At 54.7% G+C, this 133,843-nt stretch overlaps 9 protein-coding genes, 1 long non-coding RNA gene and 1 pseudogene across 11 annotated transcripts in view; 6 read left to right on the forward strand and 5 right to left on the reverse strand.

Annotated features, from left to right (window-relative positions):
• ANGPTL4 (angiopoietin like 4) overlaps positions 1-2,332 on the reverse strand; it is a 9,105-nt gene extending 6,773 nt beyond the window's left edge. Inside the window, exons 1-3 of the mRNA XM_064469992.1 lie at positions 1,839-2,332; positions 1,355-1,465; positions 740-872 (exon numbers count right to left, since the gene is read on the reverse strand). Coding sequence (XP_064326062.1) covers positions 740-872; positions 1,355-1,465; positions 1,839-2,309 — 715 coding nt within the window. The 5' untranslated portion in view covers positions 2,310-2,332. The remainder of the gene's footprint in view (positions 1-739; positions 873-1,354; positions 1,466-1,838) is intronic.
• Positions 2,333-8,330: 5,998 nt separating this feature from the next.
• Positions 8,331-10,587, forward strand: LOC135316377 (uncharacterized). The gene is made up of 3 exons (XR_010375742.1): positions 8,331-8,424; positions 8,927-9,129; positions 9,911-10,587. It is a non-coding gene; the product is annotated as an uncharacterized LOC135316377 (long non-coding RNA).
• A 32,080-nt stretch (positions 10,588-42,667) lies between these two features.
• Positions 42,668-54,086, forward strand: KANK3 (KN motif and ankyrin repeat domains 3). The gene is given in 12 exon segments (XM_064469340.1): positions 42,668-42,780; positions 47,924-47,998; positions 48,303-49,916; positions 49,919-49,999; positions 50,242-50,341; positions 50,474-50,650; positions 51,194-51,281; positions 51,662-51,881; positions 52,206-52,339; positions 52,636-52,836; positions 52,927-53,025; positions 53,315-54,086. Coding segments are annotated over 11 exon segments (2,808 nt in total). The 5' UTR covers positions 42,668-42,780; positions 47,924-47,961; the 3' UTR covers positions 53,372-54,086.
• Positions 54,087-56,445: 2,359 nt separating this feature from the next.
• RPS28 (ribosomal protein S28) lies at positions 56,446-57,047 on the reverse strand. Its single transcript, XM_064469997.1, has 3 exons — positions 56,932-57,047; positions 56,804-56,851; positions 56,446-56,728 (listed from the first exon to the last, which is right to left on the reverse strand). Exons 1-3 carry the CDS (start codon positions 56,968-56,970, stop codon positions 56,606-56,608), a joined length of 210 nt encoding a protein of 69 aa, XP_064326067.1. The 5' UTR covers positions 56,971-57,047; the 3' UTR covers positions 56,446-56,605.
• A 28-nt stretch (positions 57,048-57,075) lies between these two features.
• NDUFA7 (NADH:ubiquinone oxidoreductase subunit A7) lies at positions 57,076-58,691 on the forward strand. The gene is made up of 4 exons (XM_064469996.1): positions 57,076-57,152; positions 57,262-57,311; positions 57,393-57,542; positions 58,260-58,691. Exons 1-4 carry the CDS (start codon positions 57,102-57,104, stop codon positions 58,297-58,299), a joined length of 291 nt encoding a protein of 96 aa, XP_064326066.1. The 5' UTR covers positions 57,076-57,101; the 3' UTR covers positions 58,300-58,691.
• Positions 58,692-59,299: 608 nt separating this feature from the next.
• CD320 (CD320 molecule) lies at positions 59,300-61,634 on the forward strand. The gene is made up of 5 exons (XM_064469966.1): positions 59,300-59,303; positions 59,392-59,915; positions 59,947-60,219; positions 60,674-60,752; positions 61,109-61,634. The coding sequence occupies exons 1-5, from the start codon at positions 59,300-59,302 to the stop codon at positions 61,453-61,455; spliced, it is 1,227 nt and encodes a 408-aa protein (XP_064326036.1). The 3' UTR covers positions 61,456-61,634.
• A 1,922-nt stretch (positions 61,635-63,556) lies between these two features.
• LOC104053559 (potassium voltage-gated channel subfamily V member 2-like) lies at positions 63,557-70,025 on the forward strand (annotated as a pseudogene).
• Positions 70,026-71,485: 1,460 nt separating this feature from the next.
• LOC135316392 (bone morphogenetic protein 2-A-like) lies at positions 71,486-74,232 on the reverse strand. The gene is made up of 5 exons (XM_064469662.1): positions 73,971-74,232; positions 73,718-73,854; positions 73,217-73,336; positions 72,556-72,754; positions 71,486-71,892 (listed from the first exon to the last, which is right to left on the reverse strand). The coding sequence occupies exons 1-5, from the start codon at positions 74,230-74,232 to the stop codon at positions 71,486-71,488; spliced, it is 1,125 nt and encodes a 374-aa protein (XP_064325732.1).
• Positions 74,233-76,081: 1,849 nt separating this feature from the next.
• Positions 76,082-94,211, reverse strand: LOC135316507 (uncharacterized). Its single transcript, XM_064469967.1, is given in 7 exon segments — positions 76,082-76,162; positions 76,965-77,045; positions 77,636-77,817; positions 81,162-81,429; positions 82,469-82,608; positions 91,850-91,943; positions 94,035-94,211. Coding segments are annotated over 7 exon segments (1,023 nt in total).
• An 889-nt stretch (positions 94,212-95,100) lies between these two features.
• On the reverse strand, positions 95,101-110,624 carry LOC135316374 (PML-RARA-regulated adapter molecule 1-like). 2 transcript variants are annotated; one of them, XM_064469602.1, is made up of 10 exons: positions 109,509-110,624; positions 103,622-104,312; positions 98,990-99,062; positions 98,426-98,538; positions 98,049-98,103; positions 97,647-97,740; positions 97,197-97,359; positions 96,521-96,554; positions 95,884-95,918; positions 95,101-95,388 (listed from the first exon to the last, which is right to left on the reverse strand). In XM_064469602.1, the coding sequence occupies exons 1-10, from the start codon at positions 109,509-109,511 to the stop codon at positions 95,384-95,386; spliced, it is 1,266 nt and encodes a 421-aa protein (XP_064325672.1). In that variant the 5' UTR covers positions 109,512-110,624; the 3' UTR covers positions 95,101-95,383. The 2 variants fall into 2 exon arrangements, with proteins under 2 accessions (XP_064325672.1, XP_064325673.1); XM_064469603.1 differs by lacking the exon at positions 109,509-110,624 and adding an exon at positions 104,589-104,636.
• A 227-nt stretch (positions 110,625-110,851) lies between these two features.
• Positions 110,852-113,486, forward strand: POLE4 (DNA polymerase epsilon 4, accessory subunit). The gene is made up of 4 exons (XM_064469557.1): positions 110,852-111,227; positions 112,298-112,382; positions 112,672-112,713; positions 113,050-113,486. Exons 1-4 carry the CDS (start codon positions 111,036-111,038, stop codon positions 113,061-113,063), a joined length of 333 nt encoding a protein of 110 aa, XP_064325627.1. The 5' UTR covers positions 110,852-111,035; the 3' UTR covers positions 113,064-113,486.
• Positions 113,487-133,843: the final 20,357 nt, after the last annotated feature.

Consider the following 133,843-nt stretch of genomic DNA (forward strand, 5'->3'; position numbering starts at 1 on the left):
GCAGCAGGGGACACCTGCTCTGCTGCCCTTTTTGCTCTGTGGGAGCCCCTTCAGCCCCCTCGCCAGCAGAGAGGATGCTCCAGGCAGAGCCAGGAGCTCCAGGTGCAGCATCCACTTGCCTGCTCTGGTACATGTTTCCTAGGGCTGTGAACATCCAGTGCCTTCACTGCCCAGGCATTTGCTGCAGCTCAGCACCTTCTGCTAAGGATAGCGTGAGCTGGGGCACTTGTCTTTTATGTATGAGCCCTAAATATGAGCCAATGGAGGCAGATGCGCAAGGATCTAGCTCCCTTCTCATGGGCTGGGGCTCCCTGATGTTCCCCACTGCCAGCAGACAGACTGGGAAGCAGGCCCTGCCTGGTAAAGTGAGTGCAGGTGAACAAGAGTTAACTCCAAGGAACAGAGATCCTCCTTTCCTGCCTGCATTCACCTCCCACCTGCCAATCCTCTGACAAATACCTGCTAGTGGCATTTCTCCACTCCCCACTGCATTCTTAATATCAGGCAGAAAAATTCCTCTTAAATCCTTAAATTCCTGCTGGACTAATACTGATCCAGAAGGCTAGGATCCTGCATGTGCCCTAGAACCCCCCAGTCTGGCCAAACTCCCATGCTCTGGTTTTGTGAGCAAATCTCACATCCTGGCTCAGGACAACCGAACCTTTTGTTTCCAAACAGTTGGAACTGCCACAGGTTTGCTCTGATGGGGAGGAACAGGGCAGTGCAGGCAGATACTCACTCTGCAGAAGCACAGGCTCTCTGCTGGCATTCTGGCTCTGGTTGGTGAGGCTGAGGCTCTTCTTCAGGTTTATCTTCCATTTCAGAGACCGCGTTTTGTTGTCCTTCAAGTGTAAGGGGATCAGCAGATTGACCTAAAAGGCAGCACAAGCCAGAACAATTTTATCTCAGCTCATTTTCAACACTAGTGCTCAGGGGAGCTGATCAACTGAGGCACCAGCTGCTCCCCTGTGACCAGAGCTGGGGCTGAACTTGCCCAGAAACCTTGAGGAATAAGAGATACCCAAGGCTGGCAAATCCAGAAGTGATTGTGGTTTTTCACACCCATGCTAAAGAGTTTACTCTGCAGATGAACTCAGAGGAAGAGCCCAGAGAGGCTCTAGGTTCCCACACACCAATTCTTCTCTGTGCAATTATTCAGGAAGCTTGCAGTTTGCTACACTTGCACCAATGCTGCAGTGCAGGGACCAGGGCCGTGGCCTTTGCAGGGTCCCCAAGGCCAGGGAGCAGAAGCACAGCCAGCTCTCCTGTCACCCAAGCGCTGTGCCAGCAGGGTTCCCACAGCACACAGGACCAGGCTGTGGTTCCCCAGCCGCAGAGCGGGATGGGAGCTTACCTTGCTCTGCAGGCTTTTAATCTGCAGATTTTGCTTGTCCAGCTTGTACTGCTGCTGCTTGATCTTCTGCAGGAGCTCCTCGATTCGCAAACTCTGCACACCCATCAGGGACTGTGTGGTGAAGAGCCAGGTGAACCCTGCAGCTCTGGGGAGACCCAACTGTGCTGCACACACTGCAGGGAGCCAGTCCCCCAGCAGGGCTGGTCCCCGCGGGTGCTCCCGGTGCCTGTCAGCCAGTCCCCACAGGCACTCCCGGTGCCCCCAGGACCATCACCCCTCCCCACCGCTCTCCTGAGGCCCAGCCCCACCCGCTGCTCCCGTTACCCCGGGAGGGTCGGGTCCCCCACGGCAACTCCCGCGGCCACTCCCGGGAAAGGGGGGACCCCTCCCCGCTTCCCCCAGGTCGCTCCCGGTGCTCGGGGGGGTTGGGTCTCCCCTCTCACCCCCCCGGGGCGGCTCCCCCCGGGCTGCGGGCGATGCTCACCTGCAGCGCTCCCAGGTCCTTGGCGCTCTGGTTATGGGCCGGACGCGCCTGTAGCGCCTGCCGGACGCGCCCCTCCAGCCGCTCCAGCCGCCCCTGGATCTCGGCTTTGTCGGCCGCCACCTCCTCCAGGCGCTGCCGCAGAGCCTCGGAGAGGTTGAGGAGCTGCCGGCCGCGGCCCTCCAGTTCCCGCACGCTGGCCCGCAGCCGCTCGCCCCGCTCCTGCGCCTCCCGCAGCAGCCGCCCCATGGAGCTGTTGTGGGCGCTCAGGCGGCTGCCGAGCTCCCGCATCTGCCCCTTGGTGCGGTCCGCGTGCTCCTTCAGGCCGTGGCCGAGCTGCAGCAGCCCGTGGGCGATCACGTTCACCTCGTCCCAAGAGGCGAACTGCGCCCGCCGCTCCTTGCCGCCGCCCCCCGCTGCGGGTCCCACGGCCGCCGCGGCGCACAGCAACAGCGCTGCCCCGGCGAGCTGCATAGCTGCCCGGCCACCTCCCGATGCGGGCCCTGCCGCCGCGCCCCCGCTTTTATCCCCGCCGCCGCGAGGAGGGTCCCGCCACCGGCCCCTCCCCGCCCGGCCGCCCGCCCGGCCCCGCCGCTTTGTTCGCCCTCCCCGCGCTGGCCCCGGGCTCTCCGGCCGCCCCGCACCCGCCATCCCGCACCCTCCATCTCGCATCCGCCATCCCGCACCCGCCGCTCCGCACCAGCCGCCCAGGGCAGCCTCGCCGCTGAGTCCATCCCGCGCCCATCCCGCACCCCAGCCCCATCCCATCCCTGCCGACCACCCTGCCCTGGGGACCCCCGTCCCCACCAATCCCTGCCTCTTGGTCCCCCTCCGTGGAGCCCCCCGCCGTGGGTGCTGCCCCACCCTGTGCCTGCACCCGTGTCCTCTCCCTGGCTATGCCCTGCTGGGAGCCGCTGGCCTGGGGGTGGATGGATGCTGCAGGCACAGGGGTCCCAGGCCGTGCCCTAATGGGTGCTGGGGGCTCCAGCGTGGGTGCCTGCTGTGGGTGCTGGTCTCTGTTGGGTGGCTCCGGCCCTGGCATGGGTGCACGCTGCAGGTGCAGGGCTCCCGGGTGGTGCTCTGCAGGATGCTGCCAGCCCTGGGGAGGGTGCATGCTTGGGGTCAGCTCCTCTGCGCACCTGGGGGGAGCAGGACGCTCACTCCTCTAAACGCCCCCAGTCTCTGAGAGCGCCAAGGATGAATTCCTCCCCCCTCTAAGGCTTCAGTCATCCACCTGTGAAAAATGTGCATCTTATTTAACTTGCAAGTGTCTTGGACTCCAGTTACCAGCTCTACCCTCTTGTCCTGCCTTTTTCCACTGGCTTAAAGGGATTTTCAGTCTGTTTTTTTCTCCCCATGAAGGAATTTCACACACCGTGATGGAGCCGCTCTCAGCTCTTGTCAGATAAGAGCAGATGGAGCCCTTCTGCTCCCTCCCCGCCGGGTTTTTCCTCCTGCCACCCCAGCACTCAGTCCCTCCTCTACCAAGCACATTCTAGAGCAGGAAGCTTCGGTCCCATCCGCACTGTCTTTAGGGGTGAAATCCCTGCATCCCACCACTTGCTGGGCCCTGCCCATGTGCCAGGCTGATGGCGAGCACCCGAAGGATCAGGGCTGCAGTGGGGGCTTGTGCCGAGCTCACCTCCACTCAGCCCTGGTGAAGCCCGCAGCAGTTCTGCCTCCATCCCACCACCACCACTCCCAGCCCTGCACTTGGGCATCGCCCGCCTGTCCCGGGGAGAAACCTTTTCATCTTGTCCAAAACTGCCTGGCAGCAGGATTTACCCTTCCAGGAGTCCCCGTGTCACCTGGGGGTGCAGGCAGGGTGGTGACATGGACGCTTCCCAAGGGCAGCGGCCATCGGGAGCAGCTTTCCCACCCTGCACAGCTCTCCCCTGAGGATTTTTTGCCAAAAGTCTGCATTTGTGATCTGCCACTCCTTTTAACTGCAGTTTTGCAGAGCTGAATTTTAAGCCCAGCCTCTCCCATGGCACTCAGCCTTGTAGAAGCGCTGACATGTGTACCCAATGCTTCCACCGGCCAAAATTATTTCCTTGTGCCCAAGTAGGTAACTAACATTCAGGGTTTCCCAGCTTTTTCCTTTGCGGGATAAACTCCCTGTTGTTGGGAGCAAAGCAGCTCTTTGGTGTAGGAGTGTTTATGTACAAAGGTGTATGAGGCTCCTGCAGAAATAAACACCAGCTGCCGCTTTCTTGGTCTTCTGGCCCTGAGCCGTCTCCAAGCATTTCCCAAGCTGCTGCTTGTGGGAAAGGTGAGTGAGAGGCCTCGGGGCACACACCCAGCGAAGACAGCACTGGGAGGAGTCACAGAGGTAGGAGCTGAAGAAGGAAGAATTTGGGAAATTTCAAACGGCGCAGAGTCCAGAGAGCACCCAGCCCTCCCTGCCAGCAGGTGCTTTCTCATTTATTTCATGATCAGAAGTTTTTCAAATGAGGGAAAATGAAAAGAAAAAAAAAATTGGAAACACCACAGGGGAAAAAGAAACAACAAAATATGTGAATTGAGGTTGGGGGGGGTCCCCTCTGCACTCACCCCGCTGCAGTTGCTGGAGGGGAGCTGGGGATGTGGTGGGGGTGGGGGTGGTGATGGGGGGGTCACCCCGCAGTAGGGTGAGAGCATCAGGCTTCACTGCAGGGCCTGGGGTCCCTGCGTGGCACCTTGGGGTGCACCTGGCTGGCCTGTGCCCCCTGGACCCCTAGGGCATGCCAGATCATAGAGTCATAGAATCATTAAGGTTGTAAAAGACCTTGAGGATCATCAAGTCAAACCATCAACCCAACACCCCCAGGCCTCCTAAACCATGTCCCCAAGTGCCACATCTACACGTTTTTGAACACCCCCAGGGATGGTGACTTCCCCACCTCACTGGGCAGCCTGTGCCAATGCCTGACCACTCTGTCAGTGAAGACATTTTCCCTAATATCCAATCTAAACCTCCCCTGACATAGCTTGGGGCTGCTTCCTTGCATCCTGTCACTAGTGACTTGGGAGAAGAGACAAACCCCCACCTCACCACAACCTCCTTTCAGGTAGTTGCAGAGAGCAATAAGGTCTCCCCTCAGCCTCCAGGCTGAACACCCCCAGCTCCCACAACCTCTCCTCATAAGACCTGCTCTCCAGATGTTTTACATCTGCCCCCACCAAGGGACAGATCTGCCACAGTACCCACCACCGCCCCGAGTGCTGGAGGGGCAGCCACACCTCTGCCAAAAATTCCCAGACAGGGTCGTCCCCTCCAAAACCATGAAAATTCTTCTTTTCATCTTGGTCCTGACAGTTTTGGCATCCCAGGAGAGAGCAAGCTGGCAGGAGCCATGCCTGCAGAGCATCCTGTGAGCCCTCTGAACTGGGAAACACCAAACCCCAAGTCACTGGGGCAAACAGGGAAGCACAATTTCATGTGTTGACTATTGCTCAGGTTAATGACATCAGGCGAAATGAATCCTGTGTGCAGCTCCACTCCCCGCCCTGCTGTTACCCAACACTGGAGCTTGTATTGGGAAATGACAGGGTTATGCCAGGTACCGAAGCAGACGTGTTCTCACTGGTTATTTTCCACATTTGCAGTGTTTGTGCTGAGGCAGGAGAGCGGTAATGTAAGAACCCGAGGCCTGTTGAGAAGCCACATGATTTATGCATTTTCCTTTGGCTGTACTTTCCTATTGGGACATCTCCAATTTGCCCTGAGAAATATGAATTTTGAATGTACACAAAAGAAAAGTCCCCTGAGGCCCTGAGCTACCCCGGGGTTGTGAATGACCACGGGTCAATGGGAAGGTGTTCTCTGCAGAGCCGGATGCACTTGAGTTTAAATAGAGCTTAAAATGGCCTCGCCAGTGGGGATTGATCTCTCAGGGCATTTTTCTGTGCCCAGAGGGAGCCCTGGTCTTCCCTGCGTGGAAAAGGGCTGCGGCCAAAATCCCCAGGGGTCCCAACTGCCCAGCTCAGTTTGGGGCTGGGGAAGGGCCGAGGTTTGCTCCCGGGGGGATGAAGGACCTTTTATCCTGCACATCAGAGTGCACCCCCAGGAGGGACCCCACAGGGACCCTGCCCCAGCCCAGCAGACCCTGCAGCCTTTGGGGCACTGGAGCAGCCCAGGGAGCAGCAGGGCACAGTGGCCCTCAGGGCTGCCCCCCATGTGCTTCATTGGGGTCCCCCTGGCTGGGGTCATCCCCTGGTGAGGGAACAGCAGGCTCCAGAGGAAGTTATTTTTTGTGGACGTCTCTCTGTGGGAACAGGGGTCTCTCCCATCCCCATCCCCATCCCATCCCATCCCCATCCCATCCCCACCCCTATCCCGTCCCACCATCCCATGCACGGCAGGCTGCCAGTGGGCAGGCTGTGATGGGTGTCTTCGTTCTCTGCCTTTCTCCATCCCACTCCTTCCCACACTGACCCACTGGGTCACTGTGTGAAAGTTCAGCCTGGTCTGAACTCACATGAATTCCTGCAGCTGCTCAGCCCCAGCCCGGGCTCACATCACTGGGAGGGGTGGGAGAGATGCCAGTTGCTCACAGCTTTGCTTTGTTGTTGGAAATGGCAGGCATAAGGGAGACTCCGATGAGAGGGGAATAGGGCATATGTGAACTACACCGTCACCGCTTCAGGAATAAATTTAGGTTTTCCACAGGAGCCATTATTCTGATTCAGCAGAGGTCGGGAGACTTCCAACAGGGATTTCCTACTGGCCCCTGGCTGAGCGCAGCAGCACATCTCACCCAGACAGTCACTGGCAGCATTCCCAGCCGGAGCAGGCACCCCGTCGCCTTGGTCTCCACTCAAACCTGGTTCTGGCAGTGACTTATCGCACACCTGTGGGCCCCAGCCCTGCTAGCGAAACAGTTCTGCCTGCTGAAAACCCCACACGCTGGGGTCACTTATTCCCACTTTGCCCAAGCACAAGCTTTGCTGGACCAGAAACACCCTCACTCCCTTCTCCGGAGTGGGGCTGTGTGGCTCCTGGCCTTGGCACATGGCGGCGAGGGAGCAGCCTGGCTCCTGCAGCCAGCCCAGACCTCCTTGGCAGCCAGGCTGGTCGTACCCTGACCCTCATCACCCCGAAGGGATGGTGACAGAGGGGTGGCATGGGTTGCCTGAGCACCAGCCTTGTCCTTCCCCAGGGCCAGGGACACCCCCTCATCCCCATCAGCAAATTTGCAAAAGCTTCTGCTCTTGATGGTGCTGCTTCTTGAGCAGAGATGAATTTCTAGGCAGGGTGAGTCAGAAACATGGAAAATTGGTTGCAGCCATCCACCTCCAGTGAGGACCAGCTGCATCGGGAGCTCAATCATGTCACCTCGGCTCCATTCCCATCCTCTCTCCTCCAGCTTTCCCAGCCAGCACAGGGCAGCCCAGGGTAAACCACTGGCAGCCCAAGCAAGGGAGAAGACATCGCTACCTGGACTGCAATGATGTCCCCTGCAGACTCTGGAGGACAGGGTGAGGGTTGCAGCCACCCTGGGGTTCCTCTGACCCAGGGAGGGTCCCAGGCACCGTTAGCCCAGAGCAGGGAAGCCTGTTTTCACACTTGAAAAGCTGACATAAAAGGCCCGTGATACTCTTGATCCAAGCAGCCTCTTCATTTTCCTGGTGGGGCTGGATGAAGGTTACACAAGTCTTTGCTACCATTTATTCTTCCTGGCATCCCAGGGCTCCTCAGGGAGCGCTGGAGTTACTGTGTAAAAGGTCACACATGCCACCAGGCAGGAAACCGAAGGGCTTGGGTTAACGTGGGAGGCTTGGCAGCTGGAGAAATCCGACCCTTATTTTTACAGTCATCTCTCGATTTAAACATGCGTTTTGAATTAGGGCCTCTTGCTGCCTGGGCTCGCACACAGCTCATCGGTGCAGGAAGCTCCAGGTCCCCAGGGGATGGGGCTGCCCCTTAGAATCATAGAATCGTTAAGGTTGGAAAAGACCCTTAAGATCATCAAGTCCCACCGCTAACCTATCACTGCCAAGTCCCTTGGCACTCTCGGTTTGCTCTGAGCCTGTGCAGGAAGCGCCAGACCACTGAAACCAGGGCTGGGCTCAGCTCCCCCAACAAGACAACAGTGGCTTCCCTTTTATTAACAACAACCTTTGGCTAGTGACAGAGGCAGTGGCTTTGGAAGAGCCTTTGATGGGCACGGGGGTGACAGGGGATTTCTCCAGATATTTTCTGAATGTCCTTTTATTTCCTTCACTGTTTCTGGAAGGAGATGCCCAGAGCCTCTGGAAGGAGAGAGCCACTGCGGCAAGCATGAGTGGAGCCCACAGTGAGTGCATCTGCAGCCCCATTGTCACTCCTGGCTGCCCGTCCCCTCCTCTGCGATGGCAATGGTTCTGGCTCAGCTCAGCACTTATCAGTCAGTGTCTGCTGGTGGCCATGACCCCTCCATGCTGCTGGCACGACCCCTCGTGGGCTGGATCTCCTGACTCAGCACAAAAGGCTTTTTTGGCTGTGCTGCGTGATAAACCTCAGGGTCACTTCTGCTGCCCAGGAAGGTTTTTAGCCACCCCAGGATGTGCAAGACAGGTGACTGTGCTGGCCCTCGGGGACTTGTGCTCCTGTCCGGCATCTTGCTGGGTGAGCGTGGGGTAAGGGCTGCTTGGCCTTCTGAGCTCTCCCGCACACTGCATTCCTCTCTCACTTTGCTCAGGAGGTTGTTTCCCACCGCCCCCTTCCCTCCCGGTGCTGGGCAGGTCCCCGTCCCCGGTGTGAGCGGCTCAGAGCCAGGGCTGGTCCAGGGCTGGGGTGATGCAGCCGCCAGGCTTGGCTGTGCTGCACCGCAGCAGCCACATCACTCAAGGGCTCCATGGGGTCCCTGCCTGTCCCTGCATCCCCACGAGGCCACGGCTGCTTTTCCCCCCAGGAAGGGACCTGCTGGCTCCCGACACCCATAGGAGAGGGCTGGAGCTTTAGACGAGGGGATGCCAGGGGAGACACTCCTCATCCAGCCAATGCAGGGGAAAAGCACACAGGCTTTTGGGGACAGTCCTGAAAACCCCAGCTGGGGTTCAAACCTCTCCCCAGACCCTTCCTGCTCTGTTCATGACTAAGAGACATGATGCTTGGGCTTCCTGTCCAGCTCCAGTGGCCGAAGCAGAGGCAGAGGTAGGCCGTGCCTCAAGAGACTGGGCAAGGTAGCGGTGACGTTTCTTAGCCTGCCCAGCCAGCTGCATCCAAACTGTGTACTCAGCTGCATTAACAAGGTGTCCGGGAATACTGGCCTCAGGATGTGTCTGGGAAGTTGTGATATTTCCTACTGCTGCAGAAGGTTACATCGAGAAGGTAAGGGGAATGGAAGGGACGGCACGGGCTCTGCCGGGGTGGGGGGCCAAAAAGAAGTGACGAAAACAAGGCTTTCCCTGTCATTAGCATTTTCCAATAGGGTATATAAATATAACTTAATCTTTAGCTTAGATTTTTCTGCATTTTCACCCTCGGATTCTGGATTTTTCCCCACCCCACAGGACATGCAGGCACTAGGTCATGAAAATCCCACTGCTTTCTGTTTACTGCAGTGAAAACCTGAAAGGAAACGGATGAAAATTCCCCAAAGCTCCAAAAGTTCCAGCAGCCCCTTTCCCAGCCGCCTTGCTAGTGAAATAGCAGTGGTGGCTGGGAGCCCAGCAGGCTGCAGGGGGACTCCTGATCCCCAGGGGAGCCAGGGGGCTGGGAGGTGGGAGCTGGCCCCATTTCTAGCCCTGGCACTGTCCCCTGCTGTGACAGTGACCTCGGCTGCTTCTTGGTTTCCTTAGCTGTGCAATGAGCATTTTGCTGCCTGTGGGGCAGACCTGAGCTCTCCACGGGCACAGCAGCCCCATCCCTGCTGCGGGACTTGGTTCTGCAAGTAGGAGCTGCCCAGCACACAGCACCCACAGGTCCCACACCTGGGGCATCCTGCACCCAACTTTGCCTTACGTCCTCCTCCATGGCCCAGAGAAGGAGCTTGGGTAGGGCTGGGACAGAGCAACCTCTGTCTAGTTTGATTTTCTTATGAAAAACAAATGTTGTGGGGTTTTTACCTGGTGTAGACAGATGTTTCAATTCATGGAACTTTGCTCGGCAGACAGCAACAAAGCTGGAGCGGATCCAAGCCTGCGTCTGAGTTCAGATGCTCACGTCAGACCACCTCACCCACCCGGCACCGAGCATGTGCCCTTGGAGCTGCCCCGGTTTGGCACCTGGTGATCCCCCCACCGCAAGGATAACCATCTACCTAGAGAAAAAAATCCCAATGCCAAGAACCCACCTACGCAGCTCAGGAGTGCCAGGAAAATGCTTCCCCTTTGCAAAGTGCAGGGAAAAGGTAAATCCTGAGCATGGTCCAAGAAAATCCCCCCCACCAAAAAAAAGGAATCCAAAATGGGACGTTTCCCATCAAAGTAGCTGAGGATGCCATGATCATCGTGGTCGGTGGTGACCCCTCAAGATCATGGAGCACCACAACTCCATTTCAGCCAAAAAATAGGGTTTGTGTTCATAGAATTATAGAATGGTTTGGGTTGGAAGGGACCTTTAGAGGCCATCTAGCCCAGCCCCCCTGCAGTGAGCAGGGACATCTTCAACTCGATCAGGTTGCTCAGAGAGGTCAGGCAAGTGTCACTTTAAAATTGCAGCCTTGGGGTTCCCTTCTGCTACCTGGCCATCTCCCAAATCACCCAAATTGATACCCTTGGCCAGGCAATATCTTCCTTTGGGAGAAACCCTCAGGGAGGGCAGGGTCAGAGTGCAGAGGGGGGCAGTGGGTGGGTCCCAGCCTTGCATGGTGCCTCTGGGCAAGGACAGAGCCGAGGTAACCCTGGGTGAGTCACCAACCTCCAGGTGATTTTCCATGTGTTACATATTTGGGAGGATTTCTGTTTGATGCTGCAAGAATGAATGGCAGGTGGCACAGACAGGCAGGGCAGGGAAAACCTCATCAGCGTACCTTGCTGTGGAGCTCTGCATTCATCGGCATTTTCTCCAGACCAACAAGAGACCAGCAGTTTCTGGTGCATATTTCTCCTCCTGGTGTGTGGCTCCCCAGGGACACCCCATCACCAGCCTCACCTGGGACTCTGCAGAAAATCTGAATATCATCAGGAACATGGTCTTGCAGCAGGACCGGATGCCTTCCTGGGTCTCAGGGATGCCTCAGACGCTGTTGTGCTAAAGGAGAGGGTTTGCCCTTTAGTCGGCGCAGCTTATGGGTTGTGCTGGGCAGCTGTGGCACTGCCGACACCAGGCTCGGCCCCCCCGGCGTTTTCCTCCACCTCTGTTAGTGTCCTGGCAAGTCCCCAGCCATGTCCAGGTGCAGCACATGGGTGTTCGCAGCCACTGGTGACACATGGGCAGCCTTGCAGGGCTGGGAGCCACTGGCACCGACTTGCTGCTTTCCAGACAATGCTGAGCCTCACTGAGATGTTCACGGCTGCTCCCCACACTTTATGGGGGAGACCATCACCGCAGCCTCAGGGCTTTGGTGAAACCCGGCTGCGCAGCCAGCAGGGCCGTTCCACCACCTCACAGGGAGCCTGGGCGCAGCTCATTCACGCAACTCCTAAATGACCACATCCTGTAAATGTTTGCAATCCCCTGCTTGGAGCTCGTTGAGGTGATTTTGGGGGACATCAGTGGGAAAAGCAGGTAGGAGGGCTCCTGCCCTGGGATGGTGTCTTCCTCTCTCCCAAATCCCTCTAATACCCTGAGCTGGTGCAAGGGATGGAGCTGCACCTGGCTCTGCACCTCCTTTACCCTTGGACTTCAGTATGTGGTGCAAAAATAGCTGTCAAAAAGGAGAGAGGTGACCTTTGTCATTTGAATAACTGTTTGCTTTGTCAGCACAAGCACAGCGTGTTTGGGGATTTTGTGGAAGGTTCCAGGGGCTCTGAGCCAGGACCAGACAATTTTCCCTCTCTGCAGCAGCAGCCATGAACCGCACCAGGAATGCGCCCTCCTAATCCCTGCGCAGGGAGGCATTCGGGAGAGGAGGTTCCTTCCAGGGAGTGTGAGTGGAGACTCTCGGCTTCCCTGTGTGTCTGCATGCCAAAACACTCCCCTGTTTGGTTGCCTGACCATGGGAAGGGAAAGGGGAGGTTTGCAAGGATGGAATGGGATGGGGTGGGGATGGGATGGGGTGGGGATGGGATGGGATGGGATGGAAAGGGATGGGATGGGATGGGATGGGGGAGGCTGCAGGGTGGGGTGAGATGGAATAGGAAGAGGGAGGTCACAGGTGTGTGATGGGAAAGGGGAAGCTGCAGGGGTGGGAATGGACTCAGGAATACCACAAGCTGTTTCGGATTTAATGGCAAATCCTCACATCATGCTAGTCTTTCAAACGCACAAAAGCAAAAGCTGAAACATTGCCCTCAGGGGCTTGAGCAAGGTGCTCAGTTTCTTCTGCCACAGGAGGGACAAATGGGGCTCCTGGGGGAGCTGAGAGCCTGGGGGCCTGGAGAGCAGAGAACAAGGTGGCCAGCTAGGCCAGGACCCCCTGGCTGTGGTGGGGACACTGAGCCCCTGTGGAGCACTACTGCCCGCAGCTAAGTACTGCCAGACCCCAAGGGGTTCAAACCCGGGAAGGGCAGCTAAGGAGGGTCGTCTGGAGTGCCCGCAGAGCTACATGATGCAACACGGGGGCGGGCTGGGGGCTGGTGTGGCGGGATGGGTTCACTGGCCAGGGTATCACCCCAGCAGCACCCAGAGAGCTTCCACAGCCTTTCTGGCCCACCTGAGATGCTGACTCACAGGTGGCACAGCTCGACACAGAGTAAACAGCCTGAGGTCAGGAGCAAGGACGGCAGTGGGCAGTGATGCTGAGCCATGGCACCACCCACCCCTCGCCTCCCCTGGGCGGGCAATCCAGCAGCGATGGGCCTCTCAGCAGCACCCACAGGTGCTGGCTGGCAGCAGCCCCACAGTGAGTCCGTCCCCAGCTTTGCTGTGCCACAGCAAAGAAGAAACCCTCCCCCCTAAAGGCATTTCCCAGTTGAGGGGGTGTTTTCATCCTGGGACAGGACCAGGCAATGCTGCAGGGGCTCTGCCACCATCCTGCAAACTGGTCCTGACTGACCTCGGGGCAATCCAGTCCCCTCTGGTAGATGCAAAGAGACCCTGTCCTGGTGCCATGCCATGGCCCCGACCCTGCTGGGTGGGTGTGCCAGCCAGGGAGCCACCAGGCCATCTGTCACCCAGGGGATACTACAGCCAAAAAGAAATTAAGCTCCCAGTTGCCCATGCCAGCAGGACTTTGATGCAGAACAGTGGGCAATTTCAGGCTTTGCAAAGCCCACAAAGGTTTTGCTGTCCTCTCTGATTTCACTTGGAAGGGGCTTGGAGAAGGCAGGACGCCACAATGATGGGCAGTCATGTAAAAGCCAGCAACAGCCAGCAGGCTCGGGCAGACAGCCTGGCTGGGACACAGCCCTCACCTTTGGGTGCCTGCAGTGGAGGTGGGTGCGAGCGGCCGTCGTGCTCAGCGGGTGTCCTAGCTACAATTCCCCAGGCCGAATGTCTACGTGGGGCTGAGCCGAGCAGCTCCCTTGCCTGCGGTGCCTGCACCGACCAGGTCACCCTGACATACAGCGAGTGCCTTAGGTCTCAGACACGGCTCCAGTGCTCCAGATGGCTTCTGGGGAGGCAAATGTCACCCCTCATTTACATTACCCTGACAACATCCCCCATGACTGACCAAATGAATCGTATTCCCTAATTAGCACAGTTATTAATGACATCAGGACAGGTTTGCAAAAGGCAAGTTCAGAGCCCCTGTGCCTGACAGCAGGGCAGCAAGTGGGATGGTGGGACCATCCCACACAACTGGGATGTCCTCTGTGTCACTCAGGGGAGTCCTGGCCACATCTGGACCCTGGGAGCAGGGACATTCCTGGGTACTGGCTGGGTTGGATGGGCTAGGCGGGTGCCATGGGAGCCATTGCAAGGGGATGAGCAGCACCATGTTGTCCCCAGTCTTCCCCCATGAGCCAAGAAACTGCCCTTGGCTCATACTCAGGCAAATCCTAAGGGAATCAGGACCTTTGTTATTCAGGCCAAGACTCCTGGGGATGCCAACATCTGGATGTTCAGGGTGAGAGAGGTGAGAGGGTCCTGCTGTGCATAGGAAACTGTGCCGGCCATGCTACAACGCTGCCCCTTCCCCAGCCCCCAGGTCGCTCCGGCTCCTGCCTGCGAGCCAGCGGCTCTGCAGCCTCTTTGCCGTATGTAGGGCATCCCCAGGGTGCCTGCAGCAGCTTGTGCGTCGCCAGAGCTCCTGCCGCTTCTGCTCCCCATTGAGCGCTTGGAGAGGTGCCTAATTCATCCTTTCAGAGCAGAGATAAGATGGATTAAGGCCTGCTGAATGCTTGCCAAAAGAATTGCCATTAGGCCCTGGAGAGCTTAATCTCCACCAGACTAAAAGCAGACAGGCTGCACCACAGCTAGTCCTGTCTGCCAGGGGATAAACACCCAGTGCAGGATTTCAGGAAAACCTTTGGAGGCTACAAAATGCATCCCAAAGTGTACGTGCTGTCCAGAGCACCCAAGGCTGGGTGTCAAGCCCCACGCTCCCCCTGGGCACCCAGGGGTGACGTAGCTGAACATGATGCAAAGGACCGTGTTGGCTGCTTGCAGTTTCAGACACCCCCATGCCTTGGACCTCCTTTTCCATGAGCTCGTCTCCGAGGCTCCTCCATCCCAGCAGTGTTATCTCCTGCAGATTAGCTCTCCGAAGCTGTCCTTGCTTGCATGCTTCTCAGCTGACTCACATTTGTTATTTCCTGCCCTTACGTCTGATTTCCTTTGCTGTCCTCGCACTACTCCTCCCCAAGGTCCAGCTCCTCTCCAGGTATCCCTGACCCCGATACTGCCTGGGGACCAGGTCATTCCCCAGCCTCCAGGCTGATTTCGGAGGGTGGTGATGTCCCTTCCCACGGAGCTGGAGCACTGTGGGGGGACAGAGTTCCCTCTCCCCGCTGGTGATGGCGGACAACCCCAAGTTCACCCCAGGCACTGCCCAGCACCCTGCCCACGGACACCTCCATGGCCACATGTGGGGCTGGGGTCAGTGCTGTGCCCAGCCTCACCACCCACTTGGGGAAGACAGTGCCAGGCCAGTGACTCACCATTGCCTGGGAAGAGGTGGTGAGACTGACCTGGGGTTTTGGACCTCTTTGGAAAGCTGGGACAGGCAAGCTGGTGTTTGCGTTTTAGTCAAATCTTGGTGGTGAGCAGCAGGGTGTGTGCTGGGTGCCGGCCACCATGGGGCAACTGGCCCCAATGGCTTCAGTCTGCAGCCTCCATCTCTCAGAATCCAGGAGAGAGGGAATGGTCCCTGTCAACCGCATCCTGCTGGAGATGTCCAGCTGTCCAGCCATCCCATGAAGGGGATTTTTGAGTTCATCTTTCTGCTGGACCCTGGGCAGAAGCAGGGCACTGGCAGCATTCTGGGGCAGCCCAGGAGGGATGGGGCTTATCGTGCCTCTGCCCTGGAAGATGCTGACACCCCCAATGCCATTTCCTTTGGGCTTTTGTGGCTGGGAGGGACCTCACCAGCATCCCTCTCCCACCAGTACCATGTGGGTAAGTCAGACACTATTAATGAACTAAAACCTCCAGCCCCCAGCCCTGAGCCCTTCCCTCCGGTTCCTTGGGGCGCTCCTTGTCCCCAGCTTCTTTCCCACAGACAATGAGCCCTCCATCTTCACTGCTGTCTCCCCCCAGCCCTCCCACAGCCATCCTATCCCCTTCCTTGCCTGTCCCGTGCCCTTGCGTCCCGCCAAGCCGGTGGCTCCCTCTGGCCAGAGGAGCGGACTGAGCCTGGGCACCACTCTCCCCTCTCTGCTGGCATGACGCAACCCAGACTCTGTCAGCAGTGACACGCTGTCCCAGCCAAGCAAACACAGCTCAGAGCCTCATGTTGCATTGCAACAGCCTGCACGGCCCTGGCACTCACAGCCAGGGACAGCCCAAGCCCACATCCCACAGCAGACAGGGCTCCAGCAGCGGCAGCTCCTCTGGTGCAAGAGCCATCCCAGCATCCCACTGGGGCCACTTTCTGGCAGGGCTGGGGCCAACCACTGAGACAGGCAAGGGAGGGCTGAGCTCTCACAGTTTTCCCGACACAACCTGGGATGCAGGGGACCTGCATCTCAAACTGTCCCCGTCCCCACCGGTGTGGCAGGAGCCCCATGCTGAGCCCAGCCGGGGCCCCATGGTGTCGCTGCATCCTTGCCTGGCTCTGTGCCTGCTCTGCCCTGTCCCCTACTCTGTCGCCCATGGCAGAGCAGGGCTGCTGGGGACACAGGAGGGCATTAGCTGATCCCCCAGGGGCATTTTGATGCCACCCCTGCACTCCCTGGGGACACAGCAGGCACATGAGAAAGGGCTGAGGCCAAAGTGAAGCCATGAGATCCATGAGGCACCGGGCACTGGGACTGTCCAGACTCACAGGATAAGCCAAGGCACCAACATGATTTGGAGCAGGACTCAAGGGCGCTGGCTGCCCTAGAAGTGGTGATGCAGGGACCGTCATGGCCAGAGCCACCACTGCCGAACCAAGCTGGAGGTGGCAGCAGCATGGCTGGGGTGTGATGCCAGGGTGCGGGAGGAGGCGGTGAGCAGTGATGAGCCGATGTAGGTGAGAGTTAAGCTGCGCTGGGGAAGCTGAGCCTTCCCCATGCTCTCTTGATGTAGTATTTGCGGGAGCAGCATGTTCCAGCAGTGCCATAAACACTGGGAAGGAATAAACTTGCCTTTATCTGCCTGTGGGGCCTTGGGACCATCTAAATTAGGAAAGGAGGGAAAAAACAACAAACCCAAAGGGTTTGTTTTCTAGCTGAGCAGAAAACAGATCAGAAGCTGGGAGGGGGAAGTTCAGCCCAGACAGGGGCAGGTGGGAGCCAGGGCACCTCGCCTGGCCCTGGTGCCACCCCGGATCCACTGGGGACCCTCTCCCTGCCCTAGAGCCAGCTTCTGCCTGGGAGCACGTGCCCAGGTCAGTGTCCCTGGTCACAATGGGCAATGGCAGCTCTAGCATCACCCTCCTCCCAAGGGCGGCAAAGGAAGCTTAACCAGGCTGGAAGGCTCTGGCATGGAAACGATGGGGGTGTCTGCATGCCCACACCCTTCCTGTGCCCCTGCCCTGCCTTTTTGGGCAACCTACTTGGAGCTGTGTCTCCTCTCCTGGGCCCCTCACAGCCCTTCACTGTGCCAGTCCTCCAGCAAGGGCCTATGTGCCATTGCTTCAGGAGTCACCCTTGTATTAGAATCCCAGCTGTAAGTCACTGACCTGGCCTTAACTTGACTCAGTGCTGTTCCTTGCATGGGCACAAGCAGGTCCCCAACCCTCTGAACCCTGGCCCAGCACCTGGCATCTCCTGGGCATGGACTTAGTGTCACCTCACTTAAAATGAACTATTCTGGGTCATTTTCCTCACTGAAGATGCTGGTGTTGCAGAAACTGAAGTTCTCAGCCAGGGATGGTTATGAAAAGTTTCCATCCAGATTTTCCCAAACCCCCAGCAGGCTGTCACCCCTCTTCTTGCCCCTTCTGTCCCAAACCTGGGAATTTTTATGGTACCATCATCAACCTATTGCCACCCGTCATGAAACCCTCACTGCTAATTGCCACCCATCCCCAACACATCTGCCAACCCATCACCACCCATCACTAACCCATCACCAACCCATCACCACCCACCAACCCATCACTAACCCATGACCACCCATTGCCAGCCAATGCCACCCATCCTCACTGGGGACCAGACGCAGCTCCCGGCAGCGAGGGCAAGCTGTGGCCAGATCCTGCACAGCACTATGCAGGTGGCTATTGCAACAGTGCCTCTTGGTGAGGGTGAAGCACTGGTGGCAGTGTGCTGGGGGGAAGCCCTCCCATCCCCCAGGGTATTTTGGGCTCCCAGATCACAGCTCGTGTTATGAAAATCATAAATTATTAATTGCAGCTGGGAAATGAAAGGCTGCATGCTGCTGCCTGTGCAGACCCTCCATTCATCTCTGCGTGCTCTGCCCACTTAAAGCAGGTCTCGCATTTATATTTCATGAACGCGTCCCTCAGAAGCATGGTTTTACAGCAAAAAGAAATAATTCACACTCCGTGCGCAGAGCCCACATGGATGGCGTATGGCCCCAGGCATCCTTCTCCATCCCAGCCAGACCCGCATGCTGCTGCACAAGGAAACCCTGCCCAGATACTGGATCCTGCCTTCTCCTAAAATTTAGGACAATCGTTTAGGGCTTGTCCTGAACTTTGGAGGCAGGTGTGCCAACAAGCGTGTTGGCACAAGCCAACTCTCTTGAGACAGGTGCTGGGAGCCTGGCACATGGAAAGCCGACCTCTGAGGAGGTTGTCTCAGCCTGGAAAGCTTGTCTGGTCCTGAGCTCCTGCTGCTGGCCCATCAGAGCAAATCCACATCATGCCTCATTAAAAATCTGGGGCTCAGCCCAGGCACCCACCCCAGACATGATGCAATAGAGGTGGGGGGGCACCCACACAGCACCCAGTGGTCAGGGGACACCCCACGAAGACCTGTCCTGAAGAAACACCTCCCTGGCTCAGTGGTTTGGGCACCTGCCAGGTCCTGGGCTGACCTGGGACCTTTCCCTCCCCGCTGTGATGTGGTTTGGGGTCTCAGGCTGATGCTCTGGGTAGGACAAGTTGGGTTTGTGCCCTGTGCAGCTGCAAGCAGAGCATTCCTCCCTTCAGCACCCAGAATCGGCTGCCTCCCACGGGTGGTTGACAGCTCGGGTTCAGATCTCCTATCACCTGCTTCGAGGAGACTGTCTGCTTGTTTGTTCTTGCCTGAACCCTTTTATTAACCTGAATTAATACATCATTCAAACTGGCAGTGCCTGGCTCCCTCCATGCTCCCTCACAGCAAGGATGTTCGTTACAATTAGTGCCCGTGCAAGGGAATTACAGCAAAACTCCTGTGCTGCCAAGGTCCGGGGATGCTCTGCCAGTGGGACCCATGGCCCCAGGACAGGGCTGGGATAACGGCAAAGAGCCCGTTCCAATGTAGCTTGCTGGAAACAGGGGCAGATGTAAAACCCCTTGAGCCTCTGGGAGCACGGGGCAGTGCCACGGGGATTTAGTTCCCATCCAGCCTAGGGAAGATGGGGACAAACTCCTGTCTGTGCTCCAGCGTGGGTCAGTGGCTGCTGTTCATGGGATTTGGGTGGGACCCACCAAAAAGCTCCTTCCCCAGAGGAGACCCAGCCCTGCGATGGGTCGCCAGAGCCGCGGGCTGTCTCTGTCCTTGCCTGGGGTTTCCAAACCTGGTTGCACAACGCTGTAGCCATCCTGACCTGGGGCTGGGGCTGGTCCTGCTCGGATGGGCAGGGACATCCCATAGCCATTGGGCTCGTGGGGCTGTGACAAACCCTTCCCTCTCTCACCACCTGCCACCCCCTGCCCAAGATGAGGCTTTTCTTAGAGCTGAGTGGAAACACACAGAAACCCTTATCATATGAAGGGAGACGATGAGCCTGGCAGGGTCAAGGACCATTGCTTTGAGTTTTTTGCCCCTATTAGTGACCAAATGGTGGAGGGTACTGTGTCATGCAAAGCCCACGCAGCTCCATCCTCCTCCAAGCAAGAGCCCCTGCAACCCCTCCCAGCTCAGAAGCAGCATTAGAGGGGTGTTAATATGAGTGCCCGTGCCCCATGTCAGGGGTTTCCATCGGAGGTGAAATGATTGAAATGCAAAGTGCAGCCCGAATCTGGCTCCATCTGCCCAGGGTTTGTCCAAGCGCTGCTCAGGCTCCAGCCAGGTGCTCCCCGTCCTGTGTCCACACAGCACACCGCCATGGCTGCAGACACACAGATGGACAAAATGCTGCTGCTGAAGCTTTCAAGGGGCAGAAATGCCAGGGAAAGGCCAGCCAGACCCAGATTTTAAAACTAATTTATACCTGGACTTTTTCACTGGCTTTAGCACAAACTGTGATCCCTGCCAATGAGCCTCAGTGTGTCTGGATGCATTCAGTCATATCTGCATGGGGAGAACCCCCACTTTTCAATGTACTTCTGTAGCCCTTTTCCAACACCTTGGGTATCCAGCACAGTTTCTGTGCTGCATGTTCTCACTTGTTCAATGAATAATCAATTTAACTGTCATATGCACTGCTCATCGAGAAAGAAACTGCTTCTTGTTAAAGGTGTGAAACTAAGTCATGTGTGAAATTAGCTTAGCTCTTTGCTAAATCACCTGGGAATTGCTTTCAAAGCAATACAACCTGCCTGGATTCCCAAGAGCTCAGCCATTTTCCACACCAGCTACAGAAGAGGAAAATATTTTCCCAAAATACAGGAGAGGGGTGCTGGCAGCTCGCTAAGGGCTGGGTCAGGGAGGGGAGAGTGGTCACTGGGATGAGATCCCAAGCCATGTCCCCAGGCTTTGAAATACTCTGCCAGCCTGGGAAGAAATGTCCCAATGTCTGGGGGGAAATGAGGGTGGCTGTCCCCAAACAGTACTGGCGGGTCGCCCATGGCGGGTGGCCCAGGGCTGCAGCTCACCCTGGCCAGCCTCACCCCCAGGCTGCTGGTCCCACACACTGCAGTTTGTGGGGTTTTTTGTTTTGAAGAAAAATGAACTTCTGGGGTGGGATTTGCCACCACTCCAGGGATTTGGACATTAATTTCTAATGGGGATTAAGAATCCAAATCCCTTAAGCAGCTTTTGCAGCCCCATCCTTCACTCCCCTCGCAACAGAGACCCCCTGGCCAGCCCTGCTCCAGTGTGGACAGTGTCTGCAAAACCCCCATGTCAGCAGGGCCCTGGGCATGGTGGCATCCTCATTGCATCACCCAGGACCTGCTTGCCCTGGGGTGATGGAGACGCAGCTCTGCCCACCCCTGGGGGTGAGAGGCCAAAAGTAGCCTGGCTGGAGGGTCTTGCTGCCCAGCTCCATCCCCACTCCAAGCACAGAGCATTTGCTGGGGTTGCAGCCAGTGCAGCAGGAAGGGCTTTTATCATCCAAGACCAACAGGGACTTTGGTAAAAGCCCTGATACCCCCTTAAATGTCTTGGGTTCAACCGTGTCCCTGGAGTCACCCTTCCCTAAACCGCAGGGCTCTCAGCCTCTGCCCCACTCCACTGTAGGAGATCCTTCAGAAATGGAGGTTTGAGGCTGTTTCCCCCAGCATCAGACACTCCCCCCCAGGGCTGAGGAGCAAGTGCAATGTCTCTGCTGCAAGAATTCCTATAAATAGGCTGACACCATTTCCTTGCTTAACTACCAGGGACTTTTAGACTATTTCCCACTATATTTTGGGTTCTGCATGTTGCTTTCCTTCTGACTTCACCCTGGGCACACACCTCAGTGTCATGGTTTAATATGAGCGGAGCTTGCTGGAAAGCAGGGGATGGCTTCAAAAGCCCAACTTCAAGAGCAATAAACCCCAAAGGAAAGGTTGGCTTCCCATTTTGAATGGAGGGAAAGACTTTGGGTGTGCTGTTTCCACTGGAGGGCTGCCAGCAGCACGCATGGTGCTTTGCAGCTACCTTGAATGCCATGACAGGTAGCAGAAATCTGGCAGAAGGCAGCTGGCAGGGCTTCCTATCCAGCAGGACCCTCGGCCCTGGGGCTTGGCCTCAGCAGGGAGCTGGGGGCAAGCGTAGCCCCCAGAGGGGAGCTGGGTCCCTGGGGCATCCCTCACCCCATGCCCAGGGACAGGGGTCTGCACCATGGATGCATGTGGACCCCCTCCAGGATCCTCCCCACCAGGTCCTCTCCCCAGCTGGGAGATTTGGAGGAGAAAGGCATGAATTTGGGGGAATCCACCCTGGCTGTGCCCCGGTAATGTGGCAGGCTGTGTGAGAGGTGTGGGGGAGGGGTGCAGTCCCCCTCTGTCCCTTGGTGTGACAATGCTCCTTGTGCCATTAGCATCGCCCTGCCAGCTCCCCTGCAAAGAGCAGAGAGGAGGGGGATGGCCCCAGCGCATGCAAACCCAGTCCACCCTCACCCTGCCAGGGTGCCCTGGGACACCAGGGGCTCCTGTCCCCAAGGGCTTTGGGACATGGGGGAAGGCAGGGGCAGTCCCGAGCCTGATGCCAGCCGCACCATGGCCTCTGCACCAAGTCACGGCAGGAGGAGAATGAGCAAGTGCCCAGGAACCTCATTAGCAGCCCTCCCCATTAGTAACCGTCTCCATGGTGATGGAGTTCAGAAAGCCTTATTGCAGAGTGGCTCCTGCACTGAGCAGCCCCCACGGCTGGGCTCGGGCATGCCGGGGCCACGAGGTGAAAGGCTGCGCTCCTCGGGGTGCAGCACGGTTGCTCCCTTAGGCCCAGCAGAGCTCCCCATCATGCTGCGGGCAGCCACAGGGGTTGGGGAAAACCAGGGATGTCTTCATGCCATAGCCCTTCTGCCTCTCTGGTATCGCTGACCACTCCCAGGGTGGTGGCTGCTCTGCTCTCCTCTCCTCCTTGCCTTCCCAGTCTCAGCAGAGATCCCCCTTTAGCCCAGAGTTTGCCACTGGTCTCTGAAAAATCCTGCAAGACCCCAGCAATTTGGTCCTGCTCAGGCGTCCTTGCATCGTCCCAGGACAGCAGCTCCCATCACTCCTGGCTGCCCCCACACGTCACAGCATCTCATCACTTCCCACAGCGTGAAGGAGGTTCCCGCTGCCTTGAACCACCCACAACCACCCATGAAGTAAAGCCTGGTTTGGGGAAGGAGAGGAAAATGGGCTGCACATCATACCGTCGGGCTGCTTTCTGTGGTATCTGCATCCCCCATCGCTACCAACAGCCCATCTGCAGGCTCTGCCGTGCCTCTCCTGTGGAATCTCCACAGGGTTTTGTAACTGTAGCAGCACCTAAATGATTTGACAGGTCTTTCGCATGATGTGGAGTGGCCAGTGACCGAGCAAGATGATGATGGGCTGGTGCGGAGCAGAGGCCAGCGAGAGGAGAGTGAGCACGCACCTGCCGGCAGGGGGGTCTTTTCTGTGCCAGTGGCCATGGTGAAGCATGCCAGACTTTGCATTAACACAGCGATAAATGTCTGCAGGCACCTCAAACCAGGCAAAAACCTTCCTCTGCCCACTGGGAAGAAAAGGCAGCAGCTTCCTTGGATTTCCTCTGAAAAAATGCAACTCCAGACAAGCACACGTTTGAAAAATGTACATTTCCCAAAGGCATTTATTGAGCATTTAGGGCCCAAGACAGCACAGTTAAAGCCATGCACAGGCACCAGTGCTTTGGGGAACAGCTATTACTCACTTCACATCAAGCACGTGTGTAAATGCACTGTGAGACTGGGACTGACTGCAGCACACTTGGAGCAGTGTCTGCTGAGCCCCAGAGCCATGTGCTGGAGGTGATCAGAGGAGAGACCAGAGGCAACTGCACCAACCATTTGCTGGTGCAGCGTCCCATGGCAATGCTGAGAACAGAAATCCCTCAGGAGTCAGAGCCTGGGCTCACCAATGAGTTAGCAGCCAAAAAAGGCCAGGCACATTAGGTTCTTCTATCTAAAAAATATTCCAGATATTCATGGCTCTGCTTCATGCTATGCTGTGCCAGCCAAGCCCCCCCAAACAGGGGGAATGCATGGAAAGAAGAAATGCCAGAGAGATCATCTCCTTGTGGTTTGCACAAGCTCCTACCCCCGTTTCTGAGCAAGGAAAGCAGCAAATTTGGGGAATTTTGTCAATGCTGCCTGGCGAAATTCTCAGCTTGGTTGTAGGCAGTGAAAATCAGCAGCAAAACTGTACGCAGCTGGGGTGGTAACAACAGGCTGTGCTCAAAGAGGCATCCTTGAGCTTCCCAACACCATCCAGAGAGCATCTCTACCTCCCGCCCCAGCTCCCAGGGCAGAGTCAGCATCATTCACACTCCTTCCCACTGCTATCTGCTGGTGAATTGCTCCTGGTTCATTAGGTGACACTTCCGCTAGTCTTAGAGTGGGGACTGGAGTTTCTGCAGCGTTTCCCCACTTCTATGGAGGACTCACATCAGAAAGCTCAGGTTGGGGCCAGTTCCTTTGGTCCTGGGAGAGACCCTTCCCTCGGGGTGTCAGGAAGGGGAGTCACACAGGGGCAGTGCCGGGGACCCCTCTCCCACCTGGGATGGGACAAGCAGCTCACACCACAACACAAGGGATGCACCAGAGGTGGAAAAGGCACCTGGTTCTTGGCAATATGTTAATGGAAAGTTCAAGGTGGACAACGTTAATATGAAGTGTGATCTCCCAAGAAAGACTCCCAACTGCCCAGAAGCTGCATCTGCCCGTACAGGATCCTGGGGTTCAGGGGCTGCACAGCGCAGCCATGTCTGGCCCCGGGGGAGAGTGGGACGTTGCCAGGGTTTTGCAAGCACAAGGCACCAGAGCAACACTGCATGTACAGACCTGGCAAAGGCAAGTACCACTATCAACACCCAGTATCAGCCCCCCAAACCCAGTACCAGGACCAGCACCACATACCCTGTACAAGGACCAACACCAAATGCTCTTCCTCAGTACCAGTACCAATACCCAACACTGACCCCCAACACCAAAGCACTGATGCCCAACACCATCCACAGTGCAAATACCCCATACCAGTACCAGTGCACGAGGCACTGGTGTCCCAGCTGTCAGACTACAGGGATGAATATCACGGACTCCTGACAGATGTTCTGCAGAAGACCTTGATTGTCAGCTTTTCACTGCTTATATATCTTTTCGACACATTCCTCACGCGCACAAACAATTTCTGTTATTCGTCAGCTAGCTCTAAGCACGCGCCTTATGCTACATTCTAATAGGCTGTTCTATTTGCGCTACTTCATTTGTTTTTGCTTACTTAAATTCTTCTTGGCATTTCCCATGCTCCTGTCTCTGTTTTTTACTGCCGCATTGCTTCAGTTCAAGGACGTGTCAAACAGTGCTAAGTTACTTGCAAATTCATCCCCCACATCACCAAAAAAGTTTAGGGTTTGACCCATTCCTGCACAGACTTTCTCAGCATCTCATCCCTGGCAAAGGAAAAGGAATAAATCAAATCCCTAATGCAGGGAAAGGGGCTGGGGTTAGGCACAAGCCCCCTGATTGCCTGGGGCTGGGCTGGATTGAGGCATCCCCCCACATGTGGCACTGTTAGCAAAGAGCCATGAGAACTGCTACCCCTGAACGACCTGAGCACCCCAGGGCAGGCCACGTCCTCGCACGCCTGTGCTGGCTGCCCGCCCGGGGTCTCTGGAGGAGATGAGATCACGCAATAACCCTTCTTCCAGGCACTTGTGCAGTTGCCTTCAGAGCTTTATGAATATTGTAGCAAGGCCACTCCTTTCATCTCCGCTTCCTTCCAGGGAGCCCCAAACCTTCTGCACATTTGTTTCCACCTCACTATGCCTCTTAATTATTTAAACTCGCCTTCACGAAAGCAGAGCCCTTCCATTATCACTCCTTCCTCTGCAGCGCACGTGGAATTTGGGGACTTGCAAATCCACTTGATTTCTTTGCATTCATGTGGAGTGGCAGGTTTCCACGGGCTCCCCTCCCCGTTCCCCTCCTGCCTGACCATGGGCCACATTTGCAGAGGCCTTGGTCACAAAAACCTCAGAGCCAAAGCAGAGCATCAGTGCATTTTACTGGGGTCCTGGATGCCGTGGTGTTTCCCAACATGACTTTGATTATTGCCATCGTTCTTCTTGCCACCGGTCATCCCCCAAAGCCACACGCGAGGCCAGCTGTCCCTGTGCTGTGGTTGTACCAATGTGGGTCACAAGTGGTGCGTAAGACACTGCAAAAATCCCTTGCTGCTCCATTGCCAGCACTCATCAAAGCTAAAAATACCTGCAAGGACTCCCTGCAGGGTAGATCCCATCCCTGCCCCTCAAATGAGACATCCCCACTTAATTGCCTTTTAACTAGAAGGTAGGAATGCTGAGCCCAGCTCCCAAAATACTTGAAGTTAAAGCCTGGAGGCTCAAAAAGCTGTTGGGGAAATGCAGTTTTCAATAACATAGATACATAATAATACCTTCTCTGTCTACTTTTGAAAGGCAGCAGCTGTGTTTGAGCATCACCACGCATGCCCTTCTACCGGCACAGCTCCCCAGGGACATCCCTGTGCTGCCAGGGTCCAGCCACAGCTGAAAAGGGAGGGTTTTGGTGGAGCTCCAGGGGATGCTGGTGGGATGTGGGAGCTGTGCAAGGGGGTGACTCAACTGGGTTTGATGCGCTTTGATCTTCTCCTGTCATGCCTGAACCTGCCAGGTGCTTGACAGCTGGGGCTTGGCAGCCAGTTCCCAAGGGCTGCATTGGCCCTGCCTTTGCACTGTGCCATGGCAGGGCGTCAGGCATGGCCAGGCCATTCGCTGGAGCAAGACACTCTCAGTCAATGCTTTTTCTCCCCATCCTCCTGCTATATATGGGTTATTCTCTGGTTGTCTCGTACCCCTCTAACAGTTTCTTGATTTGGCTCATCTTCTCCTAGGCCACCATGGGAGGGTTGGGGTCTTCTCACCCCACTGGGGGGGACGAGGCGGGTGAGGAGGTACAGTGTGTGCAGTGAGACTGGCCACCTCCACCAGCAGTGCATTATTCCTGATGTTATTATTCATTTGTGCATTTACTGACACATAGCTGCAGGCTGGAAATGGGGTGGGGGCTCTGAGGGGAGGCCAGCATGGAGGGGCTGCCAGAGCCCTCAGCCTCTGACACCAACAGCAGCATCACTGGAGCAGAGAGACCCCGCTCTGAGCAGCTCCTGGCTCCATAACCCCCCAAAGTACTCCAACAGGGACACACGCAACACCTCCAGGGCTGCAGCAGGAATATCCACCATTCCGGGGTGGACACCAGTAAGTGCCGCTGCAGCGTTGCTGATCTGTGACCCCATGACACCAGCCCTGCAGGACACCGACCCTTCCCAGCCTCCTCGCTTGCTTTGTGGCCAGTCCCCAGCAGCGGGACCCCCGCACATTGTGGCTGGGCCCGATGCTCGCCTCTGTGTGTCACTCACTGAATTAATCATCAGCCTCGTGCTGCACCAGTCTCCTTACTTAAAGAGATTTTTACGCATTAAAAATTAACAGCACTAAATGATTGATGGCCAGGCACCCCCGCACCCCACGCTCCACAGCAGAGCTCAGACAGCTCCAGCTTTGCTTTCCCCGAGGGCTGCCATATGTCCTTGTCCGCAGGCATCCACTCTGCCTTGGGCATCATCTGGGGAAGAAAACCAGCATGGCAGTAACCCCCCCAAAAAAGTGACCATTAGCTATATAGAGCTCGGTTCATCTGCTGGAGATGTTTTAGGTGGTAGAGCATCCTCAGGGGTCTGAGATGAGCCCATCGCGGCAGTCACCCCAGGAAAGGGATGCTATGCACAGTCGTCAGGGGCTGTTCGCAGGCCCCACATGTGCACAGCAAACCGTGCAGTGCAGAACAGCGTTGCAGGCTCTGGAGCGGGACATGTACTTTGGGGCCTTCTGCTTCCCTCTCCCTCAGGTCTCCATCTCTCCCCATGCTGTGGCCAGGCATTTGGGAGCAGCCATCGAGAGGTGTGGGGCAAAAAGCTTCTTTGCACTGCCTTAGGCTGTGTGGCCTCCTGTGCCCATGAGAGGTCTTGCCCTCACCTCCTGGCAGGGCCTGGCTGCCTCCTGTCCCTGCTCACCCACCTCCAGTGCCCACCCCATGTACTCACTTCCAGCACCCATCTCAGGTTCCCATCCTATGCGTGCATCCCCCCACCACCTCCAGCACCCACCCCCTCACCCATCCCATGCCCCCACCTCAGGCACCTGCCCCCGACACCCCCCACATACCTCCAGTGCCGACCTATGCACCCAGTACAAGCACCCATCCCCAGCACCCACCCCACGCACCCAGACCATGCACTCAGCACCCAGCCCATGCACCCAGCACCCATCTCTCCATCACCCCATGCCCCCGCCCCTGACTCCTCCCACACCCCTCAGCACCCACCTATGCACCCAGCACCCACCCCTCCAATCACCCCATGCCCTCACATCCAGCACCCACCCCACGCACCCTTACACCCAGAACCCACCCCATGCATCTACCCCACGCACCCAGCACCCACCCCTCCACTCGGCCCATGCCCCCACCTCAGGCACTTGCCCCCGACACCCCCTACACACCTCAGCACCCATGTATGCACCCAGTGCAAGCACCCATGTACCCAACAGCCACCCCATGCACCCACCCCTTACACCCAGCACCCACCCCATGCACCCAGCCCCCACCAGTGCACCCCCTCCCCCTAGCCTCCTCGCCCCCCGCCGCCCCCAGCCCCGCAGCCCGGCGCCCATCCCCGCGGCGGCGCGGCGGTTCCCGGGGCGGCACCGCCCCCTCCCGGCCGCCCGGGCCCGGTGCCGCCAGCAGCCGCCGCCTGCGCGGGAGCGCGGGGCCCTGCAGGGGGCACCAGCAGCCTCCCCCAGGAGCGGGGAGGAGGGGAGGGGGACGCGGGTGGCGGGAGGGGGAGGCTGGGAACGCGGCGTCGGGGTTGCACCGCCGGAGCTGCGAGCGTGGGGTCACCACCACCCTGTCACCCCATCATCGCATCACGGCTGCTCCCGCTGGCTGCTGTAACCTTCTCCCAAACCCCCCTTGGCCCCAGCCCCAGGGAAAACATAGAATCATGGAATGTCCTAAGCTGGGAGGGACCCCCCAAGGACCATCAAGTCCAACTCCTGCCCCTGCACAGGACACCCCAAATTCACACTGTGTCTCTGAGGGCCTTGTCCAAGTGCTTCTGGAATATTGCCAGCCTTGGTGCCGTGATGCCTCCCTGGGGAGCCTGTTCCAGGGCTCCACCACCCTCTGGGGGAAGAACCTTCTCCTAATGCCCAACCTAACCCTCCCCAGCACATCTTCCTGCCATTCCCTCCGGTCCTGGCATTGGTCACCAGAGAAAAGAGATCAGCACCTGCCCCTCCTCCTGCCCTTATGAGGAAGATGCAGACCGCCATGAGGGCTGCCCTCAGCCTCCTCTTCTCCAGGCTGAACAAACCCAGGGACTTCAGCTGCTCCTCATACAGTTTCCCCTCTAAACCGTTCCCCAACTCCGTGGTCCTCCTCTGGGCACTCTCCAGTAGCTTTATATCCTTAATGTCCTGCGGCGCCCAACACTGCCCACAGCACTCGAGGTGAGGCCGCCCCAGCGCGGGGCAGAGCGAGACAATCCCCTCCCTTGCCCGGCTGCAATACAGTGCTTGATGCACCCCAGGGCACGGTTGGCCCTCTCGGCTGCCAGGGCACACTGTTGGCTCATGTGCAACTGGCTGTCGACCAGACCGCCCCCAGGTCCCTCTGCAGAGCTGCTCTCCAGCCTCTCGTTCCCCAGCCTGTCTGTACACCCAGGGCTGCTGTGCCCAGGTGCAAAATCCGGCACTTGTCCTTGTTAAACTCCACATGGTTGGTGATTGCCCAGCTCTCCAGCCTGTCCAGATCCCCCTGCAGGGCCTCTCTGCCCTCAGGTGTCAGCAGCTCCTCCCAATTTTGTGTCACAGCAAACTTAATTAGTATTCCTTCCAGTCCTGTGTCCAAGTCATTTACAAAGAGATTAAAGAGCACCGGGTTCACACTGGGCAGGACCCTGATGTGCTGCCCACCTCGCCAGTGAACCTGACACCTCTTCCTACGGACCCCAAACCCAACTCTGCCGTGGTGCCCAGCTCCCTGTGCTGGCTCCCCCCGCCACTGCCTCTGCTCCCCTCTGCCCTGGGCCTGGGCATGGTGAAACGCGGGGCTCGGGGCCTTTTGTACACCCCATGGGGTCGCCGTCCTGCTCAGGGCGGGACCGGATGGTCTGCGCCAGCCAATGCTCCAGCACTCGGCAAGGCTTTTGCTCCCCATCTCCTGGAAGCCACATCAATTCGGGGGACCCTTTCTCAGCTTTTTGCCCCTCCCAACTCACTTGGCTTCAATGCGGGTCTGCACCCAGAGCCTGTGTTGCATTCCCCAAACACACATTAATCTTTTTAACAAATGTCCCTCGTTTCAGGTGTTCACCCTTTCTGGGTGCCAGCGCTGCTGGGTGCCCTACGCTCAGCCCACAGGTGCTGCTCCACCATGGAGCGGTGCAGGAGGGCCGGAGCGGCACCCTGCAGTGCTCAGCCTGGCAGCCCCCTGGTGGCGGTACCGCTGCAGGTGCTCCCCTGCCCCATGTCCTGTGGCTGCGGGGCTTGGGCCATGCTGTCCCTCTTGTCCTGCTCCTCGAGGGAGGAGGGACGCAGGTCCTGCACACCCGGCGGCTCCCCATGGCCCCGCGGAGCCGTCCTTGTCTCTGCGGTGCAGGTGGGTCAGCAAGTTAGGCGGCCTCAACTTCGCCATGCATCATCTGCAGAAAAACCTCCTGTAGATCGGCCACCTTCCAGCTCCTCTCCACTTGCCAGACAAGCAAACAGCTGGGTGCTGACAAAGGGGTTGTTTCCTTCACCACAGTAGCCAGGATGCCTGGGCTCCCCAGACAGAGGTTGGCCAGGAGGGAGCTCTCGGAGGTGGTGGTGATGGTGCAATACTTGGGGAACCTGTTTCTGTCCAGCAGATGGGGTGGGAAGCTCCTGGCAGAGATTTGCGAGCAGAAAGCAACAGCCTGGAGGAGGATTCAGGCTCCAAAACAGCCCATGGAGGGGAAGGAGCAGGAAAGCTCATCCCCTTGGCCCCACTCTGCTGCCACCGACTCAATGGCCCAATTGTATGCTGGGACCAGATGCACTGCTTCAGGCAGCAGCACAGAAAGGCTTTTCTGCTGCCTTTCAATGGCAGATCTATGCCATTCCCTCCGGGAAGGTCCCGCTGCACCGCCCCAGCCCTCAGCAGATCCCCGGCAGCCGGGAACCTGCCAGCTGTGGGGCGCCGGGCAGAGAAGGGTGCTCTGTGTCCCGAGACACACACAGCCTTTCTTGGCTTCCCTGGAAATGTCAAAATGGAGTTGGATGCTGTCAGTCTGAGGGCTCTGTGGCAGCAGGGGCGGGGGAGCGGAGAGCTGAACATGGCTGGAAATAACTCCCTGTGGACACACTGAGAGGTTGGTTTGTTGGTGGCTGTGGCGGGGCAGAAGGGCATCCGCTGGGCAGGACATTCCCACTTTGTCCTAAGAACTTGGCTGGTGTCTTTGCTGGGTGCTAGAGGCCAGAAAGCCCAGAAGAAGGTGGTACTTGGGGGCTGTTTTGTCCCCCTGGTGCACACCCACCCCGACCTGCTCTGCAGGGTGAAGGGATGAGCTGGAAATGGAGGTCACAACTTTTCAAGGCACCCCAGGCTGCAAACCCTTCGGGCACAGCATGACCCGGGTGCCCAGAAAGTCCTGGACCTGGGAGCATCCCACCGGCAGCTCCCACTGATTGTTGGGGAGTGTTTATGGCCACATGACAGCAGGAAGCCGCCAGCCAGTGGGGCAGGTCCCCCCACCCCAGTGCTGCTGGTGGGGCTGGCCTCCAGCCAAAGCAAATCCCAGCTGCAGAAAGCCTGCATGGCATTTTCCTCAGCCTTGATAAGACTGACCTGCAAACAAAGACACAAAAAAAAGCTGTCTCAGCCTTCCCCGGTCTGGTTATGTGCTGTGCCAAGCGCACGGAATATTACCTGAGATAAAAGCCCGAGCCACCTGCGGCCGGCTAGATCAGAGGGACACAGGAGAGGGGATGGGGGATGAGAAGAGCGTCTTGCACCCGGGCGAGGGCTGGTCGTTTAGGGCCACGCTGGGGATTAGAGGGCACACAGGGTCACAGACATTGGGGGACATAGGAGGGGGCAGCATGGAGCAGGAGGTCCCCAGGGAGTGAGTGACATTGCAGGTGGTCTGTATTTGATGCAGCTGCCACAGCATGGTCCTAAATCAGGTTCAAGGGAGTCTCCAGGAGGTGACAAGGTGGTGGGAAATGGCAAGGGGGGTGTCGTGGTTCAGCCTCAGTCAGCAACTAAACCACCACACAGCCACTCACTCACTCCCCCCACCCCTGTGGGATCGGGGAGAGAATCAGAAGAGCAAAAGAACTTGTGGGCTGAGATAAACACAGTTTAATAATTACAATAAAAATAATTATAATAATAATGATTATAATAATAATAATGATAATATAATAAAATGGAAAAGGGGAAAAAAAAGGACAAAAACCCAGAAACACAAACGATACAACCGCTTACCACCCACCGACCGACGCTGCCCGTCCCCGAGCCGCGATTGCTTCCCTCCTGCCCCCAGCCAGCCCCTCCCAGTTAACATCCTGGGCATGACGTTACATGATATGGAATATCCCTTTGGTCAGTTTGAATCCGCTCTCTTAGCTGTGCCCCCTCCCCTCCCAGCTTCTTGTGCACCCGGCAGAGCATGGGAAACTAGAAAAGTCCTTGACTAGTACAAGCGCTACCCAGCAACAGCCAAAACATCAGTGTGTTATCAACATTGTTTTCATACTAAGTCCAAAGCACAGCACTATGCCAGCTGCAGTGAAGAAAAGTAACTCTATCCCTGCTAAAACCATGACAGGGGAGGCTGTCCCACTGTTGGGGTATGGCTCCAGCCTCCGTTGTCAGCCCCTTCCCTGCCAGCCTGGCTAAGTCTGAGCCCAGTGCGGGTGTCCGGCAGCCCCTCAAGGGCCCTTCCCCAGGTTCTGCTGACCTGCACATGGCTGGAGAGGCAGGGAAGCTGCTCCTGCTCTGCTCTCACGTCCTTTGTTCTGCTGCAACATCCTGGGGAGGAAGGATCCGAGCAGAGAGGCAACAAGAGGAAACAAGCTTCCTGCCAGCTCCCAAACCTGCAGGCAGAAAACAAGGACATCCTGCTGCGGCCGGGCTGGGCAGGGACAGCCGAGCCTGCCCGGAGGGAGGCATGCTGGGCTGGTTTATTTACAGCAGCGTGGAGGTGTCCACGCTGCTTTCCTACAGCCTTTGCTGGTGGGTCCCATGCCGTGCCCAGCATGGCCAGCCCATTCGCGGGGCAGTGGAGGGAGCAATGGAGCCAGGAGCCAGGCTTGGGCAGGGCTGGTGGAGCTGGATCAAGCAGAGGTGAATTCAGGTAGCCAGGAAACAGCTGGAACACACCCCACCGGCTGCTTGTCCAGATGCACCCTGAGCAGGCACAGCTTCTCCCAGACATGGGCTGCCACCAGCCAGCCCCGGACAGCCAGGGCTTCGGGAGCCCGCTGCCCTAGAGAGGACCGAGATGCTCAGGGCTTTGGGAGCCTGCTGCCTGTGGAGGGGACTAAGATGCCCAAGGGTTTGGGATCCCACTGCCCAGGGAGCAGAGTCATCCAGAGCTGCAGCGAGCGGGACAGCTCATGCTGTAGCACACAGGGCTGCAGCCCTTCCCCACCAGCATCTCCAGCAGCGTTTCTCAGACCCTCCATCCAAGAGTCACCTGAATGAGGTTGGATGACAGCAAAAACTTGCTCACAGCCAGCTGAAAACTGGCCAGGCTTTGTGTGTCTTCTCATGTGCCGACACCACTTGATTTCTGTGCTGCGTGCGGAGGGGCACGGACACAGCCTGTTCTGTCAGTATGCAGCCACTTCCAGCTCCTGGGGCTCTGTCCCCCGGCACGTGGCAGAGGAGCACCCTGCTGCACTGATGCACGTCGCAACACAAGCACACATACACACACACTCTCCCTTTCCAACTGCCCTGATGGGGAAACTGAGGCACAATCACATGCACCGACCCAGTAGGGGCTGGCAGAGAGCAAAGGATTGGGATTCACAGGGAAAGCCATTTTTTGAGACCCTTTTCTGAACCAAAAAAAACTTTTTAATATTTCTGATGAATTAAAAATTCATCAGGTCTGGAACATTTAGTTCAGACAGATGCTCTTGGGTGGGTCAGGCCTGGTTTCCCTGGCCAGCGCGAGGTCCAGGACCAGGGTCAGCCGTGCCAGGCCCTGCCACGATGCCATCAAAGTCTGCAGAGCACCAGGCATCTGAACTACAACATTCCAGTACCAGAAAACCATCGGGTTTTGGCAAAACTGCCCCTACAACAGCAACAAAAGCCTGGCTAGCCCTCCTCACCTCTCTGTGCAGGGTAATGAGAGAGATGCTGAATACAAGAGCTCCGTCCCAGGCTGTGGCAATCCCTGATCCTTAACCGGGACTGATCATCCAGGCATCTTTCACCCACGCAGGCACCCACCTGAATATCTGCAACCTCACAGTTGCACCTTTACCAGCTCGAAGCTTGGCACATGCGCAAGTGCAGCAGGAAAGCCGCTGCCATTTGCCTCCAAGCCTGGGTTCAGCTGCGGCTGCCAGGGGCTGCCAGCCCAGGCAGGCAGGTGCTACAGCTCGGACTGGCCCTGGGCTGGCACCCCTGGCCCGGCACCCCTGGCCCAGGGTGGAACCACCGCACCAGCCAACAGCCATGACTTGGGGAGCGCTTTTCTCTGCACCGCCTCCCAGAAGCAGTTGTGATTTACGCAGGGTTAAAACACCGACTGGCCCCTGTGACTTCTTTGGCCATGCCTTCGCATTTGACCTTTGCAGAGTGTTGCTGTACACTTCTGTGGGAGAACTTATCTTGGGCCGCATATCTCCGGGACACAGGGCTCTACCCACCCTGGGGACAGTGATGCACAGACATCAATATGATGGATACAAAATGTCCGTTTATTTAGCTGCGTCACACGCTTATATAGCTCTTGCGCTTCCTGTTCCTGCCACTCCTATGGGGAGGAGTCTATCTTTCCGTCACATCCCATGATCTTCCGGTCGCCGATCCCTGTCTATTCCCCTACATCTCCCCCTCTCCATGCCGTTAAAAGTTCTACAAAGCTACTTGCGTAAGCGGATACATATTGCGGTCAGGTCTATATTCATGTAACTCTTGCAGGCGCTCTTTGATTTGTCTTATAACACAGCATAACAATGGCAGCCCACAAGTAACCATGGTTACTACACACAACAAGATCCCCCCAATTATTACTATCCAATCCCAGTTCATATCCCTCTTTTGCCGCCCTCTCCCAGTGTCGCTCTCGTTGCAATATTGCTTGCGATCTTGTCAAGGAGCTCATTTCTTTTCCCAATGGTACAGCTAGCATGAGGATCCATGTCAGCAGACCCTGCAAAGAGACAACTCAGAGAGGGATTATTCATTGTACATCCTTGCACAGTTCTTCTTTCACACACTTTGCAGGCACCCATTCTATGCGCCCTTCATTCTCAACCACGGTGTAGCCCCTCCCCAGGCATCTCAGTTTCCATCCTCTTGCCCATTGCTCACTGCCTGGGAACCTTACTCGTACCTGCGGATAGCGCTCGCCTGCTTGAGCTTTGCCAAAGTGCTTCTCCACTGCTTTAACTTGCTCCTGCCCGTGTATAAAATGATTAAGCGAATATAGCGCACGCATTAAAATAGTTTGCTGAGCTGCTACGGGTATAGCTCCCTTATACCCCTCCCCCTCCCCAAGCTGCATTATCTTTGCTTTCAAGGTGCGATGAGCGCGTTCAACTATTGCCTGCCCCGTGCTATTGTAAGCAATGCCGTGTTTTAATACAATATTCCAAGCTTTGCACCATTCCTCAGTACTTCGAGCCCGAAAGCATGGTCCATTGTCTGTTTTTATCTCGGTAGGCTTTCCAAGCCATGCCATCACCGTGGTCCAATGCGCAGCCAACTGCGTTGCGGTCTGCTTCCGATGTTGAGTAGCCATGATGACTCCACTATATGCATCAATTGTAATTGCCAGGTGCCGTCCGGGGGCCAACTGTGGACATTCAGTAAAGTCAGTCTGCCAGATAGCATTTGCTTCCAGTCCTCGAGGGTTGACTCCTGCCTCCCACAATGGCGAGTGCTGACAGTAAGGACAGGTGGCTACTACTTCTCTTGCTGCTCTTATTGAGATGCCACGCTCCTTTGCCAAGGCTTTAGCACCCAGGTGCAGTTGTTGATGCAGTTTCTTTGCCTCCGTCAATGTCCAGACTCCCGCGGCTGCCTCATCAGCCATGCGATTCCCCTCAATCAGTGGTCCAGGCCCCATCTGATGGCTGCGAATGTGAATTACTGTCACAGTTGCTCCTCGCTGCGATAAAGCAACCTCTAGCATCAAGGCAATTTCCGTGTGTGGCACACCCTCTCGTTTCATGGACGTGACTAATTTATACACGTATAAAGAGTCCATGCACACATTTATATGCCGATCTATATCCTTTCGCAGGGCCATCTCTAGCGCTTTCGCTTCTAGCCACTGCACACTTTTACCCTGCTCCTCATACGTCTGGCGCATCCAACTGTTCTCTTCTTTCCACACTACCGCCGCTCTGTTCATCTTTGAGGAAGCGTCTGTGAAATATGTTGGTCCTGGGTGAGGGGTATCCAAAACTCTACTATCCACACTCAAATCCACCACTTTGGCTGTCTCGGCCCACCTCTGTACCGTGCCTGTGACGATTTTTCCTGGGTACGAGTATACCGCCAATTGTATATCCTCTTCACTCTCTACCACCTTCCGCCATTTCTCCCCATTCCACGGCACTGTCAGCTTATCTGGCTCCTTCCCAAAGATTTCCTTGCTTTCCCTTCGCAGACACCAAATCATTCCCCCGGCTACCTTGACTTTTGTGGAGAATGCATCCTTGGGAACCTTCTGATATACCCATCGCAGTGGTTTTTCTTCCCCTGCCCGTATTTGATATAGCAATCCTAATCCTCCACCGGCGGTTAGAATCCAACCTGCGATTAATTCCTCCTGAGGGTCCCACTGCCGTACTCCTTCCTTTTGCATTCGACGTTCTATCATCTGCAACTGCTGGACTGCCTCAGGGTCTAAACTCCTGGGCTCCCACGGGTCGGTCCCTTTCAGCAACGCATAGAAAGGTTGCATCTCCTCACCAGTGATGCGCACGAACGTCCGCAACCACTGCAGTGCTCCTACCAGCTTCTGTACATCGTGTAAATTTTTAACCTTAGGTGTAAGTTTAATAGGCTGAGCTTGTATGCAATCCCCTTCTATTCTAGCACCCAGAAATCCACACACTGGTCCTCGCTGTACCTTTGCCTCAGCTACCTGGAGGCCCTGTCCCGCAAGGCCCCTTTGGGTGTCTGAAAAGACTTGTTCACACAACGCCTCGGTGGGCGCAGCTATGAGGACGTCATCCATGTAGTGGATCATGTAGATTCTCTCCCGATACTGTCGCCTTACTTGCCGCAATGCAGAAGCCACATACCTCCGGCAGATCGCTGGAGAATTTTTCATCCCCTGCGGAAGTACTGTCCACTGCCATCTACTACCTGGTTCTGCGCGGTTCACCGCGGGCAGAGTAAAGGCAGATCTCTTTCTATCATCTGGATTTAGGGGAATGCTGAAGAAGCAGTCTTTGATATCTAAAACAATGACTCGCCATCCTCTCGGGACAGCACTCAGATCTGGTAGGCCAGGTTGGAGAGGCCCCATGGCCTCCATTTGCTGATTCACTGCTCTAAGGTCATGCAGCATCCTCCATTGGTTTTTATCTTTCTTTTTTATAGCAAATATAGGGGTGTTCCAGGGGCTCATCGAGGGCTCTAGGTGCCCCGCTTTGTGCTCTCGTGTTACTATAGCTCTTACAGCCTCTATTTTCTCTGTTGTCAGGGGCCACTGCTCCACCCAGACGGGCTTCTCGGTTTTCCACGCCAACTTGTGCTGACGAAGCCCCTCTGAGGCAGTGGCCCTTATGCTAAATTTTTCAACCCGATCCCCATCTGGGCAAGGGCGTCCCACCCCAACAAGGGGCTTGCTACCCCATCTGCTACTAGTATTGTCACTACGGCCGTGAGGAGCTTCCCTGCCTCCTCGTCCATGACTTTGAGTTTCACAGGGCAAGTACTAGTCCTCATCTGTTGTTCTCCTCCTACCCCTATTATACGTTTTCCCATGGCAAGGGGCCAAGTTGGTGGCCACCGTTCGAGTGGCATCACTGTGACATCTGCCCCGGTATCCACTAACATTCCCAGGTATATCCGTGCCGGACAACTCGGCTCTTGTGGGGTAATCATCACCGCTGCCATGGGTCTCTTGTTACAGCCTATGACCAAGGCCACGCAGGGACCGTAACCTGCAAATCTTGCTGGTTCTGCTCCCCTGCCTGAAGGTTCACTCCCCCTTGGCCTGCTACGGTGGGCCAAGCTCCTGGCACTGGCACCATGATGGGGGCCATTTGACTCACAGGAGGCGAAAATCCCCCTCGCTTCGCCCTCCTTTGGCCGTTTCCCGGCTTTGTGGCTGGACAATCTCTTGCCAGGTGTCCTGGCTTCCCACACACCCAGCACCTCCCTACTGGGCGCGCTCCTCCTCCATTACATCCCCCCTTTCCGCTAGTGGGCACCCAGCTTTAAAGTGCCCTTGCCGTCCACACAAATGACATCTCGGCCCCGCCCCGGCCGCTTGCACCATCACCCTTTCTTCGCTTCCGCAGTCAGGGTTCTGGCAGATGTGCGCTCCCACACCGCCATGCTGATTCAACGCCTCCTGGCGCAAGACACGCCTGATGGTTTGACCCAATGATGCCCCCACTGCCAGGGTGCGGAGGACATCTTGTGTCTGCGGATTTGCTTGACTTCGGAGGCAATCCATAAGGACTGCCTCCTTGGCTGCTGGCGGCAATTCTGATTCTATGAAAGCCTTCTGCAACCTGTCACAAAACGTTGTAAATGGCTCTGCTAGTCCTTGCTGTATCTTTTGCCAAGGTTCTACTTTTTTTTTCTCCTTTTTTTCTTTTTTCTTTTTTTTTTTTCTTTTTTTTTCCCTTCCCCCCCCCGATACCTGCCCACTTTGCTATACGCGCTACGGGAACTCTCCGTCACTGCTTACAGCTCCCTGTGATACAAAAATTCGCGGATACTATCCTTCAAAGTCCGAACTTCCCCATAAGAGGAAGCGGAGTATCCAGAAAGTTCCCGAAATAAAACTCAATAGCAACAAAGTCACTATTAAGCAGGCATCCTTTATTACAGCGCTGGGCAGCACTGGGGATTGATCCACCATGAGTGCTCCAGTGATTCAGTAAACTTCCAAAGATTATATGCTATAAAGTCATACATATTCATAAGATTCCCGAGGATTCATTAACATATGTAAAAGCTCAAGCTGCATGCATAGTTGTCCTTTTAGTGGTCTTTGGGAGTCCTCCAGTGGTCTCTGATGGTCTTCCTCACCTGTCAGCTGGTTGAACTTTGGGTTTCCTTTGCCCATATATAGTCATTGAATTAGCTCACCAGTCCTTTAGCCCTGGACTATCACAAGGGGCTGATTTAAACTAGTTCCTCGAGTGCTTATCTCGGCACTGATGTCCTGAGTCTCTGTTATCAATAAATTTACAAGCTTATGCACCATCTTTTTAATCCCATCTGGCACCAATTTGCATTCTTCAAATCCCTGAAACTATCTTTGCAAGGGAGGAAACCACAAGAGAACAAGGATGTTTACAATACGGATTAAGTCAAGGACTGTCAGGGGTTTAGTTCTATCACCTGCCCCTCCTCCAGGAGCTATCCGGACAGGGAAGATCCCGGGCATCTCTATCCTTACTCCATCGAGGCTACAATCTCTGGCTATCAGCCGCCAGTTAGGTAACTCAACTGACTGTCGCTGGGGCGCCCCCTTCGTTAAGAGTCCTGTCTGCCGCCGAGTTACTTCCCCTAGTGCGCGCATAGCCTGCTGCAGCTGCCGCAGCACGTCCTCCGCGGACCCCTCCGGAGCTGCAGCGCCCCGGACCTCCCCTTTTGGCGGTCCCTCTCCTCCCTCCTTCTGACTGGTCCTCCGAGTCTCTGCTGTTTTGTGCCTCTTTTTTGCGCGCCGCAGGCAAGCTGCTCTCTCTTCCCACATGTGGGCATCGGTTTCTCCCCCAACTTCTGATTCGCTGCTACTCGAAGTTGTTCTATACTCCCCCTGTCCTCCCCTCCAGGCACCCCAATCCCCCTCCTCGTCCGACTCCCATCTCAAGGGTTGCCCCGGGAGCCAGTCTCGGGGGTCAGGCAGAGGGCGGTGCCGCTGCCGGCGCTGCTTCCGGCGCTGCTCATCTTTCTCCTTCCGCTCCGTCACTCCCGCTGCGTCCGCTGCCACGTCACTCTCCCCGCGCGCGGGCTCCCGAGCCTGTGCCAAATCATCCCAGGGGTATGCGGGGGGGGGACTCTCTAAAAGCCCTGCTGGCTCAACAGGGAACACTGCCGCTTCCCGATCCACCTCCTTGGGAGCCTCAGACTGAGTCGCTGGCCAGGCTACTCCGTCCGAACTCTCCCCTTCTTCCCCATCCCCCGCGATGCTTGCCCCTGTCTGCGTCCCCACTGCCCCCCCTGGGTCTATTTCCGGGCTACTGTCGCCTGTAGCACCGTGCAGGCACAGCCGCGCCTGCCGCCACGTCTCCTGATCATCCCGAGCTTTCAATAGTAATCGGTGTATCTTTCCCCAGAGCTGTATGTACTGGGGTTTTCCCATCATAGCCCTTTCGGCTAACTCCTCTTTAATTCTCACCCAATTATCTTTATTAAATATGTCTGCGGGACTCCGTATGAGTGATAGAGCCCCTGCATAATCATCCATTGGATACCCTTTGAGGTAGGCGCCTTCGAAATCGAAGTACCATATTCCTTCCCCAATCCCTTCAGTACCTTTACGACTGAATCCATGGCGCGCCCGCCGTCCTGCGGCTCCCCGTCCCGCCCCTGCCTGCCCCAAGCTATCATTTCCCCCCGGCGAACTTGCCATGTTGCCCCGCCGATCACGTCGGGGTCACCACTTGTTGCTGTACGCTTCTACGGGAGAACTTATCTTGGGCCGCATACCTCCGGGACACAGGGCTCTACCCACCCTGGGGACAGTGATGCACAGACATCAATATGATGGATACAAAATGTCCGTTTATTTAGCTGCGTCACACGCTTATATAGCTCTTGCGCTTCCTGTTCCTGCCACTCCTATGGGAAGGAGTCTATCTTTCCGTCACATCCCGTAATCTTCCGGTCGCCGATCCCTGTCTATTCCCCTACAGCAGAGTTTCCGCAGAAAACTGAGAATGTTAGAAATAAGGGCTGTCCCTTGGGTTTAATTCTTCTTGGTCACCAGAGCTTAAAGCTGGAGTATGATCAGTGCAGGGAACAGCTCAACACCTCTTGTTCAAAGGCTGCTGTTGAGTTTTAGCCTGGAAATCTCTGAGCTGCCACAGTTCTGTGCTCCAGCACCCAATTTTGGCAGCTGCAGGTCTGTGTTTCCTTGGGGGTGGTGGGTGGCTCGAGGCCCCCCCACTGTGTCACAGCTCTGCCCCGGTGTGGGGGAGGCAGCAGCTGTGTGGGCAAGGTCTGGCACCTGCAGAGCTGGGGCGACATTGCTTTCCCAAGCTCACTTTTCCTCAGCTCCTCCTTTATGGGGTGTTTTTCCTTACCTTCGCAAGGAAGAAACAAGAGTTGCTGTTTGGCGATGGGTGACATTTTTGTCAGATGTCCGAGAGTGGGAGCAAGGGACCCAGCCATGGGCCCTTTGTGGAGCTCTGAGCCGGGACACAGGGCATGAGCTCTGTGGCGCAGCCAGCGAGTGGGCACCCGTGGGACTTCCCTCACCGCACCAGACTACCTTCCCAGATCTGGATGGAGAAGGCAAGCCGCATGGCTCCAGAGGACCCAACCAATTTCTTTGTCAAGCAGTCAGTGAATCAACAAGAGCAGTGTGCTATTCTAGACCTGCTTTGGAGACAGAACGAGGGCAAGAAATCACCAAGTTCATTACCACAGGATGCTGGAGAGGCCAAGTATGTAAATGGGTTGGAGAAGGATGAGGTCTGTTGGTGGAGGTAGATCCATTAGGGCTATTAAGGTACTTCTGTCCAGATGCAAATCCTTTCTCAGGAAGTCCCCGAGCTGACAGCTGGCAGGGATGCCAGGAAGCACATCTTGTTTCTCCTGCTCTTCCTGTGAGTAGCATTGCAGAAGAGCCAGCTGTGGAAAAATACCCTGGGGAGGATTCAGCAGCTGAAAAGGAAAGAAAAAGAAGCAAAAATCCTTGCTGAGGGTTTCAGTGTTGAAAGGGGTTGGAGCAGTTAAGTGAGGGCAAGCTTTAAGGTGTGAAATTGCCAGGGGTCCCTGTGGGATGGAAGACGGCACAGACCTCGGCGGCTGAGCGACCAGTGTGTGAAGCAGGCAGGGAAGAAAGCTGGCAAGAAAAGGAGACAAACATCCTGCTGTTGGACCAAGGGGGGGCTGCCAGAAACCCAGCAGGGCCAGGCCTGGGGAGCCCAGCCAGGGCGAGCGGCACAGGGCTCCTGGCCATGGGTGGGATGGGGGCAGGTGGTGTGCAAGGCTGTGGGGGCCAGGCGGGCTGGTGGGGGGGGGCAGCTGTGCTGGGGGGGGCGGCGGAGCAGGGAGCTGGACCCCAGCCACCCACAGGCCCCTGGCCAGCAGCAGTGTTGAGCTCAGGGCAGGGGATAGCCCAGCACTGGGATGACAAGGGCAGGGGATCCCCCTTTCTCCAGGGTGACCATCCCAGAGGTGAGCAGGGTAGCGACATCCCCATCACCAGGGTGACTGGAGTAGGGGCACCCCATCCCTAGGGGTAACCAGGACAGGGGGTCCCCCATCCCCAGGGTGATTGGGGCAGGGGATCCCCCATCCCCATGGGTGACCAGGACAGGGGGTCCCCCATCCCCAGCGTGATCGGGGCAGGGGAACCCCCATCCCAGGGGTGACCAGGGCAGGGGACGTCCCCCTTCCTGGGCTCACGGGGAGCCCCCCTTCCCCCCAGGAGATCAGGACGGGGGAAATCCCATGCCAAGGGGCCACGGGGACAGGCACCCCCCTCCCCGAGGAACGGGGGGCGGTGGCACCTCCGTGCCGGGGCTGAGCAGGGGTCCCGGGGAGGCGAGCGGCCGGGGGCGGTGCCCGTCCCAGCCGGGGCCCGGGGGACGATCCCGCCCCGCCCCGGCCCGCCCTCGGCCCGGGGCTGCGGCGGGCAGCCCAGAGCCGCCGGGCCCGGGACGGCGGCCCCGCGCTGGGGCTCGGCTGCAGCCCAGACGCCCGGTCGGCGAGGTGAGGGGCGCCAGGGACGGGACGGGACGGGACGGGACGGCGGGCCCGGCCGGCAGCGGCGGCTCCGGTTCCGGGAGCGGCTCCGGCGGCGGGGCGGGGGCTCGTCCTGGCGGCGGCGGCGTCCCGCAGGGCCCCCGGAGTCTCCGCCGCCCGGGGCCCGCCGAGGGGCCGCTCCGGAGCCCCCGGGACCGCGGCGAGGTGGGGCGGCCCCGGCATCCCCCGCCTCGGGGGCTCCGCCCGGGCTGGAGCGGGAGCGGGGCTTCTGCCCGCACCCGGGAGGTGCCGGGGCCGTCGGAGCCGGGCTGGGCCGCCCGCCCCGGCTGGCGGCGGCGGGGAGGCCCCGGGGTGTCTCCTGGGCTGGGGCTGGGCGCCCCGACCGGCGGGGGCGTGCAGGGTGCTGCGTGCACCCCGGGGTGCTGCAGGTGCCACAGCGCTCTCAGGGGCGCTGGGGACCCGCAAGGTTGGGGGTGCTGGCGGGTTCCCAAGGGTATAGGGGAACCACAGGGCTGGGAGTGCTACAGGCACCCCAGGGCACTGGGGACCTGAAGGACTGGGGATGCTGGGGGGTTACGCCACGATGCTGGGGCCCCACAGGGCTGGAGGTGCTGTGGGCTCCCTGGGGTGCTGGGGACTCGCAGGGCTATGGGGTGTGACAGAGCACCCTAGGCTGCTGCAGGCCCCTCTGGAGTGCTGGAAGGCACATGGGATGCTGCGGGGTTCAGGGTGCCCCCTGCGTGCACATGGGGAACCCACCATGGGGCTATGCCCAGCGCTGGTCATGTACCCCCACTGTGCCTGTGCACCCTGTGTGTAAATTTAACCATTTCACCCTCGAGCACCCCCTCGCAGCAGGGGGATCCCAGGCCATCAGGGCTCATTGCCAGCCCCGTGTGTTGTCACCAGCCCCGAGGGAATCGAGGAGGTGTTGGTGGGAAGTGCTGGTGGGCAGCCGTGGCAAGGGTGCAGAGCAAGTGGTGGATGTTTTCTAGCAGAGATATAGGAGCCCTACAGAGCTATAGGTGTGACAGGGCACGTAGAGCCAATCCCCATTTTCGTACGTCTGCATACAGACTGTGCACCTGTTGTCCAGGTGTTGTGTGAGCTCAGGGAGGTCCCCGAGGTGCTGGAGCAGGTGCAGAGCCCAAGCAGCCCCTGCAGCCTCCTGACTAGCCAGGCCGACCATAACGACAACTCCAGAAATAACAGCCCAACCCTGAAATTAGGCTTTTGAGAAGATCGAAGCGTTTCCTTTTCCCTCCCTGGGTCAGCGCTGGCACACCCACCTGCACGGGATCCAGCTCCTCTGGGAGCAGCCTCAGCCTGGATGGCATGGCCAAGGTGGCCTGGGCGAGCAGGCGCAGGGACAGCGGGTGGCACAGAGTGCGGGCTGTCCCATATAGCCCTGGGGCAGGGGATGGGACGGGTGGGTGGGAGGGTGTGATGAGCCCCCAATATCTCCCATCTATACCCAGCCTGCAGCACTGGCAGGTGGCACTGCAGGTGACAGGCACGTGTGATAGCTGGCTCTGTGTGAGGAGCCCAAATTCCAGCAGGTCACTGGCAGTGGAGGAAGCCATGTGCTTGCTCAGTGGTTTCCCTTTAACTTTGGAACAGCCTCAGCGCCGAGCTTCAGGGCTTATCACCTGAGTGCAGCTTTGAGGGAAGCGTGCCTGGCTGAGATAAATCAAGTTGCGCTGGCCAGGGCTGCTCTGGACTCTGTTCTTCTCACATTCCTCATGACTTCAGTATTTTGGCTCGGGAGGAGAGCTGGGGAGAGCCCTCCCCATGTCCAGCCCCAGCCACGCCGGTGGAGTGGCTGGGGCTGCATGGCAGCATGTGGCTGAGCTGGGGCAGGGGCTGCACTGCCTGTGCCCCTGGCAAAGGAAAGGGCCCATCGGAGTCCAGAGCTTTAAAAATAGCTTGCCCAGGCCTGTCCCCTGCTGGCTTGGGGACCCTGAGGGGGGAATCTCCCCATGGACCATGAGGCCAGGGGTCCCAGGAGCCTGGCTGGGGCTGGGGCATGGGTATTGGATGGTACCTGAGCTGTGCCGAGGTGACCAGACTACTCCATCCCTGACATAGCTTTTAACTGTAGTTGAGCAGAGCGTCTCCAGTTTTGGGCCCAAGTTTCCTGTGTTGGCATTGGTGCAACGGCAAGAGGGGGAAATAGAGGTGCAAGCCCAGGGCAAAGCGTAGCCCTGCCTCTGTGGGGACAATTGGGTCCCTGCACATCCTCTTCCTCCTCTGGCTGTCGAGCCTCCCCAGCGGCACTTCACTTTGTACCATCCTGCTTTTCTGCAGAAACACCGGGGCTAGAAACAACACTCCATTTCTTCCAAAGGAAGCTGGGATCGTGTAGGGCCCTCTGCCTCTGGCACTCAGGGGTCTCTGTGCCCAGCCCCGGCAGCACCAAGCCCCGGTGCCCAGGGAAGTGGCCGAAGCTGCTGAAAATCAGCCTTTGGCACCAAAGTGGCCAGCACAGTGTTCCCCGTTGGGACTTCAGCCCAGGTGGAGAGCGGTTTCTCTTTGAACCAGTGCTGCGGTGACAGCAGCCAGACAGGGACAAGGCTGGCTTTGTGCGGCTGGCCCAGCAGGTGCCAGTGGTGGCTGAGTCATGGGTGTGGGGACTTAACCCTCTCACCACTGTTGCATGCTGGGGCCATCTGCCTCTGTTGCTCATCCTTGCTGGCTCAAATCCAGCCTGCCACTCGCCTTGTTGCCGAGCCCAACCCACCGGCTGCCCAGGGGTTTGCACATCACAGGGACCCTGTTGAGATTTGCACATCACAGGGATCTCATCAGGTTTTGCACATCGCGGGGTCCCCAGGGTGATTTGCACATGGTTGGGAGACCGCAGGTCCCATCGCCTGGCCTCGCCCTTTGTTTTGGAGCTGGGTGGAGGCAGAAGCTGCTGCCCTGGGTCCAGCCCATCCCATCGGGCCAAAAGTAATGGGGGCCTGAGTACCACAGGGGAGCTGCGGGAGGATATCCCCCGGCTTTGGGGACGGGCAGCGCAGCCACGTGGTTGACAGCATTTGCTGGTGTTGGCTGAAGGGGCGGGACGAGGTGGCAGGGGGACGAGCAACGCATCCCTGGGCCAGCAGAGGGGCCAGCGGGGCAGTGCCGATGGAAGGGGCACCTTTGCCACAAGTGGAGGAGCGGTGCAGACCTCCCAGCAGAGGCTCTGGCGGAGGCAGCTTTTCCTGGCGCGGCCCCAGGCAGGACAATACACGGATGGGCGGCGGAAGGGAGCTGCCGGCCGCTTCCCCCAAGGAAACGCACCCTCTGGCTCCTGTTGCTCTCCCTCTTCCTCCTGCTTGATTTACAGCGTGGATGGAGCCTGGTGGGAAGTTTGTCCTGGCCCTGATGCTGTTTAATTACCTGCAGCGAGGGCTGTGTAGAGGAGGAAGCTGGCCGCTTCCCGGGGTGGGAGGGATTAGATGAGGTGGGGGATGCACGGACCCTTCTAGGTATGAAGCTGGTGTATGGGAATAGTGGGGTGCCAGCATGGAACTGGGGTGTACCCAAGGGAGGAGGAAGGGGTGCCAGCATGAAGTTGGGATGATCCATGGGGAGGTGGAAGTTGGGACATGCATCAGCTGCAGATGGGTTGGTAAGCAAGCCCCCGGATCTGGCCTGGTGACTGACGGGAAGCATCTCATCCCTGCCCAGTTGGACTCAAGCCCTTGGCCCCGGGCGCTAGGGCTGGCAGTGGGAGGCTGCCATGTCACCTGGGTGCCCAGCCTGAGCCTGGCCTGGCGCCATCTGTGCCACAGCTGCTCCTCCGGCTTCTGGCAGTCGCGTGGTCAGGGCGAGCCACGGGCTGGCAGCCACAGCAGCACAGCTGGGGCTGGGGAGCGGCAGACGGCATTGTCGTGGGCAGTGGGTGAGAGCCAGGGCCCAGTGCATCATCCCCAGGCTGGGCTGTGTGATGGGGATGGCCGCAGTATCTCTGCTAGAAAAGTCTGGATCTCTGGTCGTCACGGGCAGGGGCTTTAGGGATGGATGCAGGTGCTTCTCTGCAGCCAAGGCCAGATCTTGCACCCTTCTCTGGGCAGCGCTGAGCCCTGGCTTCCCTTAGGGCTGTGTCTGATCTGCCTTTCCTCTGTGGCATGCCTCCCCACCTGCTTTCTTCTGAAAATAGCCTGGTGCCAAATGCTTTGCCCACAAACAGCTGCACAGCCCCATGGCCACCTGTGCCCCATGGGCAGGGCCACTGTGTCCCTGCGGTGCAGGGGCCCTGTGGGTCCCTGGAGGATGGTGCAACAGCAGCGGGTGCTTCCAGGGTGTTGTTTTCCCCCATCCTGCTCCCACCAGGAGTGCTTCTCCCCTGGGCCCTGGCACTCAGATGCTGCCAGATGTTGCGACAGGTCCCAGCTGAGCGCTCACAGCTGGCAGTCCCCCCAGCCCACCTGTGGACCGCAGCTGCATCCCACTGGCTCTCCTCCAGCATGCCCGTGCCCAGCTCCTGGGAAAACCAGGCTCCCATTTCATCCCCCCCTGCCCCCACCATGCCTTATCCTGCATTATTGACAAGGAAAAGCAGCCAGGTCCCTCCTGGGGGTCACCAGCCCTCAAGACACCCCTGAGGCAGGGTTGTGCAGCACAGGGCACCCTGGTCCTGCTCAGCCTGGGCAGTGAGGATGGACATCGCACCCAGTGACCAATGGGTGCTGGCAGCTGCCTGTGGTCACGTGACTTTGCAAAAGCATCAATTCCCTTTATCCAAAGCAAACTTCTCTGCTGAAAATCACACCCGAAAGGCTGCAACCTCTTTTTTTTTTTTTTTCTTTCTTTCCAGCCAGCTCCCCCAGTGCAGCTGAGCTCTGACTCATGACTCTGCACCCTCGGAGCTGGCAGCGCGACCACCACGCCCATCCCAGCCCAGGCTGTGAAGCATTCTTTAAATGTACAAACAATTCCCGGCCCTGCAGGCAGCGCTGTGCTCGCCCGCCTGCCCGGCAGCAGGCTCGAGCTTCAGCCCCATGGCACCAGCGCTGGAGGGAGGCAAGGGGGGCCCAGTGGATGGTGGGGGGTGGCCACGGGGTGCTCCCCAGGTGGGGGCAGTGGTTTGTGGCCACATGGGGCTCGCTGGGCCCCGCTTTGCAGGGTTTCACTGGACGTGGCCCCGTTGTTGTTGCAGGTTGATGGTCCCCTGGTCAGCGGCATCCTGGGGAGAAGATGGCTCAGCCTGCATCCCTGAACCAGAACCTCCCAGGTAAAGGGACCGGGCTTGTCAGCGGGCAGGGACGGTGGAAGGAGCATGAGGGGGGTGGCAGGGCTGATCTATCCCATCCCATCCTGATGGGTTTCCTCACCCCAGCACCGACCCTGGCACAGGGTTGGCCCTGTGACACCCAACGGCACTAAGGGTGCTGGCAACAGGCCATCCGCTGGGCCCACTGCCAGCAGTATCATGGCAGGGAAGGGGGCTGCAGGCTGCAAATCCCAGTATAACCCAGCTGGAAAAGCCTTCCTTTCTCCATCAGGTCCCTGCCTAACTGTCCCTGCTCCTCTTGCAGATCTCGGGGGCCCATTCTTGTACCGGGACCAGGACGATGGGGAGAAGAGCTCATATTCAGTGGAAACACCCTATGGCTTCCTCCTGGACCTGGATTTCCTGAAATACGTGGATGACATCAAAAGCGGCCAAATGCTCAAGAAAGTGCCACTGCCTCGCAGAGCAAAGGGGGCCCGGACACCACCTGGTGCCCTGTGCAGCCCCAGCAGCCATGCCAGTGCCTGGACCTCCACCGAGTCCCTCACTTCCACAGCCAGTGAGGGCAGGCCCATGCTGCTGCTGTCCCCACACAGCCAGGCAACCCTGGAGCCCTCAAGCAAGCCAACCTCCCACCCCGTCTCGCCGCCGCCACCACCGGTGCGGCTGCTCCCACCTCCCACCCGCAGGTGCCTCATGCAAAACCCGCGGGTGGAGAAGACCTTGGTGGAGACAAGCAGGAGGCTGGAGCAGGAGCAGGGCCGTTTGCAGGATATCGGTGGTCCCTCCTGCGGTGGCCCGTCAGGCGCCCCAAGTCAGCTGCCACCCTGGGTGCCAGTGGGCACCGAGGGCCAGGTGAGCTGGGGCCAGGTGAGTCCCGGTAGCTCAGAGCGCAGCACGCCAGCGGCAGGGCTCAGCTCTGCCCTGCTGTAGCACGTGCGGGAGCAGATGGCCGCAGCCCTGCGGCAGCTCCAGGACCTGGAGGAGCAGGTGAAAACCATCCCCCTCCTGGAGACACAGATCTGCGAGCTGAAGAGGGAGAAGGCAAAGCTGTTGGAAAAGCTGTCAGCGGAGCCCAGCGAGGCTCTCAGCCACCCCCCTGTCTCTGAGGTGGGGGGGGCCGAGGAGCTGCCCCGAGCGGGGCCTGAGAGCGAAGCGGAGCTGGCAAAGGGGCGAGTGAGCAAGATCGCAGAGCTGAGGAAGCTGACGGAGAAGCTGGCCATGCTGGAGCGGGGCAGCAGGGCTTGGCCGGGCAGGAGCCCCAGGGCTGCCAAGAGGCCATGCCACTCCGTGGCAGTGGGCGAGGACCGAGCCATGACAGACGCCGTCTTCTACTACCAGTTGCAGGAGGGTGGTGACGTGCCAGATGGCAGGGTGAGGGAGTGCAGGGATGTGGCTGTCTGGGTGCTGGAGTCCTCACTGGGGCTGGCCAGTGAGGCAGAACAGGAGCTGGAGCTGCTGCAGCAGACAGTGGGGCACCAGAAGGAGGTGATCGCCCTGATGGAGGGGCACCTGCGGGAGGCCACGGGAGAGCTGGAGGAGCTGTGGCTGGAGGTGTGCGCCCGCCGGCCCTGTGGGTGGGCAGACAAGGAGGTGACAGCCAAGCCGCAGGTGGCCGAGGCGCTGGTGGAGGCGGTGATGGTGACACAGAGCCAGGCACCCAGCAACCCCCCGGAGACGGCAGAGGCAGGCGTGGAGTGCTGCCTGCTGACCACCTGTGTTGGGATGAGCTGCCGCCCCAACATGCAGGACGTGGCAGTTGGCCCCGATTTGGCCGCCAGGTGTGAAGACAAGGGCAGCCAGACTGACGTGGGCAGCGCTGTCCCGGTGGGCGAGGAGACAGAGCCTGGCGATGCCCCAAGCAGCCCCTCAGTGCAGGGTGCAGGAGCAGTGGGGGGAATGTGCCAGGGCAGCCCAGCACAGCTGCACCAGAGACAATGCACAGTGGCCAAGACCCATCCCTGGCGCAGGATGGCAGAGCTACCCCAAGCCCTGCAGCCAGTGAGTTGGCACCAGGGGTGACACCAGGGTCTGGGTTGGGATGTTCCTGCGGGAAGGGAGAGGGTGGCCCTGTTGAGGACAGTGCCTGCAAGGCCAACACTCCCTGTGTCACAGGAGCTGCCTGCACTCTGCCCACGTCCTTCCCGTGCCCACCCTGGACTCTGGCCGGTTTGGGGAGCCTGGGCAGCCCTTTGGGGAAGTTCCTGCTTGCTGGCCCCTGACACCCATCTCTCTGCCCCCAGGAGCCCTGAAGTCCATCATGAAGAAGCAGGATGGTCCCCCCCAGAGCGAGGCCGAGGGCAGCAAGAAGAGCCTGCAGTTTGTGGGCATGCTGAATGGGGAGTACGTGCCGAGGGGCTCTGGCCAGCCCCCGCTCCTGGCATCCCTGTCCTGGGCTGGGGGCAGTGGCAGTGGCGGGTCTGGAGGGAACCAGCTGGGTGCAGTGTTGCCACTGAGCATCCTCCCTTTGTGCAGGTATGAGAGCACGACCAGCGAGGAGGAGGAGGAAGAAGATAGCTCCTCAGAGAAGGCTTCAGCCGACAGCTCTGACAATGAGGAGCAGGGGGACACTGACACCTCGGATGAGGCCAGGGAAGGCAAGCACAAGGGGGCCAGCGTGACCCTGCCAGAGCCCCCCAAGGTGAAGGAGAAGTAAGTGCTGGTAGGAAGGCCTCTATCACCCCATGCAGCTGGGAGCCACAGGCTAGCACCGGCCCTGCCAAGTCAGGGCATCTGCCCCGGTTTCGGTGCAGCCAATGGGAAAAACACATTCAGCTCCTGCAGAAACCATTCTGCAGGGAAAAAAATCCTTTCAGCTTCTTGGGTCTGCTAAGGAAAGGATGAAACTGAGGCCCCAGATGTGTCTTTGCTGGAGAAGATAGCTTGGGGGGGGAGAAAAACCCAACAGCCCTTAATGGCATTTTTTAACAAAAGGAAAAAAGTTTGACCTAAAAATGGGTAAATCATGCCTGGGCATGTCTGTATAAGGCTTGGTTCAGCAGGGGTTTGCAGAGGCTGAAGCTGCCAGGGTGCAACTGCTGGGCTGGACATTGCACCATGGGGAGCTTGTGAAGGCTCACAGGCATCAGGGAGAGGAGCAAAACCTTCACAGGGGGACTCAGGGTGCCCCTTGTCAGTGCAGTTTTGGTGGGGTGACACAGCTCCACACCACAGACGCCCTCATGCTCTCCCCAGGTTTGAGCTGAGCCCCAGGATGCGGGAGGCCTGCCTCATCATCAAGACCCACCTGGGCCACCCTGGTGCCACCAAGAGCAATGAGGTGGTGAGTGGGGTGCTGTAGGTGGGATGACTTGCCCAGCCCCTGCCAGGGTCCCCCTCAGGGGTTGCCCCCCCCCCCCAAAGATGGGCCAGCAAAGCCCAGCTCAGCACCTTCCCCCAAAACACAGCCCTTCGCTCCAGGATTTGTTCCAGATATCCAAAAAACCTGTGTGGGCTCAGCTTGGGCCATCCTAGCATGGTTTTGGGGTTTCAGGGTTCTGTGTTTACCTAGTCTCCTCTGGAGTGGGATTTCTGCTCCCTGCCAGGGCCAGCAGCAGAGGGGTGGGTGCAGGGTGGGTACCAGGGCAGGGGAAGGGGTGTGGGGCCACACAGAGGCTTGGGGGGAGCTGCAGCCCCCAGCTCAGCACCTCTCACCACCCACAGCTTGCCAGCAGCAGTCTGGTCCTGCAGGAGTGGTTCTGTCTGTCCAGCCAGAAGTCATCTGTCCCCGACACAGTTGCCAACCACCTCCTAGCCTTTGCTGAGGTCTCACCGGCTCTCCTGGCCCACGTGGTGAACCTGGCAGATGGGAACGGCAACACAGCCCTGCACTACAGCATCTCCCACTCCAACTTCCACATTGTACAGCTGCTGCTGGACACTGGTCAGTGCCCAACACCACCAGAAACATCCCACTCCATACCCCAGGTCACATCCTGGCCATGCCAGGTATGGGGGGGAAGGCGCTGGCAGCAGAGGGAAAGGGAGAGTTGCCCTGGGCTGTGTCTGTGCACAGGGGGGAGGGTTTGGGCAGCTACTCCAGCCCTTTGGGTGTCAAGATTTGATGGGCAGAACCCATCAGCCTGTGCCTGTGGGATGGCTCACAGCACCCTGGGCAGGGCAGGAGCCAGGCAAGTAGCTTGGTTCGTGCCTCCCACCAGCCCTGCAGCACACTGAGCCCCCTGCCCCACTCCACCCATCCCCACAGGGGTCTGTAATGTGGATCACCAGAACAAAGCTAGCTACACAGCTCTCATGCTGGCAGCTGTGGAGCAGGAAGATGACATGAACATGGTCAGGAGGCTCTTCAGCATGGGCAATGTCAACACCAAGGCCAGCCAGGTTGGTGGGGGCTGGGGGGCTACCATGTCCTGACCACCTCCCCCCACCCCCAAGCAGCTGCCAGGGCCACACTGAGCTCCTCCAAGGGCAGGACTGTGGCTCCAAAACCTGTAGAGGCCAGTACATGGTGAGGGCATCAGGGCACTCAGTTCTCACCCATGCCTCACCTCCAGCCAGGGGGGTGCTCAGAGACAGCATGGGTGCTGGGGACAACGGTGGCGCCTCCCTAGGACAGAGAGAAGAACAGGTGGCACAGCTGGGGCAGGAGCAGCCTGACAGCATCCCTTGCCTCACAGGCTGGCCAGACGGCGCTGATGCTGGCCGTCAGCCACGGCCGACAGGAGATGGCAGAAGCCCTGCTCGCCTGCGGAGCCGACGTGAACCTGCAGGATGAGGAGGGCTCAACTGCACTGATGTGCGCCTGTGAGCATGGCCGCATAGAGACAGTGAAGCTGCTGCTGGCTCAGCCCACCTGCAACATCTCCATCGTGGACAGCGTAAGCCTCTGCTGCTGGGGCCTGGGCACTCTCACCCACCCTGCTCTCTGTCCCCAGACCTCTCCCCAAGCACTCTCCCTTCCTCTTTAGGATGGTAACAATGCCATCGCCATTGCACTGGAGGCTGGCCACAGCAACATCGCTGTGCTCCTCTACACCCACCTCAATGGCACAAAGGCGCAGATGCCTGTGAGTACCACAGCCCCCCAACTCCTGCCACCTTCCCTGTGCCACAAGGGCCACAGAGGTGGCACCCCGCCACCGGCTCAGCCACACAGTGGGCAGGCAGCCCCGTGGGAGGGGACAGGGCTGCGACATAGGTGATGCTCCCCGGGAAGGGGCTGCAGGGGCAAGAGCAGATCACCCCAGGTGCCACGTGCTCGGTGCACCCTCAGTAGCAGGGAACCAGCCTGGCTGACCCTGACTGAGTCATGGGAGGGGTGTCTGGTGACACTTCAGGACTCTGTTCTCCCTGCAGCAGGGGACATCACCGACAGCCAGGAAGAGCCCTGGGAGCCCAAAGAAACCAAATTAGGGTGACCTTCAGATCCAACCAGGAGCCAGCCAGCCACCATCAGCGCTCAGCTGTAGTTTATGTACCCTCTCCTGATGCTCCTCTGTGTGCCAAAACGCTCTCTGCGGCTGCAGATGCTTTAATTCTCCTGTCGCTAGAGCAGGCGCTGTCCCTGGGCCTTACTCACCCATCTCCACTGCTGGAAGCAGCCCACACGCAGCCACCTCACTCCCCCAAGTGACAGAGGAGCCAAGCTCAAGTGACCTTGGGGTGGGAAGCGCAGTGAGCAGAAGCCAGGCCCATCCCCTCTGCTCCCTACCACGACCACTGGAGCTGCACTGCCTCAGAGCCTTCTGCAAGCCGCTAACTCATTGGAACAGCAGAAAATAAACCCAGCAGACATAGCCACTGGTTTCTGCACTCTCAGCCAGCTCCCAGCAGTGGAGCCAGTGATGGGGAGCAGGGCTGCAGGAGGGCAAGCATCAGCTCCTGGACCCTGCTGTGCTGCATGGTGCCAGTGTGGAAGCTGGTGCTCAGCAGGCGAGTCCTGCACAGCAGTGGGAGAGGGAGGACAAACCAGCTGGTTAATGCTGCCTCAGACACAGGCTGGGAGCACTTGCAGACTGAAATATTTGCCCTTCCTTTGTGGAATTTCCTTTCCTGGCTAAAATCTGTATTTTTTTTTCTAGCACATGCACACAAAGCAAAAATAAAATTGTATTGCTTATTCAAAGGATGGAGCTCAACATGAAACTCAGTGATTTGATTTGCTTAAGGGGAACAAAACTTCTGGGCACTTGGGGCTGCAGCCAAGCTGACAGAAGGTGGCCCAAGAGCCATGAACACATTTAGGGACAGACTGCCCAGCCAATACCCCAGACAGGGAGCAGGGACCCTCTCCCAAGGGAAAGACAGCAATTACCTCCTAAACATTTCCCCTTTTAAACTGTCTCACAGCCACTGACAACCAGAGGCCACAACCAAGTCCCTCTCTGCCCACTTTCCCTCCCAAAAGGGAGGAAGGGCAGCTGAGGATAGCTCCAGGAAAAAAAGATCAGCAAGAGCTCAGAGAGCCTAGAGCCAGCAGATGGACATGTATGTCAGAGGACATGTGTGTCTGTGCAAGTGTGTGTGCACCAGGCGGGGTGTGAACAGACAAGGTAAGGACTAAGGACTGAGAGGAAGAAGCTTTTGCATGTGAAGCTGGCTCTGCCCTCTGATCCTTCACAAAGGTAATGCATGTCGCAGCCTCCATTACTGCTCCTTGGCCCAGCCTCCCCCACCATCGCTCTTTCCCCACACAGGCCTGGTCTGAGACATACTATAAGCTGAGAAATGCTCCCCGAGAAACTTGTTCTGCACAACACGCTGCTGTCCTCAGTGGGCCTCTTTCAGCTTTGCACTGAAGTTAACATACGATGCTCACAGACACTCTCTAGCCAAGGGGCAGCCTGGCACAGCCCTCACCCCGAGCTGTTGCCCACATGTTTCAATTAATTCCTTGCAAGTTTATGAACTGGCCAGATCGATCAGTCTGGTTTTCTTCCAGCTGAACTGCCCCAGTCAGGAACCAGACTCAGGTACCGTGGTATCTTCCGGCCCGTTTCACTTCACAGGACCATGCAGGATGATGGGACCAACATAGCCCTTTGCTACCCTGGTTCATCCTGGTGCTCTGATGTTAAGCTGCATTATCAAAGGGCAATCATCAGATTGAGAGTGGGGATGCAAAGTCAACTCCCTCCTCACATGGTCAAGGGCCACAGACCCCACAGGGACACTCGGGAAGGGCTACAGCTGCTCTGAGCCACCCCCACTACAAGTCTACCTCTGGCTGCCAACTCACAGCTGATGCCTGTCTCAGTCACTCACCACAGTCAGGGCTGGCAGCCCACAGAGCAAATGCTCTTCAGTCATCACTAAAGCTGTGCAGGGAACAAACAGCAGCCAGACAAGTAAATTCCAAAGCTGTGAGGGCTTCTCGCACTCATAGCTAGGTCCCGACAGCTCTGCTGCGTCACACAAATCAGAGAAACGCAGATTCACCAGATGCTCTGAAACACCACCAAAGAAGAATCAAGAACTAGATCAAGCAACAGCATGAGCACACATTGACAAGGGCTTTCTGTAGAGCACAAAATCCACCTCAGTCTGCCCATGAGCTGACCAGGGCACAACTAACACCCACAGGAGGGAAAACAAACCCACAAACCCTCTTTCAACGCCAGCCCTAACAGCAATCCTCACTATCTGCCCAAGTTCAGCAATTCAAACATCAATACCAGAAGTGCTCTCCTCAGCTTTAGGACACTCAAACCCTCAATTCCACCTGCCACTGAAGTGCCTTAAGCAAATGCAGGACACTGAAGGATGGAAAAACACTGCCATCAGAGACCACCGGATCAGGAGCTGCAGACCCAAGCTGGTTCAAACACACCACTAACCAGTATCACTCAATTACCAGATGGAAAATACCAGTACTTAAAAACAAGCCCTTGAACCATGACAGTTTTCAGACTCACTCCTTATCCTTTCAGCCTTACCTTTATAGAATAGCTAAAACAATAAATCTTTCCAGCTGATCATACAGTGGAAGGGAAAGCTGAGGAAGAAAATAAGTGAGACTGATTTACTAACTCTAGGAGAGAGACAAGCACTCACTCTCAATGGGTGACTGCCAGGAAAGACAGCAAGTACATGTATTTATAGCAGCATTTACAGAATAGCTTACTGAGGACAGAAAGGCAGGAGCAGCAGGCTGCTGCTTTGCAAGCCAGTGCAAAGCTTGACTTTCAACTTGTAGTTAAATTCCACAGAAGTCCAGTAGGTTTAGCAGTACCACTTTAAAGAAAAAGGCTTACCAGAAAGGTCAGGACTAAGGCTGCTGTAGACAAAACAGGGAGTTATTTTTGTTGAGAAGTTAATAAAAATGCAATAACACAGCGATATTATGATGAAAGCATTATGTGTAGCCCCAATAACAAGCAGCGTGTGCTTTTGTCCTCTGCTGAACCCAATAACAAAAGGCAGGTGTGTAAGTACTGAGACAAACCAGAGCACTCACGCATTCAGTAAGCCAGACCTAAGCAAGGCGCTATTGGAAAAACCCTTTATTGCAGTTAGGCAAGCAGCAGGCTCCTCTCCACCCATGACCCGCGTGTGGCCCGGCCGGTGCCACCCGGCCGCTCCGAGCCAAGGCCGTAGGGCTTCATCCCCTACAGAGTGGGGCCGGCGCTGGTTTAGGGGCGCGGGAACTCAGCGCAGCCGCCGGGCCTCCCGCTCCGACTCGAGCAGCGTGAGAACGTCGCCTTCGCGCACCGGCCCCTTCACGTTGCGGATGATGGAGCGGCTCGTATCGTCCATGAACTCCACACGCACCTGGCGGGGCGAGACGAGCGTTAGGCCGGGCCCAGCGGCACCGTTCCCCGCCTAGACCCAGCCTAACCCACTCACCTGCGTGCACTGGCCCTGGGAACCGGTCCGGCCCAGCACCTTAGTGACCTGCGGGAACAGAGAAAGGGGTCAGTGGAGGGGGTCGGTACCCGGGGGACAGTGCCCCCACCCCCGGCCCGCCACCCCACCCTGGCCAGCTTGATGGGCTGCACGCGGCTGGTATCCATGGCGGCTCCACGGCGCGAGAAAGAGGCAGTACCCCCACGTGTGGGCTTATATAGCGCCAAGTCTCGCGAGACCCAGCGTGCCCTGCGCGCTCCCTTCCCTCAGCGCCTCCCTGTCCTTCGTAGAGGTCAAGATGGCGATCGCTACCCTTCTTGTCCAGTGTCTTCCCAGCTTCTTGGCGGGGGTAAGGGCGGCTCCGCTCCGCAGCGACGCTGGGGTACCGGGCGCTGCGGGCCCCTCGGGGGGTCTGCAGCGCCCGGCGCGGTCTAAGCTGCTCTCGCCTTGTCTTGCAGCGGGACCTGCAGGCCAAGCTGCCGCTGCGCTACATGGAGGTCTCTAAGAGGTGCCGGCGGGGCTGCGGGTTTCGGTGTGAGTGCCGAGGCTGGCCGCCGCTAACCACCCCCTGGATCTATTCTGTGTCTAGAACCCAGCCGCCGCGGCGGCTCCCCGTGGGTCTCAGTCACAAGTTCGCCAATAACCATTACTGCGGCCGGGACGGGCGCCGGGAGTCCTTCCCGCCCATCGTGGTGTCGGCAGCGCAGAAAACCCTTGCTGCGGGGGCTCCAGCGGGCAGGTAGGTCTGAGCAGGTCGGTTTAGGCTTGCTTGAGCGGGTTTAAGCCTTGCTTGACTTAACTCTAGAAATACAGAACTCTTCCGAGAAGCAGCATTTGGATTTCATAAGTTGGTAGAAGAACGCTGGACTAATTCTTTGTATCTCTGCTTGAACAAGTGATGGCTGGAAGGTGGCTTAACGACCCTTCTGACTGGAGCGTATGCGGAGAAGGGCAGTGAAGCTGGGGAAGGGTCTGGAGCACAAGTGTGCTGGGGGGGTTTAGCCTGGAGAAGAGGAGGCTGAGGGGAGACCTTATCGCTCTGTGCAACTGCCTGAAAGGGGCTGTAGTGAGGGGGGGGTTGGCCTCTTCTCCCAAGTAGCAAGCGATAAGATGAGAGGAAATGGCCTCAGGTTGTGCCAGGGGAGGTTTAGGTTGGGTATTAGGAAAAACTTCTTCACCAAAAGGGTTATCGAGCACTGGAACAGGCTGCCCAGGGCAGTGTGTGAGTCACCGTCCCTGGGGGTATTTAAAAGACATGCAGATGTGGTGCCGAGGGGCATGGCTTACTGGTGGACTCGGCAGTGTTAGGTTAATGGTTAGACTTGATGACCTTAAAGCTCTTTTCCAACCGAAAGGATTCTATAATTCTGTAATAAAATCTGTACTCCTGGTTAATTCAGAATCTGGTTTTCATGGTGTTATTAAAGCCTCTTCTTTCTTCCTTACTCTGCCCCAGTTCAGGCTCTGCAGTGACCACAGCTGAGAAAAAACAGTGATACTAGGACCAGCACTTAAAAAGTAGGAAATTTCAAAAGACTAGCCCTATCTGTGAGAAACGAACACGACGAGGCTGGATGTGCAGGTCACAGTTTGTTACAAAGCAGCACTCGGGGGGGGGGGGGGGGGGGAGGGCTGTGGTGGATTTTGCTACATTTATTAGTCATGCAACTTAACTGTATTTAAAGCTGTGATTATCCTGCCCCCTATTTTGCTTGTTCTATTTGAATTACCCAAATTACTACTCTCTATTGGTTTGTGTGTAAAGTTTTCATGAGGGAATAGCAACCTGGCGTGTGTGTTTGAGCTTAGGCCGAGTGGATTTGTCAGCTATGGCTGAGATGCCACTTAAGGACAGAGCTGAATAAAACACACCCTGGCCTAAAAAGGACCCGATGCTCTGATTTTGCAGTAAGAGATGTAAGTTAAGTAGCCTGTGGCACCCATACCACGAGTGCCCGGTGTCCTGGTCAGGCTGCTCTGCTGCAGCCTCTCCTGTTTCAGATGCTGAGCGCTGGCATCCAGTCCCTCCCGGCTGACAAGGGGTTACCAGGCTCATGCTGCGGTGACCTGGTGACTGCGGTGAGCTGCGCTGATTATTTTCCAGTGAACTGCTGCAGAGGGCGCAGGACAAGTGCTGAGGAGTTGCGCTGAGCCTTGATGCACTCAGCGCCACCTGCTAGCAGCGGTTTTATCTCGCTGTCTCATGGGGAAAGCTTAAAGAGCCACAGAGAGAGGCTCAGGCGCGGCGGCCGGCGGCTGAGGGGAGCTAGGAGTGACCCCGCGCCCGCCCGCCCAGAGCAAGGCCGCGGCTCCCCCGCACACGCGTGACAGCGGCCGCGCCCCCGCCGAGGGTCCCGCGGGGAGGGCGGGGCCTCCTCAAGGGTACACGCCTGCGCCCCGCCCTCGCAGGCATCTCATTGGTGGAGGTCCCGTCCGTGCGCATACGCCCTACCAGCGCGCGGCCAGTTTCATATGGGCGCGGCGGGGGCGGGTCGCATGAGTAGGGGCGCTGCGGCATGGCGCGGCTACTGCTGCCGGTGCTCCTGGTGCTGCCCCCGCTCCCGCCGCCTCCGCCAGGAGACAGTGAGCGGGGGGTGGGGCTGGGGGCGCGCGTGCGGCCCCGTTGTGCCTATTGGCTTCCCGAGTGTGTCCTTCACTCTCATTGGCTGGCGCGCTCGCCCGCTCTGTTCGGGGGCTCCCCTCAGCGAGGGGCGCGGGAGGGGCCCGGCCCGCCCCCGCCAACCCCCTGCCCGGCTGCCCCCCGGGGCTGTTCCAGTGCGAGCCCGGCGCCGTCTGCTTCCCCCGGGAGTGGCGCTGCGATGGGTACCCCGACTGCGAGGGTGAAGGGGACGAGTCGGGCTGCGGGACGGTGACCCCGGCGGAGCCGAGTCCTGACGGCGCTTGGACGGTGCCGCCCGCAGGTACGGGGGGGGGGCGGCGGCCGTGCTCAGGGGGTGATAAACCGCACCGAAACGTGTCGTTTCTTGTTTTTAGCCTCTCTGAGACAGCTGCGCTCACCACAGCATGCTTCGGGCAGAGGAAGTGCTGTAGGGTTAGCCCCACCTTAAGCTTCCTCCTGTGGAGACAGTGTTTAAACACCCCAGGACTCCCTTGGTATGTGCCTTTGAAGTACCTTCTTCCAGAACATGCACTTCTGGCTGCTTCCTTCCGGCAAGCCTGTGACATTGGCGTCTTTGTCCACCCTTCTGAGCTCCTCTAATCTCTGGGGAACGGACAAGCTGAAGGGAAAAGGACAGGGGAAGCACTTCTGGGCCACGTGGGCAGGATCAGAGCAGCAGACGCTGGCATCTGTCAAGCTGAAGGGTGTGTGTGCATCCCCAGGACTGTCCGTGTCTGCTGCTCTTCTCCGAGATGCTCTGGATCTTCCTTTGTCACAGACCCGTTGGTTGTCTGAGGTGCTGGAAAGTGCTGTCGCAGCTTCCCTTACCCCGGGGGTTTCTGTGTCCTCTGGGACCTGAAGCACTGTGGCTGTGGAGAGGAGGGGGATTGCTGCAGGTGTGAGAGGCTGTTTGGCTTTGCTGCCTGTACCAGTTCAGTCGGTAGGTGGGGAGGTGAGCTGCGTTTCGGTTGTACCTGGGGCTTCCCAGTGCCACAGAAGAAGTTAGGATGCTGCAGCTACAGCTGAGAAATTTCCCAGCTTTCCCTGTTATGCATTTCCAGTAGGATATTTTTCCTCTGATGTGGGCTAATCACAGTAACTGCAGATAAGGTCTTGCTTAAATTGAAAAAGGCCTGTTGGCACTCTTGAGGTGAACTGGGAACTCAGCTAGGTTTGGATTGGAGACCGCTTTGAATGCTGACCGTAAGGTGAGTTGGAAGCCTGGTGGACTTCTTGCTCTTTCCTTGCAGAGGCTTCAGCTACACCTGTGCCTGGGGGGCTCAGTGCCATTGGGGAGTCAAGGCCACATGTGGATCTTGATTATTGCAGGTACATGAGACTCGGAGTGCTGTGCGTGGTCTTTGCCCTGGCTTGGGCTACGAATTGAGTATCCTGATGGAGTTAATTCCAGGCCTGTATCAGTAGCTGCTTTTGCTGGGCTGGGAGGGCTAGAGGAGGCTTTACATCATAGCTTAGTCATTGCTCTGACCTGGATGCGCTATGTTCTTGGAAAGGCCATTCCATGCAATCTGCCACTAACTCATGTCCTCTCTCTGTCCCTTATCCGTGAGGGAAGCTGCCGATCTCTAGCTGTCGGCTAATGCTGTTGAGCGGCAGAGCCCAGTACTGATGTCCACACCAGGTGCTGATGTCCAGTGGTTCTCTGCTTGTGCACTCTTCTCCAGTGCTCCTGAGCATCCTGGTAGCTGTGGGCTCTATTGCTGTGTGGAGCCTGTCCGAAGCAAAAAGCAGATTTGACATCCTCAGTGTTGAAAAAGCATCCAGGGAACAGCTGATGCCTGACCAGAGCCAGACAGGCTTATTTCCCCAAAGGGTTTCTTGCACCCCATGCGCTCTGTATGCACGAGGGAGAAATGCCTTCTTGCCCTGTGTCTTACCCCCAGAGGGGAAAGCTCTAGAGGCAGCTTTTCCAAGCTGTTCCTGCTGCAGGTCAGCCACATGCTTGCGGTTTCAGTCTGCCCTGAAGCAGCAGAACTCTCCTCTTATCTTCCTTCCTTGCAATCAGGCATGAAGGCTCTTGCTTGACTGCACAGCCTAATCTGAGAAGATCCTGGCTTCTTCAGTAGTCCCTGTCCTTCCTCTGCTGCCAAGGTCAATGAGCACTCATGCTAAGATGCTAATCTTCCAGTGTCAGTTGTTTTCTTCCACTTTGCACAAATTGAAGTCAAACCAGGTGTTCTTGTGTTCTTGTAACAGAGATCTTTACCATGAGGTGGTAAAATGGGACTAGCCTGGTCTCCTTCCGGCTCACCACAGAAGCTGACCGAATTGGATATAAGCTCTCAAATCTGGGCTGTTACACTGGAATAACAAGAGGATGCTCCCCTTGGATTATGGGTCTTAGACTGTGGGACTGTTTGGTTCTGGAAATAGCACAGGACCTTCCCTGGTGCTGTGAAGTCACCCCTCACAAAGGTAGTAGAAATGTCTTCACTGTTCTTCCCTCCAGGGATTATTAATGTTGATTCTCACCAGTGTGGCTTTGGACCCAAAGATTTTATTCTCCATGAAATGGCAGGTCCTTCCACTTCCAGCCAAGAGACTTTTTTCACCTGCCCCATTTTCCCCCCTGGGTTTTGTCAGAGAACAGGGGCTTTCTTATCTGTTTCAGCTCACTGACTCTGCACAGATCAGACAGATACTCCATGTTTGCACTAGTGTTTTGATGCTGCTCAATCTGATGTACAGGAAGCTTTTACTTGACAGGTCAACCACAGGGTGAAAGTGGAAAAGCTTCCTCTCTGCTCTGGCTTTTCTGTGCTGCCACCCTGAGTGAGCGTGGGGCAAGAAGCCTCTTGGCATACCCCGTCCCAGTGAGGATCTCTTCTTTGCAGAACTGCACTTCCCACCCCAGTGCTGAATCTGGATGTTGCATCTCTAACACTGTTAATGGCGTCTTTGCTCATGTCAAAACAGTTTTAAGGGTGTCCCTCAAGGGTCCATACTGGGACCAGTGCTACTTTACAGGCCACTGACTAAGATATGCAGTAGGATTAAGTGCACCCTCAGCAAGTTTGTGGATGACACCAAGCTGAGCAGCGCAGTTAATTCGGTTGAGGGAGGGGATGCCATCCAGAGAGACCTCCAGGCTGGAGGAGGGGGCCCATGTGAACCTCATGAAGTTCGACAATATCAAGTGCAAGGTGCCGTGCCTAGGTCGGGGCAATCCCTGGGGAAGAGAGGGCTCTGAGGAGACCTTATTGTGTCCTTTCAGTATATAAAGGGGACTTGTAAGAAAGATGGAGAGAAGCTTTTTACCAAGGCCTGTAGTGCCAGGACAAGGGGCAACAGTTATAAACTGAAAGAGGGTAGATATAGATTGGACATAAAGAAAAAATGTTTTATGATGAGGGTGGTGAGACACTGGAACTGGTTGCCCAGAGAAGCTGTGGGTGCCCCATCATTGGAAGTGTTCATGGCCAGGTTGGACGGGGCTCTGAGCAACCTGGTCTAGTGGAAGGTGTCCCTGCCCATGGCAGGGGAATTGGAACTAGATGATCTTTAAAGGTCCATTCTAATCCACACTGTTCTGTGTTTCTATGAGGTTTTGAGTGTTTGGCTTTTTTTTTTTCTTTCAGCTTGAAATAACTCATGTCTTAGATTACTGTGTCTGTGCGTTGTGGCATGTGTAGCTCTTTCCGAACAGCTCAGTGCTGTATGCTTTTCAAAAGAACTGGCAGTGGGGGAAGGACATGACTGACCAGTGCCTCTAGTTCAGTGTTGACCATGTACTCCTGGCACAAGTGTTCACTAAGTGCACAAAAGCTAGAAAGCTGCTTCCTTGGCTGCTGTTCTCTGTGCCTTAAAGGTGAGAACTTGGCTTGACAAGCAGAGACCGGTCATCAGCCTTAGAGCAGGAGTCTTCTACTCCTGGGTAGTGTGCATGTGCTGCTGTAGCCCACAGAAGAAACTTCAACATGTGGTATGGAGTACTGAGTCATGCCAGTGCTGCTGGTTTTAGTACCGAGGGGTCACTTGCAAGGGTGGACACAACCTTGTTTCTGTTTCCGTAGGGACACGTGGACAGAGCTGTTGGTGAATGATGCAAGAGAATAAAGAACTTGAAACTAATGAGTTCTGGAATTTTTTATTTTTCTTGGATGGAGGTAAGATCACCTTTGGATTGTTACATCCTGGGAACGAGGGCTTGTGGTGGGTGGGCTGGCATGAGCAGGTGACAAGAGCAAGTTCTGCTGTGCCTGCCTGGGACTGAAGTGACTCCAGCACACGTCAGCTGTAAGAGAAAATATGGGGAGTGGGTGAAAAAAAGAGAAACAGCTGGCACTGGCACCAGGGGTGCTACTGCAGAATAGATGGCAAGTAGAAAGCTTAGACAAGAACAAGGTGAAAAACTTAAGACTGCCTGAGCTTGTTCCTTCTCCATTGGAGCAAGTGAAAGGTGTGGGGTGCCCAGCAGAGCGGGAAGGTGCTTCAGAAATCCCAGCAGGACAGAGCTGATCAAAGCGCTTGTGCTGTCGGGGCCATGTGGCAGAGGTCAGCTGTCACCAGCCTGTCCCAGGTCATCCTCATCTCGAGCTGCTGAACTGAGATGTGCTGTTCTGTATGTGGGGCAGAGCCCCTTGCTCTGTGCGATGGGGGGCAAGGCTGGGGTCGCAGCAGTCGCAGCCTCTTCCCACTGCAAGATCATGCAGGTTTTGCTTACTTATTCATGAGCTGAGTGTTTCAGGATTGAAAGAAAAACATTTTAATGGGTCTTGTACCAAAACTTGGGGCTGTGTTTGTTGCAATTTCCCTTCCTCTGTCTGGTGCCAGAAGCGTTTTTATGGTCCTAATCCCCAGGCTCAGAGACTTCAATTGTAGTGGAGCTTGAGCTGCTTTTCAGCCTAGGTGCAGCTTTGTGCTCTGGGTCTCTGTATTTAATTAGATCAGTCCATGGAAATCAATGTGATGTTTTACATGCTGAGGTAGGGTTATGTTCCAGGGTAAGACACCAAAGATCAGCCCATTTAATTTTAGTTCCCCTTTTACTTGTGAATCCAAAGGATTATTTCTTCCTCTTCAGTTCCTGGAGTTCAGGGGAACTTTTAGTGCATACTTGGGTTTCCAGTGTCCTGTCCCACACTCCTGTCCCTGATGTGCCATAATGGGGCTGAAGGCCAGTGTGGTGAGCAGGCAGCACAGGGCAGTGGTGCAGGAGCAACCTGTTCCCTTGGGGATCCGCTTGGGCACTGTATGGAGGGTGAGATGGTTTCTTTACCTCTCTCCCTGTAAATCTGCACTGTGGGGTTTTGAGGGATGAGCTGGGAGGTAACAACCATTTCCCTTCGCTGGCCTGTGTCACCTGATGGAGCAGTGGCATTAGCACTGTGTGCTTAACGAATGGCTGGTGCCAAGAGCAGCATCTGTTGTGGGGGTACAAAGCTGATACAAATCCTGCATGTCTATACCTTTCTGAGCCTGGCAAGGGAGGTCTTTCAGTGATCTGATAAGCAATCGGCTTTGGGGACCTGGCAGGTGCCAAGTGGCACCGTGACACGACCAGCGCCCCTCGGGCAGCAGCTCACCACTGCTCCTCTGAGCTCACAGCACTTGTCCTGGTCAGTGTATGCCTGGTGGGAGTGCTCCCATGAAGGCAGGGCTGCTGTCCCATGGCCTGTAACAGGAATCAGTGCTTCGGAGGAGCGGGAGCAATGAGGCAGCTGGGAACAAGGCGTGCGAGTCTCTCTGCTAGCCTGAAGATAGGGGAACGTCAGGGCTGCTGCTGGACACCGGAGGAAGAGAAACTCCACATCCCATTTGCGTAGGACAGCCTGGTAAAGCAATGGAGCTCTGTGCTGAATGTGACAGAAACCAGGAGAGAAGCAAGACTTCCATCCAAAGGAACAAGTATTTGCTCAACATTAATGTGGGTGGTAAATTGTTCCAGATAGCTTACAAGGTAGTGGCCCGGTATCCCATCACCAGGATTGGAAAGCTGGCCCTTTATACAGACCCTATGAAGAAGCTGCAGCTCTGCAATGACTACTCGGTGCAGAAGAACGAGTACTTCTTTGACACAGATCTTTCCATTTTCCACTACATCTTCCACTTCTACTGCAGTGGGGTCCTGTGGATAATGGATGAGATGTGCCCCAGTAACTTTGTGAAGGAAATCGAGTACTGGGGAATCCATCTGAAATACTCCCAGCACTGCTGCTGGATCCTGTTTGAGGAAAAGCAAGATGAACTCAGTGAGTACCTGAAAATACAGAGGGAGCTGGAGGCAGAACTGGAGCCCCTGGACTCAGCGGGGCAGTTTGAGGGGAAATTTATGGGACGGTTTCGGAAGATGATCTGGAACCTCATTGAGTTACTCTTCTGTCCCAGCCAAGATCATTGCTGTCATGTCGAGTGTCTTTGTGCTTATCTCCATCGTGGGCATGACACAGCACGGTGGAGGAGATGAAACACAAGACAGGGAAGATGTGGATGGAGCAGCTGGAGATCATCTGTGCCATCTTCACCTCCGAATACCTCATGCGGCTCATATTCTCCTCTAGCTTCAATAACTTTTTGCGGGCAGCCTTTAATGCTGTAGACCTGGTGGCCATCCTGCCCTTCTACATCCAGATCCTCTTTGAAAATCTGGAGGAAGGAGACACGCTTTACCATGAGGAGCTGCACAAGGTGGAGAATGTAAGCAAGCTGGGCAAAGTCATCAAGCTCATGAGTGTGGGAAACTATAGGATTGAATCAGTATGTGTGTCTCATGATAAGTTGTTTGAGATAGAAAGCGGGCTGGAGGATTATGGGTATGCGATGGAATTAGCTTGACTACAGACCCGGCGTCAGACCCGCTGATGGAAAATTACAGAGAATCTGCAAGTCACTAAAGAGGAGGAAGAAAGGCGAAAGACATTTCAACTTTGAGAGCAAACGATAAACAAGAACAAGGAACTTTGGTACGAAATACAGAACTAGACTGCTTGCTAAGGAAGAATCGTAACCCGTGACATTAACTAAGCAATTATTGAAGCTTGTTTACAAGAGCATATAAAAGCGCAGTGACTTAAAAATAAAGTTGAAGCTTGCTCTATCACTCACATTGAGTTGGCTGCTTGCTTTCCTCGCTCGCTGCACGTGAGGATCTTCCGCATCCTCAAGCTGGCACGTCACTCCACCAGCCTCCAGGCCTTCGGCTTCACCATATGCCAGTGCTACCAGCAGGTTTGCTGCCTCCTCCTCTTCATTGCTATGGGGGTCTTCACCTTCTCTGCTCTCATGCACTTGGTGGAACATGATGTCCTGGGCACCAGCTTCACCAGCATCCCCTACGCATGGTAGTAGGCAGCGGTAAGGTGTGAGCACCTTCTTCCAGAGAGGGGTGTGGTGAGGCTCTGTGGGTAGGGGCTGCCCTGGTGCTTGAGGGATTCGCCGCTGCTGCTGGCCAGGAGGCAGAAAAGGGCCCAGTCTTCCCACCAGCTCAGTAACGGTGGGAAATCCAGAGCCCCGCATGCTCAAAGAAATTGGAGATTTGGACTAAGCTCAGAGGCTCAAAAGCTGGTGCTGGGGTGGGATAGTGGGACAGAGGTGGGAACCTCCAGGCCTGGGTTAGTGACAAGGGGGATGTAACTCAGCCCGGGCTTTATCTGTCATGGGGCCCAAGTGTTGGGTGGATGTGGTTCAGACCCCGCGGGCACGGGGACGTCTGTCTGGGACAGCCTGAGGCTTGTGCAGGCCAGCTGGGCTCGGGAGTCATGAGGGGGTCAGAGCTTGTAGGGCTGAGCTGGAGGACCCAGGGCTGCATGGGGGAACCAAGGAAACATGGCTGCACCGTGCCTCAGCCCACGACCTGAGAGAGGAGACAGACTGGGGTGTGCTGCAGCTGGGGACAGGAGCCCTTGTTTGCTGCCTTGCTCGTGCTGGGAGCCAGCAGCTCTGCTGAGCTGAGTGCTACCATAAACCTGGAATTACCTCCGAGCTGAGGAGCTGCTAAAGGACTTGAGAGCCAGGGGTTACAAGGGTATTTTGATTTACAGATTAAATGATCCAACAGATCACTTCTGCTTTTATAATCCCCCTTGGCCACCCCAGGCTCCCTGCTTCAAATTCAACCCTCCTCAAGGAAGTACAAAATCACTTGGCAAAATCACCAGATTTGAGTCTTTAAACATCACAGGCTGATCCTGTCCTTGGTCGGTGTGGCTCCATGCAAAGCCCAAACATCTCAGCCTCAGCTCTCACCCTGTCCCCATAGTCCCGCTCCCCTGTCATACAAACGCAGTTCCTCCGGGTGCGTTCCTGGGCAGTGCCTGTTTCCCTTGGAGGGAGGGTCTGGGAAGCTTTGCTCCTGTGGGACAGGGCAGCTTACAGCCAGAAAGCTCTGGAGCCTCTGTGCCCTGCTGGCAGGAAGCTCCAGCAGACAGTCTGGCTGCTGGGGAAAGATCAGCTTGGTGATGTACAGCTGCTTTTGAAGAGACACATGAAGGGGAGGAGGGAGTGGAGAGGCTTGCCTCTGGTCTCTGCTGTCAGGGCCTCATCTAGCCCTTGCCTTGGGCTCTCTAAGCCTGCTGGGCGCAGCCCAGGGAGCTGAGCCCAGGCCAGGCAGGCTGCCGGAGCAGGGGCTGCCAAGCTGGCTGCAGCCACAGTGCAGTGCAGTTCCCAGGTGATACCTGGCTCCCACACAGGGGCAGAGGGAGGTGGATCCCAGCACTGGCAGGTGGGGTCTGCTGGGCTTGTTCACATAGGATTTTATCACCAGAATCCCAGGATGGTGGGGGTTGGAAGGGACCTCTGGAGATCACCTCGTCCAACCCCACTGCTTGAGCAGGCTATACCTAGAGCAGGGGGCACAGGACCACGTCCAGGCAGGGTTTGAATGTCTCCAGGGAAGGAGACTCCGCAGCCTCTCTGGGCAGCCTGTGCCCCTGCTCTGGCACCCTCACAGGAAAGGAATTTTCTTCTCGTATTTAAGTGGAACCTTCTGTGTTCCAACTTGTGCCCATTGCCCCTTGTCCTGTTGTTGGGCACCACTGAAAAGAGTCCAGCCCCATCATCCTGACACCTGCCCTTCAGATATTTATAGGCATTGATGAGATCCCCCCAAGCCTTCTCTTCTCTAGGCTGAACAAACCCAGGTCTCTCAGCCTTTCCTCACAAGGGAGATGCTCCAGGCCCCTGATCATCTTGGTAGTTCTCTGCTGGACTCTCTCCAGTAGTTCCCTGTCCTTCTGAAACTGGGGGGCCCAAAACTGGACGCAGCACTCTAGATGTGGCCTCACTGGGGCAGAGTAGAGGGGGAGGATAACCTCCCTTGTCCTGCTGGCCGCACTCCTTTTAATGCACCCCAGGACACTGTTGGCCTTCTTGGCCCCAAGGGCATGGTGCTAGCTCATGGTCACCTTGCTGCCCACCAGCACTCCCAGGGACTTTTCAGCAGAGCTGCTTTCCAGCAGGTCACCCCCAACCTATACTGATGTGTGGGGTTGTTCCTCCCCAGGGACAGGACCTTACACTTGCTCTTGTTGAATTTCATTATTCTTTTGAATAATTTCATTATCCTGTTGAATTTCATTATCCTTTCCCTTCCTCGCCCAGGTCAGCCTCTCCACTGTGGGCTATGGGGATACTGTGCCCGACACAGTGCTCGGCAGGGTGGTGGCGTTCGGCTGCATCTCCTTTGGCATCATCCTCAATGGCATGCCCATCTCCATCCTCTACAACAAGTTTTCTGACTACTATGCCAAGCTGAAGGCCCATGAGAACAAGATCAACCACTTGCTCAAGCTCTCCAGGAGGATCTGCTTGAAGGAGCGAGTCCTGCAGAAGCTGTCGGAGTGCTGCAGGGCTGACCCCCCCTGCTCTCACCACTGACCACCAGCCCTTTGCCCCCCCTCGACACCCCCTCCACCACGATGCATCCTGCGCTCCAGCCTGGCCGTCCCTCCCGCAGGCCCTGTTCCCTAGGGAGGCCCCACAACCCTGGCAGCGAGCAACAGGGTACAGCCGTGCCTGGGAGGGTCTGCTGCTTGTACAGGTGCCACTCCCAGCTCGGGCTCTTGGGAGGGTTGAAACATGCCTGCGACTGTGTCGTGACCTTCCTCGATATTGCATGCTGGGCCCTGCGGTCAGTAAAGGCCCAGCTAAAGTGCGTGCTGTGCGGCCCCAAGGCAGGATGTCTGCCTGTCGCAGCCTGGGGCGTGGGGCACCCCGAGGACACGGGGAGCAAGTGGTGAGGTGCGTGGGGCTGAACTCCATCACCTTTCGGAGGATGGTGGAAGTGGACACCCACGGTGAGATGAAGCCCAGTGTGACCCTGCGCAGGTGCTGCTCTGCTCCTGGCTCAAGTGGGATGTATGCAGGCTCCCCTGGCAGGCAGGGGCCTGGGACCCCCGACTCCCTCCCAGCCAAGCCCAGGCTGAGGCCAGTGGGGGGATTTGGGTGAAGGCCCACAGAAAAGACTGCAGCCATGCATCCTTCCAGCCAAATCCACTTTCCTTCCCACTGCCCTGGGAGCCTGAGGGCACAGTCCTGGCTCAGGATGCTGCTGCAGTGGGAACAATGGGCACACTGGGGGTGCAGAGCTGGTAGCCAGAGCATCCCCAGGAATAGGCATTTAATAAACCAGGCCAAAACCATTCATTGCCTTGGATTACTGGCCAGCCACGTCGTGTAATTCAGTAAACTGCCTGTAATTCGGGGTGAGGAGGGGGTAGCTCCCCAGGACTCACAACCACCTTTCCTGCCCATCAGTGGGAGGACGGGGCTCTCATGGGATGCAGGTGAGCCTGTCTGCATGTTGGTTTTGGGAAGAGGTGCCTGGCGCTGGGTCACTGGAAGAGGAGCTGGGATACCTGCACGTGCTCAGGACACGCTGGTTAGCTCTGCCCTGTGTTCACGTCCCGGTGGCCATGGGGACACGTCTGGGGGGCACAGGGTGGGGTGGGACCATAGCCAGTCAATGGGCTCTTGGGGGGGGCTTCACCCTTCACCTGGGTGGGACGGGGAGAGGGACCCCAGGCTGTGGGGCTGGCAGTGGTGGGGAAGGGCTGACAACTGCTGGCACTGCTTTCGGGTGAGAGGAAGCTGGTGCCCACCAGGCCAGGGTGGGATTTGGTCACTTGCAAGCTGGGCTTGGAGAGGAAGAGCTGCTGGGGAGGGGGTCCTGGTGTCAGCTTGGGCACACAGTTAAGCTGATGCTGTTGGAAAGAGGCTTGGAGGGGCTGAGCCTTCTGGCAGGGACAGCCATGCTCTTGCTGAGGGCTGCAGGGGACAAGGGGGCTGTGCCAGCATGTGCGAGACAGGGACCCCCTGCCCTGACCCCCAGCACCTACACCTGCCACAAAGTTGGTCAGCTCTTTCTCACCCCATTTCACTTCCATGAAGAAGCTTCTCCCTGGGCACAGCACAGCCTCCTCTGCCCACCTTCATGCAAAGCTGTCCTTCCCCACCATCTACCCACCCTGGCAGCATCACCTCCGGGCACCTCGGCATCCCCCTTCAACCCTAGCCCCCATCACCACATCCCCCCCCACACACCCCATCCGGAGCCTTGCGCTGCAGCTGACTCTCCACCTCTGTTGGCATGACCCCTCCCTGTACCCACAGGGTGTTTGCTCACCCTTGACCAGTATCACTGCAGGCAGCTGTCCCACAAGCAGCCCCTCTGAGAATGGCACTTTTAATAGTTCTGCTGAATCCATTTTACAAGGCACAGCAATGCAGAAATGTACAGACATTTACAGGACACTGTACAGGCAGTTTCTGTCATATATTAGTGCTCTTGCTATATACATATAGTACAGCCTGCAGGAAGCCTCTGCACAGGCAAGGAAACCTGCACCCCCACGCAGGGGACCCCAAAATGGAGCTGTTGCCCCGGGGCTGCTCATTCAGGCCAAGTTAATCAGAGCTCGGCCCTGAGCCTTCCTGGGCACTACTGGGGGCTGACACCACGAGGACAGAGCTGGGCACCCCTTGCTTTGCTCGCCCCCATCTCTTTTAGAGGGTTTTGTGGGACAGAGACCCCTGCAGAGATGCTCTGGAGGGAGTGGGAGCAGCCTCCGCTGCTGCAGCATTTCCACCTTCCTGCTACTACTGCCTCAGTGGCAGCCACAGCTCCCGGCCACCATGTCGTCATACTGCTTGAGGACCACGTTCTCATCATCGTTGAAGTAGAGGAGGTTGATGGAGTAGAGCTTGTCGGGCACGCAGCAGGGGCTGCTGACACCCTCGCTCAGCTTGAGGGCGTTGATGATGGACTGTACGGTGGCATGGTTCGTCGGCCGCATGTTCTCACCCAGCGGGAAGGGGCAGGAGCCCTTGCAGTGGTAGGCGTTGTACCCCCGTGGCGAGATGATCCAGCCGGACCAGCCGATCTCCTCAAAGTCCACGGACAAGGGATGCCTCTGGCAGGGCTGGAGCCAGTTCAGCGAGCGCGTGCTGCGCAGCCCAGTCAGCTTGGGCACTGGCATCTTGGCAGGGAGAATGGGAACCTGAGGCTGTAAATCTGCCAGAAAGGAGCACCCGATGCCATTAGCCATTACATGAGCCTGGGAGGAGGTCTCTTCTTCCAAGTTACTAGCGATAGAATGAGAGGAAATGGCCTCAACCTGCATCAGGGGAGGTTTAGATTGGGTATGAGGAAAAATTTCTTTACTGAAAGAGTGGTCAGGCATTGGAACAGGCTTCCCAGAGAGGTGGGGGAGTCACCAGCCCTGGAGGTGTTTAAAAGACATGTAGATGCGGCACATCAGGGCACGGTATAGGAGGCCTGGGGGTGTTGGGTTGATGGTCGGACTTGATGATCCTTGAGGTCTTTTCCAACCTTAATGATTCTATGATTCTATGAATATGGTGCAGCCCCCCCCCCCCCCCCAGCCACCCCTCCCCAGAGGTTTTGTCTATAGCTGTTTGGTGCAGCGGGCCCTTCGGTCACAGCCTGTCACCAACCCAGGCAGAGCCACCAAGAGTCCCATGGCTGCACTCATCAGGGCAAGCAAAATCCAGATTTACATCTGTGAGCCTGCACCCCTGCACAGACTAAACCTTCTTGCTCTGGCTGGAGAAGGAGCTTTGGATTTGAAGGAGCCCGTGTGGGGAGCACGCCAGCACCCCGTGGGTGAGGGGATGGCAGGACCGAGGGAGCTGTGCCAGGGTTCGTGGGACCCACCTGGGAAACTGGCCATGGCTGGGGACGCCCCCCGGCGCCCATCGTCTGTGAACAGGACCAACATGGGCTTCTTGCTCTCGTGGTGGTCCCTGCCAGATGCAAACTGCAGCAGTGGGGGGTCGAGTGGGCTCCCGTCCAGGCCCTGGACCGTCACCAGCAAACCCTGGTTGCTGCTTTTGTCTTCGGTCCAGTTGCGAACCTGGGGAACCAAACCAGTGTCACCATGGCACCGCAGGCCAGGACAGGCTCTGTGCTGGTGCCCCCATGGCAGATGCCAGGCCAGCAGACCTGGCACCCTCTCAGCAGCAGGGTGGCGTGGACCAGGACCTGCCATGGCTATGCTCTGTCTCCCAGCCATAGGCAGGGGCTGTGCTGCTCTGGGGCTGTGGTACAGGGGCTATCGCGGCAGGAGCCAGCACTGGCGTTACCTGCAGAGCAGTGGGACCAGTCTGGGGCACGATGGAACAGCCCCCAGGGCTCTTGGCAGGGCTCTTACCTCCCCTCAAGAGGCTGCATCCCTCCCATGTTGCTGCAGAGACTACAGATAGGAAGTTGCAATGGAGCCCAAAAGGGAGCTGAGGGTGAAATGGGTTAAAAACATCTGCACACAAATCCCCAGGGCTCCCTCTGTGCCACCAGAACCAGGGGAAAAGCAACTCACAGCCTGCGTGATGGCAAAGACCTCCCAGCCTGAGCCTTGCAATGAGATGAGCCTGGCTGCCAGCAGCTTCTTCCCTCCAGGGGCATCCGTCTCGTTCTCCAGCACTTGGTAGACATTGACCTGGGGAAGGCAGCAAAGGGCAGTTACCGCCGGTGTGTGCTGCCCGAGGGGAAAGACCCTGGACATAGGCATTGGGGGAAGAAAGGTGGGAGGTGGGGGGGGGGGTCATCAGCTTGGATTTGGCACACCCGCAGATGCTTTGGCTCATATGTGCACAAACCAGAATAGTTAAGAACCCACCATGGTTAAATCATTGTGATTCTCTGTGCAACACGGCGACATTCATACGAATGTCTCATAAATTTCACTGAGCCGGGCCATGCTCCCATTGCAGGCGAGCAACCGCAGTGTGCCTGTGGCATCCCCAGGCAGAGGCTGGGGCGCATCCCCACCCCCATGCCTATCCTGTCCCCATCCCAGTCCCTGTCCCGGCCCCCTCACTTGGCAGACGTGGTGCCTTTTGGGCCTGTCGGTGACCCTCGGCCAGAGGTGGAAGAGATGCAGCTCTGCTGTCAGGATCTTCTCATTCTTGGCCACACTGGAGAGGACGAAGAGGAACCGCATCTTTTCCCCGTGAGCTGGAGGGAAGGATGGGTTGAGAAATGGAGCCAAACTGGGATCAGCACCTCCGCTGGCTGCGCTTGGTCCCTTCCCACAGCCCAGTCCACTGCACTGCAGGGACCCCCACCCTTACTTTTATCCAAGAAGCTGCGAACCGTGTTGCCCTCCAGGATGTCAGGGTTCTTGGTGACCCCGTCCGCATTGGCAACGGTGTTGAATAGATCCACCATGTACTGGGGTGGCTGCTTGAAGTGAGCCGGGGGGGGCGGAGGGTCTTCCATGCCAAAGACTTCCAGGAGCCTCTTCAGCACCTCAGCCCGTTGGCTCCCCGCACCTGCCGGACTCGGGCACACTGGCTTGGCCAGTGCCAGCAGCAGCAGGACAGCACCCAGCATGGCTCTGCTGCCCCTGCCCCAGCTCGACTCACCCCAGCACTGCATTTATAACTCGATGGGAAGATGGATTGGAGTCAAATATGCACAAGAGCAATCAGGAGGATAAAGAGAGCTAGTTGCCATGCTAACAAGGTGTGAAGCTGGGCTCCTGGGCACCCTGCACCAATTATCCACAGTACACAAGCGGGAGGGGAAGACGGGCGCTCCCTGGGGCTGGCGGTGGGACATGGGGGTCTGGGGCCGTGCAGCCCCTCAGCAAGGCCCTGGTTGGGCTGCGGTTGCTCTCCGTAGACTAACTGGTTTTTAATGATGGCACTAATGGGACAAACAGGTGGACCTTTGCGTGGAGGAATGCAGCCCCCCACCACGAGAGCTGAGCAGGCTGGACGAGCATCCCCTTCCCACCCCTGTCCTGCCGCAGCAGCTTGTGCTGCCCCACAGAGCATCATGGGGATCGGCATTACACCGGTGTCCCCATCCCACGTCCCTGTCAAGGATGCAGGGCAGGGTGCCCGGGGACCCTCACGCAGCAGGTGCAACCCAGGCTGTGCGTCCCCCGACGCTCCCTACTGCAATGCCCACGCAGAGGAGCCCAGCAAGCCAAGACCTTGGTGCGGAACGGGTTTCCAGCAGAGAACCCGCAGTCCCAGGGGCTGCAGCTTCCTTCCACAGCACTGCTGGGCCCTGGACTGTGGCAGTAACTCAGCAGCAGGAGGAACCAAACTGAAATTAAGCTTTTTCTTTTTTTTTTTAATTCAAATAGCCAATTGGCTTCCTCGGGATTAAAAGGCATTTGCTGCTAATTCCTGAATGCTCAATATTAATGAAATATCATGAGAACCTTAAGCACTCCAGATGATGGTATAAAAGCCAATTCTTTTGCTCTTATTCCCCAGTCACAGAGGAACTGGGTTGTTGAAGGTGGATGTGTTGACACAGTGCACTTGGACTCTTTACATTTGCTGTTTGTTTTAATGCCATGTGACTGAACAGAAAAAAATCAGCATTATACAATACCCGCCAGTGCATCAGATAAAAAGAGCAGGATTAGAAAAGCCTGTTAGACCTTACAGGCAACAGGGAAATCCCCTGTGAATGAGGCCCACCGGTACAGACTCTGTGAGAGACTTGGTGCGGAGAGGGGAAGGTACAGCAGCACAGCCAGCACCATCCATCTGTCCATCTGCCAGCAGGGACCAAGCGGTGCTCCCCGGCCCCGCAGGCACCCAGCCGAAGCGCTTCCAGGCCAATGTGACAGCGGACAAGCTGAGGGCTACTTGCCCAGTTAGTGTCTATGATTTATTCCAACCCAATGCTTGGCAGGTGAAAGGGCTGTTAATTATCCAGAACAGGCAGGGAAGCAGCAACAGGCCTGAGGTAATTGATAGAGGAAATGATTCGTACCCTCTGGACCCTTTCCCTCCTCTTCCCTGCTTACCAGCGGCAGCAGCACGTCCCGCAGGAGAACAGGGGCTGCCCGCAGAGGAGACATCTCTGCCCCGATATGCCTACCTACATGTTTCCCTCTCCTCTCCGACTCCTGCTCCACATTTTCTCAAGGGAGCCGCTGGGTCTGTGTAATCCCCCAGCCTGTGCCAGACGGCCGCATCCTCCTGGGATGCTTGGACAGACAGAGGGGCCATGGAGCTGCACAGTGGAGCCCCAAGGAGCTGCGAATTGCCCATGATATTTATTTTACAAGCTGCAAAACATTTTCGAGAGGGTTCACTTATACAAGAGCTGTTTAAAATAGCTTTTATTAAAAAAAAACCCCTTCGCTCATTTACATATACTACAGACAGTCTGGCGGGGGTCTTGCAGGAGCCCCACCTGCAGCTCCCCAGCCCTGCTACCCCCTGCACTTGCACTGCCGGATGGTGACAACAGTGTGAACGCGGTCTTGGCGGCTCCTGAACATGTACACGTCATACTGGTGAGGGGCGCAGCAGCTGGAGGCAGCTTCTGCCCAAACCAGACATTTCTCTCCGCCCCGTGAGTCCCTGCAGTTAGAGACAAACCCAATACATCTCCTGGCCCCCCACACCCCGGGGCCTGTGTTTTATCACCCGGAATCACCCGGGCAGATGCCTTGGACCAGGGTGGGGGATCAGGGAGGCAGCGTTCTTCCAGTGGCAGCTATTCCTTACCCCTGGTGCAACTCAGGAACTGCCTCCTCCCTCTCTGCCTGTGCAAAGCAGGGGTTCATTCTGTCTTTGTCATTTGATTTGCTTCCCTTTGGATTCGCTGCATTTTTGTTTCTGCAAGCAGCACAAAGTGCTGTCCCCCTGACCTGAAACAACTGCCTGGTCCCAGCTGACCCCAGCGCATTCCCCCTCCTCCTGCCCCATGGCATTGCCAGCAGTTGGGGGGCAGGAATGGCACATCCCAGGGTGGAGAAAGCCACTGTCAGGACCCATCTGTGTCTGCTATCATGGGGGACCACAAGCTCTACAACCAGCCGCCCAACAGGCCAAATTCGGGATCACAGTCAGCGGGTTATTCTTTATCCTCTGAAGCGGCAGAGCAGCATGCTGCTGTAACACTACTGCAAACGCTGCTCTGCTTCGGCTTTATCCCTACGTGGTTAGACACAGCCCAGAGGGGGAGCAGTGGGGACTACCCAAAATCCGCTCCTGTGTCACCCCCCCAGGTCCTGCCCCAGGAGCAGCAGATGCATTGCTTGAGAGGAACGGGAACAGCTCAAGCCTGCCTCTAAATGTGCGCAGATGTGCCCGGGATCGAGAACGGCTGGATCCTGGCAAGCAGGGATCCCCCGAGGAGCAGCTGCCCAGGCACCTTCCCACATCAATTTCCTGCAAAGATTTGCAAAACAAAGGCATGAAAATCCCCTGCAACACCTCACTGGGAACACCCCAGGGGACCGGCCTGGTCACTGCACCCTCTGCTTGCCCTCCATCCTCAGACTCAACATATGCCCCTGAGAAAGGGCAGCAGCAAGGGAAAGCTGGTAAGGAGAAGTATTCTGGGGGCACACCAGTGTTTTTTGAGTCAGAGGTCCCTGTGCACAAAGATATGCTGAAGTAGAGAGTAGAATCTCCCTTGAACTGAGCTTAAGACATACTTAAAGATTAAATAATTTTTGAAATAAATATCTCACTGCTCCCTTAATTATTTTTACAGAAACCTTCACCCCAAAGAAAGGCCAGTTTTTACTTCATAGCACTGATATATACACAAATTAGTGCCAGCAAAATACATTTTGTAGCATAAGATAATATAAAGGTGAGCTTTTTGCTGCTGTAGTTTATTGCCAGAGTGTGCTTAGCTCTACCAGGGTGAAGCTGCCCATGTCAGAGCATCCCCCAGCTGTTCAAAGCCCATGTGTGGGCCTAGCAGCACGGCTGAGCCCACCAGAGAGGAGGCCAAGCCCCCAGAAACCAACCTTGAGCCACTCCTTGCTGTGTCCCGCAGAGCTGTGCACAATTTCATAAAAATATTCCACCTGGGAAACGCAATAACATTTTTCCTTCATTTCACAGTTCTCCAGTGTCCGAACCACCTCCCCACCTTGTGGGTTTTTGACTAGAGCAGTGTTGAACTTTGTGGGCACTCAGAAAAGTCCATCTGCAAGGAAACAAGAAGGAAATTTAATCTGGGGCTGCACCTGAGGCCACTACGGCTGCAGCATCTTCACCAGGGGCCTGCCATGCGGCACACGCAGCATCAGGCTCCGGCGGCCAGCACCCGGCGTGGAAAGTGCTGTTTTCTGTGTGAGGGTCCCCAGCTGAGAGTTTGGGACTCATTCCTTCACCAGCTCAGGGTCTCAGCAATAGGTTTTGTTCCTCTACCTCGGTTTGATACCAGAGGGCAAGGAGATGTTATTCTGGGTGCAAATTGTGAATCCTGCACCTGACTCTGTGAAAACCCCATCTCTGGGAGACAGCCTGAGCTATTACACATTATCTTTGAGAAAAAAGGTATTTGAGCATAAAATATTCATGACAGCACTTTTTCCAGAGACAAGCTCTCATGCCACAGAGCTGGGGAACATTATTTAACATTTCCTTATTCAGCATTTCTCTATGGATTTGCCAGGGGGCTGTGCCCTGCACGAGCTTCTTGGATGCTAGAGCCAGTGTCACTGGCTCCCCTGGAGAGCACCTCCAAAGGGTTTGCTTTGGGCTAGGCTTTCAGCTCTCCATGCAAGCAGACAAGCCACCCAGGGCTGGGGCGATGGAGGCAGCATCTCCCCACGTCAGCACAAGTTATTGCATCTGCCGTACCCATGTCGTGGGATGGAGGAAAGCTGGTACAAGAGGGGAGGAAAGGGAAGGCAGACAATGGCCCCAGTTTGGGGGGCACAGGACTGAGTCCTGCTTTGCCTCTTAGAATCATCAAATGGTTTGGGTTGGAAGGGACCTTTAGAGGCCATCTTGTCCAGCCTCCCTGCAGTGAGCAGGGACATCTTCAATTCGATCAGGTTGCTCAGAGTCTTGTCCAGCCTGCCCTGGAATGTCTCTAGGGGTGGGGCCTCCACAACCTGGGCCAGGGTTTCACCACCCTCATAGTAAAAAATTTCTTCCTTATATCCAGTCTAAATCTACCCTCCTTTAGTTTAAAACCATCACCCCTTGTCCTGTCACAATAGGCCTTGCTAAAGAGGTTGCCCCCATCTTTCCTATAGCCCCCCTTTAAGTACTGAAAAGCCGCAATAAGGTCTCCCCGCAGCCTTTTCCAGCTGAACAACCCCATCTCTCTCAGCCTGTCCTCGTAGCAGAGGTGCGCCAGCCCTTGGAGCATTTCTGGACCTGCTCCAACAGGTCCATATGCTTCTTTCCCTATTCAAGCTTTAACTCAATGAAAAATTCCCAGGGGAAAAAAAAAAGCTACATTTGGATTTGGCATAGCCAGGCTGCTTGTTAAGGAAGCCATGCAGAGAGCAGGGTGAAGGGGGGTTCTGGGTGGACATGTTGAAAGCCTGCGTCTTCGCTGCCATGTCACCGCCAGGCCAGGATGCGCCACCTCCATGGCAGGTCCTGGCTGGCCCAGGCAGGGGCTCAGCAGCTGCAGAGGAGAGACAGAGGCTCCTCCAGCAATAACTCATGCCCAGCTGGAAGGAAACAGGCACAGACTGTCCTGCCTGGCTCAGTTTGGACATACATTCTGCAGACAAAGAGTTTATCTGCCAAACCTCCCAGCTTTTCTCTCCCTTGCCAAGTAAATTAGGATTAAAATCTCTATTGCATGAGCTAGAGGAGGGGAGAAAGGATGGTTAAGACAATGGCTAAGTCAGTCTTGGGGTTTGGCTCAAGACAGGACCTAGTCTTGCCCTGTCCTAGCCCTTGGGTGCGGGTCCTTCAGGGTTTGTGTTTGGTTCTTGGCTTTAAAATGGTTGTGAGAGTTTCCTCCCAGTCCCCTCCCAGCTCCTCCATCAGCTGCTGGAGGAGGTTTCTTTGTTCCAGGATGGGGCTGTGTTTTCAGGGGAGGGAAGAGCATTTTCTGAAAGCAAATGTCTCTGGGATGCCTTAAGAGCGGGGCACAAGATGACAACTGATTTCTGGAAGCCAGTATTTCTGGGTGAGATTTTAACATCCTCCTCCAGGCTCCCCCCGCCCTGCTCCTCTGAGGTTGCCAGTCTTTAACATGACACTGAAAGTGTCAGCCTGACTTTACGGGCAGGGCAGGGGCGGGGGAGGGAAATCCAGAAGGAAAGTGCTGAGACCTGCCCTAGGGGAGAGGCAAAGCTGGGGATGAGTCCACATTTCCCAGCCCTGGGCCATTATCACTGAATGAGCCACTGTCCATTAGCCACCCCGGGGACAACAGCATGTCCAGCACCTCCCAGTCACACGTCTGGGAAGTAAATGCTGATTCTCCTCCACTCTGGAAAAAAGCACTTTTCACTGCTTAATTTTCTTTTCCACTTGCCGTGTCTTGCAGCCGGATTACACAAACTGCAGGGCTGCGGGAGCGCCGGTGCCTGTGTGCAGACCCTCCTCTAGCGCTCCGAGGATGGGACATTCACCTGCAAGCAGAGCCCCTGGGGGTTTTGTTTTCTCGGCCACCCATCTGGCTTCCCCAGCCCTGCTAGCTCAGGCCCCTTCGCTGCTTTTCAAGCTCGTGTTAGGACTCGCATTGGTCTCTGTCCCTCTCTAGTGGCCGTGGTACAGCCGCGTCGTGGGGGCTGCCAGGAGGGTTTTAACGGGATGGTTTTAGATGCAGACATGGCAATAAAATATCAACAAATTCCAGGAGAACTGATTTTATCAAGCAGTTGTGGAAAATCATTTCAACACGACGTTCCATTCTGATAAAACCAGATCAGTTCATCTTGACTGATGTGACTCTTGGGTTATTCTATGTGTGAGCTCACAAGACAGCACACCAGTTCAGGATGAACCAGCTGAGCTTTATCCCAGTGGAAAGTTTTGACCTGTCTGGAACGATTTAGTTTGGAATTTCAATTTCTGAGAAATTTTTGAAACATCAGTGTAGTTCACTGGTGCTGAGATGAAAGGGCATTTCAGTCCGTCAGAAAGGAAACACTATTTTTTAGTGGTTGCTAAGTGGTCTGTTTTCAGTAGAGCTTTTATCATCAGGTTGAGTGGGGGTGTTGGAGCAGAGGTCCCTCCCAGCCTGGGTTACTCTAAACCTACGATCTGTGGTTAGAAGACACTTCCCTGTGACATGAGGTGGTTGTATTTCCATCCTCACACCATGCACAGGGCAGAGAATTACCATTTCACCTGCAGACCTGAGCTGTAAGGGCCCAGCAACAGAAGGGAAAAGAAGACCCAAACCCCAACAATGTCAAACACAATCCCATTCCCGCCTAAGGCAAAGAAGGTTTGTGTGGCTGACCCGAGCATGGTTAGATCATGCTCTGAGCTCTGACATTTGTGCTGGTCACACCAAAGGGCTCATCCCCATATTCCTGGTGGGAGGGGAGCTCTCCATCGTTCCTATACCTGCACTGGAGGTTGGGTCAGAGCATTTCCCTACATCGACCGTGACCTCCCAGGGAGAGTCTGGAAATAAGGTTTTCAGAGCTGGGAGATGGAGACATTCCTCAGGGCAGGTGCTGCAGTGACAGACGTTGACCACCTCCACCTCCTGAAGGCCTTTGAAGAGCAGGAGCTGCTCCACGTGCACGCAGGCAGGCTCGCAGCAGGAACCCGCAGGGCAGGAATGCGGGGCTCCCAGCCGAAGCAGCGAGTTGGGGTGCCTGACCTGCAGCTGCACAGAAAAGGGCAAGTGGCTTATGCATTGGTAAAACCATGTCATGGAGAACAACCTCCAGCATCAGCTCCCTGATAAAAAGCAATTCTGACTTAGAACTGACTCAGCTTTTACTCCTTTCTCCCTGCATGGCAGCCCTGCATTGCTGTGGGGCTGCCCTTCCCAGTGACACACTGACACCAAAACAGTTTATTCCCCCAAACCCTGCTACAATCAGCTGAAGTGGTCCTTGTTTCACCCCATGCTCCTGATCTGGAGGGTCACTGTGATGACAGCTCTGGGAAATGCATGTGGACCTGCCTGCCCGGAAGATGTTGCACCAGTGGTGACAAGATTTTTTGCAGTTACAGCCCCCAGGTGAATGCTCACAGGACACATGTGCAGCACCCTGAAGAGCTTGTTTCCATTCCCTCTCCAGGGTTAGTTATCCTGGTGGAGATGTGACTTCAGGCACTGACAGCTCTCCTGGGATAAGGAGAGCATTGCAGCCTGTGCATAGTTGTGACCTCAAATGCACAGGCTCCTTCTAGTCCCTCCTAGGAGTGATGCACGGCATGGGATAAGGGAATGACATAAGCACCTCAAAGGCCAGACATGCATCATGAAATCATGGGTCCTGCCAGTTTTGCTCAACCAGGCAGAAAAAGGCCTCCAACCCCTCTATGTACAGGACATCAGCTCTCATGTACAGCAGATGTGGCTGAAACAGTTGGTCTTGCTACTGGGCTGGGGGAGGAAAGAAATACACATGGATGCTGCCTGGAGCTGCTGGGTAGGTGCTGTGATAGCCCTTCAGCTGAACTCCGGCCCTTCCTCTGCCATGAGGTATCCAGTATTGCTGGATAGTTTCTGTTTGTCTAGCCTGCATAATCGCTGCTTGCTGGCTAAGGGAGGATGAGAGGCTCAGTGATGGGTTTTCTGAAATGCAGAAGCCAAAACCAGGTATTTTAAAACATGTATAAAATCACAGCCCCAGGCACCAGTGTATGACCTTCACCAGACCCAACCGGGGATGACACGAACAGACTTTTCTCACCTTCTTGCTTCTAAGGAAGTCGAGCATAGAGGAGTGTCTGGAGAGCCCCAGGAGGCCAGGGTGGGGGTAGCTGATCCGATGCGGCAGGCAGCTGGACCGACACTTTCCAACGTCCACACTGACAGGACTGCCAGAGACGTCTGAGAAACACAAGATTGATGAAAGGATTACTGTGGAGTAAGTGAACGTGGCCTCCCATGACAGCACCGGAGATCTCATCGCCCTTGTTGGATGCAAGTCGTGGGATAGAACTGCAAATAGATAATGATTGGAGTTGGCTTGCTCAGCTCATTAGTAGGCTAGGCCTGGGCAGATGGGTAAAAAACCTTGTGAAGTATGTAATCTTTTGCATTGGAATGTTTTTGTGGATTGTTATCTGTATCCCATGCTTATTATAATGCTCACAACGTATAATAGATAAATCTCTGAAAACCATATTGATAGTTGAAAAAGAAGGGGGAATTGTGGAGCAAGTGAATGTGGCCTCCCGTGATCTCATCGCCCTTATTGGACGCAAGCCGTGGGATAGAAAAACAACCCACAAAAACACAGAACTGAGGCCTTGATACGCGGGACAGAAGGTCAGGGGCACAGCTGGAGCACCGAAGCAGGAGAGCACGCTTATCTGTGTCTATACCATACGTGGAGCTGGTGCGATAGAACACGTTCAGAGGCAGAGAGAAGGGAAAAAGACTAGCTCAGGAGGCAGACTATATTAAGGCTGCTCTTTTGTGAATAAACGGCTTTTGGCTTTGCTTGTGCATGAATACGGAGTCTGTGTCATGAATCGCCACAAATGGTGCCCTGTGTGAGGAGCGACGAATCGACCTAGGAAGGCGAACTGGTGGCGAGCCCCACAGGACTGAAGTGTTGCTGAAAGGAAGCAGGAGCCAGCTGGGATCCCTCATCAAGTGAGGTGAGCTGTGGGGAACTGTGGGGAGTAATATATCATCCAAGGAGAAGTCAGTACTGAGCCTAACGGAGGGACTCCTACAAAAGCACAAGGTTGATATTGACCCACAGTCATTAAAGAGAATTTTGAAGTGGGTATCGATAAACTGTGAGGGGGTTGATGCAGTTAACATTTTGTTGTGGTTTAGCGGCAGCTCAGCCCCACACAGTCGCTCGCTCACTCCCCCACCGGTAGATGGGGGAGAGAATCAGGAGGGTAACGCTCGTGGGTTGGGATAAGAACAGTTTAATAATTAAAATCGAAAGAAACAACAACAGAAAAGCAATGTAAAGGAGAACAACGAGAGGCGCAAAGCCCCGGGGGAGGGGGGGAAGGGAATGAACTGCCGAAACAAACTGCACACAATGCAGCCGCTCACTGCCCACCGACCCAACGCCGCGCTGCTCCCGAGCCACAACTGCCCCCCTTTAATATACTGGTCATGGTGTCACATGGTATGGAATGAACCTGCCATTGGCCAGTCGGGGCCAGCCGCCCCCACCATGGCCCTGCCCCTCCCAGCCCCCCCCCGCCATGCGGCAGAGCGCGGGAAGCTGGAAAGGTAGCCGACCCCCACAGTGAGGAGAATTAACCCCTTCTCAGCCAAAACCAGCACATTCTCCACCCCTTATTCCATACCATTTACACCATGCCCAGGTCCCATATGATGCAATACAACCGTACCAACCACCACCCCTCCCCTTCCCAGCCCTTAACATAATACACAGACATCATTCCCTTAGTTCATGGACCTTCCCTGTAAAATGTCCATTAAAATGTCCATTGAGTTCACCCAGTCCATGACTCCGGGCTCCATCTGTTGTATCAGTCTTTCCGGGTGGGAGAGATGGTGTGTGGCGTTGGGTTGCTGCATACCGAGTCAGTCATCGTTCCATCACTGCTGCACGGCTTGTTTCATAGTTGATCTTCCATGGGTTGGGAGGCTTGTACTCTGATATCATTGATACAACACAGAGGTGACACACAGTATTATATAGCAGTTCACATTGTGCCATTCAGTTCATTGACTGTTTTCGCCCAAAATCAAATCCCCCTGAGGCACACATTGGATTTCTCCATCCCCCCCCATCACCCACCAAGTGCACCCAGGTCCTCGAGCAAAAGCAATCCCACAAATGGGTTTGCCTCTGCCTGAGGCAGGAAGAACCCAGACTGTTTTGCCCAACATATTTTCTACGTGCACTACAGGGACTCTATCCCCTTCCACAGTATGTAGGATTTCTGACTGGGCAGGGCCAGCTCGATTGGCAGATGCCCTAGTGCTGACTAACCACGTGGCTTTTGCTAAATGTGTATCCCAGTGCTTGAATGTTCCACCCCCCCATTGCTCTCAGTGTAGTCTTTAACAGTCCATTGCACCGTTCAATTTTCCCAGAGGCTGGTGTGTGATAGGGGATGTGATACACCCACTCAATGCCGTGCTCTTTGGCCCAGGTGTCTATGAGGTTGTTTCGGAAATGAGTCCCATTGTCTGACTCAATTCTCTCTGGGGTGCCATGTCGCCACAGGACTTGTTTCTCAAGACCCAGGATAGCGTTCCGGGCAGTGGCGTGGGGGACAGGATATGTTTCCAGCCAGCCAGTCATTGTTTCTACCATTGTAAGCACATGGCGCTTGCCTTGGCGGGTCTGTGGGAGTGTGATATAGTCAATTTGCCAGGCCTCCCCATATTTATACTTCAGCCATTGTCCCCCATACCACAGAGGCTTTACCCGCTTCGCTTGCTTGATTGCAGCGCATGTGTCACATTCGTGGATAACTTGTTGTGCTGGTTTTGGCTGAGAAGGGGTTAATTCTCCTCACTGTGGGGGTCGGCTACCTTTCCAGCTTCCCGCGCTCTGCCGCATGGCGGGGGGGGCTGGGAGGGGCAGGGCCATGGTGGGGGCGGCTGACCCCGACTGGCCAATGGCAGGTTCATTCCATACCATGTGACACCATGACCAGTATGTTGAGGGGGGGCAGTGGCAGCGCGGGGGCGGCGCGGCGTCGGGTCGGCGGGCGGCTGCGGCGCGGGCAGTTTGTTCCGGCGGTTCGTTCCCCCTCTCCCCTCCCTTCCCCCCCCCCCCCCCCCCGGGGCTTTGCGCCTCTCGTTGTTCTCCTTTACATTGCATTTCTACTGTTGTTTTCTTTTAATTTTCATTATTAAACTGTTCTTATCCCACCCCACGAGCGTTACCCTTCTGATTCTCTCCCCCATCTACCGGTGGGGAGTGAGCGAGCGGCTGTGTGGGGCTGAGCTGCCGCTAAACCACGACAGTCTTTTGGCACCCAACGTGGGGCTCAAGGGTTGGAGATAACAACAGCTGCTGGTCACAGCACCATGTTGTCTTTTTTGCAGTTGGTGTTACAGATTGGTGTTGATTTGTTGAGTCTGCTGTGTTCTGCTGTGATTAGTAATGTTTTGCCTACAAGATTTGTTATACAAACACTCGTTTTCAGCTTTATCTGGTATTTGGGGTTTTTGCTGAAGCCCTTACTGTACTTTGGATACCACCTTGTTGAGGCAATTAGCAATTATACCTCCTCCTCTGAGAGATTTTATATGGAGGAAATACAGAATAATACCTTTGCAACTTTGTTCTATGATGTCTGTGCCTTTGTTACAACAACATCTTTGTATCTTGAACATCCTTGGGTGGTTAAGGTGCACTTATTGTTAGTTTTTGGGCAGGTTGTTTTGGTTTTGACTAAGCAACTTAAGAATATCACCCAGAAATCTGCCCCGAGGCTTGATAGTTATGAGTGGCAGGGCATGTGGGACAGCATGGGCAAATCCCTAGGGCAGTGGGCACCCCCAGTGTTTTGGAGTTTCACCCCCGAACAAGTGCAGAATCCTAAAAAACTAGTAGAATATTTGGAGAAAGTATGTTGTTACGCTGGGAACTCCAGAGAGACACAGATAACTGCAACATGCTGGGGTCTGGCCCATGCATACGGAGCCCTGCTCAACAGCATTCAGTGCCCCCAGGGGGAAGAGAATGTCTCTGGATTGAAATGCAAAGTGACTGGCACTGTAGACAATCCAGCCCGGACGACAGGCACCGCAGCCACTCAAACCCCCACGACAAGTACCGGAGCTAGCTCAGAAAATAAACCCGTACCAGTATCAGTTGCCCCCATACACAAGACAAAATATTGGAAGCGGACATCAACTCGTTTAGAAGGGGATGATGAAGAACCAGGGCCATCGCGGGGAGAGGAGGGAGTAGTAATAAATGAAATAGAGACCACCCGATCCCTGTCCTTAAGCGAGTTGCGAGATATGCGAAAAGATTATAGCCGTCGTTCAGGTGAGCACATTGCCACCTGGCTGCTCCGATGCTGGGATAATGGGGCCAGTAGCCTGGAACTAGAGGGAAAAGAAGCCAAACAATTGGGATCCCTTTCTGGGGAAGGGGGCGTTGACAAAGCAATTGGGAAAAAACCACAAGCCCTCAGCCTCTGGAGGCGACTCCTGTCTGGAGTGAAGGAAAGGTATCCCTTTAAAGAAGATGTTACATATCGCCCAGGAAAATGGACAACTATGGAGAAAGGCATCCAGTATCTAAGGGAATTAGCTGTGTTTGAGGTGATTTATGGTGACCTGGATGATCAACAGTCATCCAAAGATCCAGATGAAGCCGAGTGCACACGACCCATGTGGCGGAAGTTTGTACGGAGCGCACCATCTTCGCATGCAAACTCATTGGCAGTGATGTCCTGGAAAGATGACGAGACACCAACGGTGGCTGAGGTGATAGATAGACTCTGGGATTAAGACACAAATATCTCTTCCTCGCTTGTCTCTGCTGTGGAGAAACTATCCCAAGAGGTCCAGCAACTCAAAGAAGATCTGTCCTACTCCCCACCTCGACAGAGCAGTGTCTCAGCTGTTAGGAATAAGCGTCCTTTGGCTCAAAGAAGGGGATACACACCACGGGCCACCCTATGGTTCTACCTGCGTGACCACGGAGAGGGCATGATGAGGTGGGATGGCAAGCCTACCTCGACCCTACAGGCACGAGTGCATGAACTGCAAGGAAGAACAGTCACTCAGGGGGGCTCTTCCAGGAAAGCTGCTGCTCCAATTTCCAGTGAACAAGTCCCCAGACAGAGGAGTAGAAGCGCAGATTTTATTTCTAAGTGTAATAGAGGGACTCCTGATTCACATTTGCAGGAAGTGAGTTGTGACTGCCATGATCAGGACTAGAGGGGCCCTGCCTCCAGCCGGGTGGAGGAAAGGGATAACCGGGCTTACTGGACTGTGTGGATCCGATGGCCTGGCACGTCCGACCCACAGGAGTATAAAGCTTTAGTGGACACCGGCGCACAGTGCACCTTAATGCCATCAAACTAGAAAGGGGCAGAACCCATCAGCATTGCTGGAGTGACAGGGGGATCCCAAGAGCTAACTGTATTGGAGGCCGAAGTGAGCCTAACCGGGAAGGAGTGGCAGAAGCACCCCATTGTGACTGGCCCAGAGGCTCTGTGCATCCTTGGCATAGACTACCTCAGGAAAGGCTATTTCAAGGACCCAAAAGGGTACAGGTGGGCTTTTGGTGTAGCTGCCTTGGAGACGGAGGAAACTGAACAGCTGTCTACCTTGCCCGGTCTCTCAAAGGACCCTTCTGTGGTGGGGTTGCTGAAGGTCAAAGAACAACAGGTGCCAATCGCCACCACAACAGTGCACCGGCGGCAATATCGCATCAACAGAGACTCTCTGATCCCCATCCATAAACTCATTCACCAACTGAGGAGCCAAGGAGTCATCAGTAAAACCCGCTCACCCTTTAACAGTCCATATGGCTAGTCCGGAAGTCTAATGGAGAGTGGAGACTAACAGTAGACTATCGTGGCCTGAATGAAGTCACTCCACCATTGAGTGCTGCTGTGCCAGACTTGCTAGAACTTCAATACGAACTGGAGTCAAAGGCGGCCAAGTGGTATGCCACAATTGATATTGCTAATGCATTCTTCTCAATCCCTCTGGCAGCAGAGTGCAGGCCACAGTTTGCTTTCACATGGAGAGGCGTCCAGTATACCTGGAATCGACTGCCCCAGGGGTGGAAACACAGTCCTACCATTTGCCATGGACTGATTCAGACTGTACTGGAACAGGGAGAAGCTCCAGAACACCTTCAGTACATTGATGACATCATTGTGTGGGGCAGCACAGCGGAAGAAGTTTTTGAGAAAGGAGAGAAAATAGTCCAAATCCTTCTGAAAGCTGGTTTTGCCATAAAACAAAGTAAGGTGAAGGGACCTGCACGAGAAATCCAGTTCTTGGGAATCAAATGGCAAGATGGTCGTCGTCATATTCCAATGGATGTGATCAACAAAATAGCAGCCATGTCTCCACCCACTAGCAAAAAAGAAACACAAGCTTTCTTGGGCATTGTGGGTTTTTGGAGAATGCATATTCCAAATTACAGTCTGATTGTAAGCCCTCTCTATCAAGTGACCCGGAAAAAGAATGATTTCAAATGGGGCCCTGAGCAACGACAAGCCTTTGAACAGATTAAACGAGAAATAGTCCATGCAGTAGCTCTTGGGCCAGTCCGGGCAGGACAAGATGTAAAAAATGTGCTCTACACTGCAGCCGGGGAGAATGGCCCTACCTGGAGCCTCTGGCAGAAAGCACATGGGGAGACCCGGGGTCGACCCCTAGGGTTTTGGAGTCGGGGATACAGAGGGTCCGAAGCCCGCTATACTCCAACTGAAAAAGAGATATTGGCAGCATATGAAGGGGTTCGAGCTGCTTCAGAAGTGGTTGGTACTGAGGCACAGTTGCTCCTGGCACCCCGACTGCCAGTGCTGGGCTGGATGTTCAAAGGAAACATCCCCTCTACACACCATGCAACTGATGCTACGTGGAGTAAATGGGTTGCACTGATTACCCAGCGGGCTCGAGTAGGAAACCCCAGTCGCCCAGGAATCTTGGAAGTGATTATGGACTGGCCAGAAGGCAAAGATTTTTGATTATCACCAGAGGAGGGGGAGACACTTGCTGAAGAAGCCCCACTGTATAACAAACTGCCAGAAAATGAGAAGCAATACGCCCTGTTCACTGATGGGTCCTGTCGCCTTGTGGGAAAGCACCGGAGATGGAAGGCTGCTGTATGGAGTCCTACACGACAAGTAGCAGAAACTGCTGAAGGAGAAGGTGAATCGACCCAGTGTGCAGAGGTAAAGGCCATCCAGCTGGCCTTAGACATCGCTGAACGGGAAAAGTGGCCAGTGCTCTATCTCTATACTGACTCCTGGATGGTGGCAAATGCCCTGTGGGGCTGGCTGCAGCAATGGAAGCAAAGCAACTGGCAGCGCAGAGGCAAACCCATCTGGGCTGCCGCACTGTGGCAAGATATTGCTGCCCGGGTAGAGAACCTGGTTGTAAAGGTACGTCATGTGGATGCTCACGTTCCCAAGAGTCGGGCCACTGAAGAACATCGGAACAACCAGCAGGTAGATCAGGCTGCCAAGATTGAAGTGGCTGAGGTGGATCTGGACTGGCAGCATAAGGGTGAACTATTTCTAGCTCGGTGGGCCCATGACACCTCAGGTCATCAAGGGAGAGATGCAACATACAGGTGGGCTCGTGATCTAGGGGTGGACTTGACCATGGATATTATTGCACAGGTTATCCACGAATGTGACACATGCGCTGCAATCAAGCAAGCGAAGCGGGTAAAGCCTCTGTGGTATGGGGGACGATGGCTGAAATATAAATATGGGGAGGCCTGGCAAATTGACTATATCACACTCCCACAGACCCGCCAAGGCAAGCGCCATGTGCTTACAATGGTAGAAACAACGACTGGCTGGCTGGAAACATATCCTGTCCCCCACGCCACTGCCCGGAACGCTATCCTGGGTCTTGAGAAACAAGTCCTGTGGCGACATGGCACCCCAGAGAGAATTGAGTCAGACAACGGGACTCATTTCCGAAATAGCCTCATAGACATCTGGGCCAAAGAGCATGGCATTGAGTGGGTGTATCACATCCCCTATCACGCACCAGCCTCTGGGAAAATTGAACGGTACAATGGACTGTTAAAAACTACACTGAGAGCAATGGGGGGTGGAACATTCAAGCACTGGGATACACATTTAGCAAAAGCCACCTGGTTAGTCAACACGAGGGGATCTGCCAACCGAGCTGGCCCTGCCCAGTCAGAATCCTTACGTACTGTGGAAGGGGATAGAGTCCCTGTAGTGCACACAAAAAGTATGCTGGGCAAAACAGTCTGGGTTCTTCCTGCCTCCGGCAAAGGCAAACCCATTCGTGGGATTGCTTTTGCTCGAGGACCTGGGTGCACTTGGTGGGTGATGCGGGAGGATGGAGAAATCCGATGTGTGCCTCAAGGGGATTTGATTTTGGGTGAAAACAGTCAATGAACTGCGTGGCACAATGTGAACTGCTATATAATACTGTGTGTCACCTCTGTGTTGTACCAATGATATCAGAGTACGAGCCTCCCAACCCATGGAAGATCAACTATGAAACAAGCCGTGCAGCAGTGATGGAACGATGACTGACTCGGTATGCAGCGACCCAACGCCACACACCATCTCTCCCACCCGGAAAGACTGATACAACAGATGGAGCCCAGAGTCATGGACTGGATGAACTCAATGGACATTTTTAATGGACATTGTACAGGGAAGGTCCATGAACTAAGGGAATGATGTCTGTGTATTATGTTAAAGGATGGGAAGGGGAGGGGTGGTGGTTGGTATGGTTGTATTGCATCATATGGGACCTGGGCCTGGTGTAAATGGTATGGAATAAGGGGTGGAGAATGTGCTGGTTTTGGCTGAGAAGGGGTTAATTCTCCTCACTGTGGGGGTCGGCTACCTTTCCAGCTTCCCGCGCTCTGCCGCATGGCGGGGGGGGCTGGGAGGGGCAGGGCCATGGTGGGGGCGGCTGACCCCGACTGGCCAATGGCAGGTTCATTCCATACCATGTGACACCATGACCAATATATTGAGGTGGGGGCAGTTGCAGCGGGAGCATGGAGGCGGTGCGGCGTCGGGTCGGCGGGCGGCGCGCGGCTGCGGCGCGGGCAGTTTGTTCCGGCGGTTCGTTCCCCCTCTCCCCTCCCCTCCCTTCCCCCCCCCCCCCCCCCCGGGGCTTTGCGCCTCTCGTTGTTCTCCTTTACATTGCATTTCTACTGTTGTTTTCTTTTAATTTTAATTATTAAACTGTTCTTATCCCAACCCACGAGCGTTACCCTCCTGATTCTCTCCCCCATCTACCGGTGGGGGAGTGAGCGAGCGGCTGTGTGGGGCTGAGCTGCTGCTAAACCACGGCACTTGTGCAATAACGTCCATGGTCAAGTCCACCCCTCGATCACGAGCCCACCTGTATGTTGCATCTCTCCCTTGATGGCCTGAGGTGTCATGGGCCCACCGAGATAGAAATATTTCACCCTCATGTTGCCAGTCCAGATCCACATCAGCCACTTCAATCTTGGCAGCCTGATCTACCTGCTGGTTGTTTTGATGTTCTTCAGTGGCCCGACTCTTGGGGACATGAATCACAGAATCACAGAATCATAAAATCTTACTGGGAGCTGGGTCAGGGATGGGAAATACTGGCCACGGGGGAAACCCAGCTGTGAACTGGAGAGGGGCATGTGGAGCTGATCCCCACCCAAAACCATCCTGGGGTCCATCCCCCTCTAGGGAATGGTCCCCACGGCCCCACCGCTGGCTCCGCCCAACCATCGTTGCACTTGTTATTGGGGAGCAGAGGCTCCACTGCACATGCAAAAGTGCCCCGCAGCTGTTGGGTGCAGCCTGGTGCCGACAGCAAAAGATGGAAATACCGTGTGTCTGCAAATGGCGAAGCCGAGCTCAGGGAGAGCCCAGGTGTCTGCCCCATCTGTGGTGCAGCCTCGCGGTGCACTGAGGTTTCTGCCCCGTGGCATCCATCCACCCCCTACACTCCTCACATGGGTGTGCATAAGGGCTGCCTGGAGAGAGACCCCCAAAGCCCAGATCCCACAGCCATGACCAAGGGCAGAGGGAGGGGTCTGTGAGACCAGCAGCCACCTGGCCAGCATCCCTCCATCCATCCATCCATCCATCCCTCCCTCCCTCCCTCCATCTCCATCCACCATTGTTCTGGCTGCTGAGTTCCTTCCATCCATCCCTCACTCCTTCAGTCCCTCCATCCACCTTCCCTCCCTCCCTGCCCCCCAATCTTTCACTGTGCCACTGTAGAGGTGTCAGGGATGGGTCTGAGATGGCCCCAGGCCAAGCAGGTACTTCTGGTTACTCCAGGGTAACCAACACCACGGGCTTTGAGGGATGCCAAGGCAAACTATTAAAATAAATTCTCCACACTGCTGTCCCTGTGCTAACTCCCCACGTGGCCTAAACATGGCTGATTTCCCCAGGAAGCTCATACAGAGCGGAGCCGCAATAGCTCCAGCGGGGTGCAAGGAGTAATAACAGATTTGTAGAGCATCTCTTTTGTCAGTGGGTTTCGCAGCTCCATGACACTTTCCCATCGCGGGGACCAGCTGTTTCTCCAGCCCTTCATCTGCGGTGTGGATTTTGAGCAAGTCGTCTCTAATGGGGAGAAGTGGCTGCTGTAGGCCATGTGCAGACTGTGGTACAGGGCAGGACAGGACTGGGGCAGAGGATGGATGAACTCGGTGCATGGCAGGACGAGGGGCAGGAGCCTCCAGGCTCTGCCAGCCTCAAGTCCGACGTGGGAGGCTGCCGGGCTCTCGTGGGCGCATGCACTGGGGTGCAGGGAGGTTGCGCCCGGCTTCAGCTGAGTAACAGGATCATCCCTGCTGCGGGTGGTGATGCTGAAGGGCATAACTGAAGTGACAAGACTTTGCTAAATCCTTGCGGGTGACATGGGAATGTTCTGGCAGTGGCCAAGCTCTCCCTGAGGCAGCATCCCCACTCCAGGCTCAGCCAGCCCAGCCGAAGATCAGGGCTGAGCCACAGCCAAGATGCCTGATGTCATTAAAGACGCTTAGATTTTAGAGTGGTGGCATTAACAGTGCGATGCTCCTGGAAAGTGCCAAGTGAATGCACCTTTTTGGTGCATTTTCTCAAATGCGCTTGTCTCCAAGAGCCCTCAGAGGAAGGTGACTCCTAGAACCACCTGGGCTCCCACCAACCCCGTATTGATTTGCTGGGTCTTCTCCAGAGAGCGGGAACATGCTTTGGTTGAGCATCTGTGCAGCTGGGGAGAATAACTGGAGAAGCCCATCCCTGGGACCCCGATGCTGCTGTTTGTGTTGGGGGGAGCCTGTTACTGAGCAGCCGAGCATCCATTCCCCCCTTTCCCATCCCCATCCCACTGGAGACTCTGGCAGCCCCACGGGGTCCATCCTGGACCCCCTCACTCCCAGTGGAGGGTTTGTCCTGCAGCTTTGGCATTTGTTGGCAGCTTTTCGGTCCAAAAAAAAAAAAAGGAGAAAAGGTTTTCTGCCCTGAGAGGTGGTTTTCTTGGCCAGGAGCCTTTGCTTTTGGGGCTGTGCCGATCTGGGCCCTTGATGGTGATGTCTTGCCGGCACCAGAGCCGGTCGCCCCAACCGCCCTGCTCCATCCCCCTCCTCCCATCCCCATCCCAGCCCTGGCCAGGCTTACCAGCTCCGTCAGCTCCAGCACCCGAAGCAGGAACCCCAGAAGGCACCCGGTGGCAACCGACAGCATTGACAGGGTCAAGAGGCCATTTTTACGCCAGAAAGCCTGTACCCACTTCCAAACGCGCAGGAAGGTCGTGGACAGCAAGTTCAGCAGAGCTCTCCTGACCTGCTCCCACATGGTCATTCTCAGCTGCCCAGGCGATGCCCCTTGGAGCAGCTCCCGGCCCTGTTCATCGCTCTGGGCACTGCTGCGCTGATGGACCCCTGCCCTTTGCTGGGAGCTGAGTGTGCCAGCGGCTAATCCCCAGGACCAAAAGCTTTGGGCTATTTGGGAGCCTTTCCCGTAATGGAAAGTGACGTCTTTGGTTAATCTGGGCTTGGCATCCTGCCGGCGTGGGTGCCGAACACTCCCAGGTTAACCCTCCATCCCCTGGGATCGGGGCTGGGTGCTGCAGGCTGAGAGCAGGGATTCAGCCCCGCAACTCCCTTCCCGTCACAGTTCCTGATCCAAAAGGATCTGGGTCCTGCTGCTGGAGGCTGCCACGGGATTTGTGCTCCCACCAGCTGCGAGTGCACCCCCTTCCTGCCCCACGTTGGTGAGGGCTTCGTGAGGACAAAGCTTGCAAAGGAAGACTGTTTCCCAGTTAATCGAAGAATTTCCCATGGTGATCTGCACAGACCGTCAGCCCAAGGCATCGACGGATGATTCTGAATGTACTCACAGGAACATCTACCCCAACAGATCCACCCCCTCCACCAGCTCCGGAGAGAAGCTGCCTCAAGGCCACAGGATGCTGCTGGGATGCCTGGTCTTTGCTGCCCACAATATTTCAGAGTATTTCTATGTCCAGTTTGACTCTGGCTCAGGCCAGGAGTCTCACTGGGGCAGGAGAGTGGTGCAAAAGGCAGCTGAAGGATGGGGTGGGTGGTTTTAGGGATACAGCGCTCTTCCCAGGCTGAGGATGCTCTGGGAATGGGGAAATATTAAAACCTCTCTGAATTAAAACCTCTCTGGCCCAGATTTTAAACCCCTCACCCACAAATAAGACCATGAAACCCTCCCAAACCATTGCCATATTTTACACAGACAAAACAAAGCCAGAGAGAAGGCTTGACTTGAGGATCTCTTTGAGCCCCCTGCCCCTGTGGGACAGGATTCTTGCAGCCCTGCAGGGTGCTGAATGGCCTCACCACTGTTTCAGCAGGGACATGGCAGCTTTCAGAGGCTATCTCAGAGGAAGCAGAGCTCCTTCCAAAGCAGGAGTGTGGCATATAGTGCTTTTCATCTTTCAGCCCTTGGGGAGATCTCTGTTGGTGCTGTCTTGTGCCTTTGGCTTTAGCATGGATTGCTCAACCTGCCAGGAAGAATTAGATAAAATGTTTGCTCATTGGCACAGCTAAAATGCAGTTGTCTCTATTCAGCTCCATCTTCAGAGCCATCTGCGAGCCAGGGGATGGAGTTTGCATGCTGGGAGTGAGCAACTGCTTAGGAAAAGGCATCCTGAGTTTTCTGGCGGATCAGGGACATCTCAAAGGACATTGAAGGGTCCCTGGGGCTGGCAGCAAGTGGAGGGAGCAAGCTGAGAAGGGAAAGGGTGCAGGGAAGTCCAAATAATTAGGAACGGAGGAACATGAGGACGTGTGGGGAGCTGAGAGGAAGGGCAGGCTGTCCCAGAGAGAGGGAGAGGGGTCCCAGAGAGGGAGGGGACAGAGGGCAGGTAGGGAAACGCCAAGGGGACAGGAGGGGAGGCCCTGGTGCTGGCATGGGAGTCGCTGCTGCCTGCTCCTGCCAGGGAGTAGCACCCAGCCCTTGGCAAAGGGGCTATGGCAGCAGTTCTCTCTGCACCTACCGTAAATCTCAACGTCATCATAGATGTCAGTGTCCCTGTGAGGAAAAAGACGGGGTGCTGTGAGCAGTCTGGTCTCCCATGTCCCCACCTCCTCTCAACATTGAGGCAAGGGCCAGCTCCCGCTGCCGCATCTATCCCATCTCTCCTAACATGTCTGTGGGCTCTGGTGTCCTCCACGCAGCCCTGTTCGCTTCCTCCCAGCCTCATGCTTTCCCCACAGAGCTGGGATCCTCCAGTGCGAGGCGAGCACGGCTCTGGCCCCTCACGTTACACACAGATGGTGGCCCCATCCCAGGCTGCTGGGAGCTGCAGACCTGGCCGTGCGGAGGGCCAGTGCGGGCCTCTCATGCTGTGCCACTGGCAGCGTCTGGGCAGGTCTCGTGCAAGGGACCACAGCTTGGGGAGGGCTCGCAGAGCCCCAGGAAGTTGGTCCCAGTGCCAGAACCTCTCCTGACACCAGAAATGGCAGCTTCTGCCCCCAGGGTAACTAGCCAGTGTTATGTTTTTGATCGCTGCCTGGGTTGGATGGTTTTGATTTGGCACTCAACGGCCAGGGCTGGTTCGGTGCCGAACACTCACTGGGCAATTGCTACAGCTTGTGGAGTGGGGAAGAGGGGGCCGGGGAAGAGGTACTCACAGGTGTAGCATCACTGCCCGGGGCACGTAGCCATCTGCAACAGAGCAAGGAAAAGCGTGTCAGGTTGTGCCAGGGTGCGGGGGGTGGGGGTGGGGTGTGTCTCAGCCCAGCACCTGCCCCTGCCCAGGATGGGCAGGGTTTAGCAACGTCTCGCATCCCCAGGGAGAGCTGGGGGAAAGAAGGAGCTCGGCTCAGGGAAGCTGGGCTGGACCCTTGGGAAGGACCTGCTTGGGGCAATGCAAGGAACGAGCCTGCCAGGCTGGGTGGCAGCTGGCTGGGAAGAGCCTCATCCCTGTCTCTCTGCCTGGGGGATCTGCAGCCCACTTCACCCGAGCATCCTTCAGTGCAAATATGGCTTGTGGCATCCGTGCCTGTGGCAGAGCGTGATGTGCCAGGCTGGAGGCTAAGAGGGTCTGGGAACTGCAAAGGCTTTTAGCAGAGGGAGATGACAAGCGCAGCTAACAGCAGAAATGCTGGTGCTGAGTGGGAGGAAGAGCAGGATGTTTGTGCAAGAAGTGGGAACATTTGAGACCCAGGGTGCATGTCAGGTCTGTCTAATGGCAAGGAGCTGCATCCTGCTGTCTGGAGGGGTGTGTGCACATGAAGAAACTTGTTCCCAAAACTCTGTGTGCTGTGATCCCCACTGCAGGCAAAGCCTCAGCCCCCACAGACTTACACCTCCTCTGGCTGTTTCGGCAGAGGATTTGCTCCCGATTTGTAAACTGAATGACATCAAGGATTTCTCCTCGTCTCAGCGGCAGGTTCTTCCCTCCACCCTTCTTCTCCGTCACTGCGGGGTCAACCATCATCTGAGTCAGGACGATGATGCTTCCTTCGAACTGGAACACAAACAGCAGTGCTTCAGCTTGGCAGCCGCCCCAGAGCAGCGTGAGCTCTGGCTTCAGCTCTGACTGCTCTCCCTTCTCAGGAAAAGCAGATCCCTCTCTAGCCAGATGGTCTGTGGGACTGTTCTGATCTGGGGATGTTTCAGTGGGGACCAGGGCAGGGGTGACCTGGGTATTGGCTGGTCTCTGCAGAGCACAGCTCCCCTCTGCCATTGCGTTGTGCCCTTCCCGGGAGGTGAGGGGGAGCTTAGAGGGATAAGCAATCACTCATTGCTGCTCACCTTGAATTTCTTCTGAAACTCCCTGTCTGCCTTCTCTTCCTTCTTGCATTCCTTGAGTGTCATTGGCTTAATCTTCCAGGAGACCTGGGCTTCTCTGCAGAGTCATTGCGAGTCACAGGAAAGCTGGGGTGAGCCCATGCTCTGCTCCCTCCCTTCCCCTTTGTGCCCCCCCAGTTGCTGCCCCATCGTATTTCCCTACACCAGCTCTCCCCGGCGCCCAAAGGTGCCTCCCTCCAGGGCTGCTGGGGCTCTTGGGTCAGGTTTAAACCTGCCGCTCGTGCTCTTCACCATGGACATTTCTATCTCAAGCCCAGCAGAGACCATTAAACAATGAGCTTTGTCAAAGCAGCAAGGAGCCCTGGCCATTTTGGAACCCTTAGAAAGAGTAAAAACCCCTGTTACCTCTGTGCAGCTGCCAACAAAGCAACCCTGTTAGAAGCTTGACCGGCATCTCCACCTGTAAAACCAAACCCCGGGAGAGGTGCTACCGTGAGGCTGCTATAAGGTGTAGCCACCCACTGAGACAGGACACAAGACTGAAACAGCAGCAAGAGCTTTCTCCTCCTGGGACCAAACCCTGAGTTTGCCCTCTGAGCATGGTGAGGATCAGGGTTTCCCATGCCCATTTACAAGGCAGCAGAGAAAACCATTGCCCTCCCATGCATGGGAGCAGCAGGCTCAGCGTGGGCTCCACTGCTGCCCAGGGCTCATCGGGGCCTCGAGGCTCCCTAAGCCACAGCACTCACCCCAACCAGCATCCCAGCCCCTCCTGTACCCACCTCCTCTGGGGCAGGGGTGCGCTGGTGGCTGGGACACGGCGGGCAGCAGAAAGCCTTGGTCACTCCTGAGCAGCCCAATGGGCTCTACATCATCATATATCTCCTCTTCATCCCTGTGACGAGGCAGCCAGTGATTAAGAAGCCCTGTTGCAGCGACGGCACTGGGAGTCAAGGGCAGGATCGAGGCTGCCAGGGGGAGGGTGAGCAACAGGCAGTTGGGCTGCCCATGGGTTGGCCCCGGCTCTGGGGCAGAGTGGGACAGCAGCTCTGTGCCACGTGCCAGCAGCTCCGCACAAGGCTCGGCAGCGCAGCACAGCAGCCTGGGGTGCAGGAGGTGGGGGGGTGGGGTGCGACAGCAGCAGCCAGACCTGTGCAGTAATGCAGCCCAGGAAGGACGGTGCTTTGCACCGTGGGAGCTGCCTGCACAAGGTGCCGTCCCATGCTGGGCTCCAGGAGCAGGCAGAAGAACCCAAGGATGCTCTTGCTGTTCCCTCTTATGCCCTTCCCACTGGGTCGGGACAGCCTGGAAGCCACCTAGAATAAAAGTGCTGCTTCAGTCCTTACCCTGTTACACTGGGAGCACCCTGTGGTGGGAACTGTGCCGGAGCTGATGCAACATAGCCTGGTTTCAGGTAACCTGTGGTAAAAAGAGGAATGGGAGGGAGCAGTGAGGGATTATTTCACATTTCTCCTTGCCTCTATCACCCACCCAGAGGGTCAGAGCCGCCCTGGGCCAGATTTAGCGCAGAGGAATACGGGGAGATAAAACTGACTGCACATCTGGATCTGGCGAGGCGTTTTTACTCCATAGCCCATCTGCAGATTTTCTTTCTTCCCAGCACACTGGGGCACGGCTTGTCAGGGAGCTCACTGGGGAGCTTTAATATCTACTTTCCCATTTTTATCTCCCTAATGTTACTTTCTCCCTGGACCAGTGACAAAAGGGGAGGGGAAGAGGCCAAAATGGGTATTTTGAATGTGGTATTTTGAACCCTAAACTCCAGATCTGTACCAGAGTCAGGGCAAGTCCTGGATATCGCCATGTGCTCAGGAGCATCATCAGCCAGGACATGCTGCTGCACCTATATGGTCGCTGGCATAGCTACATCCTTGCTAAGATCCCATTATTTTTATCACCAGCCTCATCACTGTCACCAGCTTGGTCAACCAAACCAACCAACAACCGGCGCGAACATCGCAGCTCTGCTGGGTTAGTGTACCAAGTAATGCACAATCATGTACCAGGCCTTAAAAATCATAAGATGGCCCTAAAAAAGTAACAAAAATAACCAGATCAGGGCAGGGCTGTAATTCTAGATGTTCAAACTTTCCTCAGTACCCATAAGACAAATAAATCACAGAATCACAGGTTGGAAGGGACCTCTGGGATCATCTAGTCCAACCTTTCTAGAAAGAGCAGAGTCTAAACAAGATGGCCCAGCACCCTGTCCAGACAACTCTTGAAGGTGTCCAACGTGGCCGAGTCAACCACTTCCCTGGGGAGATTATTCCAATGGGTGACTGTCCTCAGTGTGAAAAATTTCCCTCTGGTGTCCAATCGGAATCTCCCCAAGAGCAACTTGTGTCCATTCCCCCTTGTCCTCTCCATGTGACTCCGTGTAAAAAGGGAGTCTCCATCTTCTTTGTAACTACCCCTTAAGTACTGGTACACGGTGATGAGATCCCCTCTGAGCCTCCTTTTCTCAAGGCTGAACAAACCCAGCTCTCCCAGCCTACCCTCGTACGGCAGCTTCCCAGTCCTCTGATCATCCTGGTGGCCCTTCTCTGGACCCCTTCCAGCCTGTCCACATCCTTTTTGTACATTGGGGACCAGAACTGTACACGGTACTCCAGGTGTGGCCTGACAAGCGCTGAGTAGAGTGGCATAATGACTTCTTTCTCTCTGCTGGCGATGCCCTTTTTGATGCAACCCAGCAGCCTGTTGGCCGCAGCAGCACGCTGTTCGCTCATGTTGAGCTTTCTGTCCACCAGGACCCCCAGGTCCCTTTCCACAGAGCTGCTCTCCAGCCAGGTGGATCCCAGTCTGTACTGCATTCCCAGATTATGTTTTCCCAGGTGCATGATCTTACACTTTTCCTTGTTGAACTTCATAAGGTTCTTGCTGGCCCACTCCTCCAGCCTATCCAGATCTCCCTGCAGAGCAGCTCTCCCTTCTGGCGTGTCTGCTTCCCCACTCAACTTGGTGTCATCAGCAAACTCCATCAGGCTACACTTGATGCTGGTATCCAGATCACTTATAAAGACGTTGAATAACATTGGGCCCAATATCGATCCCTGGGGGACTCCACTAGTGACAGGTTGCCAGTTTGAAAAAGAGCTATTTACCACCACCCTTTGGGTGCGGCCTGTCAGCCAGTTCCCCACCCACTGCACAGACCACTTGTCTAGGCCATAACGCATCAATTTCTCCAGGAGGAGACTGTGGGGGACCGTATCAAAGGCCTTGGAGAAGTCCAGGTAGACAATGCCCACCGCCCGCCCCATGTCAACCAGGCAAGTCGCTTTGTCATTGAAGGCCACCAGGTTTGTCAAGCACGATCTGCCTTTAGTGAAGCCGTGTTGGCTTTTCCCAATTACGTGCTTCAATTGACTTGTGATGGCCCTCAGGAGGATTCGTTCCATAACTTTCCCAGGGATTGAAGTAAGGCTGATGGGCCTATAGTTACCCGGATCCTCCCTCGAGCCTTTCTTGTAGATAGGGGTAACATTTGCCTTCCTCCAGTCCCCTGGGACATCCCCCGTTCTCCATGACTTCTCAAAGATTATGGAGAGAGGCCTTGCGATGATGTCAGCAAGCTCTCTCAACACCCTCGGGTGGATGGCGTCAGGGCCCATTGATTTGTAGGGGTCAAGCTCCTGTAGTAGTTCATATACTAACTCTTCCTTCACCGACGGTGGGTCGGTGTTTGGTTCAATTGGCAATTTTGTTCCCAAAGCCTGGGACCCTGCAGTGCTGGTAAAGACCGAGGTGAAGAAGGTGTTGAGGACCTCTGCCTTTTCTTCATCATTGGTGATTGATTCTCCTTTTCCGTTTAACAATGGGCCTGTGTTTTCCTTCTTTTTCTGCTTGTGGTTGACATGTCTGAAGAACCCTTGTTATTTTTTATGTCTACAGCCAGTTTCAATTCAAATTGGGCTTTTGCTTTTCTGACTGCATCTCTGCACTCTCTGGGTATGCCCTTGTAGTTCTTGGTGGACAATCCTCCACTTCTACATTTCTGGTGTGCTCCCCTTTTGGATTTGAGTAGACCCAGGAGGTCATGGTTGAGCCATGGGGGCCTCTTGCTCCGCTTACTTCCTTTTCCTTTGTAGGGGATAAATTGGCTTTGTGCTTCCAATAGAGTCCAATCGGAATCTCCCCAAGAGCAATTTGTGTCCATTCCCCCTTGTCCTCTCCATGTGACTCCATGTAAAAAGGGAGTCTCCATCTTCTTTGTAACTACCCCTTAAGTACTGGTACACGGTGATGAGATCCCCTCTGAGCCTCCTTTTCTCAAGGCTGAACAAACCCAGCTCTCCCAGCCTATCCTCGTATGGCAGGCTCCCCAGTCCTCTGATCATCTTGGTGGCCCTTCTCTGGACCCCTTCCAGCCTGTCCGCATCCTTTTTGTACAGCGGGGACCAGAACTGTACACAGTACTCCAGGTGTGGCCTGATGAGCGCTGAGCAGAGTGGCATAATGACTTCTCTCTCTCTGCTGGCGATGCCCTTTTTGATGCAACCCAGTTGAAAACTGCTGGTTTGTAGGGCATGCAGGGAGCAGATCACTCCCTCCTCTGCCAGGGCCACTCAGCCCAGGGCTGGGGCCTGTCTCGCGTGAGCATCTCCCAGCACAATGGCACATCCAGGCCTGAGAAAGGCCTCCAAGTGCTAATGCAATAATAATGTCTTATAATAACATAAACCAGGTAGGTTTTGCAGGTCTCATAAGGAAAGGAAGAGAGGCTGTACTCTCATGGTTGCCCTCTACCCCGTGGCTATGTCATGTATTGGTTAATTAGGAATGATCCTTTAAACAGGGCGGTGAACAGAACTTAGAGGAGTTGAGGAAGAAATGGGATTTGAAACATGTTTCGTCACCCAGAGTGTGGATTAGCAGAGTGGCAGCTGTTAGAAACCAACAAATCTGCCTAGATCTGGAAAGCCACCATGGAGCGTTGCAAGGTTCATGCCGAACAGAGAACCACCATGTCCAAGAGGCACCAGGCACTGCATCCCATGGACAGCTGGTAAGGAAGGCACACCAAGCCAGCACCACGGCCCCAGTAGCCATAGCTCTGGCTGCGTCTGTGGGGTCTCGGTGGCTCCCTCAGGCCTGGAGGTGGATGGTGTTGCAGGCAACATGCTGCCAGCTTCAGAGAGCCTCTGCCCCTTGGCCAAAGGCTAAGTGCTTCTTGCCCATGGGATGGAGACCGGCTCTGCTTCTCACCAGGCAGGCTTGTGTGTTCACCACACGAGGGTGGACTGGTTGGGAAGAACCTCTGGAGTATCATCCAACCTCCCGCTCAGAGCAGGGCTGGCCTCAGAGCTAGGGCAGGTTGTTTAGCATCTCATCTTGGTGGCAACTGAGTGTCTCCAAGGATGGAGATACCCATCTCCCTGGTGCCTGCCGCAGGGCTGCACCACTCTCACAGGAAAGAGCCTTCTCTTAATACCTAACTGGAATTTCCCCTACTGCAGCTCATGTCTGACACCTCTGGTCCTGCTCCTGAGCACCTCTGGGAAGAGTCCGACTCCATCTCCTCCCGTTAGGTAGCTGTGGGCAGTGAAAGAATCTCCCCCTCACTCCTCTCCTCCCAGCCAACCAAGCCTGGGTCTCAGCCTCTCTTTCCCCATGTGCTCCAGCCCCCAACCATCTTTGTGTCCTGCACTGGGCTCACTCCAGTTCGGCAGCATCCCTCATGTTACTTACTCCAACCTTACTGTTTACAAGCACCCCAGAGCCTGATATCTGTCCCCAGCCAGGGACAGGGCACTTGGACCCCTTAGTTTCTTCACCTGCTGTCCTTCTCTCATTCCCTTCTACATGCTCTGCCTATAAAAGCCCCTTTGGCATTACCAGCCCCCACCCCCAATATTTCCATCTCCCAGGAGCTCCAGACTCTAACTTGGGAGATTTTCCTTCCTGAATGAGCAGCATCCTTCTCTCAGGGACGGGCAGGTGACTGGCCATACCCAGCTGAGCACTCCTTGGTGGCTCCGTGGCAGGATGGATGGGCATCCCAGGACGTGCAGCTGCACTGAACTTCTCCAGACACACAACAGGAGGGCGCCTGGGCTTGGCCGGCCTCGCTCCCAGCACCTTGACGTGCGGCAAAGGCTTCCTCCGAGGCGGACCTGAGTGGCCTGACCCATGGGGGCTTCCCACAGCGTCCAGGGAGGCTGCAGCAGACGCACCTTTGGCAGGAACCACCGGAGCACCCTTGTCTTTGGCAAGTGGCCGTGTCTGCTGGGCTGGGTTTCTCTGGGGAGGGTCAGAGATGGCTCCCACATCCTTGTTCAATACAGCTCCTCCTCCTGGCTTTGCAGGGGCTGGGGGGAAGCTGCTGTCTTGAGCAATCCCCTTCTTCAGTCGCACCATCCATCCCGGGGTCTCACAGACAGGATGAGAAGGCAAATGCTGTCCTGCACTCTGACCTTTACTGTGAGATGGAGAAGCTCTGCTGAAGTCCACCTTCCTGGTCCAGGGGGACTCAGGAGGCGGCTCACCCTTGGAGCCTGGCACAGGGGTCTGTCCCAGCTCCATTGCAGGAGGTGCTGCAGAGTGACTCTCCGACCAGCCACCCACTCCAGGAGGGTCATTCCTGTTCCCTTGGAACTTTGCCTGTAGGTGCCTCACCATGGCCTCTTTCGCCTCCAGATGTGTCTGCAACCATTAAGAAGAGCTCCAGTTAAAACACTGTCGTGGTTCAGCCTCAGTCGGCAACTAAACACCACGCAGCCGCTCACTCACTCCCCCCACCCCTGTGGGATCGGGGAGAGAATCGGAAGAGCAAAAGAACTTGTGGGATAAGCACAGTTTAATAATTACAATAAAATAATAATTATAATAATAACGAATATGATAATAATAAAAATAATGATAATATAATAAAAAGGAAACGGGAAAAAGGGAAAAAAACAGAAACACAAACGATACAACCGCTCACCACCCGCCGACCGATGTTGCCCATCCCCAAGCCATGATTGCTTCCCTCCTCCCCCAGCCAGCCCCTCCCAGTTAACATCCTGGGCATGACGTTACGTGATATGGAATATCCCCTTGGCCAGTTTGAATCCGCTCTCTTAGCTGTGCCCCCTCCCCTCCCAGCTTCTTGTGCACCCAGCAGAGCATGGGAAGCTAGAAAAGTCCTTGACTAGTACAAGCACTACCCAGCAACAGCCTAAACATCTGTGTGTTAACTCAACATTGTTTTCATGCTAAGTCCAAAGCACAGCACTATGCCAGCTGCAGTGAAGAAAATTAACTCTATCCCAGCTAAAACCATGACAGTAGCCACCCCTTATTCCACATCATTTACATCATGCTCAGGTCCCATACTATCCAATACAATTTCAATATCCCCTACCCACCTTCTCATCCTTTAACAGAATATACAGATTTCATTTATCATTCCCCTAGTCTATGGACCACCCCTGTAAAATATCTGTGAACTGTCCATTGAGTTCATTTAGTCCATGACTTTGGGTTCCATCTATTGTACAATTCTTTCAGAGAGGTGCTGTGCGTGGTGTTGGATTGTTGCATGCTGAAGTCAGTCCTCATTCCATCACTGCTGCACTTTGCTTGGTTCAATTGAAAGTTCTTTTTTTTTATTATTAATTTGGGAGATTCCCACCATGATACCATTGATACGGCATATAGCAACCATAGTAGTGATAACATACAACATTATATAGCAATTATCAGCATACTATTCAGTTCATTGGCTGTTTTAGCCCAAAATCAAAGCTCCTTGAGGCACACACCGGACTCCATCCTCCTGCATCACCCATCAAGTGCACCCAGGTCCTCGAGCAAAAGCAATCCCACAAATGGGTTTGCCTTTGCCTGAGGCAGGAATAACCCAGACTGTTTTGCCCAACATATTTTCTACGTGCACTACAGGGACTCTATCCCCTTCCACAGTACGTGAGGGTTCTGATTGGGCAGGGCCAGCTCGATTGGCAGATGCCCTAGTGCTGACTAACCACGTGGCTTTTGCTAAATGTGTATCCCAGTGCTTGAATGTCCCACCCCCCATTGCTCTCAGTGTAGTCTTTAACAGTCCATTGCACCGTTCAATTTTCCCAGAGGCTGGTGCGTGGTAGGGGATGTGATACACCCACTCAATGCCGTGCTCTTTGGCCCAGGTGTCTATGAGGTTGTTTCGGAAATGAGTCCCATTGTCTGACTCAATTCTCTCTGGGGTGCCATGTCGCCACAGGACTTGTTTCTCAAGACCCAGGATAGCGTTCCGGGCAGTGGCGTGGGGGACAGGATATGTTTCCAGCCAGCCAGTCATTGTTTCTACCATTGTAAGCACATGGCGCTTGCCTTGGCGGGTCTGTGGGAGTGTGATATAGTCAATTTGCCAGGCCTCCCCATATTTATACTTCAGCCATCGTCCCCCATACCACAGAGGCTTTACCCGCTTCGCTTGCTTGATTGCAGCGCATGTGTCACATTCGTGGATAACCTGTGCAATAACGTCCATGGTCAAGTCCACCCCTCGATCACGAGCCCACCTGTATGTTGCATCTCTCCCTTGATGGCCTGAGGTGTCATGGGCCCACCGAGCTAGAAATAGTTCACCCTTATGCTGCCAGTCCAGATCCACCTCAGCCACTTCAATCTTGGCAGCCTGATCCACCTGCTGGTTGTTCCGATGTTCTTCAGTGGCCCGACTCTTGGGGACGTGAGCATCCACATGACGTACTTTCACAACCAGGTTCTCTACCCGGGCAGCAATATCTTGCCACAATGTGGCAGCCCAGATGGGTTTGCCTCTGCGCTGCCAGTTGCTTTGCTTCCACTGCTGTAACCAGCCCCACAGGGCATTTGCCACCATCCAGGAGTCGGTATAGAGGTAGAGCACTGGCCACTTTTCCCATTCAGCGATGTCTAAGGCCAGCTGGATGGCCTTTACCTCTGCAAACTGGCTCGATTCACCTTCTCCTTCAGCAGTTTCTGCTACTTGTCGTGTAGGACTCCATACAGCAGCCTTCCATCTCCGGTGCTTTCCCACAAGGCGACAGGACCCATCAGGGAACAGGGCATACTGCTTCTCATCTTCTGACAGTTTGTTATACAGTGGGGCTTCTTCAGCACGTGTCACCTCCTCCTCTGGTGATATTCCAAAGTCTTTGCCTTCTGGCCAGTCCATGATCACTTCCAAGATTCCTGGGCGACTGGGGTTTCCTACTCGAGCCCGCTGGGTGATCAGTGCAACCCATTTACTCCACGTAGCATCAGTTGCATGGTGTGTGGAGGGGACGTTCCCTCTGAACATCCAGCCCAGCACTGGCAGTCGGGGTGCCAGGAGCAGCTGTGCCTCAGTACCAACCACTTCTGAAGCAGCTCGGACCCCTTCATATGCTGCCAATATCTCTTTTTCAGTTGGAGTATAGCAGGCTTCGGACCCTCTGTATCCCCGACTCCAAAACCCCAGGGGTCGACCTCGGGTCTCCCCTGGTGCTTTCTGCCAGAGGCTCCAGGTAGGGCCATTCTCCTCGGCTGCCGTGTAGAGCACATTCTTTACATCTTGTCCTGCCCGGACTGGCCCAAGGGCTACTGCATGAACTATCTCCTGTTTAATCTGTTCAAAGGCCTGTTTTTGCTCAGGGCCCCATTTGAAATCATTCTTTTTCCGGGTCACTTGATAGAGAGGGCTTACAATCAGACTGTAATTTGGAATATGCATCCTCCAAAAACCCACAACACCTAAAAAAACCTTTTGTTTCCTTTTTGCTAGTTGGTGGAGACATGGCTGCTATTTTGTTGATCACATCCATTGGAATCTGATGACGACCATCTTGCCATTTGATTCCTAAAAGAACTGGATCTCTCCTGCAGGTCCCTTAACTTTACTTTGGTTTATGGCAAAACCGGACTTCAAAAGGATTTGTACTATTTTCTCTCCTTTCTCAAAACCTTCTTCTGCTGTGTTGCGCCACACGATGATGTTATCAATGTATTGAAGGTGTTCGGGAGCTCCACCTTGTCCCTAAGCTTTACGGATCAGTCCATGGCAAATGGTAGGACTGTGTTTCCACCCCTGGGGCAGTCGATTCCAGGTATACTGGACGCCCCTCCATGTGAAAGCAAACTGTGGCCTGCACTCTGCTGCCAGAGGGATTGAGAAGAAAATTAACTCTATCCCAGTTAAAACCATGACAAACACCATGGAGGAAAACAAGTCAAAGAGCCCCCTGGGGAATGCAGTATTTCTTCAATGTGGCCTGACACTAAGTCTCCTCCATGAAATGTGGTCTTTGCTCACAGCGGTCCTGGAGTGTGCCTGAGAAAACAACTCTGGGCTGCACCAGGTTGGGGACAGGTCCCACCACCATGAGGGCATCCAGGAGGTGTTTCATGGCATTGTTTGGACTGATCCACCCTTTGTCCACTACCAGGAATCATCAAAACAGAGAGATGGGGTGGGGAATTACACCCTAGTAGTAGCAAATCTCCTGAGAGCAGAATCTGAGATCTAGAGATTGCCCAGGGGCTCAGATGGGAGCAACTTGCCCTGGTCCTGGTTCCCATTAAGTCCACGGTGAACCCAGGGCAGTTGGGTAGGAGTTGGTGGGGGAGACCACACAGAGCCATCAGCATCCCTCCCCGGAGGAAAACCCAAGACGGTGCTGCTGAAATGCATCCTGCCAAAGTCTGCGTGCAAGAAAAAAAAGGCCGAGGCAACAGATCTACCCTACTTTCCTGACCGGTGTGTTTCCTGTGCAGCTCACACTGTGCACACATGAACTGGGTCACGCCAGCCCCAGCGCAGAGCTTCCCCCAGCTTCCTTAATGACCAAAAAGCACCTTTTTCTGAAGCCTCCAGAGAAAGGCTGCCAGGAGGAACCTGGATGACTTTTGAAAGAAGAGGGTCAGGATCGGGGTATGGTACAAAATTCAGGTGGGATGGGGTTACATTTTTCCTGAGCTTCTTAGACTTTACAGGAGGGGAGGGATCATCTTGCCCTCCCCCACCTTTCTCCCACAGCCTTGTCCCCAGACCATGGTGTCTCTTTGCACCGGAGCTCGCTGCTCCACTTGCCCTTGGCAAGCTGTAGGCTTTGATTTTGAAGTTCCCCTCCCTCTGGGATTTCAGTTTGGGTTTGTGCTTGCATAATTTTTTTATTTCACAACAGAAGGGCAAAGAATGCAAAGAAGCTAGCACAATATTTTTAGACATTAGTCCTCAAATGTATATATACCTAAATAAGTGCAAGTTCCCCTTGCATCCCGAGGCAGTCACCCCAATTTCCCTGGTAAACCCAGCAAATGCAGCACTCTGAGCGTAGCCTGTAGTAAAGCAGCGCAAATTCACTGTTTCCTGCACAGCAGGCAGTGGGGGTTTCACCCAAACTAGTGGAAAAAACCCAACTTTTTCCAGATTCCCAAATATGCTGCTGGGATTTTTGGCACCTGAATGGTTCAGAGGTTGTAACCATCAATTTTGGAGCTGTTCCATGAGCTGTGACTTGCACAGAGCCCCCAGGTGTACCTGTGGGATACAGCACCACAGTCACCACGATAAATTCCAGCTTTTTCAACACATTTTGCACTGGTGGATGCTCTCCTGGACTCAGTGGAAGGGTGTGGTACACACAGATTTTATATCCAGCCCAACATCACCCAGCAAATCACACACTCAGCCCAGGAACCGGTCAGAGACCTCTGAAGCTCCAAACAGCTCAGACATACAGGAGGACTTTGTCTTCCAGGAGGAGTGAAGGTCTTGGCAGGATCCAGCCCCTCGCAAGGACACCGCCAAAGCCTTTCCAAGCAGGAGACACCTCTCTGCTCCCCATGCCCCATCCCCAGGTCCAGTGCAGCCCAAGTCCAGCTCTTACTCACCATTTTCCATCAGCAGATGCTTTCCTGCGTGCTCACCTCCTTTCTAAAGGCCACCGGAGGCATCCAAGCAGAAGGACTTGTGCAAGACAAGCCTCTCTGAAGTCCCCCTCCCCTGAAACCAGAAGCTCTTTCCTAATGGTTGGTGAGAAGTTGTGTGCAATGCCAGGAAGTCACTGTAGCCTGACTGTGAAACAGCACAAGAAGGAGGAGGAGCAGTTCTTGGTGCACTGCGAGCTTGGACTTTGCTGCTGTTAGGAAGCTTGAAGCCCAGCAAGCCCTGTGCCCGTAAGGGTCTCATCCAGAAAAGAGCCTGGGGTTCAGGGACAGACTCCAGGATGCGAGGGATGGGCTGCCACAAGGACCAGGAGGGCGGGTTATGTTCTCGTCCGACAGTGGCCAACATGAACCCACTGCAGGTCAGGTCTTCAGAGCCCCACGGGACCTGCAGAGGGTGGAGGCAATTCGCGGGGGTTGCATGGCATAAACCAGCATGGCCCCTGAGCTCTGCAGGAGCATGGGAGGGCTGGGGAGAGGGCTACAGCTTCCCAGAGTATCCAAAACTGGGGGACATTTTCTGTTGAAGATCCGAGCTCCGCCATGACACAGAAGAAGTGCTCTGTGTGGCGTGGTGCCGAGTTGGGCCACCTCTGTGTTGAAATGTCCTGGTTTCACCATTTATTGCCTCAGAGGCAGGAAAGTTCTGAGAGATTGAGTCAAGTCCTGTGGCTGGGATGCTCTGGCCGGCGGCGAGCAGGCACTGATGTCCCCACCCCGGGGTGGTGCGTCCCTCCAGCCCTTTGGAAAGATGTCCCACCAGAAGTGCCAGCAGCGGCTCCTGCCTCCAGACAGTGTTAAGACAGCGGGTCAAGGACGTGGGGAAGGCTGGGACAGGCACGTCTTGGCCAAGGGTGGTGGTCCCTGGGGGTCCTGCAGAGGGCAGTGGGTGCCCAAGAGGCACTGGAGGGTTTGATCCCACCAGCTGGAGGCGGGATGGAGAGGGGGTTGTTGGGAGGCCCCACTCCGGAACCACAGGGAGCCGACGTGGGGGCACAGAGTGGGCAGCCGGTAGTGACAGTCACCCTCACAGAGTGGTGGGTCCCCATCACCGCCTGCCCCGCTGTTCCAGCGCCGCCACCACGGGGAAGCCAGAGCCATGTTTGGGGGGCGGCAAAGAGCCATGTTTGGGGATGACAGGGAGGCCCCAAAGGCCATCTTTGCGGGGGACGGGGACGATGGGGACGACGGGCTCGAGGCTCGCGTTTGGTGGGGGGTGCCAGGGAGGCGGAAGGGCTGGGGGTGGGGCGATGAGGGTGAGCGGGCTGTGTTTGGGGTACGGGGGCGGAAGGGAGACCGCAGGGCCGTGTGTGGGGCGATGGAGAGCTGACGGCCCGCGCTGGGCGCGCTGAGCCCCCCCGCGCCCGGCGGGCAGCCCCCTCCCGCTGCGGCCGCTCCGCGGGGCCCGGCCCTGCCGCGGCCCCCCGTCCCCTCCCCGCGGCGGCCCCGCGCAGGCGCGGCCCAGGGCGCGGGATGGCGGCAGCGGAGGCGGGGGCCGTGCTGGTGCCGGTGGCGGGTGCGGAGGCGGCGGGCGCGGGGCCGCCGTGCCCGGAGCCGGCCCGCCTGGCCCGGCTGCCGCTGGCGCGGGTGAAGGCACTGGTGAAGGCGGACCCGGACGTCAGCCTGGCCAGCCAGGAGGCCGTCTTCGTCCTGGCGCGGGCCACGGTGAGGGGCGGCAGCGGCGGCGGCGGCCGGTTGGCGGGGGAGGCCCCGCCGCGCCGCTGCCGGGCCGGGGCCGGGCCCGCGGGCTGAGGGGGCCTGCTGGGCCGCGCCGGGCCGGCGATGGGAGCCGCAGCCCGGGCGCTGCGCTCGGGCTCTGTGGGACGCGTAGCTTTATTATTATTATTATCATTATTATAGCTGTTTTTCTTGTTTTGGAGGGTTTCCTCTCCCAACCGACGCCTTGTCCGATCGAGGGCGGCGAGGGTGGCTGGGCGCCCGTCCGGGCTCTCCCGGGGGGAAGCGGGACGGCGGCCCCAGCCCTCGCCCGGCGGCCCCCGGGGCCCCCAGGCTGGGAGGCGCCGCCGGCGGGAAAGGGCGGCTCCCTCGGTCAGGGATCCCGCCGGAGGCGGCCCGCGGCGGGCAGAAGCGGCCCGAGGTTGCCGCTGTCCGCACGCTGCGAGCATGGCCGTGGAAGCGCCGGGGCTCTGCGCCCGCCCGCTGCATTTCTAGCTCGCTCTGGCTGCACGTTGAGGGTTTGCAATGTGCAAATCAGAGCGACGTGGAACAGAGGGGGGGGGTTTTACCTCCTCTGGGAAGTGTCTCCCACCGCGCGGGCGAGCTGTGTTTGGTGGCATCACGCGAAAGTATCCGTGTGCAGAGTCTGGCCTCTCAGCATCTCCCCTCAGCAGCGCCTCGGCCTGCTCGGGGCACCTGCCTCCCTTTCTGGTGGCGCATGAGGACAGTCATGCTCGGAGCTCATCCTCCACAGAGTACAGGACCCCTCTCCTCCTTCAGAAGGTGCCCTGGGAGCAGCAGCTGGTGTATTGCCGGCATCCCAGAGGTGTTCAGAGGAACCATCTCTGTCCAATACACTCTCAGCCTCCTCCCTTGTTACTTCTCATCTGCATCACTCCAACAATTTAATTTGTTTCAGAGCTATTTATTAGGAAGGGGAAATGTTAAGATGGGTGTTCTGGTTTCGTCCCAAAGCCTTGTAGGACCTTTCCTTTCCTCAGGATATTCTCTCCTCTCTCTCATCCCCTGTGTGAAACTGTCTTGTTCTTGCTTTGCAGGAGTTGTTTGTTGAAACCATAGCCAAAGATGCTTATGTGTATGCTCAGCAAGGAAAAAGGAAAACTCTGCAGAGAAAAGACCTGGGTATGAGAGCATGTTCTGTGCTATCCTTAGCAAAGAGCTGCGAGGGTCAAGGATTTTTTCCCCTGTCCCAGTCTTATGAAGCAATCATAGGTGCTTCTCTTTCTTTCTCTGGAGATGGGAGAGCAAAACTTCTACCAAACATTAAGCTAATAATTCCACATGCCAGCTCCAAAACAAGTAAACTCTTTGAAACTGGCCACTGTGATGTAATTTCAAATGCTGCTATTTGAAGCAGATGCAAACACGGAGTGCATTTATCTGTGTTAATTGTTTTCAATTTGCTTTGCAGATAATGCCATTGAAGCTATTGATGAATTTGCTTTTTTGGAAGGTGAGTTTCTACTTGGTTTCACTTAGTTTCAATATTTTGCGTAATCTCCTTGGGAGAGAAAGAACTTAATCATTTGCAGAGCCCTCTGTTTCCACATCTTTAGTAGTTAGAGAGGGGCATTACAAGCTACGCTATTGAGACATGAAACACAAATCAAGGGGACCCTGAGACAGGTACAATACTTTTTAGCCAGATTTGATTTTACTCGTGTGTGTTTTGCTTAAACTTTAGAAAGTTATTGCATATTGCTTTGGCAGCTTGTAATCAAGTTTCATTTGTTCGCATAACTGCATTTCTGATTCCTGAGACCAGTTTTTTTTTCTTTTTCATTTTTAGGTACTTTGGACTGAGCTGGACAGAGACAGAGCTCTCTGGAGAAGGAGACTGCAGAGGCAGACATGGGGTGGAAAACAGGACGTTGAGAGTTCAAAAATAGCTCCTAGAGTTGAGACACTGAAATGGCAACCATATTTTGTATAAAGTTTAAGTTGTTTTAAGTTCTTTATTTAAAATGCATATTTTTTCATAACTATTTTGTAAGTCACTTAACTGTGCCCTGCCACCATGGGGCAGGCTGCTCTCCGGGTCACACGGCAGTCACTCAGAGTAGCGGTCCCTGCCTCTCCAGGTATTCCGCAGCACCACAGAGCTGTGAACGGCGAGTGGCTCGGCTCAGATGCCCAGGCACAGTGAATTTTTTCTTATGGAAATGTATTTTTCTTTATATATGTTTGTTTCTTGGCCGAACACAATTACATTTTTTTTATTGTTGTTGTTGTTGAACAGCTCTCCTGATTTCTCCTCTGTGCTGCTGGGATGAAGGGGTTGGTGTTCCTGCAGCACTGTGGTGAATGGCATAGTTTGGGGACGATGCCTTCTAATAGCATTTTGCTTTTGCTAATTGTTTCCTCAAGGCATCAGTCTTGGAGAAGCCCAGTTGTCCTCCAGGAGCTGTGTATGAGTTCCAGGGGGATTTGGCTTGTTCCTAGGGGTATAACAGCTTCCATAAATTTCTGATTGCTGCACCTGTAAGTAATAGTAGTCAAACAAAAAAAAAACCCCAAACCTCCCCAAAACCCAATTTTGAATGCCAGAGTGGTGCTGGATGCATTACAGTGCTGTCACTGTTCTCTCATGTGCTCTCATTCCTGAATCTGGCAAGAACAATTTCTCTGGGATTTGGATGCAGCCCCTGCCGCCTAAAATGGGCCAAGTCGGTGCAGAGAGCCTAACTTCTGTGATGGAGAGCCACATGCAGCAAGTGTTCAGGACAAACTGCTGCCCTCGACTGGCAGGTCTGTGAGGGTCCCTTACAGCATACAACACTGTCTGTGCCTCCGCTGTTTCCAGGACACAGAGACCAGTACTTTCTTATGTGTGATCAACAAGCTAGAAAGATGCCTCCTCCTGGCTCCAGGGCTGAAGAGGCAAAAGCAGAGCTGCAGGCCTCTCTGCGTGGTCGTGGGGAACACGCTGGCATTGCCGATGTGTTCGAGTCCTACTGTGTTGCCTTCTTTATCAAAGAGCCAGCTCATTTTTTTTGTTGCAGGAGGGACAAAAGAGGGTTGTCCCTAGATAAAAAGGCCACTGAACGTGATGAGTTGAGTGAGGATGAAGGATGTGTGTTCCTTTCAAATGAGGGGACTTGAAAGTGACTCAGTCTTAGTTTGGAAGTGGTGATAAGAACAAAGACCCCCAAGGGAGCTTCCCCAGGCTGGGAGCAAAACCAGTTGCTCTCAAGAAACGCTTTGAAGTCTTCCAGAAGCCTGATCCCCACAGATGTGTTGTGGGAGAGATGCCATCGCTGTCCAGGCTGCTTAGGTGTTTGTTCAGCCTGCAGTCCAGAGGTGGTTGCTGGTGATATGCGAACCCATTTGTCTCTGAGCTGTTCACCCTCTCACTTGCTGAGGGAGGGCTCAGTATAAGTATCAGAGATACTGGAGGCCTTTCCGTGTTCCCCCAGGTGCAGTATGCAGGACCCACTAGCCGTAGTCATCATCGTAGGGCTCTTGCATGCTCCCAGCTTTGCCAGTAAGTTCCTTTTCCTTCTCGTTGCCTTTGGTGCTGCTTTGGCCTCTTGTATAGGAGAGGAAAGGGCTTGTGTGGGTGCGTGGTGTGAGGTTGTACATGGGCTTCATTTGTATCTGGTGCTTCTGTATGGGCACAGCATATGTTTTCTATGGTGCTTCACTGTGAGCAGCATGGAGGATTGTCTGCACTCAGCAAATAATTCAGGGTTTGTCTCAGATTTCTCTTCGGGGAGTTTGGTGCCCGGGAGCTGCTTTGTGCTGTGTGAGATTACTCTTCTTACCCAGGCTCGCGTTGCAGTAACGTGGAAGCAGAAGAGAGCAGGGGACTGGTGTCCTAAGATAAAACAGTACTAAACACAGTCTTTTCTTGGAGTAATTAATCAGATAGGGCATTTAGCCCAACCAGCCAGGTCTGAGAGGTCAGACAGGTCATGTCTATTTAGAACTACTCTAAAGCTCTTCCTTAGGCTGAAGCCGTTTGGTTCAGGACAGTGGGTGGCTGGAGGCTGGTGCTCAGCACCTCCTCCCAGCTCAAGCAGGAGAGATGGTGAATTATAACTGGGGTAATGCTGGGCTTGGTGGTTTGTGACCGCAGGTGCTGGAGCCGTTGGCAGAGAGGACGGGCAAGGGAACCTGTTTGCAGAGAGGGGCTGCTGCAGGAGGCAGAGCCATTTCCTCCACGTCAGGCATGGTGAGTTTTCACTTTGCCTGCAGAAAACCTGGATCCTTTAAGCTTCCCCACTCACATTCCACCTATCATCCCTCAGATCTTTCTTTATGTTGAAATTATCCTAGTGACTTTTCACTCGGGGGATTAAGGCTAGAAATACGCTGAGGACTCAGTGCCCAGGTAATCCAATGCTTAAAGCATGTTTTGTAAGATACAAAGTGATGAGCAGCCTGGCCCCTAGGTCTGTTCATCTGCACTACAGAGGCTTCATTTTCTGTACCAGTGTGTTGCAATATGGTTGAGTTCTGTGGCTCAGTTCTGAGGTTGCCTCTGTTTGGTACTGTGTAAATGGAGGACTACTGCAGGATTGTGGTTTACCCGGCAACTCAGCCCCACACAGTCGCTCGCTCACTCCCCCACCGATAGATGGGGAAGAGAATCAGAAGGGTAACACTTGTGGGTTAAGAACAGTTTAATAATTAAAATTAAAAAATAAAAAATGCAATAGAAAGGAAAACAACAAGAGGCACGAAACCCAGAGGAGGGGGAGGGGGTGAACCACCAAAACAAACCACAGACGCTCACCACCTACTGACCTGACGCCGCGCCTCCCCAAGCTGCAACTGCCCCCTCTTAATATACTGGTCATGGTGTCACAATGTATGGAATGAACCTGCCATTGGCCAGTCGGGGTCAGCTTCCCTGGCCGTGGCCCTGCCCCTCCCTGCCTCCCACCGATGCGGCAGAGCACAGGAAGCTGGAAAGGTCCCCAACCACCACAGGCACCACAGTGAAGAGAATTAACCCCTTCTCAGCCAAAACCAGCACATTCTCCACCCCTTATTCCATACCATTTACACCAGGCCCAGGTCCCATATGATGCAATACAACCGTACCAACCACCACCCCTCCCCTTCCCATCCTTTAACATAATACACAGACATCATTCCCTTAGTTCATGGACCTTCTCTGTACAATGTCCATAAAAATGTCCATTGAGTTCACCCAGTCCATGACTCTGGGCTCCATCTGTTGTATCAGTCTTTCAGGGTGGGAGAGATGGTGTGTGGCGTTGGGTTGCTGCATACCGAGTCAGTCATCGTTCCATCACTGCTGCACGGCTTGTTTCATAGTTGATCTTCCATGGGTTGGGAGGCTCGTACTCTGATATCATTGATACAACACAGAGGTGACACACAGTATTATATAGCAGTTCACATTGTGCCATTCAGTTCATTGACTGTTTTCGCCCAAAATCAAATCCCCTTGAGGCACACATCGGACTTCTCCATCCTCCCGCATCACCCACCAAGTGCACCCAGGTCCTCGAGCAAAAGCAATCCCACAAATGGGTTTGCCTTTGCTGGAGGCAGGAAGAACCCAGACTGTTTTGCCCAGTATACTTTTTGTGTGCACTACAGGGACTCTATCCCCTTCCACAGTATGTAGGATTTCTGACTGGGCAGGGCCAGCTCGGTTGGCAGATCCCCTCGTGTTGACTAACCACGTGGCTTTTGCTAAATGTGTATCCCAGTGCTTGAATGTTCCACCCCCCCCATTGCTCTCAGTGTAGTTTTTAAAAGTCCATTGCACTGTTCAATTTTCCCAGAGGAAAATTGCTCAGGGCCCCATTTGAAATCATTCCTTTTCCGGGTCACTTGATAGAGAGGGCTTACGATCAGACTGTAATTTGGAATATGCATTCTCCAAAAACCCACAACGCCCAAGAAAGCTTGTGTTTCCTTTTTGCTGGTTGGTGGAGACATGGCTGCTATTTTGTTGATCACATCCATGGGGATCTGACAACGTCCATCTTGCCATTTCATTCCTAAAAGAACTGGATCTCTTGTGCGGGTCCCTTAACTTTACTTTGGTTTATGGCAAAACCGGACTTCAAAAGGATTTGTACTATTTTCTCTCCTTTCTCAAAACCTTCTTCCGCTGTGTTGTCCCACATGATGATGTCATCAATGTACTGAAGGTGTTCTGGAGCTTCTCCCTGTTCCAGTACAGTCTGAATCAGTCCATGGCAAATGGTAGGACTGTGTTTCCACCCCTGGGGCAGTCAATTCCAGGTGTACTGGACACCCCTCCATGTGAAAGCAAACTGTGGCCTGCACTCTGCTGCCAGAGGGATTGAGAAGAATGCATTAGCGATATCAATTGTGGCATACCACTTGGCTGCCTTTGACTCCAGTTCGTATTGAAGTTCTAGCATGTCTGGCACAGCAGCACTCAACGGTGGAGTGATTTAATTGATGCCACGATAGTCTACTGTTAGCCTCCACTCTCCATTAGACTTCCGCACTGGCCATATGGGACTGTTAAAGGGTGAGTGGGTCTTACTGATCACTCCTTGGCTCCTTAGTTGGTGAATGAGCTCATGGATGGGGATCAGAGAGTCTCTGTTGGTGCGATATTGCCGCCGGTGCACTGTTGTGGTGGCGATCAGCACCTGTTGTCCTTTGACCTTCAGCAACCCCACCACAGAAGGGTCCTTCGAGAGACCGGGCAAGGTAGACAGCTGTTCAGTTTCCTCCGTCTCCAAGGCAGCTACACCAAAAGCCCACCTGTACCCTTTTGGGTCCTTGACATACCCTCTCCTGAGGTAGTCTATGCCAAGGATGCACGGAGCCTCTGGGCCAGTCACAATGGGGTGCTTCTGCCACTCCTTCCCGGTTAGGCTCACTTCAGCCTCCAATACAGTTAGCTCTGGGGATCCCCCTGTCACTCCAGCAATGCTGATGGGTTCTGCCCCTTTCTAGTTTGATGGCATTAAGGTGCACTGTGCACCGGTGTCCACTAAAGCTTTATGCTCCTGTGGGTCAGACATGCCAGGCCATCGGATCCACACAGTCCAGTCAGCCCAGTTATCCCTTTCCTCCACCCGGCTGGAGGCAGGGCCCCTCTAGTCCTGATCATGGCAGTCACAACTCACTTCCTGCAAATGTGAATCAGGAGTCCCTCTATTACACTTAGAAATAAAATCTGCGCTTCTACTCCTCTGTCTGGGGACTTGCTCGCTGGAAACTGGAGCAGCAGCTTTCCTGGAAGAGCCTCCCTGAGTGACTGTTCTTGCAGTTCATGCACTCGTGCCTCTAGGGTCGAGGTAGGCTTGCCATCCCACCTCATCATGTCCTCTCCATGGTCACGCAGGTAGAACCATAGGGTGGCCTGTGGTGTGTATCCCCTCCTTTGAGCCAAAGGACGCTTATTCCTAACAGCTGAGACACTGCTCTGTCGAGGTGGGGAGTAGGACAGATCTTCTTTGAGTTGCTGGACCTCTTGGGATAGTTTCTCCACAGCAGAGACGATCAAGGAAGAGAGATTTGTGTCTTAATCCCGGAGTCTATCTATCACCTCAGCCACCGTTGGTGTCTCGTCACCTTTCCAGGACATCACTGCCAATGAGTTTGCATGCGAAGATGGTGCGCTCCGTACAAACTTCCGCCACATGGGTCGTGTGCACTCGGCTTCATCTGGATCTTTGGATGACTGTTGATCATCCAGGTCACCATAAATCACCTCAAACACAGCTAATTCCCTTAGATACTGGATGCCTTTCTCCATGGTTGTCCATTTTCCTGGATGATATGTAACGTCCTCTTTAAAGGGATACCTTTCCTTCACTCCAGACAGGAGTCGCCTCCAGAGGCTGAGGGCTTGTGGTTTTTTTCCCAATTGCTTTGTCAACACCCCCTTCCCCAGAAAGGGATCCCAGTTGTTTGGCTTCTTTTCCCTCTAGTTCCAGGCTACTGGCCCCATTATCCCAGCATCGGAGCAGCCAGGTGACAATGTGCTCACCTGAACGATGGCTGAAATCTTTTCACATATCTTGCAACTGGCTTAAGGACAGGGATCAGGTGGTCTCTATTTCATTTATGACTTCTTCCTCCTCTCCTTGTGATGGCCCTGGTTCTTCATCATCCCCTTCTAAACGAGTTGATGTCCGCTTCCAATATTTCGTCTTTTGTATGGAGGTGACTGTTACTGGCACAGGTTGATTCTCTGAGTCAGCTCCAGTACTTGTCATGGGGGTTTGAGTAGCCACAGTGCCAGTCACTTTGCATTTCAATCCAGAGACATTCTCTTCCCCCTGGGGGCACTGAATACTGTTGAGCAGGGCTCAGTATGCATGGGCCAGACCCCAGCATGTTGCAGTTATCTGTGTCTCTCTGGAGTTCCCAGCATAACAACATACTTTCTCCAAATATGCTAATAGTTTTTTCAGGATTCTGCACTTGTTCGGGGGTGAAACTCCAAAACACTGGGGGTGCCCACTGCCCTAGGGATTTGCCCATGCTATCCCACATGCCCTGCCACTCGTAACTGTCAAGCCTCGGGGCAGATTTCTGGGTGATATTCTTAAGTTGCTTAGTCAAAACCAAAACAACATGTCCAAAAACTAACAATAAGTGCACCTTAACCACCCAAGGATGTTCAAGATACAAAAAGCTTGTTGTAATAGAGGCAGAGACATCATAGAACAAAGTTGCAAAGATACCATTCTGTATTTCCTCCATATAAAGTCTCTCCAAGGAGGAGGTATAATTGCTAATTGCCTCAACAAGGTGGGATCCAAAGTACAGTAAGGGTTTCAGCAAAAACCCCAAATACCAGATAAAGCTGGAAACCAGTGTTTGCGTAACAAATCTTGTAGGCAAAACATTACTAATCACAGCAGAACACAGCAGACTCAACAAACCAACACCGATCTGTAACACCAACTGCAAAAAGGACAACATGGTGCTGTGACCAGCAGCTGTTGTTATCTCCAACCCTTGAGCCCCACGTTGGGCGCCAAAAAAGACTGTTGTGGTTTAGCGGCAGCTCAGCCCCACACAGTCGCTCGCTCACTCCCCCACCGGTAGATGGGGGAGAGAATCAGAAGGTTAATACTCATACATTGAGATAAGAACAGTTCAATAATTAAAATTTAAAAACTACAACAGAAAAGCAATGTAAAGGAGAACAACGAGAGGCGTGAAACCCAGTGGAGGGGGAGTGGGGGTGAAGTACTGAAACAAACTGCATGCAATGCAGCCACTCACCACCTGCCGACCCAACACTGTGCCTTTCCGAGCTGCAACTGTCCCCCTTAATATACTGATCATGGCGTCACAATGTATGGAATGAACATCCCATTGGCCAGTCGGGGTCAGCTTCCCTGGCCGTGGCCCTGCCCCTCCCTGCCTCCCGCCAACGCGGCAGAGCACGGGAAGCTGGAAAGGTCCCTGACCACCACAGGCACCACAGTGAAGAGAATTAACCCCTTCTCAGCCAAAACCAGCACACCAAGGTCAACGTTGGAAGGGCTGTCAGCGAGACAACAGGTTGTCCTGACTTTGCTGTGCAGAGAAAGTAGGAAATGGCTCAATTTGTTCACCAGAAAAAGGCCTGTGGCCTTCAGGAGTAGCCATTAGTCTCAGTTGCCCTTGCAGTGGCAGTAAGGCTACATAACATGAGCTTCAGCTGATTTCAGCACAGATGTGTGAAAATGGCTTTAAAGTGTTTGACGGGAAGTCTGAGGTTTCTTAGGTACTTGTACAAATTTAGCTATCAGTGTCTGCAAAATATCAGGTTCTTCTGTGAACAGTAGGCATTATAAAATTATCATATCCAAATTAAGAACTGTCACAAGCAGTGACGGCTTGTCATCTCCAGAGGACACAACTTTAGAAGAGTAAATAATGATGAAAATAGTAAAAATAGTAAAAGGTAGTGATAAAAATAATAAACATGGCCCATATGTCTGTGGGGATGGGAGAGCCGGATTAACGGTGTCTTCACCTGGCAAAATGTCCTTTGCAAAGTGACCAGCTATTTGTGCCCTTGCTGTGGGTGAGTGATACAAAAATCCACGGATACTATCCTTCAAGGCTGAACTTCCCCATAAGAGGAAGCGGAGTATCCAGAAAGTTCCCGAAATAAAACTCAATAGCAACAAAGTCACTATTAAGCAGGCATCCTTTATTACAGCGCTGGGCAGCACTGGGGATTGATCCACCATGAGTGCTCCAGTGATTCGGTAAACTTCCAAAGATTATATGCTATAAAGTCATACATAGTCATAAGGCTCCCGAGGATTCATTAACATATGTAAAAGCTCAAGCTGCATGCATAGTTGTCCTTTTAGTGGTCTTTGGGGGTCCTCCAGTGGTCTCTGATGGTCTTCCTCACCTATCCGCTGGTTGAACTTTGGGTTTCCTTTGCCCATATATAGTCATTGAATTAGCTCACCAGTCCTTTGGCCTTGGACTATCACAAGGGGCTGATTTAAACTAGTTCCTCGAGTACTTATCTCGGCACTGATGTCCTGAGTCTCTGTTATCAATGAATTTATGAGCTTATTCAAGGTCTTTTTAATCCTATCAGGCACCAAATTGCATTCTTCAAATACCTGAAACTATCTTTGCAAGGGAGGAAACCACAAGAGAACAAGGATGCTTACAATAAGGTCTGAGTCAGGGACTGTCAGGGGTTTGGTCCTTTCATGAGGAGCGTCCACAGGCATCACCACCAGGGAATGGCTAATGCACTGCAAATTGCTGCCTGGCTTGCTGCTCGCTGCCTTCCCTGGGCAAAGAAACCCTCAGGCAGCTAGCAGCAGTGTAACCCAAGCACGAGTTTAAAATGTCCCTACATATTCCCTGGTGTCATGCAGCATTGTTGTAACCAGAGCGATGGAATTAACCAACCATGGATGTTGCTATACTCCTTGTACAGCCCTATCCAACTGGGCGTTAAGTCTGGGGACATGGAGTATATCAATCAGTGTATTCTTTGATCTGCATTTTAGTCCCTCGGTAATCATTAATGTGAACAAAACAATAGACAATGTGCTTCTGTCAGAAAAGGATGACAAAATGTGGTTTCATGTGGTGGACTGAGAAAACTAGCCAAGACTGCCAAGATTAAGAGCCAAGTAGGTAAAAAGTAATTCTGGCAGGGGGAGATCGCGACCACCGACTCACGGACCACCTACCCAAGTAATACCACCTACTCAAAAGAGAACAATGGAAGAGAACAACTGAGCCTGCGCAGTAATTTACATATGGAACGAGCAAGTTTGTACCAATCAGTAGAAATGACAATAATGAATATGTATGAATATGTAAATTTTTGATCTATAAATCGTATGAGAAAGGTGTGTAAGGTATGCACGTTAGGAGGAGCGATCCCCTGTGCATCTGGTGCCGTGAATAAAGAATGCCTGCTCTTTAATACTAAATTGGTGTTAAAGAGTTGTTTCTGATTTTACAGCATTTTTCGGTAACATCGTGATGGTGGCTGGCTCTGGCTCTGGCACTGAACAGCAGTTTTTAAATCAGTGCAAAATTAAAGTTTTGCGGCACACACTGGGTCTGCAACTCCTGCAGGTTAAAGCAAATTAACTATAGTGGTGTTGAACTACTCAGTGGGTGCTTTTAAGGCCAGTTTTCCCCTATTATATGATGAAATAAGGATTTAACCCTTTGAGTATGGGCAGCACTACTGGGGAAAAAGAGCTCATTTTAGAAGGATTTCCAGAAGAAGCAGCCATTAGCCAATAACTGCTGATATTTTGCAAACTCAAAGTACAGCAGAGCAAACCAATCTAATCCTGGATGCGTGGTCCTATCTCCCCTATCCCACAGCCTTCCCTCCTTCCCATCCTCTGCCTGTAGCACTAATGCGGCAATGCAGCAGGTTTGGGGAGCTGTGACATTGGGATTTGGCAGAGGGCAGATTTGTTTTCAGCTCAAGCAGCACCATGAACAGGTTCGTCGGGCTCTGGGCACAGCTGTGTTTCTTTTTCTGCCCTGAATCCGCTGGGTGCTCAGGCTTGTTTGGTATGTTCAAGGTTTGCAGTTCAGCGACAGCTGAGCATTCCCATTTTCCTGTTGCTAATCAATGTATTCATCTATTCTCACCCCAACCTTCATGAACTCCCTCAAGAAAATAAAATCTACTGTTTCCTAGTGAATTGTTAATTGCATTCTTTTTATTCTGCAGTGCCCTTACCAGTGTGTTATGAAATGTTTTACTTCTGGTCAACAAACACAGTAGCCATGTCTGCAGCGCTACTGAAGGGCTTTCTCTCTGGGATTTACACAGGCTGAAGGAGTCTCTCTCCCAGGCAGACTTCCCAGGGGTGGACCGTGTCTTTTTCTTCACTGTTTGTGTCATACTTTGCCCTGGTTTGAGCTTGGGCCTCCCCAGCATCACACAAATAGCAAGGAGTAATCTGTTGCGATTCATGACACAGACTCCGTATTCATGCACAAGCAAAGCCAAAAGCCGTTTATTCACAAAAGAGCAGCCTTAATATAGTCTGCCTCCTGAGCTAGTCTTTTTCCCTTCTCACTGCCTCTGAACGTGTTCTATCGCACCAGCTCCACGTATGGTATAAACATAGATAAGCGCGCTCTCCTGCTTCGGTGCTCCAGCTGTGCCCCTGACCTTCTGTCCCGCGTATCAAGGCCTCAGTTCTGTGTTTTTGTGGGTTGTTTTTCTATCCCACGGCTTGCGTCCAATAAGGGCGATGAGATCACGGGAGGCCACATTCACTTGCTCCACAATTCCCCCTTCTTTTTCAACTATCAATATGGTTTTCAGAGATTTATCTATTATACATTGTGAGCATTATAATAAGCATGGGATACAGATAACAATCCACAAAAACATTCCAATGCAAAAGATTACATACTTCACAAGGTTTTTTACCCATCTGCCCAGGCCTAGCCTACTAATGAGCTGAGCAAGCCAACTCCAATCATTATCTATTTGCAGTTTCTGCAGGCTTTTTTCTCTCTGGCTGCTGAATGCTTTTGTGAATAGATTCAGAATGAGAGAGTCTTGGTTTATGGCTTTCGCCAGTGTCATCCAAACATTATTAGACGATGGCAGCTTGGGTAACCCTGGCCAAGAACATACCCCATTACATGAACAGATTATAAATACAATCAACAAACAGAGCGTCTTCATTTTCCTTCAGCAGGGTTTGGTTCTTCCGATGCAGAATTTTCTGTTGAGGGTTGATACCGATACGGCCGAACACAACGGGCTGGGATCCAGTGAGGTCCTGACCCTGTGGAGACACAAGCGTAACCTCTCCCCCATATTATTAGGGGGAAGGGACCCTCCATTATTCTGGATTCTAAATTTCGTACGAGGACCTGTGCCTTTCCTTCAATGCTCTGCCAGTCTGTTTGCAGAGAGAGATTGTGTTGGCTAATGGGGGGACCTGTATTGGGAAAATTCAAAAAGTTAAGGACATACAGTGCTTTTGCTAAACGCTCTTGTGGAGTTAAGGTTCCAGCTCCCCCGCTTTGTTGTAACAACATGCGTTTTAAGGTGTTATGTGCTCGTTCAACGATGGCTTGCCCTGTGAGGGAGTGAGGAATACCTGTGATGTGTTTCACCCCCCAATCTTGAAAAAAGGTTAGTAGACTATGTGAGAGATAGGCTGGGCCATTATCGGTCTTAATTATACGTGGGATACCTAAGGATGCAAAGGCACAGGTAAAGTGTTTGATTACGTCTCGGGCTCTTTCTCCGGCATGACACGAAGCGAAAATTGCCCCTGAGAAGGTATCAACAGAAACGTGAATATATTTCAAGCGACCAAATGTTGGAAAATGGGTAACATCTGCTTGCCATAATTCTAAGGCAGTCAGTCCCCTAGGATTAATGCCTGCACGTGATGATGTGCTAAAGAAGCATTGACAGTATGGACAAGCACTAATAATGTCACGGACTTGTACAGACATCAAAGAAAACATTTTTTGTAATGCTTTTGCATTTTGGTGAAAAAATGCATGGGAAATCTGGGCTTGTTCCATCATATTGGGTAGTACTTGAACAGGCATGGTCAGAGCATCTTCTCACTGGTTGCCTTCAACCAAAGGGCCGGGGAGAGTCGTACGTGCTCTAATATGCATAATAAAATAAGGCTCTTTTCTGTCATTCAAAAGACGGGACAGCTGGAATAGATAGTGGAATAATAGCGGATGAGAAATGTCTCGCAAACATGCATTTTCTAAACAAGATACTAGCCCGGCTACATAAGCTGAGTCTGTTACAATATTGAGGGGTTCTTGCCAAAGTTGAAAAGCTCGGACTACTGCAGCGAGTTCCACAATTTGTGGGGAACCATCAACATGGCTGGTATCTAACAACGAAGTTTGAGTACATGGATCTTTCCACACAATAACTGCCTGGATGGTTTGGCCTGATCCATCAGTAAATACGGTGAGAGCTGATAGAGGTATGTGGCTTCTATTTGGGGTTTCATATAATATAAAGTTGTGTTGGATCAACTTGTAGCTTGGGTTATGATTATCTAGCTGACCAGGAAAGTCTACTAAAGCTGTTTGAAAGCATAGAGAAGTTTGCATCAAATACTGTAACATATGTGACGACACTGGTACAATGATTCTGGCAATATCTTGTCTTGCTAATACTCTGAGTCGTTGTGGTCCTTTCATAATTAGCAGGGCAAAGCTTTCAGGACACGTCACGGCGGTTGTATATAACTGATTAGCAAGAAATATCCATTCGATTATCACTAAGGGGTCATTGTGTGTTACATCCCACTGATAAAGCAGTGCATATGGCTGGGTAGATGGATGCAAGATGACTAGTTGAAAGGGTAGTTCAGGACAGACGCGATCTGCTTGACATGAAGCGATAGCGTCAGAAACCATTGTAAGTGCCACCGTCGCTTCAGGGGTCAAAACACGGGGTGATAAAAGCTCAGGGTTGCCTTTCAATAGAGAAAATAAAGGGCTTAATTCATGATTTGTAATACCTAACAGAGGTCGAACCCAATTAATAGTACCTAAGAGTTTTTGTAAATCATGAAGTGTCTTGACATTAGTTTGGATTTTTACACGTTGTGGCCTGATTTTTTGTTCTGTTATTCCCCACCCTACATACCGCCATGGGCTCGCCTGTTGAATCTTCTCTGGTGCAATTTGCAGACCGGCCTGCTTTATTTGGTGGGATGCAAACGCTAAGGTCATTTGCATATATTCATCAGATTCTGTGGCTATAAGGATATCATCCATATAGTGATAGATAAGTGCTTCAGCAAATTGTTCATGTACTGGGGATAGGGCTTTCGCTACAAACCGTTGACATATCTGTCCTGGTTTCAGCTGGGATAGAGTTAAATTTCTTCGTAGTAGCTAGTATGGGGCTGTTTTGGATTTTTGCTGGAAACGGTGGTGATAATGTGGAGATGTTTTGGCTGTTGCTAAGTAGCACTTACGCTGGTCAAGGACTTTTTCAGCTCCCCATGCTCTGCCGGGTGCACAAGAAGCTGGGAGGGGACACAGCCAGGATGGCTACCCAAACTGACCAATGGGATATTCCATACCATATGACATCATGCTCAGTATATAAAGCTGGGGGAAGAAGAAGGAAGGGGGGACATTGGGAGTGATGGCAGTTGTCTTCCCAAGTAACCACTACGTGCGATGGAGCCCTGCTTTCCTGGAGATGGCTGAACACCTGCCTGCCCGTGGGAAGTGGTGAATGAATTCCTTGTTTTGCTTTGCTTCTGTGCGCAGCTTTTGCTTTACCTGTTAAACTGTCTTTATCTCAAACCATGAGTTGCCTCACTTTTACTGTTCTGATTCTCTCCCCCGTCCCACCAAGGGGGAGCGAGCAGCTGTGTGGGGCTTGGTTGCTGCCTGGGGCTAAACCATGACAATATTGCAGGGCTATTTTTCATGCCTTGTGGCAACACTACCCAATGATAGCATTTGTGGGGCTCACTAATATTAATGGAAGGGACTGAAAACGCAAATTTAGGGGCGTCGTTAGGATGCAAAGGAATTGTGAAGAAACAGTCTTTTAAATCAATAATAGTAAGATGCCAATTGCGGGGGATCATGGCAGGTGACGGCATGCCTGGTTGTAGCGCACCCATATCCTCCACTACAGCATTAATTTTCCTTAGGTCATGTAAGAGATGCCATTTACCACTTTTCTTCTGAATGACAAGCACAGGCAAATTCCATGGACTAGTGGTAGGTACTGTGTGTCCTGCACATAATTGTTCGTCAACTAATTCATGTAAATGGCACAATTTGACAACAGGCAGGGGCCACTGTTCCACCCATACCAGAGTTTGTGTTGTCCATGACAATTCTAAGGTGGCTTGCGCCGCAGTGGCCCTCAGGATAAATTTGACCCAATCTGCACTCCCCACTGACTCATACAGTCCTGTCCCTATAATGTAATTGGTGTTGCTAACACAAACAGGCGCACCGACGCTACATGTTTGTCAGGCCCTTCAATTAATATCATGTTTTTACTCTGCAAAGGTAAAGAATTCCCGCCAATTCCAGTTACAGCTTCCCCAAGTTGCATCAGAGGCCAGTCTTTGGGCCACAGTTCTTTAGAGATGACGGTGACATCAGCACCAGTGTCAATAATACTGGCTAATCAGATAGATTTCTTGTCTTTCGTTGTCAGGGTACAGTGCAGCATGGGGCGCGTAGCACTCACTGTTTGGGCCCACAAAATATGCGGGGCTCCTGTTGATCCAAAGCCTTGACACCCTTGTACTGTGTTAGTGGTTTGTGGGGGATGGGCATTAAAGTAGACGAACCGAGCTATTCATGAGCCTTGCAAAATAGTGCAGGGCGGGGTAGGAGTCCAGGCCATAATTTTGATTTCACCAGAGTAATCTGAATCAATAACACCAGGTAAAACAAATCACCCTTGCAGGGTTGTAGACAATCATGGGGCACCAGGGTAAAAGATTTCATGATTGACCCCAACATGTTCCTTGAATATGGGGATCCCAGTCCATATTCTATCACTCCTCGTCGCATTTCCTTAATAATGGAAAAGTTAAGTCCTTCCCATCTCGGTTGTTGATTGGGATCATAGATGACAGGGGCTACGATCTTCGCGGCCAGCTCATGCTCCCCAGCGGCTAATGCCTCTCTACGGATCGCTTGCCATTGATCATGTGGGTCGTGGGGGTACAAATCAGGTTCTTTCTCTGGGTCAATGGGTCCAGGATCAAACAGGTAATCAGGGTCGTCATCACTGTTCGAGGACCCTAGGTAAGCTTGAGTCTTACATCGAGTGCCTTTCCTTTTTCCTGGGACCTCGGATTTAGCTGGCATTGGGGGGGCAGTGGGTAGGGCAGTGTCACGGGGAGCAGCAAACTCACACTATCCGGCATCTCGGTAACTAGCTTCCTGCTTGCGCGTAAGCTCTAATATTTGTCTCCAGGGAGTTAAGAGCTCTGCCGCAACCTTGTTGCTCTATCCCACAATTTAACTCCTGCTTCGTCCCAAGTTTCAGAGTTAAAAATGTGTGCTGGTTTTGGCTGAGAAGGGGTTAATTCTCCTCACCATGGGGGGTCAACTACCTTTCTAGCTTCCTGTGCTCTGCCTCGTGGCGGGGGGGGGGCTGGGAGGGGCAGGGCCATGGTGGGGGCGGCTGACCCCGACTGGCCAATGGCAGGTTCATTCCATACCATGTGACACCATGACCAATATATTGAGGGGGGGCAGTTGTGGCTCGGGGGCGGCACGGTGTCGGGTCGGCGGGCGGTGAGCGGCTGCGTCGTGTGCAGTTTGTTTCGGCAGTTCGTTACCTTCCCCTCTTCCCCCGGGGTTTTGCACCTCTTGTTGTTCTCCTTTACATTGCATTTCTGTTGTTGTTTCTTTTAATTTTAATTATTAAACTGTTCTTATCCCAACCCACGAGCGTTACCCTTCTGATTCTCTCCCCCATCTACCGGTGGGGGAGTGAGCGAGCGACTGTGTGGGGCTGAGCTGCCGCTAAACCACGACAGTCTTTTTGGCGCCCAACGTGGGGCTCAAGGGTTGGAGATAACAACAGCTGCTGGTCACAGCACCATGTTGTCCTTTTTGCAGTTGGTGTTAAAGATCGGTGTTGGTTTGTTGAGTCTGCTGTGTTCTGCTGTGATTAGTAACATTTTGCCTAAGAGATTTGTTATGCAAACACTGGTTTCCAGCTTTATCTGGTATTTGGGGTTTTTGCTGAAACCCTTACTGTACTTTGGATCCCACCTTGCTGAGGCAATTAGCAATTATACCTCCTCCTCGGAGAGATTTTATATGGAGGAAATACAGAATGGTATCTTTGCAACTTTGTTCTATGATGTCTCTGCCTCTATTACAACAACCTTTTTGTATCTTGAACATCCTTGGGTGGTTAAGGTGCACTTATTGTTAGTTTTTGGACATGTTGTTTTGGTTTTGACTAAGCAACTTAAGAATATCACCCAGAAATCTGCCCCAAGGCTTGATAGTTACGAGTGGCAGGGCATGTGGGATAGCATGGGCAAATCCCTAGGGCAGTGGGCACCCCCAGTGTTTTGGAGTTTCACCCCCGAACAAGTGCAGAATCCTGAAAAAACTATTAGAATATTTGGAGAAAGTATGTTGTTACGCTGGGAACTCCAGAGAGACACAGATAACTGCAATGTGCTGGGGCCTGGCCCATGCATACCGAGCCCTGCTCAACAGTATTCAGTGCTCCCAAAGGGGAAGAGAAGGTCTCTGGAATGAAATGCAAAGTGACTGGCACTGTAGACAATCCAGCCCTGACAACAGGCACTCAAACCCCCATGACAAGTACTGGAGCTGACTCAGAGAATAAACCCGTACCAGTATCAGTCGCCTCCATACAAAAGACAAAATATTGGAAGCGGACGTCAACTCGTTTAGAAGGGGATGATGAAGAACCAGGGCCATCACAAGGAGAGGAGGGAGAAGTAATAAATGAAATAGAGACCACCTGATCCCTGTCCTTAAGCGAGTTGCGAGATATGCGAAAAGATTATAGCCGTCGTTCAGGTGAGCACATTGCCACCTGGCTGCTCCGATGCTGGGATAATGGGGCCAGTAGCCTGGAACTAGAGGGGAAAGAAGCCAAACAATTGGGATCCCTTTCTGGGGAAGGGGGTGTTGACAAAGCAATTGGGAAAAAAACCACAAGCCCTCAGCCTCTGGAGGCGACTCCTGTCTGGAGTGAAGGAAAGGTATCCCTTTAAAGAAGATGTTACATATCATCCAGGAAAATGGACAACTATGGAGAAAGGCATCCAGTATCTAAGGGAATTAGCTGTGTTTGAGGTGATTTATGGTGACCTGGATGATCAACAGTCATCCAAAGATCCAGATGAAGCTGAGTGCACACGACCCATGTGGCGGAAGTTTGTACAGAGCGCACCATCTTCGCATGCAAACTCATTGGCAGTGATGTCCTGGAAAGATGACAAGACACCAACGGTGGCTGAGGTGATAGATAGACTCCGGGATTAAGACACAAATCTCTCTTCCTTGATCGTCTCTGCTGTGGAGAAACTATCCCAAGAGGTCCAGCAACTCAAAGAAGATCTGTCCTACTCCCCACCTCGACAGAGCAGTGTCTCAGCTGTTAGGAATAAGCGTCCTTTGGCTCAAAGGAGGGGATACACACCACGGGCCACCCTATGGTTCTACCTGCGTGACCACGGAGAGGACATGATGAGGTGGGATGGCAAGCCTACCTCGACCCTACAGGCACGAGTGCGTGAACTGCAAGGAAGAACAGTCGCTCAGGGAGGCTCTTCCAGGAAAGCTGCTGCTCCAGTTTCCAGCGAGCAAGTCCCCAGACAGAGGAGTAGAAGCGCAGATTTTATTTCTAAGTGTAATAGAGGGACTCCTGATTCACATTTGCAGGAAGTGAGTTGTGACTGCCATGATCAGGACTAGAGGGGCCCTGCCTCCAGCCGGGTGGAGGAAAGGGATAACTGGGCTGACTGGACTGTGTGGATCCGATGGCCTGGCATGTCTGACCCACAGGAGCATAAAGCTTTAGTGGACACCGGCGCACAGTGCACCTTAATGCCATCGAACTAGAAAGGGGCAGAACCCATCAGCATTGCTGGAGTGACAGGGGGATCCCCAGAGCTAACTGTATTGGAGGCTGAAGTGAGCCTAACCGGGAAGGAGTGGCAGAAGCACCCCATTGTGACTGGCCCAGAGGCTCCGTGCATCCTTGGCATAGACTACCTCAGGAGAGGGTATGTCAAGGACCCAAAAGGGTACAGGTGGGCTTTTGGTGTAGCTGCCTTGGAGACGGAGGAAACTGAACAGCTGTCTACCTTGCATGGCCTCTCGAAGGACCCTTCTGTGGTGGGGTTGCTGAAGGTCAAAGGACAACAGGTGCTGATTGCCACCACAACAGTGCACCGGCGGCAATATCGCACCAACAGAGACTCTCTGATCCCCATCCATGAGCTCATTCACCAACTGAGGAGCCAGGGAGTCATCAGTAAGACCCACTCACCCTTTAACAGTCCCATATGGCCAGTCCGGAAGTCTAATGGAGAGTGGAGGCTAACAGTAGACTATCGTGGCATCAATTAAATCACTCCACCGTTGAGTGCTGCTGTGCCAGACATGCTAGAACTTCAATACGAACTGGAGTCCAAGGCAGCCAAGTGGTATGCCACAATTGATATTGCTAATGCATTCTTCTCAATCCCTCTGGCAGCAGAGTGCAGGCCACAGTTTGCTTTCACTTGGAGGGGGGTCCAGTACACCTGGAATCGACTGCCCCAGGGGTGGAAACACAGTCCTACCATTTGCCATGGACTGATTCAGACTGTATTGGAACAGGGAGAAGCTCCAGAACACCTTCAATACATTGATGACATCATCGTGTGGGGCAACACAGCAGAAGAAGGTTTTGAGAAAGGAGAGAAAATAGTCCAAATCCTTTTGAAGTCTGGTTTTGCCATAAACCAAAGTAAAGTTAAGCGACCCACACGAGAAACACAGTTCTTCGGAAATGGCAAGATGGTCATCATCAGATTCCAATGGATGTGATCAACAAGATAGCAGCCATGTCTCCACCCACTAGCAAAAAGGAAACAAAAGGTTTTTTTAGGTGTTGTGGGTTTTTGGAGAATGCATATTCCAAATTACAGTCTGATCGTAAGCCCTCTCTATCAAGTGACCTGGAAAAAGAATGATTTCAAATGGGGCCCTGAGCAAAAACAGGCCTTTGAACAGATTAAACAGGAGATAGTTCATGCAGTAGCCCTTGGGCCAGTCCGGGCAGGACAAGATGTAAAGAATGTGCTCTACACGGCAGCTGAGGAGAATGGCCCTACCTGGAGCCTCTGGCAGAAAGCACCAGGGGAGACCCGAGGTCGACCCCTGGGGTTTTGGAGTCGGGGATACAGAGGGTCCGAAGCCTGCTATACTCCAACTGAAAAAGAGATATTGGCAGCATATGAAGGGGTTCGAGCTGCTTCAGAAGTGGTTGGTACTGAGGCACAGCTGCTCCTGGCACCCCGACTGCCAGTGCTGGGCTGGATGTTCAGAGGGAACGTCCCCTCCACACACCATGCAACTGATGCTACGTGGAGTAAATGGGTTGCACTGATCACCCAGCGGGCTCGAGTAGGAAACCCCAGTCGCCCAGGAATCTTGGAAGTGATCATGGACTGGCCAGAAGGCAAAGACTTTGGAATATCACCAGAGGAGGAGGTGACACGTGCTGAAGAAGCCCCACTGTATAACAAACTGTCAGAAGATGAGAAGCAGTATGCCCTGTTCACTGATGGGTCCTGTCGCCTTGTGGGAAAGCACCGGAGATGGAAGGCTGCTGTATGGAGTCCTACACGACAAGTAGCAGAAACTGCTGAAGGAGAAGGTGAATCGAGCCAGTTTGCAGAGGTAAAGGCCATCCAGCTGGCCTTAGACATCGCTGAATGGGAAAAGTGGCCAGTGCTCTACCTCTATACCGACTCCTGGATGGTGGCAAATGCCCTGTGGGGCTGGTTACAGCAGTGGAAGCAAAGCAACTGGCAGCGCAGAGGCAAACCCATCTGGGCTGCCACATTGTGGCAAGATATTGCTGCCCGGGTAGAGAACCTGGTTGTGAAAGTACGTCATGTGGATGCTCACGTCCCCAAGAGTCGGGCCACTGAAGAACATCGGAACAACCAGCAGGTGGATCAGGCTGCCAAGATTGAAGTGGCTGAGGTGGATCTGGACTGGCAGCATAAGGGTGAACTATTTCTAGCTCGGTGGGCCCATGACACCTCAGGCCATCAAGGGAGAGATGCAACATACAGGTGGGCTCGTGATCGAGGGGTGGACTTGACCATGGACGTTATTGCACAGGTTATCCACGAATGTGACACATGCGCTGCAATCAAGCAAGCGAAGCGGGTAAAGCCTCTGTGGTATGGGGGACGATGGCTGAAATATAAATATGGGGAGGCCTGGCAAACTGACTATATCACACTCCCACAGACCCGCCAAGGCAAGCGCCATGTGCTTACAATGGTAGAAACAATGACTGGCTGGCTGGAAACATATCCTGTCCCCCACGCCACTGCCCGGAACGCTATCCTGGGTCTTGAGAAACAAGTCCTGTGGCGACATGGCACCCCAGA

This window comes from Phalacrocorax carbo, chromosome 19 (genome assembly GCF_963921805.1).
Source record: "Phalacrocorax carbo chromosome 19, bPhaCar2.1, whole genome shotgun sequence".
Classification (NCBI taxonomy): Eukaryota; Metazoa; Chordata; class Aves; order Suliformes; family Phalacrocoracidae; genus Phalacrocorax; species Phalacrocorax carbo.

Coding starts and splice junctions, on each gene's coding strand:
- RPS28 (XM_064469997.1), bottom strand. CDS start 56,970: ATGGATACCAGCCGCGTGCAGCCCATCAAGCTGGCCAGG. Junction 56,852..56,931: donor AGCCCATCAAGCTGGCCAGG/GTGGGGTGGCGG, acceptor CTGTTCCCGCAG/GTCACTAAGGTGCTGGGCCG. Junction 56,729..56,803: donor CCCAGGGCCAGTGCACGCAG/GTGAGTGGGTTA, acceptor TCGCCCCGCCAG/GTGCGTGTGGAGTTCATGGA.
- NDUFA7 (XM_064469996.1), top strand. CDS start 57,102: ATGGCGATCGCTACCCTTCTTGTCCAGTGTCTTCCCAGCTTCTTGGCG. Junction 57,153..57,261: donor TTCCCAGCTTCTTGGCGGGG/GTAAGGGCGGCT, acceptor CTTGTCTTGCAG/CGGGACCTGCAGGCCAAGCT. Junction 57,312..57,392: donor TACATGGAGGTCTCTAAGAG/GTGCCGGCGGGG, acceptor TTCTGTGTCTAG/AACCCAGCCGCCGCGGCGGC.
- CD320 (XM_064469966.1), top strand. Junction 59,916..59,946: donor TAAACACCCCAGGACTCCCT/TGGTATGTGCCT, acceptor ACCTTCTTCCAG/AACATGCACTTCTGGCTGCT. Junction 60,220..60,673: donor AGACCCGTTGGTTGTCTGAG/GTGCTGGAAAGT, acceptor CTTTCCTTGCAG/AGGCTTCAGCTACACCTGTG.
- LOC135316392 (XM_064469662.1), bottom strand. CDS start 74,232: ATGCTGGGTGCTGTCCTGCTGCTGCTGGCACTGGCCAAGCCAGTGTGC. Junction 73,855..73,970: donor TCGCAGCTTCTTGGATAAAA/GTAAGGGTGGGG, acceptor CCTTCCCTCCAG/CTCACGGGGAAAAGATGCGG. Junction 73,337..73,717: donor AAAGGCACCACGTCTGCCAA/GTGAGGGGGCCG, acceptor TGCCTTCCCCAG/GTCAATGTCTACCAAGTGCT.
- LOC135316374 (XM_064469602.1), bottom strand. Junction 98,539..98,989: donor GGTGCTCCCAGTGTAACAGG/GTAAGGACTGAA, acceptor GCCTCGTCACAG/GGATGAAGAGGAGATATATG. Junction 96,555..97,196: donor CCGAAACAGCCAGAGGAGGT/GTAAGTCTGTGG, acceptor GCTCTGTTGCAG/ATGGCTACGTGCCCCGGGCA.
- POLE4 (XM_064469557.1), top strand. CDS start 111,036: ATGGCGGCAGCGGAGGCGGGGGCCGTGCTGGTGCCGGTGGCGGGTGCG. Junction 111,228..112,297: donor TCGTCCTGGCGCGGGCCACG/GTGAGGGGCGGC, acceptor CTTGCTTTGCAG/GAGTTGTTTGTTGAAACCAT. Junction 112,383..112,671: donor TCTGCAGAGAAAAGACCTGG/GTATGAGAGCAT, acceptor TTTGCTTTGCAG/ATAATGCCATTGAAGCTATT.